The 140,291-nt window shown below is 46.9% G+C and overlaps 5 protein-coding genes and 1 long non-coding RNA gene across 15 annotated transcripts; 2 read left to right on the forward strand and 4 right to left on the reverse strand.

Moving 5' to 3' along the window:
• Positions 1-3,486: 3,486 nt before the first annotated feature.
• On the reverse strand, positions 3,487-9,337 carry TYW3 (tRNA-yW synthesizing protein 3 homolog). Of its 2 annotated transcripts, none has more exons than XM_053950860.1 (6): positions 9,188-9,337; positions 7,851-7,931; positions 7,025-7,123; positions 6,156-6,227; positions 5,762-5,895; positions 3,487-5,576 (listed from the first exon to the last, which is right to left on the reverse strand). In XM_053950860.1, the coding sequence occupies exons 1-6, from the start codon at positions 9,335-9,337 to the stop codon at positions 5,372-5,374; spliced, it is 741 nt and encodes a 246-aa protein (XP_053806835.1). In that variant the 3' UTR covers positions 3,487-5,371. The 2 variants fall into 2 exon arrangements, with proteins under 2 accessions (XP_053806835.1, XP_053806834.1); XM_053950859.1 differs by lacking the exon at positions 9,188-9,337 and adding an exon at positions 8,548-8,789.
• CRYZ (crystallin zeta) lies at positions 8,719-15,052 on the forward strand. Of its 8 annotated transcripts, none has more exons than XM_053950857.1 (9): positions 8,719-9,051; positions 9,469-9,596; positions 9,935-10,087; positions 11,313-11,476; positions 12,098-12,149; positions 13,293-13,442; positions 13,838-13,939; positions 14,084-14,179; positions 14,441-15,052. In XM_053950857.1, the coding sequence occupies exons 2-9, from the start codon at positions 9,486-9,488 to the stop codon at positions 14,600-14,602; spliced, it is 990 nt and encodes a 329-aa protein (XP_053806832.1). In that variant the 5' UTR covers positions 8,719-9,051; positions 9,469-9,485; the 3' UTR covers positions 14,603-15,052. The 8 variants fall into 8 exon arrangements, with proteins under 8 accessions (XP_053806832.1, XP_053806826.1, XP_053806828.1 ...); XM_053950851.1 differs by having other exon boundaries at positions 8,777-8,805; XM_053950853.1 differs by having other exon boundaries at positions 8,992-9,051; positions 9,472-9,596.
• A 1,567-nt stretch (positions 15,053-16,619) lies between these two features.
• On the reverse strand, positions 16,620-18,238 carry LOC128792104 (uncharacterized). The gene is made up of 3 exons (XR_008432308.1): positions 17,685-18,238; positions 16,937-17,314; positions 16,620-16,854 (listed from the first exon to the last, which is right to left on the reverse strand). It is a non-coding gene; the product is annotated as an uncharacterized LOC128792104 (long non-coding RNA).
• A 38-nt stretch (positions 18,239-18,276) lies between these two features.
• ERICH3 (glutamate rich 3) lies at positions 18,277-39,212 on the forward strand. Its single transcript, XM_053950239.1, has 15 exons — positions 18,277-18,354; positions 21,350-21,443; positions 22,053-22,178; positions 22,801-22,872; positions 24,646-24,765; positions 25,381-25,464; positions 25,931-26,080; positions 27,417-27,644; positions 28,252-28,426; positions 29,180-29,375; positions 31,347-31,645; positions 33,411-33,635; positions 35,339-35,806; positions 36,087-36,233; positions 36,973-39,212. The coding sequence occupies exons 1-15, from the start codon at positions 18,335-18,337 to the stop codon at positions 39,210-39,212; spliced, it is 4,644 nt and encodes a 1,547-aa protein (XP_053806214.1). The 5' UTR covers positions 18,277-18,334.
• Positions 39,213-43,356: 4,144 nt separating this feature from the next.
• On the reverse strand, positions 43,357-70,382 carry TNNI3K (TNNI3 interacting kinase). Its single transcript, XM_053950240.1, has 25 exons — positions 70,343-70,382; positions 69,641-69,749; positions 68,234-68,319; positions 66,609-66,706; positions 65,378-65,488; positions 61,766-61,864; positions 60,920-61,058; positions 58,412-58,556; positions 58,219-58,323; positions 57,497-57,591; positions 56,758-56,907; positions 56,164-56,250; positions 55,719-55,775; positions 54,633-54,725; positions 54,490-54,547; positions 54,181-54,375; positions 53,735-53,839; positions 49,805-49,857; positions 49,595-49,647; positions 48,310-48,442; positions 47,001-47,110; positions 45,446-45,505; positions 45,061-45,230; positions 44,080-44,159; positions 43,357-43,960 (listed from the first exon to the last, which is right to left on the reverse strand). Exons 1-25 carry the CDS (start codon positions 70,380-70,382, stop codon positions 43,890-43,892), a joined length of 2,502 nt encoding a protein of 833 aa, XP_053806215.1. The 3' UTR covers positions 43,357-43,889.
• A 4,218-nt stretch (positions 70,383-74,600) lies between these two features.
• FPGT (fucose-1-phosphate guanylyltransferase) lies at positions 74,601-80,177 on the reverse strand. Of its 2 annotated transcripts, XM_053950241.1 has the most exons (4): positions 78,832-80,177; positions 78,257-78,424; positions 77,286-77,378; positions 74,601-76,533 (listed from the first exon to the last, which is right to left on the reverse strand). In XM_053950241.1, exons 1-4 carry the CDS (start codon positions 78,899-78,901, stop codon positions 75,086-75,088), a joined length of 1,779 nt encoding a protein of 592 aa, XP_053806216.1. In that variant the 5' UTR covers positions 78,902-80,177; the 3' UTR covers positions 74,601-75,085. The 2 variants fall into 2 exon arrangements, with proteins under 2 accessions (XP_053806216.1, XP_053806217.1); XM_053950242.1 differs by lacking the exon at positions 78,257-78,424 and having other exon boundaries at positions 78,832-80,174.
• Between the last annotated feature and the right edge of the window lie 60,114 nt (positions 80,178-140,291).

Below are 140,291 nucleotides of genomic sequence, written 5' to 3' on the forward strand. Positions count from 1 at the left end.
GATAAAATGGGATGCTATTGTCTCCCTGGATGAATGTGAGATGTTTTATGAAAGGTATGATCGGTGTGTTCAGAGAATAACAAAATTTCCTTCCTATCTTGGGAGGTAACTGCAGCACCGGCTGTGCAGCACTGAGTCCCTTACTCCTGGTTTGTGCTGTGAAGGGATCTGTGTCACAGTTATTTATGTCTGTATTTTAAATATGATTTGAAAAGAGACTGATTCAAAAATTTTCAATGACCCAGTGAAATCTGAACTGCTTATAGCAAGACAAGAAGTATAATGCTTCAATCAAAATAGCAACTTGGAATGTGTTTTATTAAACAGAGTTCATTTAATACTACCCCAGAGTGCTGTGGATGTGAAAACACATTCTGGAATTGGAACTTTCATATCTAGGTAATAGGAATGAAGGGAAAGTGGTCATTTTTAATATTGTACATTTTGGGACAAATTCTGATCTCATATAGAATTACCCACAGCATTCCTGCATATTTTCCAAAACTGGTGTGTCCCTGGATCCTGTATGTCACTATGAGGTGAATATGTTACAGGACCAACAAGTAGACCCTACACGGAGCTCTAAGTAAAATCCTGGAAGATTTAGCTTTCACATCATTCTCTCAGCAGTATTTTCAAGGTGTTTCAAGTGAGAGAAAACAAAACAAGGCTCAGGCTAAGTGTGATTGAAGAAAACCCTGAAATAAGGCATCAAGGGATGCAAAATAACAGAAAAAAAGTGGATTATATGCATAAACTCTGGGTGCATTTCCCTTGGAAATATTCCTTGATTTTTGCTAGCAATGTTATGCAAAAATATTTAAATTAACAGATTATAAAAGAGCAGCGCTGCCCGCGTAACATGGGTGCCGAATCTATCGAGGACGAGCAGTTGGGAAGTGATGGAACCATTTATATCTCCATTAGTGGAGAATTGCTGATCATCCCAAGGAAAACAGGTTTTTTCTTGACAGCTGTTCGGTATTTCGGGAGTTTAAATGGCTTCTGCTATCAGCCGGAGCGTGCGCGGGGAGAGGCACAAGGGCTGATTTCTCCCGGATGCCGGGCGAGCTCCCCGGCCCCGAGCTCCCGGCGCGGGGAGCGGGACCGGCGGCGGCGGGGGCTCAGAGCTCGTTCGGTGCTCACGCCGGGCCTGGACCCCGCGCCAGGTCCCGGTTCCCCTCGGTCCCGCCGCCGCCAGGCACCCCCCGGGGCCAAGGAGGGACTGGCGGACCAGGGCAGGCGCGGAGAGCTACGCTCCCTGCGCCGTGTTAAAATACGATAAAACAGAACTGACTAGGTCCTTATTTAGAGAAACGAAAAATCCTGTTCTGTTCACACGGAGGAACTCCAGTGCCTGTATGAATGAATTCTCACCGCCGTTAGAGCTGGTCGTGCCGGCACCTTCCACCTCTGCCCGAATCCCCGAGACAGAGCAGAGCGCCGAGGGGACGTGCCGAGCATCGGGTTCTGCCCGCGCAGCAGCGCGCTCACCGCCCGGCCCGGGCTGGGACAGGGCCGGGCGGTACGCGACGGGACACGGCCGGGCGGTGCGGGCTGGGACAGAGCCGGGCGGTACGGGCTGGGGCAGAGCCGGGCGGTACGGGATGGGGCAGAGCCGGGCGGTACGGGCTGGGACAGGGCCGGGCGGTGCGGGCTGGGACAGGGCCGGGCGGTGCGGGCTGGGACAGAGCCGGGCGGTACGGGCTGGGACAGGGCCGGGCGGTACGGGATGGGGCAGAGCCGGGCGGTGCGGGCTGGGACAGAGCCGGGCGGTGCGGGCTGGGACAGAGCCGGGCGGTGCGGGATGGGACAGGGCCGGGCGGTGCGGGCTGGGACAGGGCCGGGCGGTGCGGGCTGGGACAGAGCCGGGCGGTGCGGGCTGGGGCAGAGCCGGGCGGTGCGGGATGGGGCAGAGCCGGGCGGTGCGGGATGGGGCAGAGCCGGGCGGTGCGGGATGGGACAGGGCCGGGCGGTGCGGGATGGGGCAGAGCCGGGCGGTGCGGGATGGGGCAGAGCCGGGCGGTGCGGGATGGGGCAGAGCCGGGCGGTACGGGCTGGGACAGAGCCGGGCGGTGCGGGCTGGGACAGGGCCGGGCGGTACGGGCTGGGACAGAGCCGGGCGGTGCGGGCTGGGACAGGGCCGGGCGGTGCGGGCTGGGACAGAGCCGGGCGGTGCGGGATGGGGCAGAGCCGGGCGGTGCGGGATGGGGCAGAGCCGGGCGGTACGGGCTGGGACAGGGCCGGGCGGTGCGGGCTGGGACAGAGCCGGGCGGTGCGGGATGGGGCAGAGCCGGGCGGTGCGGGATGGGGCAAAGCGACTGTCCTCCGCCAGCTGGGCTAAGCGCCCAACAACCAGGCTCTGAGCTGTCAGAACTACTCTGCAAAAATCACAATTACAACTATAAAACCGATTTTGAGAAAAACATTTCTCTTTTCTCGGGATCCTGCAGAAAATGAAAGCAAGCTTTTTCCCTCCAGTATAAAATTGACCAAAACAGCTCAGGTACCATCAATAAACTGCATTAAGAATGCAGAACAAGAGCTTTCATGTAATCTCTATATGGAATTTGGGTGTCATCCTCTGATTTAAGGAAAAAAAAGAAAAAAAAAAGCTGAGAATTTTCTCACCTTGATCCCAGGTAGCTGCCTGCTGTCACACCACTGCCAGCACAGCATGTTTGACAGCAATTCTTACCAGCTTTATTTTCTCCTGGTGTGAAGAAATGAAGTGAGCAGCTCAGGAAATTTTGGTATTTATATAATTTTTAAAGACACGAATTTTTTAAAGACACACCTTTTCAAAGGTTCTCTCACAAAACACCCAGCATGTTCTGCTGGGGTACTTTCAACTATGGGCAGATCAGAAGTGAAACATTTCCTACAATATCCCACTATGTAAAATCAAATTCACAAGATATTACAAAGTAATTGTGTATTTTCAGTAACCAAAAGTACTGAAGAGCCGCTAAGTCTCCAATGCATGATACATTTAATATGATAAATTCAAAAAACTTGAGACTGATTAAATTAAATTGAGACTTGGTTAAAGTCAAGTGAAGCCCTGGCAGGAGTGGAAGCTGAGAGGTGCAAAGCCACCCTGGTCTGGAGAGGTTTAACCCCATGTGCAAACATTGATTTCACTGCACTCTGCAGCTATTACTGCCACACTCCTGTGAACCATTTTAAGTATGTGAATTTCAGAGGATGCTGTTTCAAGTGAACACTTGCACTCCTGACATCTGGGATTTGCATGTACAGAATTATGCCAGCGAACAGGTCAAGTGACTTTGTGCCCAAGTGCATGGATGTGCTGGGGAGCACAACTGGCTCGGAACCTGTGGCACAGCCACAGGGAATGCTGCGGCACTGATTTGAGTAGTTTCCTGGTGTGGATGTGAAATGCTGTGGGGTGAAAAATGACAATCAGTTCCTGGAGTGAATGAACCCATCTGCCTCCCCTGAAAAAACTGAGTACACAAGGAGTGAAATTGTAATTTTAAAAAATTTAACACAGTGAGAGCAAGTATAAAAATACCTTTTAGATTAATTAAGTGGCTAAGCACACTTCGAAATGATAAAGATTTGACAGTTTTAGGAGTCTTGTTGCTTATTGGTGAATTTCCAGGCAGCCATAACCCCTAGAATCCCCTTTTCAGGGGTGCTGCCTCCAGCTGCTTCTGGATGCTCTTCCCAATTGCTGCCTGTGCTCTGCACACTGACAGCCCAAGAGAATCCCATACAGCAGCTGGAAATAAAACACAGCTTGACAAAATTAACCTCAAAATGAGCTGGTGGAACTTGGGTGAGTGTGGGGCAAGGTCTAAGGGCAGTGGTGCATGAAGGAAGGTGTTGCTGGTGCCAGAACACTGTCAGGGTGGTGAAACCTCCTCAGCATCACTGTCTGCAACCTTGGATGGGGTAAAAAAAAAAAAAAAAAACAAAACAAAACAAACCAGAAAAATGTTGCACAAACTCTTCTACATACCGAAGTAACGTTTCCCTGATTCTTCTCTGTTTGTCTTGTTGTAGTGTCAAGTTTTAGTACGAGATCCTCAACAGTCTTCAATCATTGGTGATGAAGGGAATAAAGTAACAAGATGCAAACAGGGTAACATTTTTGTGTTAAGATGCCAAAAAGTCTTCCTGAATTTTTAATCATTTTTCAGAGGAATGCGAGATGAGTTTCTGACAAACTGTATTTCTCAGAATGTAAATACTGTAGTGCTGTTACACAGGGTGAGGGTTTGGACTGTTACAGGGTCTGTGGGCACTGCTTGTGGTTGGTGCTGGGTGTCATCAGTCCCTTGAGCCATGTCCAACAGACCAGTGCCAGACATTCTAAGAAATGTCACATGCAGAGGAGGGTTCAGACTATTCTGAACAAACTCCCTGAAATCTATAAGCAACAATTCCCTCCTCTGTGTGCAAGACGTGCCCCCCAGGCGGTGAAGAGGGATCTGCAGGAACAGTGGGTCTCCCAGCAGTGGGGATGGCAACAGGGGTTCCCCAGGGCTTTGCTAAGGTAGCAGGCTGGGGAGGACCCTCTGCATAGAGGCAGATGTTGCTTTTGTTGATGGAAGCCCTGGGGTTTCAGTTCAGCCCAGACAGGCAGCTGACCTTCAGAGTGGAGAGGAAGGCCTGTGGAAAATGGAGACTGCAAAGGTCTGACACAAGCCCACATCCCGACAATGCTGCAGGTAGCACCTGTGGCAGAAGCCATGTCCCCACACCTGAGGAGCTGCAGTGCTTTGCCCTGCTGTGGGCTGCTCCCACCACCTGCCTGCTGCCCCATGGGCTGTGGGACTCCAGTTTTGCTCAGAGCTCCTGGCCAGCAGCTCTGCACTGTTAGAAATTATGCCCCTGGGTTGAGTCATACTTTAACCAGTCTGCCCAAACACACAGGAGGTCTAAGACCGGTGCACACAGGCTACTTTGTAAAGTTTCTGTGTTTCCACCACATGTATTGGCTGTCTCACAAGTGGATGGTCTTCAGTCTTCAATGCTTGTCTTCCCCTTCCTGAAGGAGAAACCTGCAGAGCCAGCTGGCTCCGCAAAACCCAGGAAGCTGGAAGTGAAATGCTACCACAGAGAACAGAGTGAAAAGCTGCAGCAAACCAGTTATTTCTGGGATAATTGATGGAGTACCACTTTGTTAATTCAACGGTACACTTTAAAAACTCCCAAAACATTCTACAGCTTTGTTCTCTGTGTCCTGTAGCTGCACCTGCTCACAATTCTGTTAATTACCTTTTTTTCTGGTCAATATCCATGAGAATATTACTAATAGGAGCACAGGAGTATATAAGTCTCTTAAAAAGAGCATTACAGTAACTTTTTCAGTTCACCATTTGCTTTCAAATGTCTTAGTCTATATCATGATTTCAGCAAACAGACCAAGACTGCTCTCAGTATCATCATGGGGTTCCAGCTCTCTGCTGGAATCAGCGTGTTCCTGAGCTGTCCGTCTCTTTCTTCTGCGCATGTACACAGAGTGGCTCTCCTCTGGCCCCTCGGGAAACAAAGTGTCTGCAGGGACAGCAGCTTCCAGAGCTAGCTCCAAGCCTTTGTGGAATCTAGACAGAAACAATTCTGTAGTTACTGTTTTTATAGATTTGCTCAGGATCTGCAAATTACTCGGAGAAACTAATGCTTTAGAATGTAATCAAAACATGCAAGGGAGAAAAGTGGTTACTAACATCTTACTTAATACTGAAGAAAAAGTAGATGTTATGAACAGAACTGGTGTATTCTTACACACCTGTCAATCCTCCGTATGTTTTCTTCCATTTTCTGATTGGCTACATGTACCAGAAATTCAATATATTCTTCGGAGACCATCAATCTCCCTTTGTGGCTCAGTGGAACTTCTAAGCAGTGAGTGCTCCGCACTGCCTGAAAACACACACATGATTTACCTGGAATAAAGTTTTTTAGTTTATGAAGGTTATTTAAATAATGTAGGGAGTTCATTACAGTAAGAAACCTGCTTATCCATATGATTATTTAGGTTGCTGTCATCTAAAGCAGCAAGCTATTTCTTTGCTATAGCATGCCCTGTGACAGCTCTTAAGCACCAATCAGGTCTTGGCTCGTACAAAAATTAACATAACAATATGACTTTATTACGTCCTTTACAGTAACAGAGTCCTTACCATTGTAATTTTTCCTCCTCTGCCAACTGTAATACCAGAGTTCCTGAACCCAGAGTCAATAGCCACTGAATGCTGCAGAAAAAATAAAAGCTTAAACAGGTCTTGTATACTTTCACAGCAAAAAAATATTTATGGATGTGTTGCAATGCAACATACAATCTCAATTTTGCAAAAAATGTATTCAAATCATCTACCCAAACTTATTCAAGAACAGTTACATTAAAATACTTTTAAAGATCAAACCCACAAATGGTGGGTGGTTTTCAGAGGTGGATCCTGATTGAATCCATCAGTGCAGAAGGGATGCAATGTCTCTCTAGGCACTGAACTACTTTATCCCAATGAGCTGGAAGTTCACAGACAGTCGTGCCACCCCTTGACAATGACGAGTGCAGCTGCACTCTACATGAGCCCCTCAGCTCTTTCTTCTGCGCTAACGCCAAAACAAGCCCAGCATGGCACACACTGCTCTCCGCAGTCATACTGGAAAAAGCAGAAAGCAAAGGCATCATTCAATGCACTGGAAATGGAGCCTAATGGCCTGGCCGGCAGTGAAGTACCATCTGAAATCCAGCCCTTGCAGCCAGTGAGAGCAGCCAAGGCTCCTCAGGCAGTGCTTCATGCAGCAGTCTGCTTCTGCTCAAAGCCTGAACTGCAGGTGAGTCTTTTTACTTTCTAAGTACAGTAAAACCCTCATCAAGTTTAAAGCTGTGTTCTTTCATCAGCTTACTTTACTACCCTAATTATTAAACACACAGCACACCTGGGACTGTTTCTAAGTGCAACTGCTTAGCCAGGAGCCAATACTTTTATTTTTGCAGGCAAGAATGTAACAGAACAATGTGACATGGTACTTGACGTGGCTTTACCAGCAGCTGTGCATCCTGCAGCTCCCGACACAGCACGTGAAGAACAAACGGTTCAAACTTGAACACAACATCACCTGTGGCTTTCTCGAGTGCTGTCATCTGGAAAATAAACCAAAATACATATATAAAAATCAGAGTACTTCCTCTCGTAATAGTTAACAACACCCTACAGCATCCTCCTTGGCCTGAAATTTTAACAAGCTTTGCTTTGCTGGAACAAATACTAATGAAAACAAATATTCTGGAGGACACTTCTTTGCCTGTGTGAGAATGTATATCTATGGTAAAGTGAACTACGACTTGAGTGAGAAAATGCTGATCTTGCAACTACCTCTTTTGTGGGACAAAGCAATATATGCAAAGAGTAGATTATTCTGAAAGCATACTAAAAATGAAAAACCCCACACTACAGATGTTTTGAACTTCAGAGTATTTAATGACACTAAATTAACAATGCAGTATAAGAGATTCCCTATTACACCACTTTCAGGTGTCTGTCTGCTAGCACAGCAAGCTGGGCTCAAGAGATTTTTTAATTCAAGAGTTTTAAATATGACTCCAGACAGGAAGAAATTATATAAGTTTCTGGAATATCAGCTGCCTTTATAACTATGCAGAGAATTTGATACTGAGCTTAAAAGCATTCTCTTAAAATGGGTCCGAAGAATTTATTAAGCAACACATCTAAGGAAAAGTCAATTTTGAGAGTAGAGTATCAATTCATCTCAGTAGCAGGTATAAAAGCCCTTTGACACAATGTGTTTTCCATGACACCAGGAGCATTTCTATGAATAAATATAAAGGCTGTATCTCACTGTGGCCTTACCACATCGCCTTTGACACACGGGTCATGTGTTACCAGCAGCCACGTGCAGTTCTTCTTCTGGATCCCCGTGCCGTCTGTGTCCTAGTGATGGGCAGAAACCATTAAAATGACTCGGCAGCTCGGTGGCTTTAACCGCGTGCTGCTACAAAAACGATCCTTGGAAATAAAGGAGCACCCCTTGAAGCAAGAGCCCATTCACACCGCGACCAGACCCCCGGTCACGATCACCCAACCCGCCGGTCCGGTCCCATCCCTCACCCACCGTCTCTCACGCCCGGCCCGGTCCCGCACCCCGGTCCCTCACGCACCCTCACGGTCACCCTGCCGCTCCCGTCCCTCACCCCGGGTCCGGTCCCTCACCCCCGGTGCCATCCCGCACCCCCGGTCCTTCACGCACCGTCACGGTCACCCTGCCGGCCCGGTCCCGCACCCCGGTCCCTCACGCACCGTCACGGTCACCCTGCAGGCCCGGTCCCGCACCCCGGTCCCTCACGCACCGTCACGGTCACCCTGCCGGCCCGGTCCCGCACCCCGGTCCCTCACGCACCGTCACGGTCACCCTGCCGGCCCGGTCCCGCACCCCGGTCCCTCACGCACCGTCACGGTCACCCTGCAGGCCCGGTCCCGCACCCCGGTCCCTCACGCACCGTCACGGTCACCCTGCAGGCCCGGTCCCGCACCCCGGTCCCTCACGCACCGTCACGGTCACCCTGCCGTCGCACGAGCTCGTGCTGCAGAAGCGCTCGCGCGCGTTCAGGAGCCGCACGAGCTCCGCGGCTCGCGCGTCCAGCGCGCGCTTCCGGCTGGGGTCGGACCGCGCGAGGCACTGCGCCTTGCGCCGCGCGAACGCCGCCATGGCGGGGGGACGGCGTCCCGCGACGGACAAACCTCGCCGCGCCCGCGCGGCGGGGCGGAGCCAGTAGTGGTACGGCCCGCCCTCCTCGGCGCTCCGCAGGTAGGCGGCGGGCGCGGGCTGCCCGGCGCTGCTCCAGGGGCAGCGGACGGGAGGGGGAGACCGCGGCTCGGCGCCGCCCGTGCCGGGCGCCGCAGCCCCTGGACGCGGCCAGGCTGCACGGGGCAGCTCGAACGGGCGGGACCTGGTCGCAAGGAGCGCTTCCGGGGCACGGCCTGATCGCGAGGCGGCTCAAGGGGCGGGGCCTGGCGGCAGAGGCGCGTTTGTGGGCGGGGCCTGGCGGTGCAGGTGTGTTTGTGGGCGGGGCCTGGCGGTGCAGGTGTGTTTGTGGGCGGGGCCTGGCGGTGGGAGCGTGTCGCGGGGCGCGCCCGATCGAGGCCCGTCGTATCGGGATCACATCGGGCACGGTCCTGAACGCTCTTACCCGGCGGTAGCCCCGCTGGCCAGCGGCCCCGGCTGTGCTTCCCGTCCTCCTCGTGCCCAGGATCCCGGAGGTGCTCCCAGCGGGGGCGGTCCAGAGCAGCTCGGAGCCTTCCCTTGCCCCGCTCCCTCCCCTCCCCCTGGTTCGGTTCATTACCGCGGGACCGATCCGCACTCCGACCCCGCGGTGTGTGCCGTGTTCCAGGCGGTGTCCCAGGCCATCTCCCGGTGGCTCAGGCTCCCCGTGACCTCAGCAGGTACCACGGCTCTCATTGTTTCTCTTAGCAGATCCTCTGGTCGCCATGGCAGCCACCAGGAGCGTGATGAGAGCTGTCCGAGTGTTTGAATTTGGTGGCCCTGAAGTGCTTAAACTCCAGTCAGATGTGTTAGTTCCTGTTCCAAAAGAAAACCAGGTATATGTGAGCTCTCTGAAGGAAAATAGTGATAATGAATCTTAACAAGTGCCTGCAGGACAGAATGAGAGATACAACCCAGAACCCTACACCTAGAGTACCTGAGTTTTGGTCAGTGTGTTCATACTGCTTGAGATACCATGCTTAATAAGTGTGGGCTCTTTACTCTGCGGCGGGCTATATATTCCACATCAAGATTTCCCTGAAATTAGCTTCGCTTTGACACTGGGTTGTCGCAGAGGCTGTTTGAGAAGTCAGTAAAAATGCTACAACGCCATGCTGTGAATTCAAGGGCTAAGTCTTTTTAGCTATTGCTTAAGAAGTGTATTTTCTTTTAGGTATTAATTAAAGTCCATGCCTGTGGGGTGAATCCTGTTGAGACATATATTCGTTCTGGGACTTATGCCAGGAAACCGGCTTTACCCTACACTCCTGGCTCGGATGTGGCTGGGGTGATTGAGAGTGTTGGGGAGCACGTGACTGCGTTCAAGGTATTTACACACTGGGTGGAATTCACTAGTGCTTAATGGGTCCTCTGTGGCTGGTTGCTGTGCTACTCTGCCTGGTTTTGTTGCTTATAATCACGGAATCCCTTCGAGGGGGGAAACCCCTTCACTGGTAAAAGCCCATAGTGGGATCCCACTGGCAAACCAGTCTGCTGATGGGACTGTGAGGAATGCTGTGCCCCCCTGAAGTTCAGAGGTCCCAGAAGAGGCACTGCAGTCTGTCTTTAAAGCAGTGATATCTGGTGTACAAAATCTGGGGTTTGGAGCTGTTTTTCTGGCATTGCAGAAAAAGTTGAGATTGGATGCTTCTTGCTGGGGGTAGTAATTTTAGGCAGAACTGAAAATTTTTCTGTAAAGTATTTGAGACGTGGAAATTGCTTACTTATAAAGCTCCATAAATTCTGTTATTTGTTGCTAAAATTGTTCAAATACTGTATTACTCCTGTCTAGTAACTTTACTTGGATTTCTCAGTGGGAAAGTCTCGGGACAGGAGAAGGCAAATATCAATTTGCTAAAAGATATCTATGACATCACATTAGTTTTTAAATTGGTTCTCCCATTTAAGTCATTAGACATTTGGTTCCAAACCAACATAAAAATTGTAGGTAAAATTGGGCTGGAATGTCCTGATTTGGAATTTATGTAACAATTTTGGGAGATCTGAGAGACAGGGTTATCAAGAGAGAAGAGTCATCTTTGTTCATATTTTCTTATCGACAGCTTGCTGTATCTGCTGTGTGTGACTTTTTGCTTCCTCTGACAATTGTGATGCTCTTGACTTGAATGAGAGAGAGATGTCTTAGGGTATATTAAGAGGACACATATTTTCACATTTAAATAATTTAGAAATGTTTCTTTTGTGTTTGTAAAAGGTTTTGAGGTTTTGCATTTAGAATCTGTGGATGGAATTCCTGATTTCGGTTAAAGTTCATTAAGGTTCATGTTAATGAGGCAGTAGGTTTGTGTGTTACACTGCAGGGTGGGGTTATGATTATGATACTTAGATTTAAATATAAGAAATTATACAGTTGGTGTTGCATTGATGCTATGTATCAGAATTCATAAAATTTTTTTGACAAATGTAACTGGTTATTTTGATAGGAGAGCTGTTAGCAATAGCCTAAACCTCTGTAAATTTCATCTTAATTTTTATTAAGGAAAAAGTAAGGGAAATTATTGATTTCTCTGTGTTCTTTCCCTCCATTCTAGAAAGGTGACAGAGTTTTCACCCTTGAAACACTTTCTGGAGGATATGCAGAGTATGCAGTTGCTGCAGCCAACAGAGTCTTTCCTTTGCCAGACAAACTGGACTTCAGGCAGGGAGCAGCGATCGGAGTGCCCTACTTCACTGCCTACCGGGCCCTTTTCCAGAAGTAAGGCACCAAATCCATGTTTGTGCACTTTAATCTTTGGTATTTACAATACCAAAGTTCATATTTTCAACGTCCTTTAAAAAGGGGGAGGTTGGTGAGTGGGAAACGTTTAAAAACGTTTTGTGGATGGAATTGTCAGATAATTGCAATCTAGAAGCTTGTGACTGTGTTTTCCTGTTAAGTCTTTTTTCTTGAGAGAACCTACCTGGAAAGGCTTCATGGATAAAATATGTGACTCCCTTTCAGTACTCACTGGTATTTTGGCTGGGGAAGAAAAAGAGCAATAGTTCTCATTTCCTCAGCAAGCAGACAGGCACTGTGGAGCAGAACCACTGCTTTCCTGTGACAGGCCAAAGTCCTCAACTGAGGCTCAGTACCAGGCTCTAACTGGCTGCTGGCTGCATGTTGCTTCAAGTCATCTGTCACAGGATTTATTTCGCCTCCTTGTTCTCCCAAAAAGGATTATGGTATCTCTTTAGCCATAAATTGGAATGTAATTGGAACATAAACTGGAAACAATGCTGTGTGAACAATGAGATTTGATGTCAGTATCTGCAACCCCATGCTCAGTCAGTGTGTGCTGCAGTCACAGTGCCAACATTTCTTGTGTTCTTCACTTAGAGGCTGTGCCAAAGCAGGGGAAAGCGTGCTGGTGCATGGTGCTAGTGGTGGGGTAAGTATTCCAACGAGGCAACTGCTCTCTGTCCTTGCATCTGCTTCCTGGGATATGAGTTATGGTCATATTTGTATCAATAGATTAGCAGATTAGGTTTTTATTTCAGATACTCTAGGATACACTTTCTTAGAAAAAAACCCTGTCATTCCCAATAACTGTGAGACTGCACGAGTGCTGGTGTGAGTTCCCCAGTCAGAGGGTCACACACTGAACAGGTGTTTGCTGCAGGTGGTAGTTGGTCTGGAAGTTTTATTGCTGATAGCAGAAAGCTTTAATTTTCCAGTATGTACAAATTGTTCTCAGTCCTCTGAGAAGAAGTGACTGGTGCAGGGTGACTGTGCATTTCTGTTTACATTCTAATGTTTTTACCCATGAGCCAACAGCTGACTGCACAGGGAAAGGTACTGGAATATATAAACCTGCAACTGATTACATGAAATTGCACTTCTAGTTTTCTTTGGGTTTTCATGACAAACTTATTTTAGATCTCTATGACTCAACATATTAGTTTATCTCCCACACTCTGCACTTGCTCACTTTCTGGTGATGCACCAAGCAGCTGCTGTGAACAGGCCAAGTTTCCTTAATTATTTGTTAAACACCAAAAAGATGAATTCATATCTTATTTTGAGATACTAGAATGCCATTTAGCATCATAAGTATTTTTTTAAATTTTCATAAACTAAATGTAGTGCTTCTATTCTTACTGGAGTGCAAAGCTGGTAGGAGACACTGAGAATTTACTTTCTAAAGAAGTAGTGTTAATAAAATTTGTGCCTGCAGATTTTCTTTGCAATGTATAATGCTGGTATTAATAGCAGGTGATTCTGTGAAGAGAAGAATTTCCTTGGATTTGTATCAAAAATATAGGGCCCAGATTTGACAGATACTCAGCATTCTACATTGATCTGTGTCAAATGCTGATGGCTATTGAAAAACCTCAAAAATTTACCACGCCTCGGTAAATGTCTTTTCTTTTTTAAAAAGTATTTGGCTGTCTTTAAGATCCAAATTATTGGCTAAAAACCACTTTACCAGGCTAGCTTTTTAAATGCAGACGTTCCAAGTCACGGGTAGAATATTTAAAATTCTAAGAAAGAGGTAAAATAATTTTCTCTTTTGTTTTTTTTCTCCCCTCAGGTGGGACTAGCAACATGTCAGATTGCCAGAGCTTGTGGTTTGAAGGTTTTGGGTACTGCAGGAACTGAGGAGGGCATGAATATGATTCTGAGAAATGGTGCTCACCAAGCCTTTAATCACAGAGACCCGAATTACACTGAGAGAATTAAGGTAGGCCTGTGTCTGGACTCAAGAATGCAGGTTGTGTTTTTCTTAACAAAATGTGAACAGTTGTTTGCGGAAGACTTTAAACTAGATTTATGTAGGATCAATAGTGTACTGCCTTTTTCATTTCTACACAAGGAAAAGCTTTCTCAGGCTGGAAGAGCTGAGCTTTCCTCACAGGCAGTGGCATTTAGAATTTCTTACATTCAGCAAATTCTAGTGTGGGATCACATCACAATTTAGCACAGCAAAATGTGCTACAATTCAGCTCACTAGCTGTCAGCTGCAGTACAAAGGCTCTATTGAAAATTTAAACAATGAGCTGTAGAGGGGATACTTTCTGTAGTTTAAAATCAATGGTGGTACCCAAGCACTAAAATAACATCCTGTGTCCTGTACAGGCATGCACAGGGCCGGGAGGAGTTGATATCATCATAGAAATGCTCTCTAATGTCAACCTGGATGCTGACTTGCAGCTCCTGTCCTGCGCAGGGAGGGTGATGGTGAGTGTTTGTGTCCTGGGCCAGCAGGGTGACAGTGAGTCCCTGAGCAGGGAGGTGATGATGGGTGCTTGTGTCACTGATTTTGTGCATTCAGCATCACACTGAACAGCTATGACTCCATGCTTTGGACACTTCTTTGGGCAGGTTGTGGGCTGCAGAGGACGCATTGAGATAAACCCAAGAGACACAATGAGCAAGGAGTCCAGCATAATTGGAGTGAGTCTGTTTCTTGCAACTGAGGTGAGAAGCATTTTTATTTTAAAGTATGCTTTATTGGCTTGTTCTAGCACCTCTCTGTTTACAGTTAAAATTATTTGTAGGAATGAAACAATAATTTCACTGTAACAAACTTGTTAGTTCATTCCTTTATGTTTTGATTCAATCTCAGAACATCATAAAATATTTTCAGGTTGTGGAATTTGCTTTAATTCTTGCATAAATTGCCAATACTATTCTAAAATGTAAAGACCTTGTCATAAAAACTGTGTTTGTTACATGTAGGAGGAAAGGCGTGAATGTGCCACAGCAGTCCTTGATGGCATAGAAGCTGGCTGGCTGAAACCTGTTGTGGGCTTGGAATATCCCCTGGAGAAAGCAGCCAAGGCTCATGAAGACATTATTTGTAGCAGTGGTGCCCAAGGGAAGATGGTGCTCCTTCTGTAAAGGAGCACCTTTTTCCATTTATTTTGCAGCTGTTCTAAGCTTACATGGTTCACTGAATGTATGTTACAAACATGCCTTTGATCATGTTTGACAGTAGCAGAAAATGCTCACTTAGATGAATTAGTTATAATTTTCTTTTTGCAATGAGCAGAGTTGCATTTACTGTAAAGTAATTTTGGTAGCCTTTTTGATTGATGTGGAAATAATAAATTTTCTCTGCTGGAACGGTTTGTGCTGCAGGGAGTGGTAGGGTTTGGTATAATGGTCCATGTGAAGGCAGAGTGAGGCCACTGTAGGTAACACAGAATGAAGATGCTTTTTACAGATACACGAAAATAAATAACTCACTATGTGTGTTAATTATAACTGTAAATTCTTTTAGCCACAAAATTTGTACTCAAATTTTGTACTCAAATTTTGTCACATAATTTACTTGAAATAAAAGCTTTTACTGACAAAATAGTTTACTTTCCAGCTCAAAAGATGGGCAAAATGCGTCAAACATGAACTGTTTGGAGCCAAGACAGTTTTACTTGTCTGTGCCTCTAAGGCTGAGGTGACAGTATCCTGGCTTATCCATAGGGACTGTCACTCTGGAGCTGCATGCTGGGATTTGCCTCTTAGGAACTGATGATCATGACCTAAGCAGCTGATTCCTGGATGGTAAACGGCTCATTGTGAAGATTTCAGTTCTTCCTATGTGCTTTATTAAAGTCTCCTGGATCCCTGGCTGCACGGAGAACGGAGGCTGCATGGCTTTGTGGCACGGAGAGTTCCTGTGAAACTCCTGAGCTCCATCTGCTGAAGTGGGCAGGGCACAGCCTCAGCACTAGGGCTTGTGTGCAGGTGTCTATGTGGGGTCACTTTGCCATGACACCGGGTTCGTTTCATTGTGTCTTCTCATAAACCTTACATCCACTGCACAACAGATGGTGTTGCCAGGAAAGATGGTGGAATGTTTCCAGAGTTAATGATTTCAATTTAGGGTTTCAGTGAGTGGTTTCAGAAAGCTGCTTGGGGAGAGAAGGATGAGGCCAGCTCAGCTGTGGGACTGTCTGCCAAGGTGCAGTGGGATCCTTCCTCCCTCCAGGCTGCCCCAGGGGAATGAAGCTGGTTTCTTTGTTTGTAGCGCTTTCCACAGGAGTAGGGAGCTGTGTTTTTTATGTGAAGTTTAAGTGATTCACCTGGTAAGTGATGTGTGTAGCTAGTGTCTCAGCTGATTATCCAGGTGACTGTTCCTGTTGTCTCAAGCAGGATGCAGCCTGAGCAGTGGTGTCATGCTGGGAACCTGCTATTCATCTTGACAATGCTTTTAGAGAAAGCAAAACATCTCTCAATATCAAAGTACTAAACAGTGGTTAAAAGTAATGGCTAATGACAGATATGATTGTGGACATGATGAAGTATATACCTTTCCTGTATATTCTGTGTTCAAATATGAAATTATTTTTAATTCAGTCTTAATTTAGTAGGGGTCTATGACATGAATGAGAGGCTGATGGTTTGCAGTGGCTCCTTTCTTGCTTAGTGCTGCCACTGCATCGTGGATGATGTTTAGGGGAGAAATTCAGAGGAAGTGTCTGGTCTGTCCTCATCGTTGTTGTCCCAAGGGCCGTGATTGTAGTGGAGTTTGTCGCCAGAAGGTGTCAGAGCAGTTCTGTGTTACCACATCATCGCTGCTCTCTGCCAGGTGACCTGGCAGAATGGCACAGCAGGACTGGGACTGACTTGTTGGGAATACCATATAACGTTTGTTCTTCTGTCAATTTCCAATGTATTGTATAAATTGAAAGACTATTTTATTTTAACTTTGGAAGAAGCAGTGTGAATAGAACTAATGAGGTAGGGCTCAGGTGTGTCTGATTTGTGCAAGCCACCAATCTAGGGAATGTCATCCTGGAGAGTCCTTGGTTTGGGACATGCTTTTTGGGACATGTCTTTTTGGGACATGCTGCCTCTTAGCAGTGCAGAAAAGGATGAGGAAAGGAGTGGGGGCCACAGACCACTGTATTTGGTGGAATAATTCTCTCAGTTTATTGAGAATCTTCTCCTGATTTGACTGGATGGGATTTTGAAAGCAGTGGTTCCCAGTCACAGCCTGCTTGGTGCTGCCATGGGTGTTTGGAAGGGTTAAACAGGCTTTTGTATTTGTGCCGACTTTGGCATCTGCAGGAGAGGTTTGGGGTTCAAAGTGAGGAGTTGTGTACAATGCAAGGCTCTGGAAACTGCTGTTTTCTGGAAACTATGTGTTTCTGAAACAGAAAAGAGAGGAATTTTTCTGAAAAGCAGCTGCTCTTGGTTAATTTCATTGTGCCCCAAATAAATGCTGCTTACCTCTTCTAGTCATTTAAAGTGTAGTTGCCTCTCTATTGTAATTGTTCTGTGTTTGTTCCTGACTTCTTCCTGTGCTGCAGGATGATAGAATAAGTTAGTTTAAGACTTTAATTACAGAGTTGGGAAGAGAAAATATCAAGAGAATATTTATGTCAAGAATTGCTCCCTTTACAGAAGGCAGGTCAATATTGAGTTTGGGTGAATCATGCCACAGAAAACTTGAGGATGGTGAAGTCTAAATTTTGGAACAGATGTATCAGGAGGGATGGTTGTCCTTGCTATTCCTCACTGCAGGGATCTCCGCTCACATCAGTCACTCTAGCCCCTGGAAGCATTACATTGTGAGTTTGTACTTCAACTGCGACACAACTGCAAGAACTGCAGGAAGAAGGGAAAAACGAGCATGGAAGGGTGTTTATTTCAGTAAATCGGGTGTCTGTTGCCAATGCACACTTCAGTACTTCCTGTCATCTGGACTGAGAGATGGAAATCAGGATTGATATTGGAAGTGCATCCTGTCACCTCATTATATATTTTAAAGTTCCTGGGTCTGTGTTGTATGAAAATGCCTTCTCCATACTTTTAAGTTTTTTCTTCTTATATCCTCCCTCCTTGTTTTTTTTTTTTCCCCTTTCCTTTATTCTTTTCCTTTTCCCATATTTCCTTTCTGTTTTTTCTTTTTCCTTCCCCTCCCCTCCCAGTCCAGTTGCTGCAGCACCAGTGTCCCGCAGCGCCACACCAGCCTCACCCAGCTGGAGTCCTGTGGCCAGGTCCAGGCCCCTCAGTACGAGAAAGACAAGAAGCTGCTGGAGAGGGTCCAGCAGAGGGTTGCAGAGATGATGAGGTGTACTGCATCTGAAGCATCTCTCGAACGCCGACAGACTGCCCAAGGTGGGCGTGCTTAGTGTGGAAAAGAGACAACTGAGAGGGGATCTCACTGATCCATACAAATATTTCCAAGGGATGTCACAGAATGGTGCCAGCCTCTGTTCAGTGGTGCCCAGTGACACAAGGAGGAGCAATGGCCATGAACTAAAGCGCAAGAAGTTCTACTGCAACGTCAGGAAGAACTTTCCATGGAGGGTGGCAGAGCTCTGAAAGAGCTGCCTGGGGCGGGTGTGGAGTTGCCCTCTCTGGACACATTCCAAACCAACTGTATGCGTTCCCGTGTCACCTGTTCCAGGTGACCGTGCCTCGGCAGGGGATTGAACTTGGACTCTCCAAAGGTCCCTTCCAACCCCAACAATTCCGGGGTTCTGTGATTCTGGGGCGGCAGGCGGAGCACCGGCCCCCTCCCGTCCCTCCGTCCCTCCCTCCCTCCGTCTCCTGGCGACGCCCGGGACGCGGCGGCAGCGCCGGTGCGGGGCAGCGCTGGGCGCCGCGGCCGCCGCCGCTGCCATGAGCGCCCCGCAGCCCCGGTGAGTGCGGCGGGGCCGGGGCCGGGGGCCGGGGCCGCTCCGTGCCGGCCTTTCAGCGCTGCGGGAGTGGTGGCAGGCGCGGGGCCACCAGCGGCGCCTCCCTGCAGCCCGCTGGGGGAGAGAGCGGGGCTGGGGGTGCCCCGAGCTGCCCGGAGAGGCCCCGGGGAGCCTGCCCGGTGCGGGCGAGCGCCCGGCACCCCCAGGGCTCCCGTTCGGTAGGGCCTGCCTCTGCGCAGGGGTGATGGAGCCGTGGGGAATGGGGCTGCCGGCTGCAGGTGAGTCCCTGGTTACCTGCCTTCAGACCTGCAGGCTTTGAGTTCAGAGAACCCGGACTTCCCCGAGCTGATGTCACAGACCAACAGTGAGGAGCAGAGAATCGCTGCAGGTCTCTGTGACAAATTTCGGCACATCCTGGTATAGCGGGCAATGATCTGAGTAAGCAAGCAGTGGTAGAACTTGCTCCTGGGGCAGACAAGAAATCAGTAGCAGAACAGTCCTTTGGCTTCCAGCTCCGTGTGTGGTTGTGAGGCTTAAGACTTCCTCTGGGGGGGATGGCAGGCGGGTGCCAGGTAGAGCACAGGCACCATGATCCCCTGTGACTCTGCCAATTAGTAATGGAAGCTTTGGTGCGCTTTCACATCGTTTATTTGGTGATCACTGACTTAATTGTGAAATATTAACTGTGAAGGTTTGCTTTACAAAATACATAGGATGCCTGCTATGGCTTTGTCTTGATATCCTTCCAAATGAGTGAGAGTGGTCTTAAAATTTACCGTGGTATGCAGCTCTGGCTCTGAGTGTAGGGCTTTGGGTAAGCTGCTAGCTGAGAACAAATATACTGTAAATAAAAGTGTCGATGATCATAGCATCACAGAATTCTAAATAACCTCAAATATAAAATTACTGACCTAAGAGTGACATGTTGTCACTGGCTGCTTTGCCAGAAACAAACATGACACTCATCTTGAGAAGAGCTTCAGACATACCCCAGGAATCTACAGATCAGTCAGTTTAGGTTCTGTGCCAGGAAAATTGTCTGCTATTCCAATAAAACCCCAGCATTTTTAGAGAGAAGAATGAACAGGATAAACGGGCAGAGAAAACAGGAGTCCCAGGAACACCCAGAAAAGGGATGTGATTACTGTGACACACAGGCTGTATAGAGCTGTCTGAGGCTACTGCTCTCCCTTTCCTGTGTTTTTTCCTAATGTGGATTTTGTCAGTTCTGCACTTCTGCCTGTTGCATGGGTCTTAAAGGTGACGTTTGTGTGTGGTTCTTTAATGCTGGAATCTTGAACAAGACAGTTCAGACAAGAACTTCTCTTATCCTTTTGTTGATACTGGGAACAGGCTAAACGGGACCAGTGGCTGCTTTGCTGGAGTGTTCCTGGCCATGCCCGAGGCACTGGCCCATGCCAGCATTTATGGCCGCAGGGGATTCCAGGGCTGGAACACGATTCCAGGGCTGCAGCACGGCGCAGCCTGACCCTGGGGGGGTCCGCTTGCATTCTTTCCAATGATTTAATGGGTGTGGGTTCAGGCCCAACACATTTCCTTATTTCCTCTAATACCCTTTTAAACTCTGAATTTAACTCATTAGTTTTGAGGGCCAGCCTGTTCATAATTTAAATGGGAAAATGCATGTTCTGAGACTTTGGTGAAATAGAAATTGCCACATCACTGTGTTCAGATGGGAGCTGCATTTTAAGTAGTTATGTGGTCCAGGATATCTTAGGTGGTAGGAAGTAAATTAAAAGAAGTTGGATTGAGTTTCTTCTCTGCCTCAACATGCAGTTGCCAGGTGATACCATAAATGAATACTTAGCAAAATTGGTAGAATCATGTGGTGGTTTCAAATGCAAACTCTGGATTAAAAAGGTAACATACAACAGTTGCTATCCTACCAGTGTTTAACCAACAGGCATAAAAAGGTAACCTACATTGTTTGTTTAAAGTTTAATTTGTTGTTGGCAGCTACCTTTGAGGTTATTGTGAAACCCCATGTAAAATTCCTGTAAATCCATGATCTCTTTACTTCAAAAAATTTCTCCTTTCTTTCCTTGAATATGCTTTTGTGTGTGGCAGATCAGCCTAGCAATAGACATATAACTGAGTTATCCAGCTGGAAGGGATGTAACAGAGGAACAGTGCATTTAAATCTACAGCCAAAGAAAACAGGAGTTCACTCTCTTGTGTAACGAGAGCCCAGAGAGCCCAGAGGTCAGGCTGAACATATTATGTGACATGTACCTGAGTGTGTAAACTATACAAATGTGAAAGGATTTAGAGTATTACAAACTGCATCCAAGTGTCTCTGGCTTCTCTATTTGTCCTGTTTTCTAGAGGGCGAAGTAAGATATGGTTGTGCTAAGAATAGTTGAAAAATATAACTGCTAATTATGAGTGCTTCAGTGTTTGTGTTCAGCTTTCACATCTGAGGTTCCGTTTTTTGAAACTTTGATCTTTGGCAACTGTGATGATTGTCGTGAGGCCCAGGTCCAGGTTGCCCAGAGAAGCTGTGGCTGCCCCATCCCTGGGAGTGCTCAGGTCAGATTGGATGGGGCTTGGAGCAACCTGGGCTAGTGGAAGGTGGCCCTGCCACCAGCAGGGCCCCTGGCAGAGTGGCTGGGGAGCTGTGTCTGTGCAGCTGGACTGCAGCTCCAGGCACACCATGGTCAGGAGCTGCTGGGAGCTGCTGGTGGAGGAGGCTGTCAGGGCTGGCCTGGTGGGGCCGTGCCGCGGTGGTGGCAGCGCTATTCCACACTCAGCTCTTGGCCTTAGGTACCAGTCACGTGTTTCTGATAGGAATTTCCAGGAGGCCACAAGATATTCCTTTTACATAATCTGATGGGCACTTACCTGACCAAATCTAGGATGATTTACTAAGGCAGCATTTTGTGTAGCAAAGTATTGGGTAGCTCTGTTTAACTTAGACTGTAATAATTTGTCAGTCAAGGGGATTATAAACATCTCCACTTTTTTTTTTTAATTGCAGACTTCTTGAAACCTATAACAGTCTTACAGACAAACACCTGGTTGGATATTTCAGCAATGCCAGGATAAGACGACATCTTCAGAAATCAGGACTGGTGAGACTGAAAAGTTTCCCTCAATTCTACATTCAATTCAAAATGTTTTTATGCTTTTTCCCCCCCCCATATTTCTTTTTGCTTATTCGAGTTTCCCTCTGTAAAGTGTTTCAGTTTGCAGATATACAGCATCATATTGATTCACTCATGGTTTTTACACTGTGAAATGTAAGCATCTTTGACTTGTTTAAATAGCTTTAGTATTATTTTTCAGAAGTGTTTAATGGAAAACTGAAGGATTTGGTAAAAGTGAATATGCTGAACATTTTGTTAAAAACACTGGTGCTCTCCTAGGTGTGACTCTTTTGCACAGGCAGGTGCAGTAGGGCAGCAAGTGTTTAATCCTTCCACCCCTTTGGGCAGTGGCCTATGAAGGGTAAGGCTGAGTCCTAGGCTATTAGAAATGTGACTGCTGCTCCTTCCATTTGGCTGGTGGAGTTCATGAGGTCAAAGATAATACAGTGCTGGAAGGTGAGTTCCAGCACCATGGCTGGGGCGGAGATGGAAACAAACCAGGAGGAGAAGTGGTCTTCTGGGAAATTGTACTGTTTGAAAACATCCTTTATTTCATCTTCTCCTTTTCAGTAACATTATATTTGTGTGTGGCAGATCTCAAGGAGCGGAAGAATAATACCTGAGAAGGAATACCGTCTCAATGCTATGAGAAGGGACCACCAGAGATACGTCCAGGAGTGCTTGGCCGATGCCATATTTCATAAGGTCCTTGACACGGAGGTGTGTCCTTACTGAAGATGTGTGAGCCTTCTCAGGTGTTTCCTCACTGACAGCCAGGGGCTGCTAATCATACTGGACTGCTTTCCGTGGGTGCCCTCATGCTCCCCTGGAAGGCTCTTTCCTGCTGGGAAAAAGGACAGACTTTGTGCATGAGGCTCCCCACATGAAACCTTCATGGGCCTCTCATTGTCAAACCATGCTATTGTGAGAGCAGGCGCTGTCCTGGCTTCCTTATTGCTTTTTTGACAGCTCTCAGAATATGCAATGATATTCACAGGGCTAGTTTGCTTAAAAGAATTCTGATAAAAACAAACCAGTTTGAACATATTTATATATATATTGTCTGAGTAAAAAATTTGGGCATGTTCCTGTGGGATATCAGGAATAGAGTTGGTTCTTACAACTTCACAAATTTTACCAGTGCTCAGTTGTTTCCTTGGCTGTGTGAATATATGCAGGGGAAATGCACATAGATTCAACCCACAGCAGTTTTATTACAGGGCTCAATGGGGGTAGTGGCCAGGGAGAAGGCATGGGACAGAAGAGAGAAGCAAGAGTTCTTGCACCCACTGACATCTCATAATGGCCAGTAATGGGATTTCTCTTCCTCTTATATTGATAGCATCATCATCAGCTGGGGATAAAAAGGAGACTTGGTTATTCTGCGAGGAAAGAGATGATGCAGCCAGTCAAGGTAAGGCTTCAGCCCTGCTGATGGGGCCTGGCAGTTTTGCCTGTGTTGAGTAATAACCATGAGCCTGACCAGTGATTCATTGAGACAAGTGCTCTGCCTCTGACATGGAAAAGAACAAGAAACAGGCAAGTAGAGGACGATCCTGCCCCAGTTACATGTCCTTCGTCCTTTGTCCAGAAGTTCAGGAGCTTCCATTTATGCATTTAATTCCTTCTGAATCTTGTTATTCTTCTACTTCTTGGTTGGCAGTGTTCTTGGTTGGGTGATTTAATAATGAATTGCATGAAATGGTACCTCCTTGTATTTCTGTGTAGGAATAAATATATCTGCTGTCTGATGTATCTGTTTGATGCTCCATTGTTCTCAGTATGACAAAAGTTATTAAATGTTCTCTTTTCCCAAGGCATCTGTGGTTTTACATATGTTCTTCACATTCCTTCTCAGTTTTCCAAGCTGAAGGTCCTCAGTCTGAATTTTTCTTACCTGAACCATTCCAGGCTTCTCATTACCGTTGCTATTTTTTTTACCTTTTCTTGTTCTACTCTTTCTGTTTTGAAATGGGGAACCATAACAGAATGAATAATTCAAGATACATTCTCCTCTCAGTAATTCTAGACCTCTCTGTTTTTGACTGCTGATGAGCACTGAGCTCATGTGTTTTGTTGTTTGCCTCTCCACAGGATTTGGGCAGAACTGGCACGTGAGAAATCAAAGAGGTTTTAGGAGTCTTCGTTTAGGTGTCATGTAGGTTGAACTTGATTATCTAGTTAGAGTCATGACAATCCCATAGAAGTCAATGGTTTTTCTCCCCATGCAATCACCTGAATTCATATGGGAAAAGTCATCCTCATTTTGGCAGAATCATGCTCAGAATTTTATTTCTGTATTAGTATTATTTCTGAATGCTTTGAGAAGAGTGCCTTGAGAAGGTGGCTGCTTCATTGAGCAGCTGGTAAACAATGCCAGGTCTGTTAAACTGTAAATAATACATCTGTAACCAAGTAATGAGGTAAAGAGAGGAGGAGATTTTCTTGAAAGACACTGCTCGCTATGGAAATCGCAAAGGCGTCGTTTGCTGATGGAACTCCTGTGGTAGGACATCACCCCATGGAAGCAGCAATTCTGGCACCCTGTTAGGGGATCCTGGGCTTGAATAATTTTGGAATGTAAACCAGAACTGCTTCCTTCAGAAAGACACCTGCAGACACCTGATCTGTGTTTGCTGTGCTGCCATGCTGGGATGCAGGAGCCTGGCTGGAGCCAGTGGTGTAATTTAATTCTCACCTCATCTGTTCAGTGAATTCATCTGAGTCGCTCGTCTGAAAGGAAAGGAGAAAGGCAGATGGCTGAGCAAGGGAGGCTGAGAGACAGAGCTGTCTGTTTCCAGTGGGGCAGCCATCCCAGCATTGGGTTGGTGAGAAGAGAAGGTGGGGAGAGGCTGCAGTCACAGCAGGGAAGTGGCAGGTACACTCAAATTTAAGAAAGAAAGAGACTTTTAAACCAAGAATTGTGAGATACACAGAAACAGACATTAATTGAATCTAGTGGGTCAGCAGCTGGAGAGAGCTGCAGGAAAATGAATCAGAGGTGGGAGCAGGTCTTTTGCTTGTCCCCCACATTTTCCCATGATTTCCTTTCTTTCCTTTACTAGCTGTTCCGTCGGGTCCAGGCCAGCTGATTGTCACAGCTGTCCAGTGAAAGACAGATGTAATGAGACAGACATCGCTGTTTTTTGATTCAGTGCCTCAGAGATGTAAATTCCTTTTCTTTCAGATGGAGCAATTGATGGGAGAAGTCACCCATATGTACTCCCCGCATCCCCCAGTCGCTCCGAGGAACCACCATGCGCTCTGTCCTTTGGTGTCTGGAGAACGCACTGGCCGCTCACAAAGGGTGGGTGTCATCAGCTTCTGCATGGGCTACCATGGGAGCACAGACAGCTGAGAGTGTGCCCATGCATTCACTGCCTGGATCATTCTGGGTTAGGGCCTCATCCTTGATCACTTGAGGCTGATTTCCTGCTTGTGTTAAAGAGGAATCTCCAGAAGATAGTGTTGCAGGAATGGCACATCAGAACCCAGAAAAAAACCCCAAAAACCTTTGCTGTCTGATAAATCTGCTTCAGTGTTTCCTTTTTAGCTGCCTCATGACTGCAGGCAGACCAGTATCAGTGTATTGAGCGTTGTCAGTGGACACAGGGGCTATAGACAAGGTTACACATGTTGTAAAGCCCTGAAAATGGTGGAGGTCTTTTAGAAAACAGAGTTGAAGGAATAAAATTAGACTGGAGCTCATTTCAGAAGGTTGTGGTCTAGGAGCTCTGACTTCTGCTCTTTGTTAACAGCAAAGAAGGAATGTTAATAAACTCTTGAAATATAATGGTACTAAAGCCTGAAGTCAAAGGTCAAATATCTAGGTCAGTTTCAGCTGGTTCTCTATATCAATAATGATAATTGATGCAGACTGAAGAGAAACTTTTGAATCCTGAACGTCCTTCTTTTCATATAGAGGGCAGCTAGACTTGGAGTTGATTGTGGTGGTGGACATTATTCTCATTATCACCGGACCAAGGATCCTGCCTGCTGTAAGGTGGTGAGTTAACCTCAGTTAAACAGTGGTGTTATGTGTTAGCATTTTGACTTGGTATTCTGAAGGGTATACAAGGAAAACATGAAATAAAACAGCCAGATAAAGCTGAATATTGAACAAAAATAGGTACATTTTTGTTGTGCATTCTCTCTGGGTGCATGTGCTGAAGTCCACAGCACACTGCTACAGTTTCTGTGAGTTCATAGCATTTGCTCCAAGGCTGTGTGGTGACAAGACAGTAGCAGACCTTGTATTTATGGCCAAGAGTTGTTTTGAATGGTCTGTTCGAGGTGCCTAAAGGGGTCTGGCTCTTTGGGGACAGACTAGAAAATGTCATGTCCTGTAGGTACCTGAAATAATTCACCACTTCCAGATACCTTCATCAGTGCTATTATTTTTCTTTGCGGCACTGCTCTGCACTGGAAGCTACTCACTGAGATTTTGTCATTGTTTCTTCCTCCTTTCGTAGAGTTCCTGTCGACCAAATACAGCTCCAGGAGATACACAGCAGCCCCCTCGCCTCCAGCCCCTTCTTGGCTGGGCTGCAGCAGGGTCTGTACCAAAGGTTTCCAAACAGAAATGCCATGCACTGGAACATTATCAGCAGTTTGCCTGTGGGGTGAGGCTGTACTGTACTTCATTCTGAAAATAATATCACTTTAGGGACAGTTTTACAATATTGTTTAAGTACTGTGGTTCCCAGAATGGTATATGACAGGGAACATCCCTTTCAAATGGCACCAACTTTTATTTAAACTGTCCTTTTTCACTTCCTCTCAATTTTCAAGACACTGCCTTTCTGGTGTAATGCCCAGTTCTTGATCACATTGAGGAAAAATGTGGTGACTTACCTTTTATAGTATAAAATCTTTCTGCATATAAAATTTTCTCTTATGTAGATTTTCTCTTATGTAGAGAGAGAGGCAGCACCTGGTTGACTCCAGGAACTTCAGAATATTTTCAGTTGCAAGTCCTACAAGTTGTCATCGTCACCTACAATGTAGCTGCAAAGTAGCAAAAAATTCCTTTTTTTTTGATCATTCCTTCTACTAAATCACACTAGTGGGATTAGAGAATGGGAGTCAAACATGGTCTTGATATGTTTGCAGTTACTTTCAAGTGATATTTGGACTTGTTATCTGTTCTAGGAAAGCATAATGTAATTGGTTTTGTGATAAACATTCCCTGGGGTGAGAGGGCTTTGGAGTGGGACTGTGATCTGCTACCACTGGCTGGCAGACTCTGTGTGAATAGCTCCCTTCTGTGTTTGCTATGTATCAGCATGGTCATGAGTCTTTCTCCAAGAATTTGCTGGTTGGTCCTCTTTATGTCTACTCAAATTATGGGTGATTTAAAAGTTTCTTTAGTGCTCATAACTGACAAAATAGCTAAATCAGATATAAGTTCTGAGAACATGATGCAGAACTCAGAGCCACAGCATGCAGCGTTTACAGAACTTGTTCTCTGGTAATGTCTTACTCCTAAGGGCTGTGGTCCATTTCATTCTGCAAGAGCACTAAATCTCTATTCAGATGAGGAAGAAGCATTTTGAAGCACATCTTGTATAACTGATGCCACGTGATGTTTCTGTTGGACAACTGTCTGCTCTGGGGATGTGCTTTCCAGCTGCAAGGGAGCAGCAGTGCTGCAGGGCTGTGCAGGGTTCTGTCTGAGATGAGATTTTGGTGGCGCTGGAGCCAGGGCTTGGTGTGTAGTGCTGTCTGTATCTCTGAGGGTGACATTTTCAAGCAATATGAATGTTGCCTTGCAAATTAAAAGAAAGGGTTTTAGCACAGAAATATTTTAATGAGCAAAATTTCAGCCCCCGAGTTAAGGAGCTGTTTCAGAAGGATGCATGTTGCTCAGTGTACCAAGAAGTCAGACCATGGCCAGCTCCATATGCTCGGGAGCTGGTTTTGCAAAGGCTGTGTCACTTCATTAAAATGTTTTTCCAGGGTGGGAGGAGTGAGTTACAGTTTAGGAATCCAATGGAGTACATGGCTGGTGTGTCACCCTATCAGCTCCCTGTCATCAAGCGTCGTCTTCGTGGTCGTTGTGTGGTGCCAGTGCCACCTCCCCGCCCGCACGTAGGGGACAGGTGTATCCCTGGAATCAGGCGTGGGCTGCCTGTGGAGAGATGGTTTCATCCCACCACTGGATTCAATGAACAGTTTTTGATCAATGTAAGTAGTCTCTGTCCATGTACAGGTGTATGACATTCCTCACTGGTGTGTTTGCTTAATGCTGAAAGATGTGCATACCTAGTTTGCATAAAGAAAATGTATAACTATTAAAATATATAATTGCTATGCATGTCTCTGTAAACGAAAACATTTGGTGTTTTTCATCAGCTGGGGAGAAAAAAGGTGCTGAACAACAGCCTAGATCAACAGTTACTCAAAGCCTTCCACTTCAGTCAATCTGATCCTGTCTCTGGCACTAGAATCTCAGGGATTTGTGAAATGCCTTGAGTGTATGAACACTGCATCAGTTACAGTCTCCAGCCAGTTTTAACTCCTGTAAATAAAGTTGTAGGAACCCAGGACTGGGAGGGATGATACGGGTCATTAAACTTGGTCCCTGCAATTTGGGGCTATTCAATACCTTGGGTTTTCAGTTAGAAATATATCCCAGACCCTCTGCATGTTACAAACACTTGCCAATTTAATCAGCTCAGCACTTGTTATCAAAGCCTGGAAGTCTCAAGTGCATGCTGCACAGATGTGAGCTTTGTTTCTGCCTTTGTGGGAGCTGGGAGCTGAAGGCATTTCTGTGCATTTTCTGCTGCAGAATACCAATGGGTTCCCCAAGTCCCCATTATGCAGCAACGCTCTCGTCACCATGATCTACCTAGGAAAGAGTAAGCATGTGTCTCTCCGTGACTGGAAGGATGAAATCAAAGTCTATCAGCAGTACTGTGGAACAGAGAACATTTGTGTCTATAAAGGCGACCTGTTGGAAGGAGGTAAGGATGGAGTCAGAGAGTTCTCATTGATTGTGGCAACATTGCTTTTTTGCTAAAACTTTGCCCTGACATCAGAATGATTACAGCTCAGTTTGGTCAAGATACATGCATCCAGGGATGTTTGTACCATCTGCCTCCACATTAGATCTGGATCTACTGTCCCATGATTGAAAGTGAGGTTACAATTACTTTTGCAATGATGGTAGAAGATTTTGGAGAATTGATTTAACAAAATACTTGTGGCTTATGGTAATTTTCTATAGAGGTATATGGTTAATAGAGCAGTTGTAGCAATAAACTGTCCTTAAAAAGGGGTTATCTGAGTTGCTAAAATACATCAGTGAATGTTGATTCTTATTCCAGAAGGAAAAGTACGTAGTGGGAGCATGGTTCCCATCTCTTTTTATGTGAGTGCAATTCCATCACAGCAGTAAAAGATGAATTGTGTTCTGGGAAACTGGACACAGGAAATGGCTGGGAGGCTCTGGCCTTTGTCCTGCTGTAGCAGTGAGTGGCCAGACTGACAGTGTGACACTTATCCTAGCTGTCCCTTAGGATTCTGGGGCTGGCAAGAATCAGGGCTGTGTGTGTGGAGGGGTAGAGTTTAACCAGCTGTTGAACACACCTGAGAACCCCAGTGCCTGTCCACAGAGGGCTGGGTACTGTGGTGATGCAGTTAAGACACAGCAGTTGCTACAGGCTGACAGTGAAGCATAATGTTTTTCTTTGAACCCTTTATTTCTGTGATTGCAGACACCTTCCAGTTCATCTCCAAGAGGTATCTCGGTTTCCCGTTCAGCCTCACCTTTTTCCTCAACGGGCTCCAAGTTGACAGGCTGAGCTGTTGCTGTGAGTACAAAGGCTTCCAGTGCAAGAGGCCTTCCCGGCTGCGACGCAAAAACACCTACTTCAGGGTGCTCCATGTGGCAGGAGCACCTCCCTGCTACAGGTATGGAGAAAGTGCTCTTTGCTCACAAGGACTTGGTTTTGAGAGTTTCTAACTCGTTTCTCTTCTGTCGTCTCTCTGGCTGCACACAGCTCTGTAGAGCCTGCTGTGTTTCTCCGTGCCCCATGGAAGGTGCAGGAGGGAGGTGCCCTGTCAGGGTCTCACAGCCAGGGGTGCCAGCACAGCTGGTTCCCGTGGCTCCTCAGCCTCCCGTGCTGTGTGCACAGAGTGGGAACAGTGCTCGTGCTGGAGCACGGGGCAGTGGCTCTGGGGTGGGGACCTGTGCCACCCATGGCTGTGGCCACAGTGGCAGTGGAATAAATACTGAGCATGCTGCTCAGTCAGCTGTGATTTCCAGAGGCTTTTTTTGTGATAATTGATTTTTAAACAGCTCTGCCTCTGAAGTGAGATTCTGCTGTAATAGCCCCAGCTTCAGAATAAGGCAGCACTGAATATTTGCCATGGTTCAGAAACCAAATCTCTGCAGAGAGGTCTTGGGTAAATGTCAGGCTGTGACCAACAGCTGTGATTCTGCCAAGAGGCTTTAATTTTCATAAAATCTCCCTTTTCTGTAATTCGCAATTCAGGCCATACAAGTAAACTTATGGACATGTGGATAATTTAAAATCTTTTATGTTAATTTAATAAATAATTTCTGAAAGAGAAGCAAGCAGTTGCGACAAGAGACTCTCCACAGAGGTGTACTCTGTTCCTTCAGATAAGGACTGAATTCTAAGAAAAAAAAATGCTAGTTTGTTGTACCATAGTTTTTGCTCCAGTCTAACAATGAACATGATTTATCTTCATATTATGTTCATTGCATGTTCAAAGGAGTGAACAGCATCTGAATTCAGAATGGCTATAGTGGCTATAGATTTTAGGAAATGCCCCAATCTTAGCTTTTTGAGGTTTCTATAAAGACTTGAAGTGAATTTTCAGAATTTAATATAGTGTCCAAAAATTAATTAAATTGGATTAATTAATTCCTAACTTTCTCCCCTTTTCTGTCCCCCTTTCCCTCTTACTCTTAGTGATAGCTCTCTTTTCCTGACCTTATCAATCCAGCTGACCTTATCTGATGACTAAAAATCATCTCCATTAACCTGATTTTCCCCATAAATTACAACTATTTTCACACCTCTTCAGGCCAAGTGCACTTGGTTTGTTTTCTGCTCTATGACATACATTGAATGCCCACTCTGGTTCCCAGTAAAAGTCCCAGTTGATTTTCCCTGGTGGGTCAAGGCTTTGGCTCACAATGAGGTGATGCTGCAGTGATTTCTGTACCATGCTGTAAGCCTTGGTCTGAGAGCTTTCTGCTGGCCAAGGTCCAGCATTTCTGTACAGCTCCTGACTGTAAGAGAGAGAGAGAGAGCATATCACTCCATTTTATACAAAAGGGGCAGTCTCAAGAACTCGTTCCAAATGCTTTGTTTTCCATCTGTTTGGGTTTCTTTTAAGTAGGTAAACAGGACAGAAACAGAAAATTACTAACTTTCAACCTTCTTCTTCCCCCACAGCTCTTAGACCCGTCAGATAACTTCAGAAACCCCCAGACCCAGCCACAAACCCTCAGTTATCACACTACTGGGAGTTACAGCAGGATCTGGATCCAGAACATGTCTGACTCAGAGCTTGTCTGCCTTTCTCAGTGGTTCTGTCTTCACAGCCAATGCTTGGTGCAGCTTCAAATTAATGGGCACTTGTAATAATTTTGGTTCTGTTTGTATGTCAGTTGTCGCCTGTAAGTGTAGGCAGCATTACTGTCCTTCAAGGAAGAACTGCATCTGTGTTAGGGGAGCTCTCAGGGATTTCAGGGTGCTTCTCCTTGTGAATCACTGTGGTGGTGCAGAGGCAGATGGGTGCTTGGTTTCCCTGCTAATAACAAGCTGAACTCACTGTCTGCTGCCCTCCATTGTTCAAAGGAAGAAAAATGTGATACTTCCCAATTATTATTACCCTGTTATTTTACAGGTGCTTTCTTGCGATGGGTCTGGACAAAAAGCTGTTCCCTCCCAAGAGGAAGAGTAGGTACGATAAGAGGCAGCAAATGTGTTCCTGTTCTCCTTACTGTGCGCACAGCCAGCCGTGTGACAGCAGCATGGTGCAGAAATCACTGACAGACTCAATGTCAGTCACCATACCGAGTCATGAAGTAAGTGTGGAAGCTACTGAGGAAACACTGGAGACTGAAGAGGAGTCCAGTGAAGAAGAAACGGAAGACCAGTCTAATCAGGAGACCGAAGACAGTCAGGAGGACACCAGTGAAAATGGTATAGTATTCCCAAACAGGAGCAGGGGATGAGAAATGGGAGGGGGTGGTTCTGGAGAAGGTATGGGATTGTGGACCTCCAGCTTTGACTTGGGCATGGAGAAATGTGGTGATGTCTGTATCTGGGTCACAGAATTAGAGGGGCTCCTCTCAGCCATGTAATAGGATGAGGTGGTTTGCAGGAGCCAAGAAAGTGAGTAAGGAAGGGTGGTGAGGCAATGACACAGGTTCCCCAGAGCAGCTGTGCCTGCCCCATCCATGGAAGCATTCGAATCCATGTTAGACGGGGCTTGGAGCAACCTGGGATAGTGGAAGGTGTACTCAGCTATGGGAGAGGTGTTGAGCACAGTCTCTGCCTTTACTTCCTCCTTATCATAATCTTCTTTGGAGGCAATCACATTCAGAGATATTTTAATTCCTATTCCTATTCCTATTTTTGCTTTCACAGTCCTGCAGTGTTGCTGGTCATCTGATACTCGTTAGTCCCTCCAGATGTGTGTTTGGGATTAATGAAGCCTTTTTCCTTCAGGAGGAACTGCCCTTCTGACAGAGACCTCACTGCCAACATTGCAATTGGAATCTCGATTTTTAATACAGAAAAATAAATCTCCTTATGCCCTTAGCTCTCATTGTCTTGGTAATTGTTTGTTTGCCTTAATGGTTCTGCATCAGGAACTCTTCATTTCTGCCCTTGGTGTTCTGTCACTTCAGCGTGCTAAAAGTCCTGATGGAAGGAAAGGAGGGCAGCAGTAAAGCCTGTGAAGTGAGGAATGATGGCCACAAGGGACAGCTGTTGTGGCAGCAGTGCCAGCTGGCCTGCACGGTGCAGGTGTGTTCCCCGCGTGCGCGGGGAGCCTACGGCAGCAGGGCACTGTCTGGATTCTAGGTGGGAATCATCGACATCCCTGTGCTGGTGCCTGGGACGTGCACAGCACAGCTTTGGGGGGAAGGGGAGTCTTCTCTAATGCATCTGCATGAAGAGGGTCTTCACCTCCAGAGCCAGCAAAGTGCTGTGAAGGGCCGAGACTCGAGGATCCATGTGGATCCTGTCCAGCTCAGTGTGCTCTGTGATCTATCAGATGTCACAGCTTGTCAGGCTGGTGCCTGGCTGAATTCCAGAATGTGGATATAAGAGTGGTAATTCTGTGCAGGCTTTGTTTGTACTGGGCTTTCCCCTGGGCCCTGGAGGAGCACGTTAGAGCAGTGTGATAACAGAGTGCCTCTGCAGTGCCCTTTGGCTGGAGTTCATTAAATTCATTGAGCTCATAAGACACTTCTTTGCTATTTAGCCATGTCAATATACATTTATTGTACTTTGTACTATAATATATTACCTTTCTCCAGCTTTCTCAATTGCTTGTAATTTTTTTCATCACAACCAGTTTTTCTCCTGTAATAAGAGACTCTTAAATTTAATTTCTGAGTTTTTGCAGCTCTAAATTTTTCTAGTACTTTCTGTGGCTGGTAATTTTGTTTATTTTTGTTTTAATGCATTAATCATACCTGTAGTTTTGCTGCATTTTTGCTAATCTATGAGGAACACAATGCTTTTTTATGATAATATGCTCTTACAATTCCTATCTGTGGTCTTAGATTCTCTCATGGCTTTAAAAAGGCAGCAAATTCAAGGGTAAAAGGAGATTAATGATGTTAATTAATATAAGCTCAGAACGTTAACACTGGCTCAGTGTTTCTATCTGCTTAAAAAGAACATTTTAAATTGTGAAATCTGTTTCCTGTCTCACAGTACAATTCTTCTATTTTAGAATATGATGAAGATTTTGAAGCGGATGAAGAAGTTAATGAAAAGGGACAGACTGGTGATCAAATGAATGGAATGTCAGAGTCATCCTCGGATGATAAAAACCATAATTTAGACTATGGAAAGGAGAGTGAAATCTCATCTCAGAAGGCACTGCAGTCCTCTGGCAATGAGAAAGATGAAAGTGACGGATATTCTGATGACAAGGACTCTGAAGATGATCTACAAGGTTAGTTTTGTTCATAACAAGGCTTGGAGGAGCTGACCTGATGCATGTTTTACAGTTTGCGTGTGTCCAGTGTGTATGTAGAGTCTGCATAGGAAAACCTATGCCCTTCCTACTGAAATGCTAAAAGACAGCTATTTTATCTGCTGTTAATTGTGCCATTGAAGTGCAGGCAGCCCCCTGGCAGTGAGAGATGGGCAGAGAGGTGCAGCCAGCTGGCTCTCAGACCCTGGCAGGACAGCCCTCTGTGTCAGCAGGCACTCGCGTGTGGGAATCTGGGACCCCTTACACCTTCTGAGGGGTCCCAGGAAACCTGACAGGCCTCCCTGGGTTTTAAAACTGCTGTCTTTAATGGCTCTGAATATGGCCTTAATTTATTTGGCTGTGCTAGAGATCTGGAAATAATTAGATGGTCTGAAAGGCGATGGTGCTGTGCAGGGCTGGGAGTTGGACTTGATGATCCTCGTGGGCCCCCTCCAGCTCAGCTGATTCTGTGATTCGGTGATTCTGTGGTTCTGCCTGTAGAGGAACCCACTTGGTTTTGCTGTGATGGAGCAGTAGTAGTCTGAGTGGGTATCACAGCAGGGTAATAATTAACATTGACCCCATGATTGCAGAAGGCTGATCAATAGCTTTATTGAACTATACTATATTATACTACTGTACTATATTAGTGTTCTATTAAGAAACACTCATGGCTCTCGCAGACAGTCCAATGCAGACTGACCAGATTCGTTAATTGAAATCTAAACACCACCACCATGGGCTAATTAGGAAATGACCTTTTGGTAAACAAATCTTTATAACACATTCCACACGTGTGCAGCAGGTGCAAAAAGTGAAGATAATAATTGTTTCTCATTCTCTTCTCTGAGCTTTCTCACAGCTTCCCAGGAAAATCCTGGGAAAGCTATCTCTCTCTCTCTCTCTCTCTCTCTGTTCAGAGGATATGTGCTTACTACAAGTGGGAATCTTTAAACTGGGGCTTTAAGGTTTCTTGTTACAACATGTTTTTCAGAACATGCACTTCTGCATGGATTATAGTTCTGACACTTTTATTTTCTCGGCCTGACTGGATTTTTTGGTCTTGAGTTAGACCAATCTCTTCTTGAACCCATGTAGGTTGTGGACAGCAGCAAGGCTGAGCAGCAGTCAGCTCTGCCATTCAGCTCACTGTTGCATGAAGGATTACAGCCTCTTTTCCCCTCAAATTTTCCATTTATGAATTTAATATGATGATATCTGTATATTTTTTTAGAGGAGACAGTGAACTTCATCTCCAGTTCAACCTGAAGGGTTTACACATGGTTTAGATATTTCTAATAGTCAATGAGTTAACAGAAGGGCACTGAGGGATTGTTGCCATGGTTGAAGTCTTTTATCAAATGAAGCTCAAGAGTCTGTGCTAAACCCTGTCTGAGCCATATTTAGAAATGCATTTGGAGGTGTATTTTTGTGTGATCGATAGAACTACACTGATTTATTTTCATTATCAGATAAAAAGCCTGCATGTTAAATGGCTTTAATTTTAATACTTCATACATCTGGGCAATGTTCTTCTATTTACACTTACTGAAATTTTGTCACAATATCCTCAGATGGTATAATTCAGAGAATGCTATTGGATAGGATTGTGTGCCTCTGTGAGTGCCCAGTGAATGCAGAGGTTTAGTGACAAACACTAAATTAAAGTTTGCTCTTTTCAGAGAGGAGGCCTGCAGACTCTCTCTCATCCATGAGAACTCAGTGCAGCACTGAGACTGACTCTCATGCTGAAATGATGGCAGACAATGTGAATGGCAAAGAGGACTGCAATATCAAAAGTACATCTGATAGTGCAGCACATGCACACTATGGAAATGAGAATGGGGAGAAGAAACTGCTCAGAGTGGAGGAAAATCAGGAGAATTCTGTGCTGGAAAAGAAAGGAATAGATGAAGCAGAAAAGACAAAACCAGAAGATCTAACAGCAAGGGAAGATACTAGAATTTTTCATGAAAACGTAATGGCAATGCAGCATCAAAATCCTGAGGTTAATGGGGAATTCAAACAGACTGGGTCAGGAGAAAGTAACATGAATGAGGAGGAGAAATGCCCTCCAGTGCCTTGGGAAAGCAGGGTATTGAACATGGAGGATGGCAGTGAAGAGGCTCCTTGGAGTGAGGAAGGAGTTGGTGAGTACAGTCCCCCTGCACAGCTCTGCAGCCTGTGCTGCTGCATTTGCCTTGTGCTCATTCGTGGTGCAGCATGGGGAGTTGCTGGAGCTGCTCTGAGCTCAGTATCCACTCAGAACATTAACACTGGTTCCGTGTTTCTCTGCTACTGTTTCAAGTGTAAGGATTTGTCCAAAAATTAATTTTAAACCATTTTAAAGCTGAGATGGCTGAATGGCTTCTAGTCCCCTTTTGCTCTTTGATGGTTTCTCTTTCTTGCTTCCTGTTTTCTTTGTGATAGTTTTTGACGATAGCAAACCAGTCCAGAAGGAAACAGCAAAAGCAACCGGAAATTATCATCCTGTGAATTCTGACCCTGAGCCTGGTGATTTGTGTGCCAATGAGGAAGAAAAGAACGCAGCAAATACAGAGCATGGTGCCAGTGGAGGTAAGATTGGTGGTCAGTCAGGGACCAGGATTAAATTACTCACCTGAAGTCTTTCAACAGAAGTGTTTGCCCTTTCCCTCTCCTTTGGCTATCAAAGTCCCCTTGTGCTTTTTTGCTTTCCTAACTTGTAAAAAATCAGGTGATGACTAGCTGGCATCTGTAGTCATGTATAATTAATGCTTTTTTGGCTGTTAAATGGTTCTAGAAGAATCCAGGACATGAAAAAACTGTGAGTCAGGAATTAGCTGTGGAAAGCAGGAATGCAGTGAGGTTCCATGTGCAGCCTCCTTGGGAAATGCCTTGGTTCCCAGGGGCAAGAATTAACCCCGTATTATTCCCTGGTGTAATTACAGAATCCACAGGAAGCTGAATGCTCTTTGTCCTTTCTGTGCATATTTTACATGAGCCATTTGTCAGCTATTTCTGACTGAGTGTCACTGTCAAGCTTATAGGTGTTGCATACACACACGAGCTCCCTGCAGGTAGGGAGGGAGGCAGAGCAGGCAGGACAAGCATGATTGGCCTTGCATCAACAGTTTTAGTTAAATTCTTTATGCTAGATGCCAGAACAGCAGTACTAAAGACACTGTTAGAGCACAGGGATGTGATGAGAAGCATCACAGCAAGTTCTCTTCGGGTGCTCAGGTTGATGTCCCTCATTGGCACCTTTAGCACTAACCCTGTGAAGCATGTAACACTGACGTGGTGCTGATTATAATGTTTGATTATTTCCCGATAGCACCAGATGGAGGTTTCCTGGCAGAAGGGAGGAGAAGCCCTGATGTGCAGGAGGCAGCAGGACAGGCGGCACGAGAAGGGGCGGTGACAGGGCCGGGACAAGCCCTGGAGCAGGACGGTGCTGCCGAGGGAGATGCTGGTGGCGGAGAGGCCGCGGGAGAAGCTGCACGGGCGGGGGATTCGCTGCCCCAGGCAGGCGCGGGGGCTGCGCTGCAGGAATCCGCACCTGGGGAAGGCGCCGTGGCAGAGGAGCATCCCAAAGGAAAGGGAACAGGGGAGGCAGTACAGCTGGGCACAGAGGTGTCACCTGGGGAGCAGGAGGTGCTGGTGGAGGGGACGGAGAGAGAGGTGGCACTGGGAAAGCTGGCAGCTGGGGGACAGGGGCCAGCTGGGGCACTGCCAGGATGGCAGGCAGACAGAGCCGTGCCCCAGGGGCAGGAGGGGGCTGGGGGCACCTCTGAGGAGGAGGCTGCAGAGGAAGGCTTCAAAGCAGCAGGGCCGCCAGCAGAGGAGGGGGGTGAACCAGAGTCCGAGGCAGGGGAGTCCCTGGGGCAGGGAGGGTCTGCAGGGAAGGACACGATGGTGGGTGCTGTGTCAGAGGGAGAGGAGGCTGTGGAGGATGCTGATGTGGCAGCAGATGGGAATGCCGGAGCTGTCGGCCCTGAAGGAGAAAAGGCTGTTGAAGAAGATATTTCTGAAGGGGAGGAGGCTATGGGGAAGCCTGTGGCTCTCTGGGAAGCACCAGGGGATATGGAAACAGGAGCAGCAATGTCTGGAGGGGAAGGGTTTGTAAAGCCAAATGAGTTTTCCCAGCTGAAAGTGTCAGGGGAAGAGTGGATGGAGATGGGGAAAGCTGTCGCAGGAGCAGCAGTAGCACTTGAGCATGCTCAGGCTCTCCAGAGAGTGGAGCACACGATGGAAGAGTTTGTGGAGCCTGACAAGGGTCCTGTAGTGGAAGTGGCACCGGGGTTAGGGGCACAGCGGGGTGCTCGGGCGGATCCTGTCACTGAAGGGTCATCACAGGTGGAGGAGACGCCAGCAGCGCAGGAGCAGGAGGGTGCAGCAGAAGCACTTTGGAGTAGAAACCCGTCTGAGGGCAGCAAAGCAGAGACAGAGAGAGCAGTGGAAGGAAACCCCGAAGGACAGGCGGTGGGAGGGTCTGCAAGGGAGGCCGGAGCGGGCTCGGGGGATGAAGAGGAAGCCACAGATGGAGCAGGTTCAAAGGAGCCGGCAGCTGGGACAGAGAGGTGGCTGAGGTGTGGACAAGCGAGAGGGAAGGAGAGGTCTCCCGGGGAGGGGGTGGTGGGCGAGGCGGCGCTGCCGCCCCCGGGGCGATGCGGGACCCGGGCGGGCGAGCCCGGGCTGGTGGCCATCGCTGTGCTGGGCGGCCAGACCGGGCGAGGAGCCCTGCCCGGGGGGCCGGCAGGGGCCGGGGCCGGCGGGGTGGGCACAGGAGCGATGGCACAGGAGGGGGTGACAGGAGCAGTGCTGGGAGCACAAAGCAGGACAGGGGCGGCAGTGGCAGAGGAGGTGTCAGCCACGGGGAGGGCGGCGATCGGGGAGGCCGGGAGGGCCGGGGAAGGTCTGGCCGATGCACCTGTGGCTGCTGGGCGAGCGGTGAAGCAGGAGGCAGCAGGAGGGTGCGAGGGGCGGGGGGCGATGCCGGCGGGAGCCCAGGGCCGGCAGGAGGCGGAGCGGGAGCCGGGCGCGGTGCGGATCGGGTCCCCAGGGCACCGAGCAATGCCGGGGGCACAGCCGGGGGCACAGCCGGCTGCAGAGACCGCCCCGGGCACCCCTGCCCGTGGGGACGGGGGAGCGGCACCGAGGGGGAGAGGAGGGTCCGCAGGAGGCGAGGGGCTGTGCCTGGGCACCCAGCCACAGCTGGCAGCTCCCGAGACAGGGACAGCGCGGGGCAAGGGCGGGCGGCAGGAGGAGGGGATGGAGCAGGCAGCGGTGAAAGCCGAGGGGGAACAGCCGAGTCCCTGTGAAAACACGAGCGAGGGCGAGGTGTCGGGTGCCTCGGCGAGTGCAGGGGCCGCTGCGGGAGCCGGGGAGCCGAGGAAGGACAGTCCCGTCGGAGAGAGCCCAGGTGTCCTGGCAGCCGCTGCCGTGGGCGAGAGTTCCCGTCAGGTGAGTCCTGCGTGGGTCACTGCCCCCAGCAGCCCCCAGGCTGATTCCTATCGGAGACAGGGAATGCACCACCTCGTCCCATTCCTTATCCATTCCTTAAATGTCTGCTGATGGTAGCTGGGTCAGGGGATGATAAATCCTTTTGGGTGGCGGCTTCTGCATTGTTTCCTATTCCCAAAATCCCGTGCAAATAAATCGCTTTGCTGTGGTACTAATTCTCACAGCCCCTCCACCCTCCCTCCCCTCGGGCCGTGCAGAGCAGCTCCCCGTACCCAGCGTGTCGCAGTTCTGGTGGCATCGGGTGAGCCCTGGGAGCAGGGCCCCTGTACTCTCTACTCTGGCCTCTCCTTGTAGGAGATGTCTCAGTAGCTCCGAGTTCAACACGTTTTCTGTGATGTTTGGTCATTGTTTTGTAGGATAGTGCAAACCCAGACCCACTCATCGTGTCCTCAGAACAGCCTCAGGATGCGGAAGAAACTCTGCTCTGAGCTTTTTCTGCAGCTCCTCAGTGTTGTGCCCTGCACTCAGCTGGCCGTGGGTTTGTGCCGGTTGGGATGTCACTCCTCTCTTCACCCTGTGAGTACCACAGCCACCTGTCACGTTTCACTGGAGCAGCTCCTCAGCGTGCAGCGTACAGCTGAAACAAGCCTGTTGTTTGCCGGCCCAGGAAACAGCAGTCCTTTGGAAGGATGAAGACAGTAATCACAAGGATTGTTCCACAGCTGTCTGGCTTGTTTTTCTTGAAAACCAGAGAGATAGTGGACTGACTGAACTTCCCCTCCTCCCCTAGGCACCACTTGCTCCTACAGGCAGGCAGGGCTTTTATCCTGGGAACTTCCCAGCCCCATGCTAAGGGAGGGGAGCTCTCCTGCATGTGCAGTGCCCCCTGTGCCAGGAGGTGTGGGGGGGGCTTCCCTCCCCTTGGGCATCCAGGCTTGGTGCTGGCCACACTTCAGGGCATTCTCAGCATGCAGAAATTTTGTTGAAAGTTGTTAAATCAGAACAATTCTAGCAAGTATTTGTAAATGCATAAAGCCTGGCCTTCTGCTTTTGCTGGAGTCACTCAGGAGTGGTGCATGGAACCTCAGCTGAGGCTGCCAGGAGGGTGGTCAGTTTAGAGTTGTCTCAGCCTGGTGCTGGCTGCCCATCTCTGCTGCCCAAGGCTCTTCTCAGCTCTGCTGCACCTCTGGCAACACTGGGGCCCCCAGGACCCTTTAGGGCCGGGCACTGGGGCTGGGTGTGCAGCAGCCTCTAGGCACTCTAAGCTTGGTGAGTGCAGCAGATTCAGCCTCACACAGTAGGGGACTGTAACTGGAAAAGACACTGAAATGATCAGGATTTTGAGTGGATTGGTGCTGTGAGTCACTTCAGATCAATATACATGGAACTGGAAACTCAAATGTGATCAAGTGGTTGCTGTGTGTTTGCTCCTGTGCTGGAGATGGCTGCATTTGTGTGTTCAGTCTGCACATGTGTCAGAGGGTTGTGTTTTCTGTGTCCATACCCATACCTGCTTGTTCACTCAGGCCTATTAAATACCTGTACCAGTCTGTGCAGCTCCTTCAGTTTGTGCCAGGGGTTTAACTGTAGGAATAACCCCTGCCAATGCAACAGGGCCTGAGCTTCGGTGTCTGTCTCTGCTTGCCAGTGGGCTGACTGATGTTGGGCTGTTTGTGCCACTCTCGTGCAGGTGCCCCTCTAAAGCTCATGCCCAGGGCTGTGGGCGTGGCCACACCTGGGTGTTTGGACACCTGGGCGGCAATTCCAGGGTTTTGCTGCAGAGAGGGATGCAGGGATTTGCCTCTGCAGAGATTCCCTGGGAGGCCCTCTGGGGCTGCAGGAGACCCAGGGCATCAGAGAAGGCCTTGATGAACAGAGCAGTGACTGTAAGGAACTGGAATGCTGACAGAGCATTATTTAACATTCTTGAAATATTTATCAGTGACACTTATGTGTATGGTTGCAACAGTTGGGGGAAAGAATCCTGTGGTTAGGAATACCTATGTGGACTTCCAAAACATTAGTGTCCCTGTCATTTGAGCTGGCAAAAGTTTGGTAATAAGCAAAACCATGGAAATGGATAGTTGTATAGGTTTGGAAAAGCTTCTCATGGTCCTTTCTGCTCTCCTATATGGTGCTAATTAGTAATTAACTTCAAAGTGAAAAGTAGGTTGCACTTAGGGAAAAACAAGATGTGCAGCAAAAAGAAAAAAAAGACTAATTATTAAAGTGAGCATATGTGAGCAAAGCAAACTATCCAACAGTGTTGCCGCTGGCAAAACTCATTCTTGGCTCATCAGGAAGGCTTTTTTAACTCCCTGAAGTGTCAGGTATTTTCAGTTGCCTGTCATTGGCTTCTGATGATTGTGCCTCAGATGTGCCTCAAACAGCTGGAACCTGGTGACATTCCACAGCTGAAGAGATGCATTTCATCAGTTCAAAACCATGCCAGCTGTGCACCATGGACACAGGATGGGAAAAATTTAAAGTCTAGCTCCTGGAACTGGGCACCAAGCCCTGGCATTGCTGGCAGATACATGGAATAATGACTCACAGACACCACCAAGGATGCTGGGTGTGGACAGCATGGGCAGCTCATCCATCTGTCTGAAAAAAGGGCTGCAAGGTGGGTTTCCTGGCTGGGAATTCCCTGAGTGGTTTTGGGGCTCAGCTGTACAAAGCAGACAGGACCAACCCCTGTGCCTGCCCATTGGGGCTGAGCCTCTGAGGCAGTCCTGGCTGTGCTGTGTCAGTTGTGCAGTCCTGTGCAGTCCTGTGCTGTCCTGTGCCATGCTGGGGAATGCTGGGACCTGCTGCAGGAATGCTGGGCTCACTTCTGGCTGCTGTCCAAACCCTTGTCTGGTTGGACGCCAGATTGTTTTAATCTAGATCACCTATTGCTGATATGTTAAACAATTTAAAATATCACTACAGCTGCCAGGCACTGGCGGGTCTCCAAAGCAGGGTAAGAATCCTCTTAGCATCTCATTCTTGGTAAATAGTTTGGTGTGCTGGGGCTTCTCTGGGAACAGCACAGGCTACTTGCACTCTCACAAACTGCTTTGGAACATGTTCTACTAATTTACATTTTTCAGAGTTTTTGTTTGTTTTACTAAGTGATCACTCCTATGAAACACATTTTCCCCCTGAGCCTGACTTTCTTCTATACAGAGCAATTAACTAAGACATTGTATCCTTCAAGGAACCGGTAATTTTAATTAGTATTAAAATTAGTTGCCAGCACTTGTCTTTGTAAAGAGCTTTTAAACTAAAAAAGTTTTGCATTCTGATATTTTTTTGTTGTTGTTTCCATGTGTTCCTCTCTGACACGTTCTGAGAAAGTGCTCAGGGATGACAGCAGCAGCTCAGGCATTAGTGAGTACACAGAGGTATTAATGCACATGAAGTCTGCTTCCTTGCTTCACTTTTGTTCCTCTAATCCAGTTTAGTTTCTGGTTTTCAGGCCCAGTCACTGAATGCAGAGTCACTGCATGGTTACTTTAAGCAAGGGAAAAAGAATGTAGAGATATTTGTAAGAAAAAAAATCCTGTTGAAAAAGAATCAGTGCTGGAACTGATTTTTCAGATATGACAGTGGATCCTTTCTGCACCAGTGGTGTTTCTGGCCAATGCAAAGACCAAGGAATGAGACCTAATCTCTATCCACCCTCTTTCATCAGCTTATTCCCTGCCTGTGCTTCTGTAGCTCAGCCATGTGGAGATCATCATCTGGCCAATTAGAGTCAGGTAGGCAATTTTCATCAGCATCCCAGGTGCAGCTTCTCCCTTCTGCTCTGCCCCTCTTTCCTCACAGCACGCAAACTGCCAACCTTGCTTGTACTCCTAGAAAAAATAAAACAGATTTCCTCCAGTTGTAGACAAATTGGATGTTTTTTTTGTTGTGGTTTGCTGGAGCTTTATAGTTCCTCTTGTTCAGTCCCTTCCATGAAAATCTTGTGACTTCTTGGGCCAGGAGATTGCAGACAGGGTCCAGCAGGGTCCTTGTGAGCCCCATCCCAGACTTTCCTGTGTGTTTATTCTGAGATTTCTATTGTCCCAGCAGCTGCTGTTGTAAATGAAACAGCACCTGAGACATGAGCCCAGTGGAGCAGTGGTAACCACTGACTGGTACCAGGGCCAGTGCTGGGAGAGCTGTGACAGAGCTGCAACAGCTTCTCCCCATTTAACTTTTCAGCAAGTGAAACAGAACAAAAGGAAAACGACCTCTAAGCTTTGCTTAGTGAAATCTTCCTGATTTTTATTGCTTCAGCACTGTTGAAGTAATGCTAGGTGTGCCAGAAGTATTGTCAGAGCCCACCATGCAGTCATAGCTCATGTCTGTCACACTGCTAGAGGCCTCTTTGCAGACCTGCTTCAGGGATCATGGCTGTAGAACAACATCCTCAATCACATCACAGAACCCTGCCATCCATGGGAAATACTGATTCCTGCTCAGCCAGGAAGGCAGCTCTGCCTTGGCCACACAGACAGTATTACAGATACATTTTGTTAATTTGAAAAAAGCCCCCAGAAAATAACAGCACGATTAACTCTGTAATTGCTTCTAGAGGAAGAGTTCAACTGCCCTGCCTCTGTTCTCTTTTTTAATGCTCCACGGTCAGAGCTGCTGCTGCAGGGCACGGGGTGGTCAGCTGAGGGAGATGCAGAAGCAGAATGCAGGACAGGGACATTTGTCATCAACACTAAAGCTGTTCAGTGCACGGATGTCCGTGTGATGCTCAGGGGGCCGTGGTGACAGCCAGGCTGGGGCAGGTGGGCGCTCCCTCCCTCAGCTGCTGTCCTCCAAGCTGCCGCTGCAGGAGTGGAACCTCATGGTGCTCAAGGGGTCTGACACGTACCCTGAGGAGCAGAGAGGGTCCCTGCAGCTGGCACAGAGTGGTCCCCAGCCCTGCCCCCAGTGCCAGCACAGCAGCCTGTCCCATGCTCCGGGGGCTTGGGGAGCACTCTGCATAGCTCACCGTTTTGGTCCACGGGTGGGTAGTGGAAGTTCCTTCTCATGTCATCCAGAGACAGGCCCTGAGAAGGGGGTTGCCCAGTGCTGCAATTTAAACAGGAGGTGTCAGTTTGTAAGGCTGATGATGGCACATCTCCAGACCATGAGAACTTTTTTCCCCCGAGTGGAAGGAAAGAACGGTACCATGAGACATCAGCCTGAGGCCCAGCCACAGCAGTGCAGTAAACAAAAAGCAAGAATAAGTCATGAAGTGAGACCATGACCCCCAGGCCTGCTGGCATTCAGTTACCCTTCCCAGAGTAACTGCCCTCAAATACCCCATTTGGGGCTTCACAGCTGTCTCTGGATTGCCATCTTGGACACAATTCCAGGCATCAATCCAGGGTCATTGACATGTTTTTTGTGTGTCACTGCTAAAAGGTCCTTGCAAATACATTTCTCAGGCAAGGAACATGGGGGAATTACCCTCTAGGCATGGACCAAATCCACTGTCCTGCCAACATGTGGTTCATCCCTGATCCTAGGGATGGGAGTTGCTGTTTGCCCTTGAAACCAGTTCTCCAAGTGGTAGGGTATAACACCTCAGGTATTTACTTAATGGTACAATAATACAGAACCCATGTGTTCTATATTGTGCCTTAAAAAACATCAGGAGCTCTTACTGTTCTGTTGTCATGAAATGAGTGATACCCAGCTTTTAGGATGTACCCTTGTAGGACCAGTACCAGCAATGCTGACACCCACAAACCTCTGCAAAGCTCTTCCTTACATAGCTGTCTCCTGCCTCTGTACCTGCTGGATGGCTCTGGATTCTGTCTTTCTGTCTGTCCCTCTGTCCCTTCCCTTCTCAGCAAGGCCACTTTCTTTGATGGCACAGGTCCAGGGCCCTCTCCTGGTCCTGCCACGCCACCTCCCAGCAGCACAGCCTATTTCTGTCCTCCAGCCACGCCAGGGGAGCCCCCAGGCCCCGGGGGCTTGTACGCACCCCTGGGAGCAGGCAGCGTGGGCTCGCGCGTTGACCGCGTACTCCAGCTCGAAGCGGGTGCGCAGGGCGGCCACGTGGCTGCGCCCGGGGCCACCCCGGGCCACCAGGCAGTCCGAGGATGAGGAGGGAGACAGGGACCCACTGCTGTTGCTGGAGGCTGGAGACATTAACTGGATTAAAAAAAAAAAATAAAGGTACCATTATGGCATATTTACAAGTCCTTTCTCATCTCCCTCGTGTAAGTCGTATCCCACTTTTCCTTGGACTTTTCCAGCAGCTCCAAAGCCACCGCTGTCCTCAGCTGCTGCCACTGTCCCTGTCCCCATCTGCACTCTCATCTGCTTGCATACACACAGACCTCCCCTGCTGGTAGCCTGGTCCTTACCTCAATATTGCACAGACACTCCTCTAACTTTGTGACAACTTCTGAAAACTCTGGTCTCCCCTGGGAACACAACAGGAAAACCAGAGCTGGGTTAAAAACGGGAGGAGGCAGATCTGATGTGATTATATTGACACACAGGGAAGGGATGAGTCACAGTCCCCATCATTTCCCTCGCTGAATTTCATGGCATAGCTGTCAGTGTGTTTGGGAATCTGATGAAATCTGCAAGTTCAGTGCTGAGCTACAACATGAAGACATGTGAACTTTATGAACTTTAACTGCAATTCATCTCTTTTTCTGTAACAATTAGATTTGAGCTAATGATGACTAGATCAAGAAGTTATTTGCTCTGCTCTTTGCCCATGAACAGGACTTCAGACACAGCAAAGCAGAGAGGAGCAGTGGACAAGTTCCTGGCCAGGCTGCCTGTACGGCCATCCTCCTCCCTCCCTTGTCCATGAGAGTTGCACTTAATAAAACTAAATGTTAACTTCTTTACAGAGCTCAGCCCTAGGCCTTATGGCAAATTCTCTGGCTCTAATTAAAGCTCACAAATCCAATTAGCCAATGAAAAAGGCATCTCAGGAGATGCTGCTAATCTTCTAATCACCAGTTTGCCTTTGGAAAAAGCTGCTGTCAAAAGTTTCTGGGAAACAGATGTTCAAGTACCTGATAAATAGAAACAGGGACACGTCACATGGGAACTAGTTTTCAGCTGGGATGAGCCTTGAATGAAATTAAAGACAAATAAAAGGATACATTTTCTAACTTGGAGGCATTTTATGGCCATCCAGCAAAACCCCTACAGGTATACTCCATTTTCTGCTTTTTTTTTTCCTTTAAACTGAGCAGACCTTGTGGAGAATTTTGACCTGTAAACACTTGTTGAGCCCCAAAACTCACCATTTTTCCATAACAAATGGTAGCAAAGCACTTTTAGTAAAGCAAAATAGAGCCTAATGGAGAAAAGTAGCAAAAAACCCTTAATAAAGATAACTTTGACAGGCTTTTGCTCACATCTTGTGCAAAGTTCTGGCCTTCAGTGGCCTGATTAAGCCATGAATTGTTTTATAGTTCTGTCTTGAAGCTCTAAAACACTAGCAAGATGAAGTGACACTGGAGTCACAGATGGGTAACAAACTTTACTGGGACTCTGAAAAGATTGTTTCTCCTTATAGGGGCTGACTGGCTGTGGGAATGCTGACAAGACACAGGGACTGCACCAATCTCAATTAAAGTCAGCACTTAAATATGACACATTATTAATGATTTTTTAAATGAATGTGTGTTCTTACAAAAATCTGAGAGCAGCAAGGAATTTTCTACTCATTCTGTAACAGCTCAAGTCATAATCAGTATTACATGATTAATTAAATTTTGTTGAAAGGCTAAATGTTAATTTACTTTCCTCCTCAATTCACCAACTCTCCTGTCTTTCCAGACACACCCCATTGCCTGCCTGGGGGCTTTCTGCAGTGACCCTTCCCACAGAAACTGTGTTTTTGGGGCATCAGACAGAGCAAAGTGCCCATTTTCTCTCTGCTGGGGCACTCACCTCAGGACAGGCATTCCAGCCCCTCATCAGCAAGGCAGAGATGGGCTTGGGGATGGAGTAGCCGATGGGGGGGCGGATGTGGTGGTAAGCCATGTCTGCTGCTGCTGCCGCTGCACGGGACAGCCAGAGACCCCCGTCAGCCCCAGAGTCACCCCGGAACAGCCCTGCCCACCTCTGAGACCCCCATCAGCCCCAGAGTCACCCCGGAACAGCCCTGCCCACCTCTGAGACACCCACCAGCCCCAGAGTCACCCCGGAACAGCCCTGCCCACCTCTGAGACACCCGCCAGCCCCAGAGTCACCCCAGAACAGCCCTGCCCACCTCTGAGACACCCGCCAGCCCCAGAGTCACCCCAGAACAGCCCTGCCCACCTCTGAGACACCCGCCAGCCCCAGAGTCACCCCAGAACAGCCCTGCCCACCTCTGAGACACCCGCCAGCCCCAGAGTCACCCCAGAACAGCCCTGCTCACCTCTGAGACACCCGCCAGCCCCAGAGTCACCCCTGTCCCAGGAACACCCTGCTCACCACTGAGACACCCGCCAGCCCCAGAGTCACCCCAGAACAGCCCTGCCCACCTCTGAGACACCCACCAGCCCCAGAGTCACCCCTGTCCCAGGAACACCCTGCCCACCTCTGAGACACCCGCCAGCCCCAGAGTCACCCCTGTCCCAGGAACATCCTGCCCACCTCTGAGACACTCAGCAGTATGGAAACCTACTGCTGAGCCATCCAGCCAAGGAATAAAGGCTGGATGGAGGCTGGAGGTTAAAGGAGGCTTTTGCCATCAGACCAAGAGCAGACTGAGATGCCCATCACCATGGCCACAGCCCGCCTCTGGTCACAGGTCAGACAGCAGTGAGGGTCTCATTGGCAAAGGGGCTGAACCCTCCCTTCTTACCCATGCTGGCCCTGACCACGTCCTGCAGCACTCATGACCTCTAACAGCTCTTTTTCAGACATCCAGGGGTCAGAATCTCAGGAGTGCAAAGTTCAGCCCTGGAAATGTTGCTCTGCTGTTGTACACCCCCCTTCCCCCCGGTTTGTGGATGCTGTCCTGAGGCACACCAAGGAGATGTACCAAGGAATGGCTTTGCAATCCCAACAGTCATGTGAGAGACAGACACCCAGTAGTCAGAGTGTCTTGTTCCTAGTCCTAGACCTAGATAGGATAGTTCTGTGCTCTTCACCAAATGCAATATCTCAGCACTTAAGAACACACACCAGTATGATATGGGTTAAAATCACACAGTGTAGCTACTTCTCGACTTCAGAGAAATTTAAAATATTAATTCATTGAGCATGTTACCTGGTTTGAGGTGAGCAAAGGGAATTTCCCCTGTTAACAGCTCCCAGAGGCACAGGGCGTAGCTGAAGACATCAGCTTTGATGGTGTACCTTGTGCACTGGGTGAACACCTCAGGGGCCATCCAGCGCAGGTTCTGCACACCAGGAAACAGCAATTGCACGTTAGCAGTGTTTGCTTCCTCACACAAGCACCTGTTCCTGTATTTGTACGTGTGTTTTCCTTTGTTTCTTTGTCTCCTACCTCCATCACTCAATAAAATAATTGGTAATCTGCCAGGAAAAGCTCTCACCTGCCTTGCAAGATTGAGTCAGTGTGTTACAGTGCATGATATGGAACTGCATTAGTGCTGTCTCAGGTCTAGAGAGCCAGGCTGAGCTGGCTTAAAACATCACAGTAGGATGAGAATAAAAACCCCAGGCTCAAGGATGGGAAACCACATCATACGGCCTGAGAGATATATGCATATATGGCATATAATAGGAATTAACTACTGCTGCAGCTGGCAGAAGTAAAAGCTGGCAATAGCTGCATTGCACTGGGGCCTGCTCTCTTGGGGTCTTGCTGCTCTCTGCAGGCCCCAGTTGTGAGGCTGCTTCACAAGCAACTTGTCTGTTCCTGGGGTATTGGGTTCAGGGTGGATTTTTAGAGTCCTTGTGTTCCCTACTCTCCACCCACACAGTGAGAGCCACTACTGAGGGTTAAAGAGCTGCTTGCCAAGGCCTGGGCTAGCACCACCATCCTCTGGCACTGCCACTCCGTTCCATCCCACCACCCATCCCAGCCCACATTAACAGCTGGGATGATGTGAACGTTCCTGGCCGTGGAGTGACACACAGGCCACATCTGGACTCAAACCAATGAAGACAACAACTGTCTTGTAAATCTGACTGTGAGCAATGGGCTACTGTGAAGAAAAGAGCTGTGAAATAAGGGAACCAGTGCTGAGTAGCTGTTAGAAAAAGGAACCACCTGCCAACAGCATGTGCATAGGGAAGAGTGGATTAAAAATAACTCTTTAGTGAGGAATTGGAGCAATAGAGTTCCAAAGACAGCCTCATAAAGCATTTTTTTTTCTGCTGCAGATGTCATCTATTTCCTCAACTCTGTTCTTGAAGACAGAGGAAAAAAATAAAACCAAGACAGAAAAACTCTGAGAGAGATTTAATACTATACCTGTCCGTCTATTCCAACAATCATATTTCCAATGTCTTTTCTCCTAAACTGTGTTTGCCTGTATGTTTGATATTAATTATGTGGAACAAAACAAGAAACAAAATAAACAAACCCCAGGTTGTTTTGTCATGTTGTCTTCATCCAGGGATTGCAGAAATCGAGATTCTGAAACAGAGCAAGAAAAAGAATTACTCTCTGGCCAATACACTTATTATACAGAAGTCCTACCTTAAGTGCAATTCCACAGGACCTCTCAGTAAGCACATGTTTAGTTTTAGAGAATTTGGGGTTAATTTATAAGTGTTTAATAAAAACTCCTTACCTCCAAAATCAGCAACTACTGCATGACCATCCTCATATAGGAGAATATTGTGACTGGGAAAAAAAAAACACTATGGGTAGTTGATAGTGTCTTAAAGATGGTGAAAATGCTATAGTTTTTGGGTCATAGCTAAACATTTGAGTTCAATTCACCTCCTTGGATAGCTATATGTCTACAGGTATGCCTCGTATTTACTGTTAGAAAGTACACATTCCCCCTGAGAGGGCAAGCCAACCTTTGACTCATCTGCATGCAACAAAGCCAGAGAGACTTTTAGAAATCGGCAAAAAAACCACAGCGTTCAAACAAAATGGGAACTTGGGGAAAGACCCACAAGCTGCTTTAGCTAGGTCACAAGTTTCCAGTACCTCTGGAGAAGAAGATTTCCCTGCCCCAGTCACTACACCTTCACAGCACAGGTCTGTGTAAGGGTTGAGCAAATCACAGCATAAGGAATGTTGACACAACAATGCTCTCAGGATATTTATCAAATGCTGACTGAGCCAAGAAAATTCAGAAGAGTGAAAAGTGTATGAAAAACAACAATGAAAAAGTTGGCAAGAGTTTATATGAGGAGGGAAAATGGAAGTAATATTGATGGTCTCAACAAAAAGCACAACTTGCTCATATTAGAGCTGTGGACACAAACAAGAACAGTCAAGTGAGGAACATAAATTTTATCAGAAAGCAGTGTTAGGACAGAAAAAAAAATTAAGCTCTCCCAAGCAGGACTCCCACAAATCACTGTCTTCAAGATTTCCACCTTCACTTAAACCCAACCCTTGGGATGATAAATTTAATCATAAAATTGTAACCATGACTCTCTTGATTTGTATTTGATATGATTTTAGCTCTCATATGTACTTTCCATCAAAACATTGATGTGATTTTAGTATGACATGTGGAATTGTTTTGAGACCCACACCATATGCCAAATGAAAATATGAATCAAACACAAGGCTGAACTAGAGAGACTCTTGAAGGCTGTGCCCCAGGGTGGGTGTAGGTACACAAGCCATACAAAGCTACAGACTTTGCTGTGCTCTTTGCTCAAATTTGGCCTCTGTCAGTAGGGACAAAAATTATCACCATGTCTCAATGTCAATAAACTACACTGAGCCCTAGCTTCAATTTCAATCTATTCCAGGATTGTGTAGACATGAATAAATCCAACTTGACAAGTCAAGACATAATGAAGACCTAGGCTGACAGTTTTTGTGGAGAAGCAGAGAAATCAAATGAAATTCTCTTTCTTCTCATGGCATGCATCAGCCTTTCATAGAATCACAGAATCTTTGAGACTGGAAAAGAAGTCTCCAAGACCTCCAAGATCACAGAGTCCAACCTGTGACCAATCCCCACCTTGTCCCCAGCCCAGAGCACTGAGTGCAATGTTCAGTTTTCCTTGGACACCACCAGGGATGGGAAATCTGCCACTGCCCTGGGCAGCCTCTTCCAGTGCCTGACCACCATTTCAGTGAAGAAATCCTCCCTGATGCCCAACTTGAACCTCCCCTGGCCCAGGATCTGACCAACAGTGCTGAAATGCTCATCATGGTGCTGAGTGCATTGATGGGTATGACTGAGAGCAGGAAGCAGGCTCTGACAGGGTTTTGTCAGTCTCTTACCTCCAGGGAGCACTACAGTCACTGATTTTTCTTTTTTAAAGTAAAAAATACACCCCACAGAAATAAGGCTTGGAAGGTACATCTTAAAAATGCTGTTATTGCCTCAGTGACACTGGAAAATTTGAAAACCTCAGATGAAACAGGTACTTTTAAGCTTGGGTTTTGAGAAATACAGCAAGAAAAATCCAAGCTGAACTGAGCTGGCAGAAGACTAATACTGAGTTCAGCAGAATCAGAAATTAATTGTCTTCTCTTAAGGTCACACAGGGATTGCAGTGGTGAGAGCAGGCATTGTTCTCTTCATGAAACCATGGAAGGAAGAAAACGAGGTAAGAATGAGGAGTGTGCAATCATCTTGGCTTTGGGAGAGGACATGGTGCTGGGGTCTGCCAGGCACAGAGGCTTCTCTCTCCCATGGCAAGTGACAGGCTCAGCATGTCCCATTCACAGGGATTCGGGCCATTAAAAGATCCTTCTGCTTTTCACACGCTGTGGGTGTAATGAAAAGCAATGGATATTTTAGGATTTCACAAGGGATATTTCAACAAAGAGGAGTCATGGACTCCGTCCTCATTACCACCAGGCTGCCATCCTCTCTCTCATCTTCCTCACCAAGCAGCTCTCAGAAGTATTCACAGATAGTTAGAGTCATCAAAAACAGGTCAGTCACTCAAAGGCTTCCTCCAGCCATGTTCAGCTGTTATGGCTTAAATTAAATGGATAATAAAATGGTCTCTCTTTTATTAAAGTGCTATAATCATCGTGGCTGCCATCCCTGACCGTGGTGTAAGTGGTAATAAGTTGATGCATGTCACAATTTCTGATGGCTGTCAGAACTGAAAAGCAAAATAAAGCTCCCAATTATTCTTCAAATGGAAGGATAACCCCTTTTCCAGGGTAGAGACACGAAAGATTAATTTTCTTCTCTTTTCTGTCAAGCCATATTGCAGGTTTATTTAATGCATTATATGCAGTGCATTAGATTTCAGAATTCACAAAGGTGGTTATGAGTTTTGTGAAAATTTAAGGTAAAAATATGAGGCTCCTGTGAAGCCACTGGCAAAACTTAACATAGATTTTCACTCTTAGTCTTTCTCTTAAGCTGTTGCAAAGATTTTCATCTGGTAATTGTGCCTGTGGGTTGGCTGGGAGTCATGCTGCAAACATGACTCCTGCTCTTGCACTCAGCTTTCAGAAGTTGAGCTCTCTCAGCAGCACACATCAATGGCACCAACAACCCTAGAGCACATTATCTTCTGACCCTTACAAATATGACCTATATGACTTCTGTGGGGCTTTCTGGCTCTCTAGGAAGATACCGGTTTGGGTTTTCTTTTGAGGAAATCATTATTTAAAATCCTTCACTGCAGAACTGTTTTCCTAAGAGCCACCAAGGCATGAAGCTGCCCTGTGAGGTCTTAGCCCTGGCTGCCCTGGTCTGAGCCCTGACTCCCCTAGAGCAGTTCCACAGGCTGCAGTCAGGCATGGGGTTCTTGGTTCGTGCCACTGCCTCAGCAGCAAGGCTTTCCCTTGGAACAACACAATTTGTGGCCTGGAAGGACTGGGCAGGGATGCAGGGACGTGAAAGAGGCTCCAAGGATAGTGGAGGATGCCATGCCAGTGTGCCTGCTGCTCTTGAGGGCTGACAGAGCTAAGGACCATGTTTTGGCTTTAGCAAAAGGATGGTTTTCATCTCCAATCTTGCAATCAGAGCAGCTCAGGTGTTTCATCCCTGTTGCTGAAACATGCACAAGACGGTATCCACAGCTAGAACAGAAAGAACAGGCTTTTCCCTGCAGATACGAGGCCCCAGTGCTCCCACTGGGACACCACCAAAGAGATGGATGAGTGCCCAGTCCCATGCAAGAATCCCAGCTCCCAGAGGGGAGCAGCCAGAGCTGCTGTTAGCTGCAACAAATGAGCCAAGCAAACCGAGAAACACACCAGCTCAGTGATTGTGGGGAGATATTTACAGTGAAAGAGACAAAGCAAAGGGACAGGGATGAAGTGATGAGGGAATGTGACCAAGTGCCCTTTGACAGACGGTGTTAGGCTGAAACTCAGCACTGCAAAACAGAGATTCAGGCAAACAAACAGATGCAGGAAAACACTGTCAGTGACTGCAGCCTTCCAGGACAACCACAGTTAAACTGTTGTGATTTGTACAGGTTTGTATAAAACCCCTGAGATTATTTTCAACTGAGTGCTAATGAGACACTGGGGTTGCAGGAGACTGCACGGTGTCCCTGTGGCTTTGAGCTTTCATGTTGTCTAAATTTTTAGGTTAAAGACAGAAACTGACCTGTTCAGATCCCGATGTATGATGGGCTGTGTGAGATTGTGTAGGTACTCCATGCCTCTGGCCACATCTACAGCAATGATTAATTTAGACTGCAGATCAAGAATTCTGTATTTTGTAAAAAAAAAAAAAAATACTACTTGAAGTTAATAGACAGTTGAAAATTATTCTGATCTGTAAATCATGCAACATTTAAAATTGTTTTACATACAAAATAATGTTACATAATCTATGTAAAGTAAATCTATATACTGTAAAATAATGACATTAAGAAGTTTGTGAAGACTTATCAGTTTACCTTGTACACCCAATAAACTGAACCAAAGCTTAACATTTTCTAGAGTGCTCCTTTCTCTATTGTCCTATGCTGAAATGAATATTTACATCAGCTTCGATTTCCTGCTCTTCTAAATTCTGTAAGCAGGCCCACAGGCGCATGAGGGCAATACCTCTTCTGCTCATGGAGCAGGGAGAAGAGTGATCCCCCAGAGATGTACTGGGTGACAATGGCAAACTGGCTGGGGTCATCCAGGCAGGCTCCCACGAACTGGATGACACAGGGATGGTTCAGTCGGCAGAGGATGGAAACCTCACGGCAGAACATTTCCACATCAGACTTGGAGCAGTACGTGTTGGCTCGGTAACTTAGGATTGACAGGAGACGAAGCAGAAGGCAAAGGTATCATAAAATATGGGCTTTTGAAACACTTCAAGCTAGGTGATTGACCAAGCAGGATGGAAAAACCTGACAAACTTACCGTTTGATTGCAACAATTTTATTTCTACATCGTCCCTTATAGACTTTTCCAAAAGACCCTAAAATAGTTTAAAATAAATAAGCTCAAATATGTTTGTTATGAACATCAAACATTTAAAGTGAATGCACTTTCACTTCTAGTACCTGAGCCGATAATCTCGTGGAACTCTATCTCAGAGAGCTGCAGGTGGAAGTGTGATGGCAAACCAGCACGGAGGAGGAGGACATCGGCCTTTTCTGCAAGAGAAACACCCAACCTTTTTGTAAAACACAGCCAGGGGAGGATCAGGCACAAAAGCACTGGACTCCAGAACTCTTGCACTGGGAAAGCTGATTTTTCCCTGTAAACTGACTGCTAATCCTGCTCCCTGTTACAGCAGAGCCCAGTGACAGACACATCCTTGTGCAGGCTGCCCTGGGCACTCCTGGCTTTAGCACCTGGCAGCCACGAGCACTGTCCCAGACTCTGCCTGCACCATGGGATGGTAGCGCAGAATCCCTTACATGGAGAACTCATTCCTTCTTTTTGTGCAGCCAGTGCTCGTTGCTGCTGCTGGGGATGCTATTCCAGAGCCAACTGGCCCTTGGTGACACGTGGAATCTAAACTCTGCAACTGAATTTAGTTGTCAAATGTCTCTATCTCATTGATCTTTTTAGTTTATTATTATAAAGTTTATCAGAATATTTCTAAACAGAGCATTTTGATACTGCTATGTAAAGGATGTAAGGATTTTATTATATTCAGAGTGAACATTTAAAGTGGAAAATTGAAAGTACTACAAAAAAAAAAAAGAGAAAAATATCTTAAAATACCTTAAAATATTTATCTGAATGTTTCAGCTGTATTTGTTTCACAAATTATTTTTGGACAGAATTTTTCTTATAAGGATAATTCGGGTGTTCTATGGTGTGATTTAAATGATACTTATTTGCATTCATGGAGAAACGGGTATTTCATTAGTGCTATTTCACATAACAGACTTTCCTCAAAGAAATAAAAAGAAATATATATAATTTTAAAGTGAATGAAAACAAGGCAAATACAGAAATTGTCATTATACTGAGTAACAAAGCTAAGTATATTGTTTCCTAAAAATATCCCAGGGAAATGGAACAATGTACCATAAAAAGTCCAGGAATCATGAATCCCGTGTAGGATGTTCAGGCTGACAAATACATTGGATCAAAGGACTACAAAAGTTCACGTTTTCCCTTGCCATTGCAAATACCTTTTGTCATGCTTTTAATCTTCCCTAGGGGGGATGGCACTGACACGTAGGAACCGTCTGAAATAAAGAACAGAGTGAAATTAGGGAGTTCAACGACAACATAAGTGATGGTGCTGATAAATTAATGAGTCAATGATGCCAGAAAGAATTAATAATAAAGGGTGAGAATTCAGATAAACACACCAACACGTCTGATGGGAGATGGTTTGGGCTGGGATAGAGTTCATTTTCCTCACTGTACCAGGCCCAGCAGACTGGGGTGTTGTATGGCTGCAACCTTGAATGGAATCTGTGTATGGCCAGAAAATGGTGAGTCCCATGGCAAAGATTTTATTTGTGCTGGACAGGACTGACCCAAAGCTCTCTGACATGGGTGGAGCACTTCCAGAGATTTCAGCAGTCTTTGGATCAGGCCCTTTGAGTAAAATGATTGCTCGGCCCATACCTCCTCCAGGCTGGGAGTATTCATTGCAGGGGGATTCATCCTGAGGTCTCTTGTAATGCTTCAGGAGGGTCACAATTGCATCATGACCTAGGGAAGAAAGAGAAATACAAGGATTTGCAGGTAACTCAAAAGACTTAAAAAAAAATAGTTTATACAAAATCTGGGGATTTAAAAAAAATGTTAAACATGCCTATAAAATATGCAAAGACATGGTGATGCTAATCTAAACCTACTGCGATTCTTAATTGTAGAAATATGGGAAATTTCTGCCAGTAAAAACATGCATGTTATTTTCTCAAGTCCACCTACTCCTAAAATGCAAGATATGGCAAAGGAAAACTCTGCTGCAGAAATCCTGCAATGGAAGCTGGCAATAGTCTTCAGTGAACTCTTCTTGAGTTTGTGCTGGATTAAACTAATGTTTAACAGGGATTTGAGATGACAAATGGAAGGGCTGGTGGTGGGAGCAGTGGTGGGAGCTCGGTCTGCAGGCATTGGCAGGTTATTTTGCAGCATTATCTCCTTCCCAAGCTGCCCTCTCCTTCCTGCACAGATTCTGTGGGTTTTGTAGCAGAAACTGGAAAATTAAAATACCTTTCTCATAAGCCCACATCAAACAGGTCTGCTCATCCTTTTCTCCACTGGACCTGCTGGGATCACAAGCTACAAGATTCATGTCAGCTCCGTTATCCAGCAAGAACTGCACAAGGCGAATGTGGCCATGGTAGCAAGCACAGTGCAACCCTGGAACATCAGAGAAGTGCAGGGAGCACAGCTGTCAGAACATGCAATGGGACTGCAGCAACAACTGTAAAGTGCAAATTGAGCTCCTCAATAAATAAATATGTCGTCAAAAAATACCTGAGGCAAGAGGAGAAAATTAAACATTAAGGCTGCAAGAACCAATCTATTGCCTCTGCACAATGTGCCACCACTTCCTCTGCCAGCTGCAAACCACATTTAATGACTCTGTATGTGAGAAAAAGCAAGTGGAAACAAAGGCAGCTCTGTGTAATGGGGATAGGAAGGTGCGGAGCCCTTCAGACACTACATTCCAGAAACCCATCTCTTTGCAGAATAACTTCTAACACTACTTAGAAGCCTTAATATGGGAGGAACAGTTTACAGCAGGTTTTGTTACTCATATACATCCTAATGAGCCTGATACATCCTCACTGAAGCCTTATCACTTCTATGTCTCCAGTAGAAATACTTCAAGAAAGCTGTGCTCTGTCTGAAAGGCACTGGGGTGCTGGAAATCCTGATGGTGTATGGCTTCCCAATATTTTGGTGCTGGTATATACCCTCATACCAGTAAGCATGGTGATGTTACCTGTGTGCCCATCTCTCCCCTGATGATTGATGCTTACAACATTCTGGTCAAGAAGAAACTTGACAAGTTCTATGTTCTTTCCATAGGTGCAAGCGCTGCAGAAGTAAAAAGGGAGTGGTGAGTGCTATAGTCCATAAAAGAAGTACTTTGGGTAGCCAAAAAGGAATTACAAAGAGATAAAAATGCAGTAATAAAGGATCATTAGAAATGTGCAAATGCATGATTATTCCACCAGAGCATATTCATTTTTATCGTTTCAGAAACATTCTAATTATTGCTGAATCACCTAATCTTGCACAGTTGTGCCAACAGTCTGTGTTGCAAAGTGCCTCTTAAATAGCCTTTACAAAATTCCAGCATGCCCACCGAACTGTTTTACCACCTGGTTTCTCGTTCAGAGTAACTGGCTCCAGCAGACATCCAGGTGGAACAAGCTCTGATCCCAGCTCCCAAACTGGACAAGGAGAGGAACCATTGTCCAACCAGGTGTTGGTGAACCTGATTTTCACTGCCTGGTTCTGCCTCTTGCTTCATGCCCTGTCATGTATCTCACGACACAAACTCACCCTCCCTGTGTAGCTCTCTGCTCACTCTGTTCCTCACCTGGCTGCTGGGGAGACATTTGTAATTTTGGGTGCTGTGAGACATTTGTAATTTTGGGTGTTGTGCTGCACACGTGTGTAAAGTGGAGCTCTACTGACAATGGCATTTGAACACCTCACCTGTGGAAAGCTGTTTCACTGAATATATTTTCTTTAGTGAGACTTTCTGTTCCTGAGAGCTGAATTATTTCCTTGACAACTTCAAACTTCCCATTGTAACAGGCACTGAAGAGGAAGCCAGTACAGAGGTGTTAGCAAAACCAGCTTTCCCAAGAGCCCCAAACCTGTCCAGCAGCTGCTCCAGGGCACTCACAGGTGTAGAGGTGTGTCTCCATAGATATTCACCACGTGGGGCTGCACTTCAAAGCTGCTCTGCAGTAAGAACTTCACAATGTCATGGTGTCCAAATCGAGAGCAGAAGTGCAGAGGCACATGATCTTCGTTGTCCTGAGCATTCACTGCCGGTCGACCCAGAAAAAGACCACAGAAAGGATTTTATCCTTAACACAGCGTGTCTGGGATAGTTTTAGATATTTAGTAGAATTTAATGTGTTGTGTTTATGCATTTGGAAACCTCCTGGAAAAATATTTGCGGACGTATTTGTTGAAAATTGAAATTTCTGTGATCTTTTGGATATCAAACCCACATTGTTCCGTGCCACCTGCAGTGCACCACTGTCAAGGTGATTTTCTGAACTTGGGGCATGACTGCTTTCTTCCAGCTGCAAACTTATTGAGTCCTTTGGCAAAGCTTTCCATGAAAGAATCATGACTTATAAATGACCCTTAGAAAGAGCAATTTTGAAACAAAAGTAAGATAATAACAACATCAACAGAATTGGGAACGTCCAGGCATGACAGAACTGCTGGCATCTACCAGTAGTAGCAAAATATTCAAAGGGCAGTTCCACAGAGTACCCCTGGGGGATCCTTGCTCTGCAGATGGGAATGTTGGAGACTGCCAGCTGTCATGGAGCACATCCCTGCCAGGGATCCTTCTGCCTGCTTACGGGATGGGCAATCGCTGTGGGTTTGGGCTGACTAGCAAGTCACATTGTGTTAAAAGAAATAGCTCAAGTTTGCGACCCCAATTACTGGTCTGCACTGAACAGTGCCAAATTTATTCAGGTTCTTTCCCCAGTTCCTTTCATTCCTGGGCACTAAAGACTTTTCCTCTGCTGCTGCATTTACAGCAAGTTTCAAAGTGTGCTACTTTAAGAGCAAAAGGCTTCCCGCTTCCAGTCTCTCTTTTCTTTTTTTCTGTGCTGAAGATTTTGAGTTTAAAGAGAAGAACCTGAAATGGTGCCCCAGATTCTTTCCTTTTGGAATAAACTCTCTAACAGAGGGTAAACCTCCCACTGCATTGTCATGATGAGAGAACGTCTCTTTCCCCCCCCCTTTATTATAATTATATCAGCCCAGTGCACACACACCAAGGCTGAAACACCCTGAGCTCACTACTGAAAACAGTATGCACAGACCTGACTCTGTGCTTCCCTCCACACTTTTTTGTCACAGGAGGAGAATGTGTGATTGCAGGCAGGACTCACACAGAACATGGTAAATTGATGTATTAACCAGCAGTACATTTCCAAGCAATATACTGTTACTTCCCAAAAAACATTTCTGTCTCTTACTCTGAGGGTAAGAAATTAATTTTTAAATAATTTGGAGTTTGCTCAGTATTTCACAGAATCGTAGAATGGCCTGGGTTAGATGGGACCCTGATCTTTAAGGTCCCTCCCCGTGGGCAGGGACACCTCCCACTGTCCCAGGCTGCTCCAAGCTCCAATGTCCAGCCTGGCCTTGGGCACTGCCAGGGATCCAGGGGCAGCCACAGCTGCTCTGGGCACCTGTGCCAGGGCCTGCCCACCCTGCCAGGGAAGGATTTTTCCCTGGTGTTTAATCTAACCCTGCCCTCTGTCAGTTTGAAGCCATTTCCCTCGTCCTGGCACTCCAGGCCCTTGTAAAAAGTCTCTCTCCATCTTTCTTTAAGGCTCCCTTCAGGTGCAGGTAAGAATCTCTGCACTGATAATCACAACATGCCTAAAATGTGACCTGTAAGTTACAGCATTTGTGTGCCTTTGTGGGCTGTGTCACTGGTGTGCACATGAAAAGAACCCACAGAACCACCAGCTGCACACTGACATTAGCCACAGGAGAAAATATTTTAAATATTATATTAATGCAGAATATAAGCAATGAATTGCTATGTCCCAGCCAGAGTCACATCACTGTGAGGCCACCTGGATGAAGAACTCACCCAATGCCCAAAGTGTGCTGAGAGACTTTTGTCCAGCCCGTCAAGTCTTCACACAGGCACTTTCTCAGACAGAAAATGGCCCACAGTGAAGAGTGGGAAGCTTGTGGAGCATAATAAATCATGTGCTAAAAAATCCCCTTTTCTGTGGAATTTTGATTTCCATATTGATTATTTTAAATTACTTGCTGCATAATTTTGACTTAAAATCCTTCTCCTGTACCTCATTCACTAGTTCTCTGTGCATTTGAGTCACTTTGACCACAGACCCCCACCACATGGCCACATGTTCCCTGCCTGGATCAATGTCTAAATAATGAGCCGCCTGTATATTAATCTTGTTTTCTGCCCCTGTTTTTCACCTCTAACTTATTACTGAAAATATAGTAAACGTGAGATGACAAACCAGCATACTTAACCAAGGAAAGCTTTCCAACTGCTGTTTTTTTGTTTTGGCTGTCCAAAGATGATACACAGACACACAGTACAAAGAGTGTGTGTTAGGAAGCTAAGACTCTGTTTAGAAAACAAAGTGTTAAAGATGATTTTTAAATATCTTACCATCAGCTTTGCTTCCCTCTTCCATCAAAAGCTTTGTGATGTTGAGAAAGCCTTTGGCAGCAGCCAGGTGGAGAGGTCTGTCCCCAACTTCACCACTTGCATTCACATCGGCTCCAAACTTCAGTAACAGGTGCGTTACCTAAATATTTAATTAAGGTTAATTAAAATATCACATGAAAATAAAACTCTGAGAAAACCAGATGCAATAGTGCATTGGGTAATACTGTATGTGAGCATCTCCGTAAAGCTAAAACAGGGAAACGAGATTCAATAGAAAACTCTTTTTTAAGTTACATGTCTATAAAAATATTAAAATTCTCAAAAGCAAGCAGACATTCTATTCTGAAAAACATCCTCTATGGTGAATGGATGTAGAGGAATTTCTCATGGAACAAGGACATGCTATCCTTGATGCTATTCCTTTGCAGGAACTGGACAACCCTGGCTTGCAGATTACAGAGTTACTTTAAAGTATTTAGGACATCCTTGAAAAGGCAATAAGCTTTGTACAAACACAATGGTCAATGCTGGACGCTGAAAACTGTCACGTCCTATAACCTGATCAGACGCTTGTAGTATAACAGCCAATCAACAAGTGACTTGTAGATGTAATCATATTAGGTTAGCCAATGAATGTTAATTAGCTGTTGTATTATGTAAGGCAATAAGGTATAAAATATGGATAAATTAGACAATAAAGAAGGACGACATCTAGCCATATTGGTTTGAGTGTCATTACTCCGGCCGGCTCTCCGTGGGACCCTCTTCAAATGGACACCAGAGCCATCAGTGTAACAAAGGAGCAGCCCCAGAGCCCCCCAGGCAGAGCTGTGAGTGCCCAGGTACCTGCTGGTGGCCGCAGTAGGCAGCGATGTGCAGCGGGGTGAAGAACACGGCGTCCTGCACGTTCACGTAGGCGCCGTGCTGCAGCAGAACGTCCACAGCCTGCAAGGAAACCAGCAGGAATGCCCATCAGAAGCACTGTGCATGTATTGCATGTGCTCAGCTGGTAAAACAGGACTTGGAAACCTCATGCCTCCAGTTTAAAAAATGCCAAACAGCCCCAAACAAACGAGTTATAAAGGTGCAGAGCATGTAAAAGTGATTAACTTACAGTACTTGAACTGAACACTGAATGTCACTGATGCTTTATAAATGAGCCTGAAAATCCATGTGCCACTAGAAAAACTGATTCATGAAGTAAGAGGCACAGAAATGGCTGTCTGGATATTCTCAGAACAACCTTTAATTTCTTCTAGACATTATGAACAAAGAGCTGTAAACATATCAGAGTTTTTAGAAGTGAAAAAGTCACACAAAATGAAAGATCCTTTTAAATTTGTGAAGGTAAATCCTCAAACATGGAAAGATTTCTTTGTATTTTAGAACATAAGAGCTCTTTGGTTTCAATAAATAACCCTAAGTGCTTTCTTTCAAATTTCTACTTTTTTTGGTCCTTCAGGAGGCCCATGTTTTTTTGAAAGCTGTGAACTCTCAAGAAATGCCTTGCTGCATAGCTGCCAAAATAGAAGCCCGAGGGAAACCACTTTGGGTTCTACACTGAAGCCGGAGGGGGGTTTTCTGAAGCATGAGGGAGTCTTTGGGCACATGAAGGGCTTGGGCTGGGATTACCTCAGAAGTTCTGCATATCAGCTTGATGCATGCAAAGTTTTGAATGTCACGGTGGTGAAAGACGCTGGACCACGAGTCACGACAGAGGGAAGAACTGGGATTGAAGGGCTACCAAGGACTGGACAGTGGCCAGCTCCTGCACTGTGCTGCTCACACTGGTGCCTGCCCATGGAGAGTCCCTGGAGGGTGGCAGCAGTGCCAGCTGTCATGATGCACGTCTGTCACCTGCTCTTTCAGCTGAGACCCCCAAATCATGGCAAACGTGCAACAACAAGGACAGTCAGTTCAATCCATGCAACTCCTGAGTGCTCAGAGAACACACACTCTTCCCAAGCAACATCAGTGTACAGGGATTGTTTCTTTACACAATTTCAATTATTCTTTTTTCATATGATGGCCTGAAGGTATTTTCTGCATGAAGTCTGTGCCCTGACATATGCAAATGTATCCATTTCCCATTAGTTTTAACCATTTTTCTGTGGCATCAGCTATGATTTCCCCTGGAGGCAGCACTGCGGGGCCAGGTCTGATTATTGCCATGTGTGGGGGTTCTGCATCCTCCCTGGAACGCCCTCAGTGCTGCTTCACTCTCGTTGTGATCCCCTCACCCCGTCCACATACAGTCAGAATTTCCCTTGCTAAATGTCACATGTGTTGACATCCTTTTGCTGTGGATCCTTCTGCTGCCAATCTCAAAAAAGCATTTGACTACATAACAAAAACCTGAAGAAAGATCCCCTGAGATCTTTCTGCTGGCTGTTCTGTCAGCTCTATCAGGCACTCAGGGGATGGGTGGGAATATGCTCAGGTGCTAAATAAAGAACACACTCCATTATTTAGTTAACACAGCTGATTCCCTCCACTGTGTTTCCCATGTCTGGCCGATTTTCAATATCTTGGTGGGCCAGAGGTGGGAACATAGAGCCAGCCAGCCAGGGATTTAATGGTTTGGTGGCTTTCAAATGATTCGTCTAAGACATTTTCCAGCAAACTAGCATGATAAAACTGAAGTTGCAGCTGCTGTCTCTGAAAAGAGATGTTTGGGCCTGTAGCTTTTACACTAATATGACTGAAATGTCTTTGGATCAGCCTGATTTTAATTTAGCCATGAACTGTGAGGCTGTAACACATTCAGGGATGTGACCATAACTCCAATTCTCCTCAAACTCTTTGGGAACTGGAATTCAAAATTTAGATTAATCTAGAAGCTTTCAAGGTGGATCTTCAAGGTGAAAAAAACTGTGTTGAGTGATGTGGATTCATTCCTGATGATGAACATAAAACTAGATGGGTTTTGACACATTTTCCAGGCTGTAGCAATGGCAGCAGTGCTTTGTGATCCCCTGATAAATAGAATGTTGTGTGCTTTACTAAGCAAACTCCACTCAAGTGTAAATGATGAGAGGGGTATAGAGACAGGTTTGATAGTTTGTCAGACAAGATATCTTTCCAGGAAAGAAAAAAGAAGTCTTAGAAAGCACTGAAAGCTGTCATATAGGCATCACAAGTAGGAGGCTGTGCTGGAGGGATGTGCAAGGATAGAAATACTTCAGAAACTAAGGATAAAAAAAAATATTTTTATCCTCAGGAGACAGATGGTGAGTGAAGGTGAAGCTTGCAACCCAGGGAATGTTCCCAAGCTGCAGAGAAGGCAGCTGGGTGGGCTGGTCCAAGGCAGCCAGCAGCATCCCAGTGGGGCTCACACCAGCACAGCCTGGAGAACAAGGGGAGCTAATGCTCCCCTTCTCCTTGTACAGCCAAATGTTATTTCAAAACAGTACTTGAAGCAACATGCACAATATTCTTACTTTGCAATTTTTCTTAAAATTCTCTTACAAAAGGTTTATTCAGAAGTTTTTTGAACACTCAAGTCAATGATCTTCACTTCAAAGACAATTAATTAAGCCACTCTGAAGGCCAGAAGGAGCCAACAAAAACCCCATGAGACAGACATAAGGACTTTGTCTTTTGGAAAAGGGCAAGGGATAAAAACTCATCCTTATAAGGGGGTTTGAAAAATATATTCCATGTTTCCATAAATATTAATGAAATTGTGGACAAAACAAGGTACTTTACCTGGAAGAGGAACTTCTAAGCTGACTCAAAATTTCACAGCAATGTAAAGAAGGAAAGCAAGAACTTGGACTATAAATCATTGGTTCCTAGAGCAGCAGATGGACCAAATGAATTATAGAGCCCCACCCCATTTATGGAGATGCTTCTGATACAGAGCTGATCATTCCCAAGGAAGAAATAAGAAACTTTTCAATACTACTAACAGTTTATTTCTTATTGAGTTAATATTGTTGGGTTGTGAGCACCCTAAACTTGCCCATAACCTCAGCAGGAGCTCAGGATGTGGGAGCAACAGCAGGTCTGCCTTTGGCATTTACAGCAAAAGGCCCAGATGTTTTAGAAATTACTTGAAACCACAGAATGCTCAGAGAAGACTTTGTATTGTCATTAAATACCTGTGGAGAGGAGACATTAAATACCTGTGAATGAGACCATCCCAGAGTCACGGCTCAGGTTAACAGCTCCACCATCATTCTGCACAGAACTATTAGAATCAAAGAATCATCAAGGTTGGAAAAGACCTCCAAGACCTATCAAGTCCAGCCTTTGACCTGTTTCCTTTTGTGCATGTTTGCTCAGTGTAAAAATATATGCACAGATATGATTTTCCCAAAATGCAGAAAAAATTAAAATCCAGCTGTACTTAAGCAGCTCTGAATTTTGTTCTGAAAGACAACAATGTAAACCAGAATGAGCTGCCCGTATCAGCAGCCAGCTGATTCAGTCCTGCACAGCCTCAGGGTGGCATACCTGGTGGTGGCCAGCCATGGTGGCGACGTGCAGGGCCGTCAGCGCCCCGTAGCCAACCTGCTGGATGTCAGCCCCGCCGTGCAGCAGCGCCGTCAGCAGCTCCACGTCGTCCTGGGGAAAGAGAGACCTTTGGAGTTCACTTGAGTCAACAGAATGAATTAAGCATTTAAATTTTAGCTTGTAGAGTTACGTGTTGAATTTTAACCTTTTACTTAAAGAAACCTCTGCCTAGTACACAGGGCATAGGAAAATGCAAATTTCTGAAGCTTCTTGCATAAAGAACAATACCAGAAGAGGCAAAGAACCCAGATAAAGAAGCTCCTCTGTCTCCAAGCCTATCAAGACTGACAGACGTACTCAGATAAGCACCAAAGGACCAAAAGCGCACGCGCAGAGAGGAAAAGTTCAGAAGTTCAGCCATGAGGAAGACCAAAATCTTCAGCCTCAGGACCACCAAGAGACCCCCGTGCGACCACCACAGCAAACCAGGCGTGCCCAGAAGGGCGTGGACTCATTTAGCATGAGAGGCGAGGACAGGCGGGGCCAGGGGTTGAATGTGCATGAAAAAGTTGTGCAATGTGTTCCATATGGAACAGCTTTGGGAATAAAGGTGTGGGTCAGACCGAGGCTCGGGGCACAAGTTTTGGAGAGATATCTCACCTGTGCCGGGTGCTGACATACAGACCCACTTCATAACTACCCCAGGGTGTGGAGTCTGTTTGTTTATTCCTCATATCGCTTCACTGGAAGCCAGGGATTGGAGCCACGTCATTCCTGGGACAGGCCCTCACGGCTGAAGGGAGCAGCACCCGCCCTGGGCTCCCTGGCTGGCCGTGATGGAGAGGGACCAGCACGGCCCAGGGGCTCAGAGTGCCTCGAGAGGCTGGGGGAGCTCTGCCCCAAGCACCAGCCCTCTCTCTTTTGCTATACTGAAGCCTTAAAATGTCTCTATCCTGATTTTATGGTGGCACTGGACAACTCCTCTGTCTTCAGTTGCACTGGATGTCTCCACCAGCAATTCCAAAGCAATATCCCAGCCCATGGATGACACTGCAAAAGCACATGCTGATTCCTGTGCATGGGCTCTTTATGGGGCATTTTCCTGTGCACCACAGATGTGAAACTTATATTTTCACCAGAAATAATGACTAGAGAGCTAATCTAGACAGTACAGACAAATCAGTTGCTCAGCTTTGATTTCCTGCCATCAATTTTATTTAAAATAATTTACCTTATAAGCTGCCAAGTGCAGAGCTGTGAATCCATTTCTGGTTAGTCTGGATGGGCGCAGCCCTTTCAGCATGAGAGTTCTGATGTGGGATTTGTTCCCTTTAGAGAGAAAAGCAGAAAAAAAGACAGTTACAGGAAAGAACATGCAGATGAGGTAAGAAGCTTCTGCGTGAGTTTAAAAGCAGAGAAATAGATATCTTGACTGCTGACCTGAGGCAAGTAATAAAATATATCTTTTGATACTTCAGAATGATGAGGTTGATGGAAATATCTCATTGGCCGGGACAATTGCAGGTCTGGACACATACCAGCTCACTGTTTGTTCACGCTTCAATGAGGATTTGGTAAGGGTAACTGAACTTCTAGAGAAGCAAACCCCTCCTTTAGCATCCAGAGCATGCTGCAGAGAGCTCCATGAACCAGAAGGTGCTTCTGGAACCTCTGGTTCCTCAGTCACTGAGCTCCTTTGCCATCTCAGCACTGGAGCACTGCTCTTCCTACACAGGACATCCTTACAAGGACGGTCGTTTTGGGGAGTGCTAATGTGGGTCCAATAATGTGGTCTAGGCCAGTAGCTTTGCTCTGACCTTTTTTGATGCACAGTGAATAAATACATAAATTTAATAAATTCATCTGCCTTCTGAATACTTGTGACAGTAACCAAGGACAATGTCAGCTCTAGTAGCTCTTTGCCCTTCTCCGAGTATTCACAGAATTAATGATTAGTGTGCATTTTCCTAAACTTCCTCTCAGCTACCCCAACTGCTCTGATGTTCCCATGTATTGATGCCATCTTTGGATAGGATCTTGCACTCAAAAATGACAAGTAAAGATCCACTCATTTTTCAGTAGTGCAGGATCAAGTTGTTCCTCATGGTGAACATCTAACTAAGATTGATAAAATCATTTATGCATGTTATTAGTCAGTACTTTGCAGAGCTGAAACCTCAGGGTAAAAGTCTCTGCCTCTCTCAGCCAATTTCTGCTGAAAATTGTATAACAAGAGCAAACCAAGTGCATGAACTAATGACTTTTTTGTGGATAACAGAGCAGCTGTGTGGATCCAAGTGGAAAATCCCACCATCAGTATGTTTGTATGAGCATCCCAGAACACATCTTGCCCTCTTCCCTTGTGTATTCTGATGTGCTATCTGGAAAAGCCCTATCAGCTGATGTTTGTCATTAGAGCATTTCAGTTATTCTTCTTTTAATCAATGGGAAATAAAATACAGGTATTTTCATTACGGTAGAAAAGTTGGGGGTGTAAATATGGCAAAGTACTGCTACAACAAGGTCCCTGTCCTGGAGCCTGAGCCACGGACAGAATCCAGAAGTGTGGAGCCAGAAATGTTCTGTGATGGGTTTGGATTAACAAATGCACATAGAAGCACTTTTGGACGAGCTGAACACCTGCAGTAAATCATGCTGCATCACCAGCCAGGACTTGGGCAGGCTGAGGAATCAGCGCTTGTGGGGCTCTTTGTAACTCCACTCAAGCCCCTGGTGGGCGGCTCAGAGCGATGCTGAGAGCTGCTCCTCCAGCTGAGAAGGTCCCTGAGAGCTCAGTCCTGCTGCCAGGCAAAGCAGATCCGTGCTGGTGCCGGGGAGCCCCGCTGCAGCACCTACCCCCACACACGCAGCACAGGTGCAGCAGCGAGAGCCCGTTCTCCGTGCGGTAGTTCAGGTTGACTTTGCAGAAGGCTTCATCGGAGCTGAAAAAGGGATTTTACAGATGATTACTCCTTTCATCTTTCAGCACAGCTTCTTGCATGTGGGGAACATTTAAAAGAGAAATCTCAATGTAATTTTTTTGAGACACAAGGCTGAATTTATGCCCAGTTTACAGTCTGTAAATCTAGAAATACTTTAATACTATCAGGTTGAGTGGTCCAGATTTATTGTTTTCTGAGAAATCTGGCTATGCAATCACAATATATACATTGTAAATTTATCTAAATTAGGCAAAATAAGAGGAAAGCCTCTTTAAATATAGAAACAATCCATATAAACTCAGCGTCTGTATTAATGCAATAATAAATACGATGTATTTTTAAAATATGTGTATTGATTTTAAAATGGTGGGTAGGACATGCATAGGGCAGGGGCCATCTTGCTAAATGAAAACAATAACCAGGAAAAGCCTATTAAAAAGTGAGTTTATACCCCCCAGATGAAATCACCGGGACAGTGATCACTGTGCTTGCTTACAGGTTGTTAAATGAGACAGTACTTGGACATTTTAGCTTTTGTCATTGAGCCTTGTGGGCTTCCTTCAGCACAGACTGATTTGTTAGTGATCCATCAAACACTATAAGTAATTACATTTGTTAAAAACTAAATACACCTACAGTTAATATTGCTTTGCAGAATCTCAATTTCGGCCTGCCTATAGAAGCTTCCACTCAGTATCAGCACACCCATGACCCTGAGTTTGCAGAACACTTGGATTTGTGTAACTATAAACCCACCCGGAGGGAGGAGCAACCATTACACATATTTAACAAGGTTACAATACAAAAATAATGTTTCAATGCTTTTCTCAACTCATTTCCAGTCTGTGAGCTGGGAGTTTGCTGCACTGGAGCTTTGCAGGTAATGAACATGTCTGCTGGGTGAGCCTGTGTGTGAGCGTGTGGTCTCCTGAGAAAACCAATTCCTAACTTTGAATCCACTGCTTTTGTGTTTGTTTACAGTAGTACACTTCAGCAATATTCCTGGCTGCAGAAACACATCAGCAAATCTGAAAAGCACACAGCAAAATCAGACATTGTACTAGAGCTAATTATTTTACAAAAGTATAGAGGTGTTTGTTGTAAAATATTGGCATTAATAATCAGCAGCCACTAATTCTGGTACTCTGCTGTGGGGCTCTGCCCAGCACTGTGATCACATATTCCCAAAAATAGACATAAGGAGCATGCATTCCACACAGGAGAAACTCTGTCCATACAAAACACCTGAAACTGAAAATATGGTTTGATAGCAAATAGTAATTTGAAAGAAATCAATAAAGAGATTCACAGAATATTTTACCTGAAAACATGCTTTAACTCTGCCAGCTCCTTTTCCTTGATTTGCAGGTCATCCTCCAACCGCTCCGTGACTGTGGCATAGGATTCACTGACTTTCTTCTTCCATTCATCTACAACAAAAACTCCAAACTGATAAAACACTTCAAAGCACAAGAAGAATAATGTCGCAGTAACCAAAACACTTGATTTTTAAACATCCAATTGTACAATTTCATATATATTTCTATTAAAGTTTAAAATATTGCAGCTATTAAACTGTTCCTGCTGCAGCCAATACAGAAACATATACAAGGATTTCAGAGACAGTGCACATGTATGAACCCTTATCAGAAATATTTTAATATTAAATAATATTCAAGAGAAAACTTAAAGTTCAGGTTACATTTGTTAGCTCTTTTTTCCTCAACAGACACACAGCAGAAACAAGTTAGAGATTTAAAGGTTTTTCTCATGAAGTATGAGTTAAATCAACATAGTATACAAGTTATTATGATTTTATATAATTGCCCAAATAAATTTAGTTTAGTAGCTCTTTTGGCTTTTTTGTCTTCTTTCACAGCCTGTATCTGGGTTAAGTCAAGAACAATACCTGAGCCTTGAACTCAAGAGTAAACCAGGAGAATGAGTTATCTCCTGAAATACCATTTGCTCCTTGCTGATGGATGGATGGCACATTGCCTGTAAAAAAAGTGACATTAGTTACCCGTGCAAGTCTGGGTTGGTCTAGATTTATAATTTCCCATTTGTCCAATTTATCTTCTTTGTTTCAGCAAAGTTCTTGCAGTAATATGATTCCCTGTTCAGGGGCAGTGACAGTCCTGCTGAAAAATACTTGCGATAGTCTCTGGCTAAAAATAAACATTGTGCCAAGAGGAATGTCATGCAACAATAGCATGGATTGAAACAGCCTCTGCTGTCCACTGGGCTAAAGTCATAGAAACACCCACTCAGCTTGCTTAAAAATCTCCAGTTCATTCCCACACAAACACTTGCCTTCATCTGTTGGACACCTACAACTAGTGGGAAGTGGCAATTTGGCAGCTTGCTAGTGATTTTGTAGAGAAAAGGGAACTTAAGCACCCTGGGAATTGAATCCCAGGTGCTCTGTGAGGATCCCCAGGGAGTGCAGGGGGTCTCCAGCTCAGAGAGGCCAGGGATGATTGCAACTCACAACCCCCTGGCACAAGGGGGTGGCACTGGGAGCATTTGGGTACAGCACTTAGGAAGGGCAATATATAATTCAAAATGAAATGCAAATATACACACATAAATATTTATGTTTATGTATTTATATATTTATGCATTTAAAGTGTGGTGATTGACCTTGGCAGCTGTTCTGCGTGCGAGTTCTCATCTCAGTGAAGGATTTCAGGCAAGCAGACGTTAATAGAAAACACATCTCCAAAACCTCCCACACGCTGCAGCCCACTGTAACAACCTTGCTGCCTCAACAGCTCCTGGCACTACCAGCCTGTCCCTTTACTTGCACAAACTTATATATGGATCAAAGGATCTATTTCAGAAGAGTTTGAACTGCTGTCTCAATGTATCCTGTGATATTTGACCAATGATCTGCAGAAAGGCACCAGCCTGGCAGCTGATTCCCACATCCAGTCACCAAATGACTGGGAGAGCTGAGGTTTTAAATGTCCTTCGCAGGGAGGGTTTAAAGGAGTAAGTATTTTGAAATTATCTTTATTTCAAATTAACCAGAACATAGCCACAATTAACATATATCTATATCTATAATTTACTTAAAGAAGCTGTAAATTGCTCCCATAAACTTCATTGCCATTCTGGTGGCATTCAGATATGTCCCAGGAAATGAAAAGGGCACTGAAAGAAAATACGTGTTTTCAAGAAGAAAGTAGAGGAACTCTGGCCCTTGTAAGGGAGAAGGTGTTTGCAGTGGCTCCCCCAGGGCAGCAGATGAACAGAATACAGCAGCACTGCACTGTTATTTTTGCTCTCACAACAGAGAGGGACATGGGGGCTCAAGGGCAGAGAGCAAAAAAGAAAGCTCTTACATCAGAGGTTTGGGAGCGAGAAGAGGCTGGAACTTCAGAGCTCGAGCAAAAACACCCTGACAAAGCATGAACATTGCTCTGCAGATCCATCTGATCCTTGGAGCTTACTTCTCTCATCAGTTCCCCAAATCCTCCTGGTACAGATTCCTCTCAGCTGCTCATTTTTATTTCAGCTGCCTTCCCTTGTGCTCTTTGTTAAGTGCCCAGTTTCTCAGATTTCAGTTTCCTGCACCAAAGGTCACTGAAATAACTCCTCTCAGGTTTCAGTATAACACAGACAGCAGGGCTGAACCTCTGCTGATCATGGCGCGTGCTCAAGGCATTCAGGGAAATCACTGCAATCATGTTCATTATGAGCCCTATTATTGCACTACACAGCAAAACTAATTCAATAAAGAAAGCTGACATGAAAAAAATCATTAAAAGCTCATCTCGAGTTTGTTTGAGATTGTACCAGCCCAAATTGCATTTCAGGATAGATGGAGCAGGCAATGATCCAGAGGATATATGAACATTGCACCCATCTAGGAAACTCTGTGAGGATCAACCAAAATCAAACTCTAGGTTTCAGTAGATGACTCCCACCCACAGAGGTCCTGTGTGCCTGGCACTCTCATGACTGCATCCTTCATCACTCATACTGCAGGAAAATCATGGGCCAGGATGCTGTGATGGTCTTGTTTTAAGAGCCTGGTACTGTAAACCAGAAACCCCCAAATTACTGACCTTGCAGTGAAGTTTTACTGAGTGGCCTTGCCAAGTTTCTCAGTTTCCTTGGGACACGCTTATCCCAGCTGGCTGCCTGAGAAAATTGTTGTCATCTACATTAACAGCAGACTGTGGAATACAAAGATTACCTGGAGCTGTAAATGCAATACAGATAAAATACATACAGGGATTGAATACCTCAGCCTTGGATTATTATTGTCAGGAAGGGTCTGGCCTGCAGGCTTTTTGATTTTAATAAGATGTACTCACATTGTAGCATGACCCTTGCTGTAAGGACTGCAATTTCTCATAGCTAAAAATGTACACACTTCATAAATAGCTGCAATACAGAGACTTGTAGGATCAAAGAAGCATTTGGAATCAAAAAGCCCAAAGCTCTCCCAGACCATCAAGTCCAACCACTGCCCTGGCACTGCCAAGGCCACCACTAACCTCTGCCTCCAAGTGTCACATCCATGTGGCTTTTAAATACCTCCATATGGGAAAATAATTAATATAACTCTCTATAAATAAAATATGTATTGTAATGTTCTTCATAACATTGTACATTAAACTTGATTGCAGTGTAAAAATGAAGAATGGTACACCACCAGATATTCCCATACCTGTAGAGTAAATCCATTAAACCTGCTGATGTTATCCAGGGCTAATACTGACCGAAATCTGCCTTCCCAGTTTGAAACAAAAATGTTCACAGTAAGAGGAAAGCAGTGTGTGACACATAGAATTAAAGCAGTGCAATGTTTCTTACCTGGTAAATCTGTGTTTATTCCATTACAACAGATTTTTTTTTTTTTTTCATTAAAACCTTTGCCTCAAGATCCAATCTGGGGGCTAGCTGTGCTAGTCCCTGGCTACCACCAGGATGATACTCCTTTTTTTTTGTCTTGGAATTCATACTGCTCCCTAAACCACAGCAGCTGCTGCTGGCCCCACCTACCCCAACCTTTTCCACAAGTTGTTCCCTCATTGTTTTTCCTCACTCTCCCAATACTTATGTGCCAGAAACAAATCCACTTCCTATTTTTATCCAGTTTACTTTCAGTAATGAAATCAATACCTGGTACTCAGGGAATTCAGAACAAATGCAATTGTAACAGTTAAAGTGGATAACCATGTTAAAAGGATGCATTTCACTGTTACCAAACACTCAAGAGAACTCACCTGGCAGTGTAGCAACCCTCAGGGAAGTCTGTACCAAACAAAGTTTGGTCTCCAACTCAAGATGCAAAGTCTGTGTCAAACATGTTTCTCCTAAAATCTTTTGTGTAACAATAGATGAATAAATCATGCAAACAGGATGATATACAAATGACAACTCCATGGTCTATGACTACTTTCACTTTGTGACTTAAAGCGTTTATCTTGGACTTGAGTGTTCCCAAACCCACTGCTTCCATTGTTTAACTAATACTTCAATCTGACTTTCAGACCCTCTATTTGCTCAGAAATTCTTATTCCTTTGAAGTCAACTCCAGCAATTCCCACCCTCCATGTTTAACTTCTTTGTATTTCTTCTTGGAAGGTTTATTAACGAAGAAGAAATCTAGTGCAGGTTAAGGAAGGGTGGTAATGCTCAGGGGATGCTACTCTGCTGCCTCGTAGGTGGCATAAGAAAGGTGCCATTTGGGATTTCAGTCAGCAGGGAGATAAACACTATCATCATGAGACATTAAATAAAACATGAAAACCCACAGAGACATTCAAGAGAAGAAGATGCATCACATTTACAGCCAAATCACGCTGATACGCTGCACAGCATACTCCTAAAAATAGCAGATTTATCTGCTTGGAGCTGGATCTTGGGCATCTAAACTATAAAGAGGAGGATTTTAATGTTAATTTTATTTGCAGAAGGGGGAGAAGGGGAAGAGAGTTTCTCTGAAGATATGCACTGTGGTGCCACTCACAACAAACCTCTCTGGCTTTTGCTCTGCCCCACTGAGGACAGCAAGGACTGCAACAGTTCAGTCCAGAGAAATACAAGGTGCTGCTTTTTGCACGGCACACATCAGTCAATCCCTGGGTAACAAAGAGCTGGCAGCTTCTCCATCACACCGCCAGCTTCCAGCAACTACTAGCAAAAAAAGTAAATAATGATGTCTTGATGACTGTGTTGACCCCAGTACTACCAGTCACAAGGGGAAGAATAATCACTCCTGCCAATGTTTCTTCTTCTGAGAAAAAACAGGAAAGAATAAAAAGTTACAAAACAAAAGAGAAAAATTTATTAATGCCCAAGATAAGATGTCTTGAATTAAAAGCACTTTTAATCATTTTACCTCTACCTAACTACTGTTTGAAACTGTACTGCAAAATGGCAGCATAAAAAGAGAGAAACATAAGTTGTTATATTATTCCACATTAATAGAGTTAATATTCTACCCTTTAAAAGCTTTTAAAGCCATTTTCAGCCAAACAGAAATTTTTTTCTGTATCATAATATGACAAAAACTACCAGACATAACATGCAACCCACAAAAAGTCACCAAATAGTGTTTTTAGATCTGAAATATTTCCCTACTTTAATCAAAAAACCACTTTATCTGCATTTGCTGCTTTATTAATGTTATGCAATTTCTTCATTTCTATTTCAGTGAGATCAGAGAAAAGATCTGTGTACTTTTCCCTTAGGATTCTTACAAGCTGGGAAGTAATCAATCGTCCACAAATGAAAACAGGAGGTTTGTTCAAGTACTGTTCATTCTATTTTGTTGTTGTAGGCAGATTTCGTCATAAATTTGCTTCCTAAACTTCAGCATGTCTTCCACATCTTTGTAGGTGAGCATTTCTTCAACAGACAAAAGCTGAAAGCCACTCAGTTTGAAAGCTGACTTGTGCTGCACAGAATTCAGCATGTTCAGTGACATCCTAACTGATTCACTCAGAGCAGAACAAACAGGGAAAATCCTTGCAGTCCACAGCCCCAAACGTGTGTCCTCACTGGAGAACAGCTGGTCCGAAGCCTCTAAGCTCCAGAGGTCAAGGCATTCTGGTAAGCTGGCTCCAAAAAACTGGAGGCAGTGTATATCCGACAGCAATTTCACGCTCTTTTTCAAGTCGTCGCCGACACCGAACACCATGGTGACATACTCCACTCGATCAGTAATTTTCACACTTACTGAACTCAGGAAGCAGTCTGAGGGTATGTCTACACTGAAATTTATGTAGGACCCACTGACAATGCTGCCTTTCCCCACTGAGACTTCAGGCCCGATTCTGGAGTACTCAATGACAGAGCCAGGCCCTATCATACACCCGGGCTCAAGGACGCTCTGGATGACGCTCGACTGATCCAAGGTCTTGGCTGTGTCAGGGAAGATGCTAAAAGCCACAGGCTGCAAGTCAAGCTCAAATCTCAGTTTGCTCTCAGCAGTAAAATGAAACAAATACTCCTGAGTAGTCCCGATGTGGTAGAACTGGGAGTTGTTGAGGACTATGACATTCAGGGCGGTGCCCTGCAGGAGGGAGTACAGTTGCTGCCGCACTGCCACCAACCCCGAGTCCTCCTTGGAGACATTACTTGTGTTTTTGGTGTAATCTGGAGTGGCTCCAGGCCCCAGGGCCTGCAGAAAGTCACCGTATGCATCTATTTCACAGCAAAGAGTGCCCACCTGCTTGTAGAACTGCAGTAGCTGCTGGGCAGTGCTGTGGTCAATGTAGAATACGCTGTCTGTGTACACACACTCTGAGGCCACTGCCGGGTCCCCACAGCTCCCAGGGGAGCTGAGGTGAGGGTGATCCCCCCTCACACACACTGCACCACTCTGCTGCATGGTCTCCACGTCAGGCTTGTGCAGGAAACGATAGCATGATCCATATTCCAGTCCTCCCTTTCCCAAAAAACTGGACGGATCTAGCACAAACACCCCGTGCGTGGCCCCAACTGCTAAATCTGAGGGGTGAGCCAAGGCAGTAAAGCCAGGTTTATCAAAAGTGATGGTTTCTGTGACCCCAGTGCTGTACAGCTCTATGTCATCCGAACACGTGATGAGGATTCCTGGTTTCATGTGACGGGGGAAGTCGATGTACATGGCCAGCTTCAGCTCCAGCATCTGGTACACGGGATCACCCAACGGCAGGGCTGTGAAGATCTTGCCCAGGGCACTTGCATTTGGCAAACGCTGGCTGTAACCACCTGGAAAAAGACTCTTAGTTACACAGAGACACTGTACGTAAGTGAGCAAAAAACTAAACCTAGGCAGCTATTACACAAAAGCATTAAAAACCCCTCAGCTTGGTCATACACCAAGTCTCAAAGCACATCTGACCTTATGTCCAAAACTCAGCCTGCCTTATATAGCCCATATTAAAACTGTGATTGATTTTGTCACCTTTTTGTTTCAGAGCTATCTGTCGCTGGAGAGACAAAAGCAAACGTTACCCGCTTTTTGCTTGGAGGAGAACCACCATATTCCTGATGGGAATTTTAAGCCAGTGATGAGCCAAAAAGGCACAGGTTTGGTCACAACACTTGCTATCACTTGGTTTCTTTCTCCTCTGCAGAACTGACGTTCTTCAACCTCTGGAAGTGGCCTGACTCAGTGGATAAGAAGGCAAATATTCAGCCTGCCCAGAGGCATGAGGAGCCCAAGGTCCTCCAAGAGAGGGTTGTGTTCCTTAAATGGATGTTTCAAGGCAGAAATTTAAATCACACCTGTGAATCACATCTTTTGCACTGACTGAGCAACATTAGTGCTGAGAAGAGATGTTGATGTGACAGTAACATCTTGCAAGCACCAACCTAATTTCAAATGATCAAACAAACACATGGGTTACTTTTCTCAGGGAACTGTATTTTGGAACTCCAGCTCCTCTGCCATTTTATTATTTTAAGGAAGAAAAAAAAAAGGTATCATTTTCGAGAAAAATATATAAAACTGAATTTACCAGAATGGATTAGCAGCACAGTGAAGGAAGTCCACTGATCACCATACTGCTCTTCCAAGCACCGAAGAGCATGAAGAGTTGATCCACCATTTCCTAAAGAAGAAGCATTTTAGTATCTGTGAGAGGAGCTCCAGTAGCACCTGTTCTGACAGGTGAGGCGTGCTGGTACCCAGAGAGATGGGATAGTCTGTCTACCGTATCATGGTTGATAAGGTCACGCACAGAAGCTGGTGGACAGTCCCTCTGGAAGTCTGCGCTCTCTGAGGAGATGGCATCCTCAGCAGACAGCTCCAGGGAAACTCTGTGATTTCCCCTCCCAGTCACCTCCGCACAGCCCCACCATTTGAAGCATTTAATCAATTAAATAGGCCATAACTCAGCCACAAAAACCAGCTCCTGTAAGAAACAAGTCACATAAAAGCCTACTAATGGATTCAAGGCAGTGTTCAGAAGTACTTCTGACATTTACAGTATGGAAATGAGGAAGATTTGGGATCTGACGAAATAGTTTGGGATATTTTATGTGCTCCTACAACTTAAAACTGCAAGATTCCTGAGAATTACCCTCTGCATATTACTCTACACTGCAGATAATACTTTGATTACTTAATCTGTACATCAAAGTGAACAGGAAATAAGAATTACAGGACGGTATTATGAGCAGTTTTACATCACCACCGGGCAGTGTACTAAAACATAACCAGACTGTTTAACTAACCAGGTCAAGGTAAGTATGAATGTGTGACACACGAGTCAGCGCTATCCCACAGCCACAGGACACGCTCTGAGGAGCGGCACAGCTCGCTCACCAGCACCACCGCGGCCGCACGTGGGCTCCCGCCGCCCCCAGTGCCCGCCGTCCCCGCACCGAGCCCCGAGCGCCGTGCGGAGCCCCGGCCCCAGCCGCACCGGGCCGATGCGGAGCGGCCCGGCCGGCGCAGGAGCCCCCCGCGGCCCGCAGCTCCACGCACCGATCCTGGGCCCCGGCGGGTCGGCGCACACGAGGTACCGGACGGCCCTGGGCAGCTGCTCCCGCCGCAGCTTCTCCGCCAGCTGCTCCCGGAACGCGCCCGCCTGCGCCGCGTCCGCCGCCGTCAGCACCACCACGTCCCACAGCTCGCCGGGCCGGGCGGCCGCGCCTGCGGGGAGCGGCCCGGCTCAGCCTCAGCCCGCACGGCCCGGCCCGGCCCGGCCCGGCGGGACACGGCCCGGCCCCGCTCAGCCCAGCCCGGCCCCGTTCAGCCCAGCCCAGCCCAGCCCGGCCCGGCCCGGCCCGACCCCGCGGGACACGGCCCGGCCCGGCTCAGCCTCCGCCCACACGGCCCGGCCCGGCCCGGCCCGGCCCCGCTCGGCCCGGCCCGGCCCCGCCGCACCTCGCAGCGCCGCGAAGCGCGCCAGCCGCCGGGCCGTGTCCTCCCGCCGCGCCGCGCTGCGCTCCCCCATGCCCGGCCGAGCGCCGGCGCCGGAGCGCCGCCCGGAAGCGCCGCGGGGCGGGCGGAGCGCCTGGGAGCGCCCGGGCGGGGCCGGGGCGGCTCCGTGCACCCACCGGGGGTGGAGGCGGGTGCGCGGTTGGGAAATCCGGTGAGGAGCAGAGTCCGAGTGGCACCTGAGCTCATCCGTTCTCTTCGCCCGTTCCGCCCTGCTGGCGCTTCTCCCGGCCGCGCCTGCGGCTCTCGGGGCGCGCCGGGCGGCGGAGCGGCGCTGGGAGCGGGGGAACGGCACCTAGCAGGCCGCTTTCTCTGAGAGCGACTGGCAGGAGGCACACAGCTGAACGTTTTTCGCTCTGCGGTTCCTTGCCTCGGATATTGTGGGTTTTGATCTGCGAGTTCCGTTTGTACTCAGAGTCTGTTGAGATTACAGATACCAAATGCAGTCAGACGGGAATGAAAGAAGGCTTTGCTGTGATAAGATCTCATTATACACAAATCTTACAATAAAAAGTAGCTGTAAAACCACAATAGGAGCTACTGAGAAAAAAAAAAAAAGAATTTACGAAGTGAAAAAAAAAGTATAATCCATAGTTTTTTGTGACTGTAAACCGCTGACAGAGAAGTTTAAAGAAAAAAGATAAATGCTGCACTGTGCTTCGTCTGTGTGAGGCTGTGATGCGGGTGATAACAGTCTAATCAGAGCAATGCACACCACACAGATCCATTTAATCCTTCCTTGTGCTCTCGATTTGCTCTGGTAAGGACGATGGTCTCTTCTGTTGGAAGCGCACCTCTGCTCTTTGGCACTGGGTTTTCACTGCTGACAGCAACGCTGCCCAGCAGTCCCGGCTGTCCCGGGAGTCCTTTTTCTGCTCAGAGCTCAGGTTCTCCCGGCCCCGCATATTTGTGGCCCCTTGCCGGGCTGTGCGGTGTCTCTGTTCTCGTACTGGGGACTGGAGCCAGCAGCCCCAGGACTCTCCCACTCCACGTGCTGGCAGTGCACCTCCCAACGCAGCCCCCACAGCGCTGGCACCTCGCTTGGGTTGTGATTACAGGACACCATCCAAGCTAAATTCAGCACTGAGCAGGTATCCCTTCACTCGCTGCTGCACTGGAGTAATGCAGTAATAAAACAAGCACAGGCATTTGTTTCTGAGCACACTTACTCCACCAAATTCCATCAAACTCTGTGAGGAAGAGGTTTCCCACACCTGTGGTGTGAGCTATGCTGCCAGTGGAAGAGCCTCCAGTGGAAGAGTCCCTCCAACACCTCAGATGGAAAATGCTCAAGCCCTGAATATTTATAGAAGTGCTGAGATTTGATGTCATTTTTGTAATCCAAGCTCTTGCAGAGGCACAGTAAGAAATTACTTGTTCTCATCAGTGATGGACCTGTAACACCCAGACCCTGCTCAACTTTGCCTGGCTTAAATACCAACAAAAAATAACTACTAAAATCAAGTCTCTGATTTAGCTCAGATTTCCTATAATCCCACCCGGAACAGTAAATATCTGGTATTTCAAGATGAATTAAATGTTGATAAGAGAATCTGTGCTCTTACTGGTCCTTTTTCTTAGAACTAGATTTTAAATGCTGCATAAAAATGGGAGGAAATGCCTACATGGTTCAGGTGGCAGAAACAAACAGGTGTGGTGCTGGGTTGTGCCATGCAGGAAGAATTTCTTCACTGAAAGGCTGCTCAGGCCTTGGAACTGCCCTGGGGGGTTTGGAGTGCCCATCCCTGGAGGTGGCACTCAGGGCTCTGGGGACAGGGTGGGCATTGGGCACAGCTGGGACTCGGTGGTCCCGGAGGTGTTTTCCAGCCTCACTGATGCAGTGATTCCGTGCCCAGGACCTGCAGAGTGTGGCCCTGCTCTGTTCCCACGCATGAGTTCTCCCTTCTATCCCCACGCCTGGCACAGCCGTTGTTCCTGGCTGCCAGTGCTCATTAGTGCTGTCTCTACTTGATTAGTTTCCCAGTTCTCATACATGCAGTTACTTATGGTTTGGGTTTATTTTGCATAAATTATCTGTGTATCTGTGACACAGTGGAAATGTCCCCATTGCATGCTGGTGGCCAGGTCAGCTCTTGGAAAAATAAATTACATGTGTTGTTATTTGTATACTACTGTATATTAGTATAAATATTGTTACACTGGTGGTATTATAACAAAAGGGGATACAATTCTCTAAATAACTTTTCCCTCCCTAAATTAGTCTTTCTGGGTAGAAGAAATTATTTTTTTAGCAATACATAATTTGATAAAAAAACTTCCACAAAAATAGAGGTGAAACATTTTACAAACATTTTATGAAAGTCATATGTAAGAAAAATGTTAAATATTTTCTAGGCACATCAGCTGTGTCTGTGCTGGGCTTAGATACCTGTCAAAGGCAATATCTGCAATTTATTGGAGACAAAGCAATTGAAATGCTTAGCAGAAGATAAATGATCTTTTTAGCTGGAGTATAGAGTCCATAATTACAGTGGGAAACAGATTAGGAAAAATAGCATTCCATCATTTCTCCTATTTGACATTTGCAGAAGTTCAGGGTATTTTTTTTAATATTTAAACAGCCCATCTCAGGAATGTTTTCAATGTTTGATTTGGTTGAGCACTTCCCTGACACCCTTCATCATTCACCCAGATTATTTTTGTAGGCATACATACAGTACTTTAAGATTCTGTCTTTTTATCTGCTGTGTGTTTGTACCCGGACAGTTTGTTAAACTGCTAATGAGTCCCACGGGGCACTATGTTAGAATTAAACAGACAGTGATACCTGCTGGAAATAAATTTTAAAAGCCCAGAAAAAACAGTCTCTCTCTCCCTATATACAAGCAGTCTGAAGCTCAGCTGTGCTGTCACTTCATGGGTTGGGTGTTGGGCTGCCTTCCCCCTTTTTTGGGGTGGACAAGCTGGCACCTTTCAGGCACTGCAGGGCTGCTGGAGCTCTGTGCCCAGCTTTGGGATCCCCAGCACAGGAAGGACCTGGAGCTGCTGGAGAGCCCAGAGGAACCCACGGAGCTGCTGCAGGGCTGGAGCCCCTCTGGAGCCAGGCTGGGAGAGCTGGGGGTGCTCCCCTGGAGAGGAGAAGGATCCAGGGAGAGCTGGGGGTGCTCCCCTGGAGAGGAGAAGGATCCAGGGAGAGCTGGGGGTGCTCCCCTGGAGAGGAGAAGGATCCAGGGAGAGCTGGGGGTGCTCACCTGGAGAGGAGAAGGATCCAGGGAGAGCTGGGGGTGCTCCCCTGGAGAGGAGAAGGATCCAGGGAGAGCTGGGGGTGCTCCCCTGGAGAGGAGAAGGATCCAGGGAGAGCTGGGGGTGCTCACCTGGAGAGGAGAAGGATCCAGGGAGAGCTCAGAGCCCCTGGCAATCTCTAAAGGAACTGAGAAAAAGGGGGAGAGTGACTTTTTACATTGGCAGATAGTGATAGGAGAAGGGGGAATGGTTTTAAACTGAAGAGGAGAGATTTAGATTGGAGATTAGGGACAAATTGTTCCCTGGCAGGGTGGGCAGGCCCTGGCACAGGTGCCCAGAGCAGCTGTGGCTGCCCCTGGATCCCTGGCAGTGCCCAAGGCCAGGCTGGACACTGGGGCTGGAGCAGCCCGGGACAGTGGCAGGTGTCCCTGTCAGGGCAGCAGAGGGGAGTGGATGAACTTAAAGGTCCTTCCCAACCCAAACCTGTCTGTGATTCTGTGAACTGTAGGAAAGTAAAATCAATTGCCTCTCAAGGTTTTTTGAGAAAAACACTTAACTGTTGGTAGATTAGGTTATACTGTCCAGGAGATGGCACCATACATTCAGTCTTTTTTTAAAAAACCAACCCAACCCCAACCACAGTAAAATCTTCAGAAAGTATGGAGGAAACGCTTGCAGAAGTCCAATGTATTATCCTTACAATGTTGTGTACAAGTTTCTATTTTTGATATAATCACCAAATATTTGATAACTATTGCTCCTAGTGTAAATCAGTCTTTGAGAAATGTCTGGTGAGAAGCAGAGTGGAGGAGTTCAGTAGAAAGACTCCAGTGGAGTGTTCAGTGAGTGGGAGAAAGTGTCTGTTTCTGACTGTAGTGTGTTTTTTGGGCCTGAGACACGACAGAGCATGACGGGGGTGGGGCTGGTTTGTTCTGACGGGAACATGAGGTCCTGTAATCCAGTCTTTACACTAAAAGTGATGATACTTTTAGTAGGATTGATGGGATTGGATCCAAGTTCCCCGATAGCAAATCTACCTGAGAAATGTTTAGGTTTTTGGTTTTGGTGGTGTTTTTTTCCTTGTTTGTTTGTTTTTAAATGTTTGGGATTTTTGCTATTTAAGCCACCTGAGGCTCTCCCCTCGGGTTGCCATGGCAAGGGTGGTGGCCTCATGCTGCAGTTCAGCTGGGCACTGGCTCGGCCCCAGGACCCACCTTGGCCCCACTGAGCAGGGCTGACTCCTGGCACCCACTGAGGCCTGACCTTGTTGCTTTCTACTTGTATGGAAATGAGGGGTTCCTAGCAAAAACTGGCTTTGCATTCTCCAGGTGCTCCCTGAACAGTGATGCTGATGCAGGAAGACAGGAATGATTATTTTGTACTGCTTCTGGCAGCAGTATCAATATTCTTATTTTCTGTTCATTCCCAGCACTTTCCCTTTTCAATACTGCACTTTTTTCCTTTAATACATCGCTTTTGTTTCTGTTGCACTTATTTGTTATAAATACATTATTGTCTATTGGTTGCACAAATGCCTTTTGGGAACATTTTCTTCAAAGGAAGAGAAGGAAACAAGAAAGAAGAGAGGTTTTCTTCTGCTTTTGGGACTGGCCAGTGCTCCTGGTCAGCCAGGGAGGGAACTCCACTGAGCCTGTGTGCCGTGTCCTGTGTGGGACCGATAAGCCCAGGGCTTGCTGAGCTCTTCTGGAGCAATTTCTCTAATGCAATAGGCACAAACTGTCTTTCTTTCTTTCAAAGTCAGGCATGTGTGTCTCATCCTAATTATGTTTTTTCCCCCTCTAACCCATTTTTGTTCAAGTTGTTGCCATGGGCAATTGTCACAATGTTCTCCTTCCATTGCTACTATATAGAGGGGATCTGCTGTAATTATTGCTTTAACTGAGTTTTTCATAATTGAAAATGTTAGAACATATATTGACCAAATGTGTTGGCTTTGGACCAGGCCGAAATGTGCCTTCTGTCTCCTGGTCATCCTGCTGTCAGGAGTGTGCAGGGCAGGCTCCAGGGGTGCAGGCAGGAGGGCAAGCACAAGGTGAAGTGCTGTTCATTTCAAACTTTTTGCTGTATTTCCTATTTATTTGAAAAACAATTAATCTTCACTCTTGCGTGACCAACAGAGGAGACCAGGTCTGTGTCAGTGGGCAGACATGTGGGAACACTTCCACAGCATCTAGCTTTCCCTTTAAAGGTAGAAAAAAAGTAGAGAGACTTACAAATAATTCTCTCTTTTTCCATCCCTGTCTTTAATAAAAGTATAACAAAGCTGTGTCGAAATGAGTAAGTAACTGTTAGATGAATAATTAACCCTCCCTGTGTAATCTGGGGTGCTGCAAGATCGAATGAACCATGAGTTTCCCTTCTGGATACATGACCTTACTGAAAGCTCTCAATATTTTTCACCAAGAAAGACAGAAAGATGTAGGTTTTTGAAGAATGGGGAAGTTATAGACTACAAAGCTGCCTAATATCGTCTCTGAAAGGAAAAAAGCAAAGTCTACAAAGAGCTATTGTTGGTTGTATGGACATCCAGGAGCCAGTGGTGCTGGGAACTGATCAGTATGGAACAGCTTCAGTGTTGTGCTGCTGTTCTGAGACCCTTGTTTACGAGTTCATCACCAAGATTTAGTCCTGTAATGGTTTCTGTTTAGTAAAAAGATGAAGAATGTTACCAATTACATTTTAGATGCAAAAAATGGGTGCTTGATTTTTTTTGTCTTTATCACATCCTTAAAGGAAGAAGAAAAAGACATGAGGAGGCTTTGGCAGCCAGGGAAGGAAGTAAGGTTCCTGGAAGACTTTTTAATGTGGCTCTAAAGAGATTCCAGACACTGCAAAAGAGCAAAGCACTTTCTAAAGTGCAGAGAAAAATAAATATTTTTAAAGAATTTCAGCATATTTAACATAAAACTTGTTGATGTATAAAAGTCTAATTATTACATTCATTAAAAGACCATGATTATCATGAAAAGGCTATTATCAGAAATGAAATGCTAAAACCAAATGATATGTATTGAATAGGATCATACATATTTCATAGAACATATTATACTGCAAAATAAGTTGTCATGTAGCCATGGCAATGACTTTTGAGTTACCCTTTTTGGTGCCTTAATGCACTGCTCTGCATGTTTTAGTGTCAAGCCTCTGAACATGCCCAGCACTCAAAAGCTCCAGCTGAGAGGGAATATAAAGTGGTAATTATGTACCTAACTGGTCACATGCATGGATAAATGGTGTTTGAGGGCACAGGCCAGGTCCCTGGGAGCCTGAGCTGTTGAAGGGGAGCTGGAGGTGCTGGACAGGAGCTGGAGGTGTTGGAGGGGAGCTGGAGGTGCTGGACAGGAGCTGGAGGTGTTGGAGGGGAGCTGGAGGTGCTGGACAGGAGCTGGAGGTGTTGGAGGGGAGCTGGAGGTGCTGGACAGGAGCTGGAGGTGTTGGAGGGGAGCTGGAGGTGTTGGAGGGGAGCTGGAGGTGTTGGACAGGAGCTGGAGGTGTTGGAGGGGAGCTGGAGGTGTTGGACAGGAGCTGGAGGAGCTGGACAGGAGCTGGAGGTGTTGGACAGGAGCTGGAGGTGTTGGAGGGGAGCTGGAGGTGTTGGACAGGAGCTGGAGGTGTTGGAGGGGAGCTGGAGGTGTTGGACAGGAGCTGGAGGTGTTGGAGGGGAGCTGGAGGTGTTGGACAGGAGCTGGAGGTGTTGGACAGGAGCTGGAGGTGTTGGAGGGGAGCTGGAGGTGTTGGAGGGGAGCTGGAGGTGTTGGACAGGAGCTGGAGGTGTTGGACAGGAGCTGGAGGTGTTGGACAGGAGCTGGAGGTGTTGGACAGGAGCTGGAGGTGTTGGAGGGGAGCTGGAGGTGTTGGAGGGGAGCTGGAGGTGTTGGACAGGAGCTGGAGGTGTTGGAGGGGAGCTGGAGGTGTTGGACAGGAGCTGGAGGTGTTGGACAGGAGCTGGAGGTGTTGGAGGGGAGCTGGAGGTGTTGGAGGGGAGCTGGAGGTGTTGGACAGGAGCTGGAGGTGTTGGACAGGAGCTGGAGGTGTTGGAGGGGAGCTGGAGGTGTTGGACAGGAGCTGGAGGTGCTGGACAGGAGCTGGAGGTGTTGGAGGGGAGCTGGAGGTGTTGGAGGGGAGCTGGAGGTGTTGGACAGGAGCTGGAGGTGTTGGAGGGGAGCTGGAGGTGTTGGAGGGGAGCTGGAGGTGTTGGACAGGAGCTGGAGGTGCTGGACAGGAGCTGGAGGTGTTGGAGGGGAGCTGGAGGTGTTGGACAGGAGCTGGAGGTGTTGGACAGGAGCTGGAGGTGTTGGAGGGGAGCTGGAGGTGTTGGACAGGAGCTGGAGGTGCTGGACAGGAGCTGCAGGTGTTGGAGGGGAGCTGGAGGTGTTGCATGTGCCCAGATCTCACAAACCACAGGAAAATGGATTTGTTAGACAGAGATTGTCTCCACTTCTAAGTGCCCATATCCATTCTAACATGTCCTTAATTAAGAAACTTTTCAGAGTATAATTAAAAGACCAAGGCCAGTATTGACTCCTCAATTAAATTCAAGGTCAGGGGAAGTATGAATGGGTTTGTTGTAGGCCATGGGGCTCCTGATGATCTTTGTACTTTTTATTAAAAAAAAAAAAAAAAAGAAAGAAAAAGAAAAATAAAAGGGAATTCTGGAATATATTTGTGCATTTAAAGTTCATAATATTTTATTGCTAACCCCTTCCTCTGTCATATCATGTCTGTCTACTTTTATTTTGAGTAATTTCTTTGATTTCTCTGTCAAACAGCTGATGGGTACATCACAGCAGATAAGATCCAGTTGAGATTAAAATGACTTCAGGTTTGTGGTAGAGAAGAGAACAGTTTCTACATATCAGACCCCATAAAAGCAGAAGGTATGGATGCTTGGTGGCTGAACTCTCATTTACCCTCTCATTAGATCACATGGACAGGAGCTGGCCTTGGTCCAGATGCTGCAAAGGCCATTGAAATCTTTTATTGCAGCTGCTTCACTGAGGAGTCAGAGATGGAATCATCCATGTGAAGTCCTTGCTGACAGCATGCAGTTCCTTGGGAACAGCCTCTCCTTGTCACACCAGGTGTTTGTTGCTGTCTGGGCTTTGCCCATTTGCACTGGCAGGGGCTGGTGTTGGGGTCCTGTGGTTGCAGCTGGTGGGGAGACCTGCAGGTGTGAGGAGATGGGGCTCCCAGAGGCAGCTGTCACCTGAATCCACCTTGGAAAAAATCCAGGTGTCTGGTCTGGGAGAGAGCTCAGAATGCACAAGCTGCCAAGAAAAGCCGTGGCTGCCCCTGAATCCCTGGAATGTCCAAGGCCAGGCTAGATGGGGCTTGGAGCAGCCTGGGACAGTGGAAGGTGTCCCTGCCATGGCAGGACATGAAACTGGATGAACTTTAAGGCACTTTTCAAGCCAAAACACTGATTCTATAATTCTATGTGTCTTTGGTGTTTAAATAGGGAGTGTAGAAGAATCTCTCATGTTTTGTCCTCATTCTTCAGGGGGACATTAATTAACATGTTTCAGGCCAGAATTTATATCCTCACCCTTGGCTGCAGGCTTTGTGCTGTGGAAGGTGAGACAGTTTTCCACCCCTGCAGTGCTCATGGTGCCTGCTCACACCTGAGCAGCCCACCCTGCATGGGGCAACCCTGCAGTCATGTCATCAGGGTGCCTTACACAACCCCCAAGGTGACATTGCAGTCACTCAGAAATTACATAGATGTGGTAGAGGGTGACATTCTTGTCGTCTTGACACAGTGGTGACATTAGCATCTAATTACCTTGTAGTCAATTTAACAGCACCAGTCACATCGTGTAGATCACATATTGTACCACCTTGATGAACTGAATCTCCCGGGGACATTAAATGAGTTTGGATCACCAACAATTCAGGTGGTCAAGGAAGCATTTGATGGATTCAATAAGCGTGGCAGTGCTGAGCTGTCTCTGCAGTGGTGGTTTGCTGCTGTGAGGCCTGGGTATACAGGGATGCAGAGGTGAAAATGAATGGAAAGGGAGAGCTTAGGCTGGAAAACCAGACAGGAATAGTGTTACACCAGGACCTGGTGCCTGCGGGATGTGGCAGCAGCCCTGAGAACCAGGCACAAGGGGCAGCATGACAGAACCCAACTTTGCTGGGAGGACAAGCCTGGTCATTCACAGAGCACAGTTACAGCTGAGCTGACTTGAACTGGATCAGCTCCTTCCTACTCTTAGGGCCTCCCTAATTTCTCATTAGCCCCAGCTGCAGTCAGGGCTATCACAGAGTTCTTGTGTGAGTTGGTGGAACACAGGCTGGCGAGGCAGGGGACAGGGTGATCATTGCTGTCGTTGCTGGAGCCTGATGCTTTCATCCAGACACCTGGGACAGCACTAAGGCTGGCCACGGAACCAGAGACAGCAGCCAGTGATGAATTCCACAGACACTCCAACGTGAGCGAGGGAAACCACCTGTGTTTGATGCTCTGGTTGGTGCCCTGAGGTCTCCAAATTCTGCTCCTCTGAGAGGCGCTCATTGTCTCCCAAGGGTGAATGTTCCTGAGTCACTGAGCTCCTCTGCAACGCTTGCACGCTGCTCCAGCCCACCACGCTCCTCTGGCTAATGAGCACTTCTGAACAACAACTGCGAGCTGGGTGCTGGGAGTCCAGCCACCAGGATGTTTTCCTCTATTTAATTAGATAACAGTCAACATATTTCAGAAATAATGTCTCTCTCTCAAGAACCATTTGTTGTAGGTGTCTAGCTTTCTGTTTCTCAATTACCCCTTTTTCAGAAAGCATTTCTGGTTTTGATTGATCCTCAGTTGTTATTAATGTGTTCCTTGCTGTATTATCCAGAAATGAGAACTATAAATTCATATCTCTGGATGTAATCACACCTCCATTACCGTCCATCACAGAACACACAACAAAAAATTAATACAGCTTTACAGCTTTACAGTATTATTCAAATCAGTTCTGATTTTTCTTTTTTATTTTAATGTGTGACCTGGTTTGGGGATAGTTTTATGCATGTTTATTGTAATCACACCTAAATAGTACCTTCTTCCTTAGCATTTGAGGTCACTTAAGGTAATTGCAAAATTTAGTTTTAATGACATGCATGTTTAGTAATGAATTACATTGGCCACCCAGAGCAGTTGTCCCCATGTTATCAGACTCTGCTTAGATATTCACAAGGGAAATCTTATCATCTTGCACAGAGACAGAGAAACAAACATTAAATTTAATTGTATGACCGAGCACCAGAGTAGTAATCTTTATATGACAGTTAATGCTTTCACTACTTATCAATTCACTTATTATGTTACTGTTTGAAAAGTGAAGTGTTGAACAAGTAAGTAGATCTTTCTCTTCTACATATGTGAAGATAGAGTGTGATTGAGTAAGCTACTGAAAATATTGATTTTATATGAATTGTTCTACTAAATCATGATCGCATCTCTGTGTCTCATTAAATGGACATCCCTTTCAAATTTAGGAAAAAGTTTTAATGTATTTTGTGAGGGCTGTGTTTCAGCTGAGCCCGTGGTACCTTGTTAGGCTGAGGCAGCTCCTGGAGCGCATTCTTGCTCAGAGCATCCCTAGGAGCGGGCCTGATCCACCCAGCTGGGACTCGATGTGCTGCTCCGATCTGGCAGGACTGACATGACACACCTGAGCAATCCTGTGTGCCAGCTGTGTTTCACATGTCCAAAGTGAGTTGTGTCTCTCAGCTCCCTCCTGACTGCTTCCCTGACTCCTTCCCACTTTATTAAACACCTGTTTGAATCTTTGGAAGAATGAAGCCTAAACGAGACTCAAGGAACAGCATGAAAGCCACAGAGTCAGACTGAAATTTTGGTGCTACTTTGATGAGCTTCCTAAAATTTTCACATCCATTTGTTTTATGACCAAGCTGTAGTGGCCATTCCAAAACAGTGTGGTCAAAGAGCTGCTGAAGCCTGATGTGTTTAATTTCCACACCTGCTAAGGAAGCCAGCCCGAGGCTGACCTGCCCGTGCGGAGCCCCAGCAGTGGCGGGCGGGGGTGCCCGGTGAGCCTGGTAGCCAGAGGTGTTGGTCAGCTGTGCTGGGGCTGCAGGGCTGGGGCACCAGGTGCCTTCAATGCAGCCTTGCTTCATGCTGAGGAATCAGCACAGTGCCTGAATGAAAGCATCTGTTTGATTCCTGGAAAGAAATTAGATGCGGCTGTATTTTCTACCAGCCGTTTGGGTATGTGTGACTGATAGAGGCAAATACAAAGATAGGCTCTCTTACCAAGCTGTCTGTGCATGCAGGGGGACAGGGGCCTCACTAAACCTCACTAAGCCTCACTGTGTCATGCTGGCATCAGGAGAACTGAACCAAAGTTTTCAACTTTAATTAAACCCAGGAGTTGATTTGTCCCTGCAATGGCAACAGAGATGGATCCACCCACAGCTCGGTGCACACCGGCTTCCTTCCCATTCAGAAACTCTTGCTGTGCTCCTCTACTTCAGCTCTGAAACCAAAACTCTTCAGCAGGCTCAGGCTTTAGCTTATATTTATATGATTGTAGTGCTGGCAATAAAGCTTTCATGTGGAGCAAGAAGAAGATGAACATTAAAACAGGTTAAGTGGCCCTGTAATTGAATCTGCTAACAAATGGGGGGAAGCCCTCTTTGTAGTAATTTCTTTTCTTTGCATAATGTGTGAGTCTAAAGCAAACAGGGTTTTCCGTGGGCTGTTGATGTGTGTGTGTGTACTCGATGTGCCACGTTAATGATGCACATGGAAGTTGAGTAATCGGCAGGTTGTCCTCTCAGCACACAGATTGCCATCGCCCAGAGTGCGTGGCAAATGAGGAGTTCAGTAATCCATACAGGGCTGTGTGCTCGGCAGAACAGAGGGAGGGTAATCCTGCCTCAGAGTGTGGGATCACCCCACTCTGCACTTTGGGAAGTGCAAAGGGTCATAAACAAGCAGTGTCTGAGCTTGTTTCAGACAGACAGCACTTCAGTTATTGCTTCCAGACTCATTGGATTGTTCTGGCTGCATTGCTCTGCAGTCCCAGCATCATCCTGACCTGCCAGGATTTTGTCCTTGTTCCCTTTTGCTGTGCTTCTGCTGCCCTTGGCGTGCTCTGCTCCCCAGGGTGCTGCACAGGTGATGGCTCTGACTACCTCCGTCTGTTCATGGGCTCCTTGTGCCCCTTGGGCCAGGGTGACAGGAGGCATTCAGAGAGGTGAGGTGCAAAACAGGTGCACCTGTTTGAGGATGGCTCCAAATTGCTCCTGCAGGAGCAGCAGTGCAGCTCAGGAGGGATCCCTGTGGGGATGTGGCTTTCTCAGGATGCCCACTGCCTGGGGACCTGGTGCCACCTCCCCTCATCTTCCTGCCTTGCTGCCACTGTCAGGACCCTGCTCCAACATACGCTGCACCCACATAATAATTCCCCCTCTGATTTCTGTTCTTGTGCATTATTAGGTAGCATTGTGGCCTCTCAGTGTTTCTGTGTTGCTGTTTCTCTCTGTGCTGTTGCTGTGTGCAAATGCTGAGATGCACAAACACCTCGGTGAAATCCCCCTCTCTGTGCAGAACTCACAGTGATTTTGTCATTTTTAATACAGCACCTAATTTACAACCCTCAGCATGCTGCTGGAGCAGCAGAACGATAACAAATTACCAGCCTCATTTATTTTGTTGCACAGTTTGTTTTGTAATTACAGGAGGAGGGTGGTGGTGGTTGGTGGGGCTGCTCTCGGGCTCTGGTGGGTGTGTGTCTGTCTCAGGCGTGGTGAATGCTTCTGAAATGGCACGGAGTGCTTGGTCACCCTTGGAGGACTGTTGGCACAGCTGCTTGGATGTCTCTCATCCATGGAATGATAGAATCACAGGCTGGTTTGGATTGGAAGGGACATTAAATCTCACCTCATTCCACCCCCCTGGCATGGGCAGGACACCTTCCATTAGACTGAGTTGCTTTTAGCCCTGCCAGCCTGGCCTTGGACACTGGTTGGAAGGAGGACTGGTCATTCTGCTTCCTTTTGTGCTGCTCCATCTGGAACCCCTGCACCCCAAATGCACAACCCATTTAGCCTCAAGGATTTAAACCTGTTTTGAAGTTGTCAGTGCAGCTGGGACCATTCCAGCAGTGTGGATGGGGCAGGATTTCCCTCCCAACACGGCACCCAGTGCTGCCACGGCAGAGTGATGTGACACGCTGGCACTGACATTGTGTATCTGTGGATATTCTCAGTTCAGTCAGAGAGAACAAGAGAAAGATTTCTGCCGGGCTAAGCCTGGGAAAAAAGTCTGAGTGTAATGTAAACAATCTGTGATCTTGCTTTCCATTCACATTGTTTATAGATGTGTTCTACCACACTGACCTGAGTCCAGTGTACCAATCAGGTGAAATGTTTTTACTGTAAGAGCAATGGAATTAATGCTCACGATGCTCTCTATAAAAGAGAGAAGTGCTTTTGAATAAACTCTCATTTGCCTTCTGAAATCGTGCGAGTCGTTTCGCCCGTCCCTGGCTCAGCAGTGTCATGTATCCCCTTCTCATCTGCAGGAATTCAATCTGCCTCTCCATCATGCCTGAGTTCTATGAATATAGCACACGGCCATGGTGCTAGAGCTCCCCTCCCCTGCTGGCATCACTCTTTCAAACCGGGTGGGTGGTGGAGAAGAGGCTCCCATGGCGTTGCCAACCTCGCCAGCAGGTGCCTGTGAAACAAACACCTGCAAGGGAAGCCCCCCAACACCCTGGTCTGCTCCCCGACCTGCTGGGATCATAACGCCACGCGGGCAGGCTGGGAGGGGTCCCCACTGCCCCAGGACACAGTGCCACCCCAGGCTCTGTGCCAGGGGGCACGGGTGACTGAACAGGTGAAACAAGAGCTCAGGGCCGAGCTGGGCTGCCAGGGAGTCCCACCTCTCCAGCCAAGGTGGACCATGAAGGTGCTGGAGGGAGCCTGCGCCGCTGCCGGAGGGAGCAGCAGGAGCTGGGAAGAAGGGGCCCAGGATGCCAGAAATGAAAACTGAAAACACATGTCTTATTTTTAACTGTTACTTTCTTAAAAATGAGGGTTAATATTGGATTTTTCAGCAAAACACCTCCCTGTGCTTAATGGAATTCCAGCCTGGCCATGGTTTCAGCCTGATTCGTGAGTGACACTAAAGGCTTTGAGATTCAACAGTTGCCACATCCTGTGTATTGCTAGTGACAATTGGGACTAAAGAAAATACCAGCAATCCCTGAATTAATCAGCAAATGAATTTGCTCTGCCTGTGCTAACATTGATTTTTTTCCTCCAGTTTTGCAAATCTTGGCTAATGAACTTCCTGGCAAGAGTGCTTGCCAAAAAAGAAAAATTTGGTCAAATATTGTAGAATTTTGATGGCATATGAAATGAGGGTATAAATCCCAGAGTATATTTGCTAGAACCCAGTTATAAAGTTCATCTTGCCAAGAAAAATATGAACTATTATCTGACTTGCTTGCAAGTAGTCAGCAGAGAATTTTTTTCCAGGATGTATTCAGGGATTGGTTTAGAGCTCCACAAAAGAGAGCGGTGGTCTCCGAGGCAAAGGCTGTTGAGGAGCTAGAACAGCTACTTGCTGGAGTTTATTTACCCAGCTCCCAGTGCATGTTGTGATTGCTGAAATCTCCCTTTGAACACAGCTCAGGACCTCCAGCTGCAGTACTCAGTGCTGGAAGGCAAGCTAAAGAAAATGGAGTTTAATTCAGCAGCATTAAGATGTGTCTCCTCCATGGCTGAGCGGTGGGAAGGCAGGGCCACTGTGTGGCCACTGCTGTGTCCAGTGTTGGCTGGCCGGGTACCCCCTCATCCCCTCTGCCCCTGGAAGGTTCTAGGAACAGTCATTGCAGCTCCTGTCCCCACAGCTGGGAGCAGCAGGAATTGGGAGTTTCGTCCCTGTGTCCAGCACTTTCCAGCAGCACCTCTGGAGTGCTGCAGGACAGCCCAGTGCTGTTATCCCCATCCCAGATGGAAGGATGAAGGAACAGAGCTTGTGTCCAGACAGGGCCAGGGGCTGAAAAAGCCTCTGTTGCACTTGGTGCCATTTGAGCTATTTTAATTTTAAGCTAATTTTTTGTGTTGTCAGACTCAATATCATCAGCGTCACCCCCACGCCGCTGCAGCATGGCCACTGCTGCTGCCACCACTGTGGCCATGGTGTCACTGCTGATAACTTCAGTCTGATATTAGAGAGATTAATTTACTATGAAAATGACCCTCAGGAGACTTGTGCAGACACAGGGTGAATCATATTTGAAAAATCGGATGTCTCATTGTTTCAGAAGTTCTAATTAACTTTTTTTAGCCATCAAAAGTGGTGGTTATAGGAAGATCATGTCTGCCCCATCCTTCCGATAGGATGGCTCAAGGAGCAAAAGCCCTCTTCCCATTCTGTGGGAGGCAGGATGATTGCTGTGTTGTGCTGGGACCTGCTCAGCCAGGCTGTTTCCATCTTGGGCACTTTCATTGTGAAGGTAAAAGAATATGTCTTGGATAAACTTGGAGCTAAGACTTCTCATATTTTCCTGGAAAACCTAACAATCAAATATTTCAAATACTCAAACAGAGACTCTGTTTGGGACCTGTGAGACTGGAGAACATGAGAAATGAAACCAAACTTTCATTTTAAATCTGTAACTGTCTCTGTTTTATGATCAATAATCTGTTTTTTTTTTTTCCTGAGGTTATTATCATTTTCCTCACTGTTTCTCCTGCTGTCACCTTTATCCAATATTCTATGAAATATGATAATACAAAGCTCTCCAGACATGGAGGCTGTAATAAGACCCAGCACAGAGTCCAGCTGGGGAATTTCTACTATCTAAGTGGTTTTGTCTTCTTATTTAGGCCCATTTAATATGCCCAAGCAGGTTCCTGCTGTAGGAAATGGTGTGTCTCAGCTGTGCAGGACGTGGCTGAGATGTGTTTGAGGGCAGCGAATCACCTGCTCGCACCTGGGAGGAGGAAGAGGAGGAGGAGGAGGAGGAGATGACACAACCGCAGCATGAATTCAGCCTGGCACTCTGCTGGTGGTAGAACAAAAGAAAAGGAAAAGGTGTTTCCCTCTTTCTTGCCTGGACTCCTGTCTGTGAGTGGTGCCTCCAGAACACCTTTCCTGGCCTATTTTCAGCCTGAGGTTTGGGTGCTCAGAGCACTTTGCAGCAGAACCCCAGGGTTTGCTCTGCCTGTCTCTGCAGGAAGCCACACCTTAATCACCTGTGCCCTTGGTCACTGCCACCCCCACCATGACCCAGATATCAGTGACAGACTCTGAGCCAACCCCCAGAGCAGTGACAGAACTGGGATAAACCCCTATTTCCCAGGAGTTACCCTCTCTTCTCCCAGGAGAAGGCAGGGTGAGCTCAGCTCACAGTTTGAGCTCCAGGGCATGCTTGTAGGAGGCTGCTGGGACTTTCCTGGTGTGGTTGGTAAGAGCTGAGGCAGGTTTGGGGAACCCTGCTCCTGTGAGTTGCTGTGTTTGTTGAGGTAGGACAATAACTGAAGGCAGTACTTCCTGGTGAGAAGGTGCTAGCAGCAGTTCCTTCCGTTGGGAGGTCTCTGATGAGAAATCCCCGGTGTGAGCAGCAGCCCTGGGATGGGGCTGTGCCAGCTGGTGTGCCCAGTGTCTCTGCTGCTGGTTCACTCAAGGATGTGCAGTTAAAGGGAGCTCTGAGTGTGCTCCCCCAGGACAGCTCTCCTCACCTTGCTGCCATCCTGCTGCACAGCTGCAGCTCAGGCTTCCAACTCCTCCTGCTCTTGCCCACAGCCCTGCCAAGCAGTGAGGTGGTGCTGAGCCACTGCTGCCAGCTGTGCCACAGCCTTCCCTTCCCTGCTGGGCTAGGACAGCACTGAGATTTCTGTTCCACTTCATATGTAAAAGCTCTGTCTTGGACATTATGGTTGAAAGCTTCCTGATGGCTCTTGCTTGGAAACTTGGCACCAGCTCCATTAAGTTGGAGAACAGACAATTCATCCATTAGGTTTCCTAGAGCAGCTTTCTGGTTTGCAAAGGGAAAAAAAAACAACTCAAAAACCTACATCCACAAAAAAGCATTGGGTAGCATGTGTCAGAACCATCTGCACATGTAAAACAAGGAAGGGAGGGGAAAACTGTTAAAATGTAAATGCCAGAATTCCATAATTTGAATTCAGGACATTTGAATGACCTCGTTTTGGCAATAACCAAGCATAAGATTCCCAATTTACCAGCCTGTGTATGGTATGGACACCTCATCTGGCAGAGGGGAGCTCTGGCTGCACCTGGGGTGGCCCCATGCTCAGTGCCTGGGCTGCTCCAGACTCCAGACGGGACTGTGGGCTGGCAGCCAGGTGCTCCATGGGCTGGGGTTCACTAAAGCCAGGCAGCTTGCAATGCATCTTCTCCCTCACCCTCTTCTGTGGACTTTGATCTGGGCTTTTGTACCAGTGTGATAAGGAAAGGCAGACAGTTTTTGTCACTGACAGACATGATGTAAAAGGTGATGGGCTCCTAGAGGTGTGGCCAGGTGCTCACTGGGATTTTCCCAAGCCTTACTTTTTCTGGAAATATATTTGACTCTTTCTAATAGAAATGTTTTCATCAACCTCTGTTTACGCTGGGCATCTGTCTAGTTTGAAAATCCATCTGAGGAGTTACGGGCAAGGTTTTACTCAAACACCCTCAAAGGCCAGGCTTTTCAATGCAGCCATGACAGACACCAGGAGTGAGTTCCCAGGTGAGTCGTCCATCCCTGGTTGCAGGCTCAGCCGTGACCCCCAGCCCGAGCTGTGCATGCTGTGTTTGGAGCTGGGGGAAAGGCAGTGCTGCCAGGTGGGGAAGGAGAGCTGCCACGAGTCCAGGGCTAGGGGGGCTGGGGGAGATTTCCCTCCTGGGCCGGGAAACATTGTCCGTGCTGCTGTCTGCTGGACAGAGAGGCTGCTGCAGAAGGTCTCTGATCTTGGTGCCCTTGGTTTGAATTCCTTACTGTCAGAAGAGCTGTTGCCCTGGGGCGTGTGGGACTCGGTGCTGTGCTGCCATGGCAGTGCAGGTATGGGGAGCAAAGGTATTAATGAGCAAAGCAATCAGCAAGCAAGCAAATGAACACCCCGGGCCATTTGTCACGAGCCAGCTCCATGGACAGAGCTCTCTGCAGATCCCTCAGAGAGAAAAACAGCTCTGTGCCAGCCTGTCTGTCAGTGTCAAGGAGCTTCTCTCACGCACTGAAGTCTGGAGACAGCTGTCTCCGGGGGCAGGAGGGCTGTGGTGGGAGCAGCCAGCACACGCTGGGCTGTGGGGGCACGGGGCCAGCCTTGGCTGAACACACCTTGCTCCTAAAGGCCTCTCAGGCCTGCTCAGATGGCATGCTGCAGCCAGCTCTCCAAGGTCCCAATTAGTGTTTGAGCAGTGCCCGTGGCTCCTTGTGCTTTCTTACTGGACCTAGTACTGGAATTTTACTGCTTTTCCTTCAAAAAACTCTTTGGCTACTGCTCTCCAGCTGGCAAGTGCCAGCTGCAGCACCTGCCTGGCTGCTGCTGCCTGTGCAGGGAGCAGCCTGGGGCTGCCCAGCCATCTGCAGCTCGTGGCACAGGTGTGCAGCACTGGGCTGCAGAGGGAAGGATCCCCCGGCACTGGTGGCACTGGGACACGGCTCCCAAAGCTGCAGGTTAAGGCTCCACACCCTGATGGCTCTCTCCAGCCCTGACCCATGGAGGGGGGAACCTTCTCTCTCTGCACAGCTCCTGACAGGAGGGGACAGCCAGGGGGGTTGGGCTCTGCTCCAGGGAACAGGAACAGGAGGAGAGGGAACGGCCCCAGGCTGGGCCAGGAGAGGCTCAGGGTGGATATTGGGAATATTCCTCCTGGAGAGGGCTGCCCTGCCCTGGCACAGCTGCCCGGGGCAGGGGTGGAGTCCCCATCCCTGGGGGGATTCAAAAGCCCTGTGGATGGCTCTTGGGCATGTGGGTTAGAGCTGACCTTGGCAGTGCTGGGGGATGCTTGGGCTTGGTGGTCTGGTAGGGCTTTTCCAGCCTAAACGATTTTGAGATTCCCAGGTGTTGTGAGGGAATGGGAACGTGCTGCAAAGTTGTTTTGAATTGACAAGTCATGACAGCATGTTTATAGGTACAGTTGGGAGAAAAATCAACCACAAAGGGAACTCAGTTTTATTTGTCATTAATTTTGAATTGCTTCAACAGATGTTTGCTGGGAGCTGCTTTAACATGCTTAATTTGTCTCTGTGTAAAGCAAAACAGATAGCCTCAATTAAGAGACTGATTAGCAAGTTCTTTAATGACTTTCAATAGTTTTAATCATTATTGCTGATACAGAATACTGAATCCTGAATCCTGGGAGCTGGGATTTAGTTACTGTGTAAAAGCTAAAACACAGTGCAGTTGTGTGTGTATAAGGCTTTTTCTTGGTTGTTTGTTTTGTTTTGTTTGGTTGTTTTTTTTTGTTTTGTTTTGTTTTGTTTTGTTTTGTTTTGTTTTGTTTTTAGTAGGGAATGGTGCCTTGGGGTGTCCCCCATTAACAGGTTTAACTCTACTGAATGGCATCTCTGGCTGCATTGCCAACAGACACATCTCCAAGGCTGGAAGGGGTGACAGGTTGTCATCTCAGAGGTGCATACTCCAGCCCCAGAGGCATTCCCCACTCTCCTGCATGCACAGGTGCCAGGATCAGCTCCTCTCCTGGCAGCTTGTCTTGCACAGCTGCTGAGTTTTCCCCTGGTGCCATCCCATCTCGCTGCCCCACACCACACACCAGCTGAAGGCTGTTCTCTGCTGCTGTCCCTGACACCAGGCTGAAGGGACTGTTTTACCTGCATGTTACCTGGAGAGGTTTTCCTGGGAAAGGCTGGTCCAGCCAGACACATGGTGCAGACTTCCTCTAAGTGCTGTGGTGCCTAAAAAGCAGTGAGGTGAAATGCTGGGTTGGTGCTGCATTTCACCCGGCACCAGCTGCTGAGGAGCAAGATGGATTTAATCGGATGTAGAGCTCACACTGTCCTGGCTCCTGCCTGCACTCCCTGGGCAGAGTTCTCCCTGCAGCTCCAGAGCGGGCTTTGGAACCCCCTGAGGACACGAGCTGGGACATGAGCGCTGGGAGCAGGGCAGCTGCAGACTCACAGGGATCCACTCCATCTCCTCTGGAAGGCCAGGCTGGGGGACTCTTCCCTAAGTGGTGACAACACAGAACATTCACAGCTCCCTCCTTGGTCCCAGGTAGGAGCTGCGTATATTTTGCAGAGATATCAGAAGTTAAGTGTTCCTTGACTTACTGAAATCCATTACTTCTCCCTGCATATCTGGCCTCTCAAGCATCCTCTTGCCATTGGGACTGCCACACCAGCACTGGTGGCAGTGACTGGGCACATCCACGGGGCTCTTTCATTGAGGCCTGGATGCTGAAGGACCTGTTGTGTCTCACAGCTCTGCGATGTCTGGGACTGTCCTTTGGTTTATGTTAAACATTAACACTCCATGTTTGCTATTTAGTGGAATGCTGCTTGCACTGAGAGGGCAGCCAAATTTTTTAAAAAATAAATAATTGTTTTGAGGGCCACCATTTAAAAACAAACAAACATACTGAGAAATTACATACTAAAAAAGTTTCAAGCTGGCTACACAAAACAGCCAATCATTTCTGGAAATCTTGACCAGCAATATTTTGTCCCTGTTTGGCACTGCTCAGCTTACACATCTTAATGCCATATCCTGGAGCCAATGTGTGCTTTGATCACTGAGAATTAAGTCAATAAATGAATGTAGAGAACTCAGCCAAGGGCAAAAATCAGTCTTTACAGCACTGTGAAAAGGTGTTATTTATTTATTTCTATTGTCACTCAGGGAATGCTGCCACAGTCACACTGAAAGTAATAATTTATGTCTGAAAATTGCATTTTAGGCAGATGAGGCCAGTTTTTCTGCTAAAATGAGAAAAATAAAGCAAACAGAGGAAAGAAGGTCTGGGAGAAGGAGCCACAGGAAAGCAGTAAATTCCAAACCAGAAGGGCAAAGTGTGCTGTCCAAATCATCTCACTGAGGGTTGATGGTGAGCAGCAATTTGCCCTAGTGAGAGGGGGTGTGCGGTCTGCAGATGGGGCTGTGATCTTAGTGTGCAGTTAAAATTCGTTTTGGCGATCTGTTCTCAAGCTTCTTTCTGCCTGGGAAGCTCGGGAGGAAGGTTGTGCTGTGGTGAGGGGAGGGTCTTTGGCAGAGCCCTGTGGTGGCACTAACATGCCACCAAGAGGCCCTTTGGCAGAGCTCTGCGTGGTCCAAGCTGCAGCGTCCAGCACCAAGAGCAGCCTCTGCAGTGGCAACGCAAACAGGGAATGACAGTGATCCTTCCCGGGTGCTATTAAACTGTGCCACCGCCTTCAGAACAACATTTAGGCAATATTTAATCCAGGAAATGTTTATAGCCAAACCTTATTTCAGTTGCATTTCAATATGTGAAGCTCTTACCTCTCTGTTGGTGAGCAAAACTCCTTGAGTTTTTGCAGATGTGCGATGTGGATATAATAATCTCTGGAAATGTGTTTTGTGTAAGTGATTATTTTCAAGGATCAAAGAAGAAAACAAACCTTCAGTTCTGGTTGGGATTTTGGTTTCACCAGTCAAAGCTCTTTTTCTTCTAGGACATCACAAACAATCTGTTCAGCTGTGGAAGGACCTGTCAAGAGACATCTGTGGAGACGTGAGGTAACGAGTGGAAGAGCACACAGGGGCTGTCCCTTAGGCTGAGCTCGTTAAAAGGCACTGCTGACACACATGCTACAGGTTTTTAATGGAGTTTTATTTGTAATTGTTACATCAACACCTACCGTGGTCACAGCGGACGAGACCCAGAAGGATTGATTTCTTCTGCAGGTGGTTTTGAGTCTCTTTATTTTGAGCAGCTAACACTGCAAGGTTTTTTTCTCTCTGTCTCTCAGTCAGGCCACTGCTCTGCCTTCTGCATGTTGAGTCCCTCCCTAAGTCCAGCACTCATGACAAGGCCTGTGCATCAAGAGTGTGGGCAAGGGCTCTGCTTGTCTGGAGCCACAGGTTCCCTCAGTTTTTAAAGACAGTGTTACAGGGAAGCTGAGAGTTATTTTTGTCAGTAGGGCAATGGGATGATAAGGCAGTAAAAGTGGTGACCGAGACCTGACAGTAATCACGGCGTACTGTGTACTTGGAATAGCCTGATCCAAACATTCCCCAGCTGGTGGTTCTAAGGGAAGGCTGGAGGTCAGAAACACACTCCAAACCCTTCAGCTCTGCAGGGGCACAGACCTGAGTCCTGGCCAGCTCTTCACACCAGAGGGAGGGCACGGTCACCTGATGATGCTGGTATGGACTGACATGAAGCCCCATGTCTGAGTGGCATCTGGACCCTTTGGTTGGGGAGTCAGCACAAGGCTGAACGGGACATGTAATGTCAGAAAGCAGGAAGAGACACAGGCATATCTGGTCATTAGCTTTTAAATTGTTCCAAAAAAGCCTCCATTTTTTCATTCAAGCGAAATTGCAAGGATTATTTGTAACAACGGAATGGCAGCTGATGATTTTGTTTGGATTTGCTCTGGCAGGGGCCTTCGTGAGGACACGCTAGCGATGGGGAGCCCTCCCACCAGGCGTGTGTGAGCACAGGCTGGTGCCAGAGAGCAGGGGCAGGGGCTGTGCCCCCTGGCAGGGCAGGGCAAGGGCCCCACACAGCCCTCGTGTGCCACCGTGCAGCCCGAGGGCTGGGCACCTGGGAATGGCTGCCACGGGTCCCTGTGCAGCCCCAGCCACGTCTGGAACGGGGAGCAGCTGGGGAGGGCTGCAACCCCACACTATTTTTGCTGTTTATCTGGTCAGCACCAGTCTGTTGTGTGGGCAGATTGTGCTTGTCTCAAGGTATTTGGAGTGGATAATCTGATCAGTGCCAGTCCGTTCTTGGCTTCTCTGTCCACCTGCTGACTCCCTTGTGTCACCCTTCTGGTGCTTCATCCATCTGTTAAGAATTTACTTACAAAATGCATTAAAATAAATCACTGGGATTTTATGTGCACAGGGATCCTGTTTCCAGCATCTCAAACCCCAGTAAATACCTGTATCTGTAGTAACAGTGCTGTAAAGTCCTGCACCAGTGATTTACAGGAACGCCATGATGCCGGGGGAGCAGCCTTTTGACATTCAGATTTGGTGGTTTTCAGGGTTCATTTTATACCTTGCTGTTGAGTAATACAGATTTTCAGTGCTGGTGCATGTCCTGAGCACTGTTATCAAATAAATATATTCAGGTGCAGAGCACAGCAACAGCTTCCATGGAATTATTGCCTGACTGAAGAAGTTCATAGCTGAAACCTGGGGCTACAGAAATCCTACAGATTCAGGCGTTTGTTATTTTCTGGGCTATTGATTTTTCATGGGGAAGAACAGGGTGACCCTTCGAGGAGTGGGTTGACTGACCCAGGGATTAGGATCTTTGAATGTTATGTCCAGGTAGTGAGCAATGTGATACAAAAATATTCTAATGCATTCAGCACAGTCAAACACAGCAAGACCTGGACAAACCCCGGGGACACCAGGACAGCCAACCTGAAATATAGGTCAATGGTTTCAAATTTGGTGTAAGTTCTTTTTGCCTAATTAATCTATATCTGTCTATATGTAAATGAGAGGGAGAGGCAGAAAGCTGATTGCTGCTGAAAGGTCCCTGAGGCTGAAAGAAAACACCTCCAGCTTGTGGCTAATTATTTTTTCCCTCTGGAAGATAAGCAAACATGGGGTTTATTTGACCTGTGCACCTTGTACCAGATTCTCTTTCCAAATGCTGTTCTTTAAAACAGCAATTAAAATATTAGGGACAGGGAAGAAAATGCTGCTGGAAGCACAGCAGCACAGCAAGGCAGGACAGAGATGAGCGTGGCCTGAAATCACAGCTGCTGCATCGAGGTGTTCATGGCCTCGTGTTCGTGGCTGTGCCTGTGCAAGACGTGGGCTGAGTTTCCAGCCTTGCTGATCCTCCTCAGGTCTCATGACATCTGCTGTCTCCTCCCTGAGAGACCAAGCCTGCAAGTGTGGAGCTGAAGGAGACTCATCACCCCAGCACGAGGTTCCCGAGGTTCCCGTGTCCCGTTCTCCAGGGCAGCCAGGCACAGGCACGGGCACGGGCTGGTGCCAAGGGCTCTGACTGCCTCTGTCTCACTCACTGCTCTCCATCCCTCCCCAAGGTGAGCTCTAATCCTCAGGGAGCTATCAGGATATCTGATTTATGCAAGAATCTGTAATAAACTGGCAACAGTTATTTCTGTAGCTAATGGGAATGTAAATTTTCAGATAACATATGTTAGTAATGATAAGCAAAACCTCTGATAAGAACACCCCCCCACCAGAGAAGAAAACTCTGCTCTGCCTGCTGCAGTGCTGCTGCCCCTTGCTGTCAGGAGCTTCCCTGAAGGATGAATTTGTGGTGTAGAAGTGGCTACTGAGACTGAAAGTGTCTGTCTTGACAGAGACCTTGTTCTTCCCAAGCAGGTGAGTTGGTTGTGCCTGTGTGTCGTGTCTCCATTTAGCCTGGAATGAGGCAGAGAAGGGGCCTTTCTGATTTACATTCTGATTTACCTTTCTGATTTACATTCTGATTTACTTTTCCGATATACGTTCTGCTGCATCTTTGGGAAATAAATCTGAAAATGCAACGCCCAGGCAGTGCTCACGGCGACGACGGTGAGAGCTGTGGCACACAGCTGCTCCCACCAGTGACTGACTGGGGCCCAGGGGCTCCAGATGGGGCTTTGATCATTTTTGGATGGTTCTGAAATGCACAGATTTGCTCCCTCCGTCCTAAAGGCTTCATGACAAATTCATGGTCTCGCTCTTCAGAGTGAGGGTAAGATGTGACTGACTGTGCTGCTGAGCAAATGGCTTTGCTTTCTGGTGTTTCTATTAGGCCTGAAAGCAAGTATCACTGCCTGGCCTAAGAGGAGGTTTATATTTCATGTAATGGAGGCTATACATCCCGACGTGCATTTGTAATGCACTGGTGGAATTTGTCATAGGAGCATCCAGACCTCTTAAACACGCACTAAATTTAACTTTAAAGCAATGCTAATTCAGGGGGAAAACCGGTATGCATCATCTGTCGTCAATCTGATAGTCTGTGATATGTGTAACCAATTGTTCTTATTTACATTAATTTGCATTGTGAAAAGCAATTTTACAGTTTCAGTCAGACTTAATAGGCAATTTGCAGCTCCCTGCCTAATGGCGCAGTTACTTAAGCCTGCCCCGGGGTGCTTTCGAGACCTGAGAGGAGACTAAACCTTTTAAATGTTCAATTGAACAGCTTAAAAAGTCAGGAAGTCCTCAGCTGTTAGCTCAGGCTCCTGCCTGCCTTGTCATATTTGGCGTTGTTGCTTCAGATGCCCTCTGATTCGGATATACTTTGCCCTAGACAGTCGAAATGCTGATCTGATCCTGCAGAACATCGTGGCACCAGTGGCTCCCAGCCTGCAGAGACACTGTGCTCGAGGAAGGGCAAGGTAAGAGTGTCCCCCAAACCTCTTGCTGTGGCATTTGTGGGTCACTGCATCTGCTACCTGTGTTTAATGACTGAATTTGCACCGAGGCGTCTCACCTCAATGACCCATTTCTGCATTTATGGACACATAAACTGCCCTGGGTAGGTGTGATAAAAACAAATTCTACAATGTGATTGAATGAAAGCCCTTAATTTGCAGCAATTTTTCTTCAGGTTGGATGTTTATGGGCAAATTGTAAAGTAACCTACAATTGAGTGAGCAGCAGAGGCTGTTGTGATTTCAGCACTCTCGAGCACTGCCTAAGAAAGGTCTCTGCCCCATCCAGGAGATTCTCGTTGTTCTAAGAGTTGGTTTGCTTGCTGCAGAGGTGCTTTGGGAAGGCTGTAAGCAGGTCCTGTGGGGAAGAGCTCTGGCTCTGTGCAGTACAGATGAGGGGGGAAGTAACAAATATCTTCTCAAAAGTTGGAGCACCACTTAAATCCTTACTCTGGTAACGAGTGAAGGTCACAGGATGTCTGAAGTTGTGCATTGTATGAACACGAACTTTGTATGTGGTGGGTCATGTGAAAGCACAGAATCCTCAGTGTTGGAAAAGACCTTCGAGGTCATCCAATCCAACTGCAACCCACCACCACCATAATCACCCCTAAACCATTCCCCCAAGTGCCACTTGGCAGTTCAAACAAGCAAGTTTTGTAAGAATTGCACAAGAGACAGTGGAGAGCTGGGATTGATGTGTTTGAGGTCACTGTGACTCAATGCTTGTGGTGGGACAGTGATCCTCTGCCACACCCAGCAGTGTTTGTTCCCAGCATGCTTCCAGATGTTGAGGTATTGATTTTGTACCCATGCTGATGTCACATAAAGATGTGCCCCAGTGAACTCATTCAGTAGCCCCATCCTGCTTCTTTAGGAGCTTGCTTTATTCCTGCAAGAGGGTTTTACTTCAAAAGCTGTTGCAATTCACTTCACAGCAGAGTACTAGAGAGATTCCAGAGCAGTGCTACAGCTCCTGGGCATATCTGGTGTTTGCAGCATTGTGTGGAGGAGCATGGAGAGATAGCCAGGGGAAGTTCCTGATCAAATCATTCCATGTCCTCACTCACAGAGTCCCTTATCTGCAATTAGCTCAAAGAGTTTGAGGCTGTGAATATCCCTGCCACTTTTGTGAAAAAATAGCTAAAGTAGAATTATGCTTTTATAACGTTTTTCAACTAGATCTGGCTAGTTTGAGGCCATCTGAGCTTTGTGATGCATGGAGGTGGTGTAGGTAGCCGAGGCAATCTGGCACTGTCTATATTTGTACTTCAGAATAGCAGAGATCCAACCAATTTTCAGTTTTAAACTTTTTTTTTTTTTAGGATGGCCTTGCTGTTTTCTCATGGATACATAATTAAAAAGCATGAAAGTTCAGAAGCCAAAGTGTGAGAGGTTGAAACTAGCTCATTTAAATGAGAGGTCTGGGACATATTCACAGCACTGGCATGAATCTTTACTGCCTTTTGGAGGTTCACTTGTAACACAGCTGATATTTTTAGCTTTTTGTGGGAAATAGTGACAATTGCAGCTGCACACAGTGTGACCTGTGTTCCATGGCTGAAAGCAGTGCTAGACCTGGGGCAGGGAGATGGCTGGAGCTCCTCTTCCAGCCAGGCACAGACAGCGTTGGCCAAGGTCTGCCATGCCCCAGTGAGGATTCACTGCAGCCCACGGCTCTCACAGGTGACTTTGCTGTTGTCCTTTGACACCACCTCCTCTGGCAATCCTGCTGCAGTGTTTGCCACAAAACCCTACCAGGAGTAATATTTTTTTCAACCTGCTCTGGATTGTTCCTCTGCACTGACCAGGAAGTCCCTGCCTAGAGAACAAGGCTGTCACCTGAGATAGCCATGCACTGCTGAGGTTTGGATTGCTGCTCGCCACTCTGGGGTGTTCACTCACCATCCCAATGGTGCTGGAAGCAGTTGCTGCTGTCGGCCACATGTTTTAGAAGCAAGGTATGGTGAAGTTGCCACCCAGTCTGTGTTCTGCTGCTTGGACACCTGGCCCTCTGCACGGCTCTGTAAGGCAGGCGGGTTTTATGTTTTGGAGTCTGTAGTCTTTAAAATGCAGAGGCAGCATTTAAGAAAAAAATAAAAATAATGCAGGGTTTAGATACAGTTGTACTCTTTTACCTTTAAATCAAGGACTGACAGGGACAATTTTGAGTTTGCAGCACAGTGCAGACACAAAGCTGCTGGCTAACACTTCATGCACAGCAGCCTGCAGATACAGGATGGCACGTTATGGGCTCATGCTCCTGTTTCTGTGAAGATGACTTGCTGCAGCTCAGCCTTCTGGTAAAGGACACTGGGCTTTTCATCTTTGATTTTTGAAGATGAGTTTCATCAGCTGAGCTGCAAACCCTCTGGTTCAAGCTGAACACGGAGTACGTTCCTTAAAGCGTAGAGGAATGCTCAGAGAAGACATTAGCCTATTAATCACTTGGATGTATAACGACCTTCATGCCTGTCTCTTGCCGGGGCTGGCCATGGCTGCCTGCACGGTGACACCACAGTGTTTGTCCCCAGCCTGGGTGAGAAGCAGACACGTGCTCTCCGGAGGTGGGCACAGAGGAACAGCACCCACGGAGGATGGGATTGGTGAGCAGAAAAAACCCAAACCGTAGAAGTGGATCAGCAGTGGATTGCTGCGGAAGTGGGGCTGGTGCCAGCAGTGCCCAGCAGGTTGGTGCTGGCAGAGCGAGCCCTAGTGCCATGTCTGTCCCTCTGTGCCCGGTCTGGCCCTGCCCTCCCTGCAGGGGCCAGGGGGCTGTGGGATGAACCAGCACTGAGAGCTCTGCACCAGGCAGAGGAGGTGACATTCTTCTTGAAGGCACTGACACACACAGAGAAGGGTCGGGCACTTGGATTTACTGAAATTAATCTTGTGCAGATTGCACAGCTGTACCCTGGGCACACACAGGGTAGGAGCACTGGGGGGCAGGAGGGGACAGGCAATACCTGTGTACTAAAATGAGCATGGCCTCGAGCACAGGGTCAATCAGACAAGGCTGGCTGTGGCTGGATCACTTGTTTCTGTCTTGAGGAGGAATGCATAGAGGTGCACAGCCTGTGAGCTGTGCAATGATAGAAAAACACTGGTGAATTTATCCTGAATAGCTCTGAGAATCCTGGTCTCACTGTGATTTACTTTTCTTTCCCATCCATGGAGCTGCATCCTTCCCAGATAACTCCAGTGTCTACTCTGAAGGTTCTGTGTTTTCCTCTTTGTTTCCCTCTTTGTTTCCTCCCTGCTAGACACTGAAACAGAGAGATGCCTCCATCAGCTCTCTTGGCAAGGCTCCTTGCCTGTTCTCGGAACACCCACACCCGAGCAGCTTGTCTGTGGGTTTTCAGTGAACTGCTGGGGAAGCTGCTTTGTGACAAAAGTATGATTAATGATTGCTTTTGCATGTTTCTTATAAATGAGATGCTCTGTCACCAAATAAATACACAAATAAATGGGCTGGGTGTAAAAGAACATGTTTTTCACCAAAAATGACATCCTCAGTTGTAAATTTTAACAGATGTCATGAAACCAAAAATATTATAATCTATTACAAAAACCCTTTGAAATTCTATTTTAATTAACTGGCAAAGCTATCAGAACTCTTGGAGATAAAATGATATGTGCATGTATCTCAGGAATCTCTTGAATGTGATCAGGAGGACGTGATTGCCATGGTTGGAAGATGAAGTGCTGGGGAATAGAAGTCAAGAGCAGGTGCTGCTGTCACAAAGCATAGCTGATACTTAGCAAAGGAACTCTGGCATGGAAAGCAACTGAGAAAAAAATTGGTGCCTTAAAACCCCTTCGTTCTCCAGCAGCAAGAGGGGAAGGTGCTCTGGCTGAGCCAGCTCTTAGAGCCCCTCTGCAGCCAGGCTGGGTTAACCGGCTCAGTTAACCTGCAGTTTAGGTCAAAAGGAACACAAAGAAAATTTAGAGTTTGACCAGAGTTATGAACAGGGTGTAAGGGTTGGCTCATGCAAATGAGGAGGAGTTATTAAGTATGGTGGGAAGAAGTTCTGTTAGAGTTTATAGTTCTTTTGACATGTGCTTTTGCTGTCCCAGTTTGGTTTTGAGCCCTCTTCTGAGCGGGGACACCTGCTGCTGGGAGGCCTGGCAGGGTGACACCCCAGCAGCAATCAGGCTGTGAGGTGAACGAGAGGCACGGAGGGACTGAGGGACAGGCCTTGGGAACAGCCAGATCTACCGATATATCTGGACATTCTGAATATCCAGAGGTGGATATACAGGTGAGGCCACGCCCATAGGCGGAGCCAGTGCACATATATGGGCAAAGCCACGGGCTGTGGGTGCTGCCAGAGGCCATATAAGGACTGCTCATGAATATTAATGCCGCTGTTGCAACCTTGGGTGTATGAAAGGCTGAGACGCCATTTTGTGAGCTGAGCCTCGGGTGGGCAGAAGGAGCCTCACCCAGCTCCCAGCGCTGTCTCCCTTTTGCTTTGTGCTTCTAATTGGTTCTTAATAAAATTTTTATTACTCATTCCTGCCCGGCGTCTGAGTTGTTCCTAAAATCAGTGAGAAATACTTGTGAGTTTGTTTCAACACAGGTGAGAGGAAGCAAGCGCCACAGCTGTGGCACCAGCCAGGAGGCTCCACAGTACTCTGGAAACTCATCCTCACACGTTCAGACCTGGGGCATGCGGGAAGCCCAGTGTTGCTCTAATTTTTAAGTGTTAAGTTTTCTTTTATAGTTCTTTTAAAACTTTTGAAGTTCTCATGAAACTTCTTCAGCCTTCTGATAATGTTTACATATTTCTACTGGAGTTCTCACGCACTGTTCATGTAAATAATGATTGTTTTGCATTCTTCTTTGTGGGAAAATAGAATTGATAGACTGTTAGTTTGACCAGTGTAATTAAAGAGGTAGCAATTTCATCCTCCAATCCACTGTCACTTCTAGAATTCTATATATTGTAAGGTCAGAAATAAAATTGGCTCTTTTTTCTCTTTTAAACTTACCAAGCTTCTGTGTACTCATTTTGTGTCCAGTAACAACACCCCAGACCGTTCCTGCTGCTGGGAAGTGCCAGGAGTGTCCTGTCCCTGCTGCCAGGCAGTGCTGCCAGCCCCTGCTGTGCCGTGGGACGGGAGCTGACGGGCAGGGCTTTTTTACAAAAAGCACCGAGCGCCGAGCGCCGAGCGCAGGCCGGGCTTGGCCAGCCTCCGTTTCCAAGTGCATATTCCACTTGCTGTCCCCGTCTAAATCTGAATGATGTCTTCAGTATATTCTGGATATTCTGAATGATGTCTTCAGCACATTTGACTTCTAATGTGTCCCCCTCATGTTAGAAAATATGCTTTTTAGAGATGATCACATCTTCTGAATGACTGTGTCAGCCGCTTAGCCGGGGAGTGAAGTGCCTAGAAAAATCTGATCCTGCAGCCTTCCAGGGAAATGGTGGGAAGTCCCTTCCTCCTGGATTGAGGCCACTCTGAAAAAGATGCCAGGATTTAGCCCTGGATTTATCTCAACAACAGTCATTCCGGAGCTTCCCAAGCTTTTGGTACTTACAATAAATATTTCTAATGCAACGTCAGAGCACCCAAAGTAAACACGTCAAGCTTGGCAGACAGATTGAATAAACCTGCTCTGTTCATTCACAAGGTCAAACTGAATAAATTTCCACCTTCTTCAAAGAAAATTGTGAGTGAATGTTGAGGCTGAAGGGATTTTAACTTCCTTGACAGGGAAGCTTTAGTTACATCAAGGAACAATGAGCAGTTGAAAGATGCAATTTTGGTTATAAAAGGACTACAGCAAAAACATATTGAAAGACAAAATAATTCTTGCTATCCACCACACCATAATATTTAAATACATACAGCATTTATATAGTAAAACTTATCCTCACACAGCCTGTCACATCCTTGAGTTTCCCAGGAAGAACTGTGCAGGAAACTGTGTTCTCTGGCAGAACTGTCACCCTGTTCTGGAGCCATAAGTGGCTGTAAATGGAGCTCCGGTGATGGGGAGGTCGCTGCAGGGTGTTTGGAAAGGAAAGGACTATTTTGTGTCTGTTTAGAGACTTTTCTCTATTTATTGGCATGTGTTTTTCAGCAGCCGGGTAATGGGCCTCAGAAAAAAAAGTGTTGCGTAAGGAAAATAGCAGTGGTTTACGGGGGGGAAATAACTGAATCAAAAGTTCTGGAAAACCATGGCTGTTCCTTAGGCATTGAAATGTATCTGCTGCTAAGAGCAAAGCAATTTTTTTCTGATTCCAAAATCCCAGTTCGGGAGATGCTAAATCATCCTCCGGCTTAACACAACAGTCTCTTGGCAACTGCAGATGCTTATCTTGAAAGATTCACTTTAACAACAGATTGAATTCTCAGAAAAGAGGCCAAACATAAAGATGTTAGAAATCAAAGCGAAAATCCAAAAGGATTTTGAGGCTTGATTTGGTTAGGCATCAAAATGTTTGGATATTTATTTGAAACTTATTCAAGCTGCTTAAATCTAAAACGGGGTAATAGGCTCTATGCCCGCTCGGTGCTGGGAGTCTTGGCACATGCAGTTCCAAATTACATTGACCTTTTGGGCTGCCAAATTCTATTGCATTTTCATGTCTAATTTACTGCCCAACCCAGCCCCAAGGTCTCCAGCTTTACTGCTTTTCTAGGTTTCCATTTCCTCTCCAATATGTACTTTTCCCCCTTGCTTCATAGGTTTCATTTTCCCCCCATTAAGTCCCATATTACTACTCAGAAGTTTAGAGAGTGATACAGGAGATCAGACTGACAATCCATCCCTTTTGTTATTCTTTCTTCTATAATTTGCCAGGCTCAGATGCTTCAGAAGACACAGGAATACACAGAAATTGAGATTTCTGTGGAGAAATGGATATGGAGTTTATGGTCTCCATAATCATGGAGACCTTTATCCACAGGAAAAACTCTTAGTGTGTTTCTGTGCAATATATTGCAGAGGGGTTTGTATCCTCTTCCATAAAACCCAGCTGAAATAAGTGTTTCAATTTGGCACCGATCTACATATTCATGTTTTTCTGAATACTGTTAAATATTTGCTCTCAGCAATATCCACTGGCAATGAGTTCTACAGGTTTATTCTGGAGGTTTTTTGGGGTGTCTTTCTCCACAGAGTATTTCCTCCGATGGTACTGGAATGATCTATCTTCTTTGCTGGCTTGCTAATTTCCCAGAGAGGTGTCACTTGTGATTGTCATTAACGTGGTGTCAGGTCCTTTTGGGTGCCAGGAGGCGACCGTGCAACGTGAGCTCCAGTGCACGTCCTCCCTTGAGCTGTAAAGTGCATTTGTACAAAGGAGGTTTTTAAACACCTTTTAAAGTGAATTGTAAAGGACGGGGAGCTCAGGGACTGCTTACGGGGGAGGAAGCTGTGGGATGGGGGTGCCCTGTGCCGCTGACCCCTTGCCCCCAGCACGGGTGCCTGTGGGTGCTGTGGGTTCCTGTGGGTGCCGTGGGTTCCTGTGGGTGCTGTAGGTTTATGTGGGTGCTGTGGGTGCCGTGGGTTCCTGTGGGTGCTGTGTTTTGTGGGTGCTGTGGGTGCCGTGGGTTCCTGTGGGTGCTGTGGGTTCCTGTGGGTGCCGTGGGTTCCTGTGGGTTCTGTGTATTCCTGTGGGTGCTGTGGTGCCGTGGGTTCCTGTGGGTGCTGTGTATTCCTGTGGGTGCTGTGTGTTCCTGTGGGTGCTGTGGTGCCGTGGGTGCCGTGGGTTCCTGTGGGTGCTGTGTATTCCTGTGGGTGCTGTGGGTGCTGTGGGTGCTGTGGGTTCCTGTGGGTGCCGTGGGTTCCTGTGGGTGCTGTGTATTCCTGTGGGTGCTGTGGGTGCTGTGGGTGCTGTGGGTTCCTGTGGGTGCCGTGGGTTCCTGTGGGTGCTGTGTATTCCTGTGGGTGCTGTGGTGCCGTGGGTGCCGTGGGTTCCTGTGGGTTCTGTGTATTCCTGTGGGTGCCGTGGGTTCCTGTGGGTGCTGTGTATTCCTGTGGGTGCCGTGGGTTCCTGTGGGTGCTGTGTATTCCTGTGGGTGCTGTGGTGCCGTGGGTGCCGTGGGTTCCTGTGGGTGCTGTGTATTCCTGTGGGTGCTGTGGGTGCTGTGTTTTGTGGGTGCTGTGTTTTGTGGGTGCTGTGGGTTCCTGTGGGTGCCGTGGGTTCCATTGGGTGCTGTGTTTTGTGGGTGCTGTGGTGCTGTAGGTGCCGTGGGTTCCTGTGGGTGCTGTGGATGCTGTGGGTGCTGTGGATGCTGTGGGTGCTGTGTTTTGTGGGTGCCGTGGGTTCCTGTGGGTGCTGTGGATGCTGTGGGTGCTGTGTTTTGTGGGTGCCGTGGGTTCCTGTGGGTGCTGTGGATGCTGTGGGTGCTGTGTTTTGTGGGTGCCGTGGGTTCCTGTGGGTGCTGTGTTTTGTGGGTGCCGTGGGTTCCTGTGGGTTCCTGTGGGTGCGGTGTTTTGTGGGTGCTGTGATGCCGTGGGTGCCGTGGGTTCCTGTGGGTGCTGTGTATTCCTATGGGTGCTGTGGTACCGTTGGTGCTGTGGATTCCTGTGGGTGCTGTGTTTTGAGGGTGCTGTGGTACCATGGGTTCCTGGGGGTTCCTGGGGTTCCTGGGTCGGCTCTGCTGGCTCAGCAGTGGGCTGGACTGGGCCCAGGTGAGCGGTGGGAGCCCTGCTCCAGGCTGGGCCTTTGGTGCCTGGGTCAGACCCGAGGCTGGAGTTACCTGGGACTTTGCCTCTTCTCTTTTTTATTTCCTTGTTTCAGCCCCTGAGTCTTCTGGACTGTTGGGACCTTTGCAGATGTTCCTGGCAGCCCTTCCTGGCTTGCACTCACTTTCCTTCTCTGTCTTGGGTGCTTTTGATCCGTGCACGGGATTTACAGGTTTAATTAATCTAATCTCTGCAGTATCATCCTGCTAACTGAAATAATTCCTGACAATGTTTTGTTGATCCCTGTGACTGGCGAATGCCAGCAAAGTGATGTGACAGCATATGGCAGAATTTCTTATCTGTGATGGCTCAGTTTAGCATTTTAGAGGTTTTTTTCAAGTCCTTTTCCTTTTAATCAGAGTTGTCTACTTGCTAAGAGATTAGGCTGGTTTCCTGTGTTTCCTCTTTGATAAACCTATAGGATTTAATGTTCTGTGAAATCCTGTTGTGTTCCCACAGACTTCTGGAGGAGCAAACTTCGCACACAAATCACTGGGTGTTGCTGCAGTGAAAGGCGGTGGTGGGGCACACAGGCATGAAGTATTTAGAGTTGTTTATTTTTAAATGCTTTCAGAAAGGATAATGCTCTTTAATTCAGTACCTGTCTGGATCAATCCAGGACTGCTGCCAGCAATGGCAATGCCATGATTTCAGCTGTGAAATCCCCCTGTGACATTCCCTCAGTGGTGTCCCACTGCCAGTCAGGTGAGAGCTGTGGGGAGGATCCATGGATGTGCTGGAGCATTTTGATCTCAGTGGCTGCTATTACAGGCATTTACTGGCAGGATCCATGGATGTGCTGGAGCGTTTCCATCCCAGTGACTGGTATTTACAGGCTGCTCTACTTGGACAGGAATAATCCTGAAAAGTTTGATGTCCAAGCCACAAAGGATGCTCACAGCAGCCACCCTGGCTATGAACCACTTGCTCCAGTCAGTTTTGCTGGAAGCAGGGTCAGGCCTGGAGCCCACAGAGGACGACAGCCATCGGTGCAGCCCAGCACTGCAGCACACGACAGCACCAGTGTCTGCAGCTCTGCACCTAATCCACACATCAGCTAAAGTGGATTTGATTCTCAGAAGTCTTATGGACCGCAATAAGGATCAGTAATCATTAAAATTAGCCACATGCTGATTTAATCAACATATAGCTTTGTTAATTACCAGCTCTTTCTTTATGTCCATCTGTTTTAAAGATTTTAGTGAACCTGCAGCAGATGTTCATGTAAATATAAAAAGCTGGTTGCCATGTAAATATAAAATTTTCAAGAGTATTTGTGTATCAGGCACCCAATTTATTTGTGCTGTTGTCAGGATCACATCTTCAGGGGCTTAAACACACAACTGATGACTTTGTTATAATCCACGCTGGAGGCAGTGTCTGCTGCTGGGCCATCCCCCTGTCTGGCCTTGCTCCACACCCCACTCCTGGCATTCCCATGGCTGGGCCCTGCATTCCAGCATTCCAGCACTCCCTGGGAACTGCCACCCAAGAATGAAATCGGACCTGTCTATTCATGCTCCCTTCCCGAGTATGAACAGTTATTTCTGCTCTCAAGGCAAACATGCTCCATGGGGTTGCAGGGAGAGGGTCCTGCCTCTGAGAGTGGTGGGTGCAGCCAGCATTCAGGAGTGGATCTCCATTCCATCCCTTCCCATCCCATCCCATCCCATCCCATCCCATCCCATCCCATCCCATCCCATCCCATCCCTGCACTTGAAAACAGCTCTGCTCTCTGACTTTTGTTCTCATTCTTTAGCTTCTAAGGGAAGGGAGCACAAAATCCAGGCTCCTGTGAGTGACTGGGATGTCCCCAGAGCTGAGGCTGTAGCTACGATTCACGCATGAGGGAGGAGAGAAGAGCAGCAAGGTGGGCACCAACCTGACACTTCAGCGGGGGTAAATCCATTTCAGCAACAAAAAAAGGATTTGAAGATGAGAGAAAATAGTCAGCAATGCAAGTGGGAGTTAATCTAAACCAAGATCATTAGTTTTTTTATACAAAGCTACATTTCTACATCTTTGTATAATATTTGCTAATATTTCCACTGTTTAATTCTAAAAACATGCCCTTTACTCAACACAAAAATCCTGGAGAAGCTTTTAGTTCCCACCATAATTGTATCTTACTACGTCAAATCTTTAAATTTCAGATGACAGTGTAAATTAATAGCAAGAAAAAAATCTTATAATTGAAACTGAAATGAAACTAAATCTTACAGCTGGGATAGTGGCTCGGACTTCAGCCTGAGCGCCCAAGGAATCACTGTGTGCTTTTTAATTCTTCAATTCTTTTCCATAAATGTTTTGACATGCTCAGAAATTTATCTTCATGATTAAGGCTGCTGATCATCACAGACTGATGAGTCCGAAGTCAAAATCTTTACTTACCACTTACTCAGGAATAAATTTCCAGATGAAACTCTACAGTAAGGACTTACTGCTCCTATTAGTCAGTCACACAAGGCAGTGCTTTGCTTCTCACCATGGTGCAGCCCACGCCTGGCCTGGGATGTTTAGGCTGGAAGCCTTTAATTTTTATTATCAAGCAAGGTACCTGATTCGTCTTACATTCCTATAACATATATTCACTCCTCTGCACACATTCTCCTGCCTAGAAGCCCTGGTATCTGTTCATTTCTAAAGGGAATATTTGTATTTTAGACCATATTGATATTTAATTAATAGATTCGGGACCTTCCCTTCTGCATCTGTTTCTCTTCAACCCTGTCCTTTCAGATCTTGCATTTCCCTTGTGTGCATAATTAGAAGATGGCCTTAAACACATTTAGGAAATAGAGGGCATGGGATGGAATGGAGGAGGAGGGGCACCTTGGATTTTGGGCCTTTCCCCACCGGAGTTCTGTGGATTGAGAGGAGAGGCTGTCCCAGAGGGTGGGAGGATGAGTTTGTGGTGCTGGGGCTGCCCCCGGGCAGAGGAGCCAGCGCCGGGCTGGGCTTTGGGCTCGGCCCTGGCCCCACTTCGCTGCTCCTCGCGAGCACTCCGTTGTGATGTACGGGGACCACGCTACGCCTCTTGCCTTTGGAGAGGAATTAAAGTCACTGCGGAACGTAACAGAGGAAAGATCCGTTAGCATTTCCTCCTTTATAATTCATATATCTATAACACACTTTAATTTCCTGTAAGCTCCTTAGGTGCCTGCAGAACGAAGGAGTTGCGATCCTTGCCGCGCTGGTCGTTGCTGAGGTGGGAATCATTGCCACGAAAGGTCCGGGTGAGCCCTGGGGTCCCTCCCGGGGCAGCCGTGCCCCGCTGGGGCAGGATTGTTCCTGTGCTGCTGCTGGGCGTAGGACAAGACAAGGTATTTGTGTTTATTCATGCTGCAAATCAGCACTAATTTCCTGAAGAACCGAATTTATTGGCTTTATTCCTTCATTTGAATAATTACTGCCAATGAATATCTCAATAAGCTGCCACTTACAAAGTCATTTTCATAAAAATTAACGTCCAGCTACTCTGCGGCGATAAACCTCCACGCACAGTGTGCGAAGAGCTGCCAGACCTCCCTCTCCCTGGAAATGTTTCGCTATTTTTCCTGATCGAAGTGTTTGTTATTTTTGCTCTTGGTTGTTTTTGCATTTTACAATGTTTAGTTATTTTCCGTTTTTAAATGTTTGGTTATTTTTCGGCTGTTTCACTTTTGGAAGTGTTTGTTCTACAGAAAACAGCACCGGACTCTTGTGTTAGTTTAACAAACATATCAGATTTTGCCTAATCGCCACCAAATCGCTTTTCAATTGCCCCAGGAAAAGCCCATTCCTTAGTTTTGTCTGAAGAAACATCTCTATCTCTCAGTGCTCCCAGGAACTAATTTCCATATCAAGGGGCTGTTAGAGGTGCTCCTAGACTTCCAGACCATCCCAGAGGTCCCAGAAAAAAAAATAAAAGAAAAAAGTAAAGGTATTAGGTGGTGTGGCACCATCACAACCCAAATCTATTATATTTTATCGTGTTAACTTATTTTATTTTTCAGAAAAAGATGGCTGCGAACTGGAGGAGAGGAGCATGGGTTTAGTGTAACATCTCTCCAGGTTTCTGCTTTCTCCAAGTTTCTTTTGGTTTGAACTCTGTCTCTTCCTCTCTGCTCATCACCACTTTCCTAACCGCGAGCCTTGCCAGCTTTCCCTGTCCATCTGTCCGTCTGTGGTGCAGATGTGCATCCCCCCCTGTCCGAGCCCCCACAGCTGCGCTGCCCTGTGGCTGGGACAAAGAAACAGCCCTGAGTTTCAAATGCAAACACAAATGTGGTTTTCAAAGGAAATTGCTATTTCCATCAGCTGGCACAAGAGATAAATCTGGTCAGGACAGTGAGGAACACATTCCAGTATTTGCTCTGGGAAGCAGCAGCTTGCCAGGCGCAGGGATGAGCCAGGGCAGTGGTCACCGTTTGGATTAAAATAACCGGCGGGCACAGCCAGACCCAGCATTTGGAGCTTGGAATATGCAGAGAATTCCCAATGTGAAACACAGGGAATTACTGTAACCCAGACTGCAGTAACTGTGTTAGAAGAAGCTGGTGAATGTACACAGAAATATCTTATCTCAGATGCAACTGAGATAAGAAACTATAAACCTGATGTAAAATTAAAATGAAGGGTCTTCCAGTCATACACATTATGAACTGGTCCAGTGTCAACTCCATCCTACCATCCTTGGGAAAATGCTGATTTCAGCTCTGGAAGAAGCTTGTTTGGACCCTAAGGAGTCACCAGCACCCCTGAGAAGCCACACTGCTGCTGGAAAATTTCCTCTGGCTGGGGAAAGACCTCGTCTCCCTGTGTATGGATTTAGGCCAGGGCTGTAGAACGTCCAGCTTTGGCAAAACAGTGCAGGAACTCTTGCACTGCGGCAGCTGAGCTAAGGTTGAAGCTGTATTAAATCTTGACATTTTAAGGGAGTAAAATAAATAAAAACTTGCTCACTGTTTCAGCACAGGCTGAGCAGAGCCGGCCCTGCTCCTGAAGCCCAGGAACCTGACAGCAAGAGAAGCTGTTACGAGCAAGTCAACTGGGAAATAAGCCTAAAAGTCAAGCTAAGCAGCAAAATATTGGATCTGTTTGAAAACGAGCCCACTGTGGCAGTCTGTTTCTGCAAGAGGAGGTTGATTATAACTGACATCACGGGACCTCACAGCCACAAAAGCTCCAGCTTCCAGGGAGTTTCCATCCTCGTGGCACTGAACAGTGTCAGAACCGATGTCCCCCGGTCAGCAAGCACCAGGTGAGCACCAGGTGAGAGCTCTCCTCATCCCCCTGCAGCTGGACCTGGGCAGTGAGATGTGTTGTCGTGGTCTCCTCTCCTCTCCTCTCCTCTCCTCTCCTCTCCTCTCCTCTCCTCTCCTCTCCTCTCCTCTCCTCTCCTCTCCTCTCCTCTCCTCTCCTCTCCTCTCCTCTCCTCTCCTCTCCTCTCCTCTCCTCTCCTCTCCTCTCCTCTCCTCTCCTCTCCTCTCCTCTCCTCTCCTCTCCTCTCCTCTCCTCTCCTCTCCTCTCCTCTCCTCTCCTCTCCTCTCCTCTCCTCTCCTCTCCTCTCCTCTCCTCTCCTCTCCTCTCCTCTCCTCTCCTCTCTTTTCAGCAGTGATGAAAGAGGAACTTGCTTCCTTGAGTGTGTTTTAGTTCATGACAGAAATAAAGGACTGCATGAAAAAAAGATTACATGCTATGGAATCCCAGTAGAATTCCTGATAAAGTCTGTTTGTATTAGATTTTTCTTTTTTTCTCACATCTTTAGATTGTGACAGATGCACATAACAAAGAAAATGGAGGATCATGTACTGCGTCTCTCTCTGCTTATATTTTAATAAGGTTTTGAATGTCATTAAGCCCAAACCTCTCAATTCTTGAGCTGCAGTAGAGGCTGCGATCAGCTGCTTTTGAAATCATAAATCTGCAAAGTACAGCTGGGGAAGCAGCATTTGAAATGGGAAAATCCTGTGCCTGTAGGACTAATTGCGCTTTTACAAACTTTATCAAAGTGTTGCTGCTTATTCACAGTTAGCAGCACGAGGAGGGGGTAATGAATGGCAGCGCTCTGAGCTCTGACTCGTGCACACAAACACCCATTATTGTAAAATGCAGGCAAACCCAGTGGGAAGAAATGCTGATGTCCAACTCCAGAAGGCTGAATGATTTCTTTATTATAACTGTGCTATAATACATTAATTTACTATTTAAAGGAGATACTAAAACTACAAACCTACTTGTTCTAACTACCATATCTAACTAACTAACAACTCACCCATTTTCCAGGGAAAGGGACAATTAAGGGCTTGTCATGGATTTTGGCTGTTCAGTCTCTCTGCCAGGACAATGGAGAATTGGAGACACCAAGAGCATGAAGGATGCTGGAATCCTGCTCCCCAAACTCACCTCTCTGGTTCCCATGGGGTGGGCTGAGGCTTGGCTCCTCACACAGAGTTTACTGATGCTGCTGCCACAGGGCTAAGGAATGAGAATCCAAAACGCACATTTCCTAAGTTCCCTCTTCTTCAGATTTTGTAGGGAAAACCCCTTCAAACATATTCCTTTGACACGTGTAAGGCTTTCCTCAGGTGTGAGAAGAAGCGTGGTGCTTCTCTCAGCAGGTTCCTGCAGGAAGGTAAAATACTGGAATTATTCAAACTGCTGAGTCAAGGCAGAACAGCACGAGGATAATGTCACAGATCAGCACAGCAGTCCCATGGAAGAACACCTACATTTGGAGCTATTTTTCTTGCCTAATAAATGTGAAGATGTAAAAAAACCCTTTTCTGTTTCCTTGTCTGTGTCTGATCTCAGTCAGTGCAATCAGCCAGCAGTGGGGGTCCAGGTCGTATTTGAATAGGAATAATCTGGGATTTATTGATGCTCTTGGAATTTACTTAGGTTTTTTTTGGGTGAGATTTTTCTTCTCACCTTCTTGATGCCACCTTTTCCTTTTTACATTGAGGCAGATTTTCCGTGTCCAAAGATGAACCACCCTGGGGTGTATCCTGCCTAGGTGGTTCCTAGACACCAGGATTATTGCCAAGTCCTGTGTGAACCTGCCCCAGCCCAAAGTGTGGTGCAGCCATGGGGAGCCCTTGGGGGGCCTGGCACGGGTCCGTGGGTGCTTGGTGACCCCGGGGTGTGGGGTCACCCCTGGGCCAAGACACTCCTCCTCTTGGCCGGGCAGGAATCACCATTCCACCCCAGGTGGGGCTTGAAATGCCAGGTCAGTGGCAGCTGCAGGGTCCCTCCCTGCCCTGCCCCTCCCCAGCTGGCCCCTGTGCCAAGGCTGCTTCAACAAACGCTGTCCAGAGCACTGAGACAAAGAAAACAGGATTTTATTCCTGCACTCCATGAGTGTTGGGATTTGACATGACTCAGATGGAGGTCACAAGCTGTGCCCAGCTAAAGTGAGAAAACTGTGCTGGCAAATGCTTTAAAAAGCTTAAAACTATTAAATTAGAGATGCAAGATCCTCGAGAGAAGATGGTAATATCTTTATTATTTCCTCACTTAACTGTTTTGTCACCTCTTGCACAGACATAGTTGCAAATTAACTCTCACACTTTTCAAGGCTATGAAAGCTTCTTGAATTAGAAACATCTTTCATCATGAACAGTTTTCATACCAGGTTACTTCAGCTGGTGTTATGTGTCAGTCTGAAAAGGAACCCCTCACTAAGAGGGAGGCAGGGATGCCTGGGGAGCAGGCTTGGGCTCTGTGCTGCCTGCTCGTGCCTGTGCCCAGCCCAGAGCACGGGCTGCTCCTGCAGGAGAGCCGGGAGGGGTTTCAGGAGGCTGAACGACAGAGCTGAGGTATTCCAATTAATTTACTCCATGGCACTGCTCTGTCCCCAGCACTGCCTTGTCTTGTGCCGTGCCAGAGGAGGCGAGGCAGCTGCCATTTACCATTTACCCCTGAGCTGCAGTTTTAGGGGAGAGACAAAGGAATGTACTTTTCTGGGAGCTTTCAAAGCACTGTAACACTGGTAAGGGCCCTGGAGCAGGGCTTTGGTGAAGGCTCTGGGTGCTGGGTGGTCCTCACCTGCCGTCCTGTGGGGCAGGGCATTGGCAGCACCAGTGACTCTCACCTGTGACTCCAGTGCCTGGAGCTGCCATCCGAGGAGATGGCAGGCAACAAGAAGATTCATGAGGAATAAAATGGAGCAGTTATGACCAGAATAAACACAGCAGAACTACCCACTGTGGGTGGTGTGTTTGCCTCCTCCCTGCTCTCTCTGGCAGGGGAGCAGAAATGAGCTCGGGTTGACGCAGTGACAACATGAGCCAAAGGCAGTCACAGCCACTCTCCCACCAGGAAATGTTTTGGCTGCACCTGATGGTCTTGGAGGTCATTTCCAGCCTTAAGGATTGTATGCTTCAAGGACTCTGTTGCAAGTGTAATTGAGATGTAAAAGGTGAGAGAGCACGTGGGGTGTTCTGCAGGAGGATGGCACAGAAGGGAAGAGCTGTTTGCTGTGCACTGACAGTGCCCAGGGATGCTGAGTAAGTGCCATGTTTTTCTGGAAGTCACACTGTGTGAAAAAGCCCCTGCTCTGAGCCCCAGAGCTAGGAAAGGATGTGCAATGCAACCTCTCTGCCATGTGGAGGGGAATAGTTACAGGAATGGAGAAGGCAGCAAACAAACACCCATGAATGGTCTCTGGGGGAAGAAGAGGGGAGAAATAAGAGAATGAAAGAGTTTGAAAAAGGGAGGAATGGACCACAGCAATGTTCCTTGTGCTCCTTCCCCTGTCCCTGGTAAGAGCACATCCCTGGCTGCAGCGTTAGTTCTTCCTCTTTTGGAAGCAGCTGCAGTATTGCTCAGGCAGGTGCAGTCTTATTCTTAGTGATGCCAACAAAGAGCATCATAGAAGCCAATTCACCTGGGAGCAGTGGCTTTGATTTCATGCGTGCCTAACTTTGGGATTCAAACAGATTCTTGTTACTGCCAGCAAGCGCTGTGTGAGCTTGGTTTATTAGGAAAGCAGGGAGAGAAGGGAGAGGACCTCAGATTGCAGTCTGTAAAGCTGATTACATGATAGAACTCTGCCAATCCATCCCAGGGACAGAGTCCTGGTAGCTTTTTATCTGCACAACTAATTTTGACTGCCAGCTGCATGTGACTCCCTCAGGGAGCAGAGGAGCTGTTAGTGAGCATTGATGCAGCTCCTTCAGGCTGCCCCAGCCTGGCACTGCCACTGCTGCTCATACCCGGGCAGCTGCAGCGAGCGACAGCCGCAGACACGGCCGGGTTCAGAGCAGGGCTCCTAAGAGGAGGATGTGACAAAGTTTAGGTAGAAAACTGATCGCCTTGGCAGGAGCTCAGAGATATAGCTCAATAGCTTCAAGGCCAAGTAGGACACAGGATTTGGTCTTGTGCTTTAAATCCATATCCTGATGCTGAATCTGGGCCAGCTTCTCTTAAAGTCTTTCTTTTTAATGCCATCTCATGTTTAATTGCTGAGCTCAACTCACAGTGGTTTGACTATTTCTGAAGTGCAGCAGCTGGCCATAGGCTCTGCAAGCTTGGCTGTGTAAGAGACTGAGGCTAAGGAAAATGCTGGTGGAAAATGGATGAATCACCTGTCATTGCCACAGTCAGTCAGAGCTGCTGCAGGCAGTGTGGGTTGTGTCACCCGTGACCCGTGCCCTGCAGGGGCGGCTGCAGCAGCTCTCAGGGGTGGAAACGTCCCTCACCTCTGCAGAAGGGCTGGACGTGGAGCAGGCATATGGGACCCTCAGCATTGATCCTCCCAGACCTCTGTCCCAGCCTGTGGACAGCCCACTGAGAATGTAGCCTGGGCAGCGGAGGAGCAATAAATCAGGAATGAGTTTGGGAAGCAGAGGCTGGAATGAGCTGGTGCTGCAGCCAGGGGATGTGCTGGATGCCTGACCTTCCCCATGGGGGGGAAGGAGAATGCATTTCTCTGATTATAGACACTGGGCTTTATGATTAAAACTGCATAAAACCAATCTCTTCTGTGCTTTAGGGGCTCAGCCTGAGAACATTATTCATAAAATATCCAGTTTATAAAATCATGACTCAATTCCTATGTACTGATGTCTTTCAGCGACTGGCCCTGTAAAAGACCAGGCTCCATCCAAAGTCCACTGCACATAATAGAAAATCTCCTGTTTATTTCCACAGGCTTTGGATTGGGTCCTTAGAAAGCAATTTGGGCACTGAGGTGAGAAGTTTGGGATGACCAGCAGATAACTTACATGAGCATCGAGGTCCACTCTTTTCACCTCAGTTCACAGACAGAATTCCAGTCCCAGTGAGAGCAGACGACCTCCTGTGCATGGCTGAGGTGGACGCAGGTACCAAAAGGTGCATTTGAAAATGGATCTTTTCAATGCATTTCTCTAGTGTGTTATTTTTGTGTATTGATTCTTAATTGTGTTGCGGATTCTGATTTTAGTTGCTGCTCTGAGATGATGCTCTGGCTGTACCAACACCCGTTAGACCCAAATTTTAATGTGATTGAGACAGGGGGGGCACTTTCTACTCTACTTACCCAGCCTTGTGTTTGCTGGGAGAAGCCAGTGGAGCGAAGGGGATTTGTCCCAGCAACTTTTCTTTCAATATTCCCTTTTTTCTTTCAATATTTATTTCTCCAACTCAGCATTCATGGAAAACCCCTGGCCACTGGGGACTCCGTAGAGCAGCTGTGACCCTCCTGATGGACACGGGGGATGAGCCTCATGTTCTTGGCACAGCAGACCCGTGCAAAGGATCATTGAATCATAGAATCCTAGAATGGTTTCTAGGGTTGGAAGGGACCTCAAAGGTTTTTTCTAATACTTTTTGCTGTTGGTCAGAAATTTTGTCCTACAGGAAAGTCTTGCTCTTGTCATTGCCTTGGAGCTCAGTAAAACAGGATAGGATGATTTCCCTTAGGTTAGGTGTGATTGCTGCTCTGGGGGTGCTGGGTGAGGCCAGGGGAGAAATGAGAAGAATACAAATATCAGTAACAGAAAGGATGATACTGGACTCCTGTGACAATTTCCTGTGGCAATAAGCATCAGGAGGATATTAAAAATGTCATTTCTACTCCAAAAGTAATAATAATTGAAATAGATTCTGGCATCTTTTATAACAAGACAGCCAACAATTATTACTGGGGATATTTTAAATGAAAACAAACACGTTCAATAATTAGTTAAGTGAATTGCCAATATGCTGATGCTGCTGAAATTAATCTGAAAAATATGAGGTTAGCAACGTGGTTTTGCACAATTATATTGGAGATAACATGAAGAGGAGGACTGGGGTGTGCTTTGCTGGAAAGCAGACTCACCCACGAGCCTGGTCTGTGGCACTGGCTCCTGCAGGACCCGGGTGCCTGGGGACCTGGCTGGGACAAGGGACAAGGCCCTCTTCTCCAAAGGGAGCTTGGGAAAGGGGCCAGGGTGGTCTCCCCGCTGCTGGGGGCTGTGGAGCTCCTGCCACACGTGCACTGAGCCGGGCTGGGGATGCCAGCATGGTCAGAGAGCTGAGCTCCCCCTCTGCCCGAGCTCACCTGGCAGCGGGCTCTGTGAGCAATGCCCTTCCTGCTCACACCTGTGAAGTCTGTCCTGCAGAAGCAGGCTGAGCTATGGATTTATTATAACTGCTGGTTTTACAGCTACAAAGGGACAAATTTCATGTATAATTTAAAAAACTTTCTCCTTGTATGGGAACAGGACAAATGTCAGTCAGGAGGCCACATTTCGCCAGGATCCTCTGCTCTGTGCCTGCAGAGACCTGTTATGGGGCAGGCTTTTACTGGGATTGGTAACTCAGAGATTAATCCTTTCTTTTCCCCCAAACAGGAGGAAAGCCTGTGACACAAGCCCAGCATTGACCAAGCTTCACACAAAGGAAGATGTCTGATGAAAATATATTCTGCCCCACTTGCCTGGCTCTGAACTTGTCCCCAGGAGCACCAAAACCTGAGATCATGTCCATCATAAAGCACCAGCTGTGTGTGGTCCTCGTGTGAAAAGAAATCCAGACATTTTGAAATGGATGTTTCTTGCCACAGCCTCAATGACTGCTGCATCAGCATTGCTTCTTCACCCCTTGCTTCCACAAAACAACAATTTCCTGAGCGTTAGCAGTGAATCTGAACCTTTAGATGTTTGAAATCCTGCCCACAATCCTGATGGTGTTGAATTGGAGGCACTGGGACATCCCTGGGGGAGCACAAGGACCCGGGCAGCAGCAGTGTCTGTATGAGCAGCATCTCCGTGAGGAGCCTGCGGGAGGAAGGTGCCCAAACTCTGCACAGAGCAGTCCTGGACTGACTGGGAACCTGGGACCACAGGGCTCTGGCAGATGAAGCTCTTGGAAGGGCAGCAAGTCAGAGAGTGCTGGTGGTCTGGCCTCGAGGGCTCTTCTCTCCCTGTGGTTCACAAACGGCCATAAGGCAAATGCCCTGGTCTTGAGATGCAGCTGGAAAAAAAAGACAGTTTCTGAAAATTATGACATTTCACCTGGATAGCCCAGGTGAATGCAGCCACAGGCAACATGACTTTTTAACGGTGCCACTGCTTGCTGGTTTTGGGTTAAATAAAGCACTGACACTCTTGGAGCCTGGCAGCAGTGAGCTTTCCCAGGTACCTTTTTGCTCTAGTTGTATTTTTTGTTTTTATTCACCATCAGCAAGTTGTCTCAGGAGAGTTTTATATTTTGCTATTTTTCCCTCACGCCCATTCCCGAGGATCACTGGCTGACACCCCCAGAGCTGAGCTGAGGCTCGTTCCCTCTGCCATCTCTTGGCCTCAGCACAAGCTGCTGCTCCCTGTCTTTTTACACAAATGATGAGACATATGAGCCCATTTGCTGTTGTAAGGCTGAAAACATAGCCATCAGTTCTGCCTGGCAGTCAGAGCAAACACAATGTCTTTATTGCGACTTATCCAGCCACACCACTTGTCAATTTTACGAGTTTTTAAAATAACATCTAATGTTAACTTGGCAATGAATCCATCTTAAGACACACAACCCACTCACATTTTAGTTCCTTTATTAAAGAAAAATATGTATGAACACTATAGGAAAGCATGGATCAAAGCTTTTAGTATCCCATAGAGAACAAAGAAGTAAAGGGTGCTGGGATGATGGGCAGGTGTTCCTCTGGGCTACAGCATCCAACAAGCATTTTATCTTGATCCAGCTGCACAGGAAATGGGAACAAACACCCCATCGTGGAGAGCCTTTCTATTTATTTTCACCATGTTTATTATAGAGAATGGGGATTGTTTTGTTTCAGAACAGGTTTAGGTCAGTTGGTTATGGTTTAACATTTATGCGAGTTTTGGACCTTTATTGCTCTGTTAGAACCTGATTCATGGGTGACCTTCATGCATGAACCCATCTTAAGGCACATAAATAGTGCTATTGATCTGAATTTTAACACTGATTACAGTGGGGTGAGGTGCTACTCAGTGTGACTAGCAGGAACGTGCAGTGTGCCCCCATTGCTCTCGAACCCAAGAGCAGGAGTCCAATTGCCTCTTGCTGGAGAAATTGTGATGTGATACAGGTTTTAACCACTTGTGAATAAACTGGACTTCAATGGATTTATTTTTTTCTTACTTCAAATACACAAAAAAATACATGTATTTTTGTGTTTCTGCAGTTGAGAATGTCACTGGTTCAGCTTAATTCTGTCCTTGAAAACCAGATTTCTGGAGTGGGTCCAACACCCACTCCTGATGATTTTTCTCTCCATGGCTGCACACATTGTCATTCACACCAACAACGCGTTAACCTCTCACTTCAGAAGAGATTCTTCTGTAGCACCAACTCTGATTAGTTGTGACACAAACTATGTTATCAATATAATTAAGTGCCCTTGTGTGCTAGGCCGTGTTGGGAAGATGCTGTGACCCCTAATGAGGGGAACAGACAAGCAGAGGAGCCAGGCCTGGGGGGGAGATGACGTTTCATCCAGAAGAAGATGCCAACAGTGCAAAGAATTTACCTTTTCCAAAGTGCTCTGCAAGCATAAATTATTCCTGCAGCCCCATATCAACTGGGAGGTGTCATGGTGCTCCTGCCCAAACTCACTGTGGTGTGCTGGACTAATCCTAAACCTAAACCCTAAAGCATTCCTCCCCTTGCCATGGGCAGGGACACCTTTTAACAGACAGGTTGCTCCAAGTCCCATCCAGCCTGGCCTTGACCTTGGCCACTCCTCTGAAGTCTGAACTGTGAATCTTTTCTTTGACTGGGGGGGGTCAGCAGTGCTGGGACCGTGCTGGGACACTGCTGTGCATGAAACTGGGCAGGAAATCCTTGTTTTGAACACTGCTTTAGCCTCGAGTCGTATTTGTGAGGCTTTCATGCCTGAGTGTTAGGGGGATTGGAACACAAAGCAGGGTAAACACAGCTGAAGCACATTCATTAAACATTAACGCAAATATTTGCAGAGATTTTGGTTCACAGCCTTTACAGATTTCCAGATTTACAGTAGTGGCACATGGGCACGTGCTCAGCCAGCAATGGTGAGACAAAGGAAATCAGCATGAGCACTGAAGGGACAGACGAGGGTGGCAGGAGGTGACTTCTGAAGCCTCTGTGGACAGGTGGTCCTGCTCCTCCCTGGGGAACAGCCCCCCAGGAACGTGCCACCCCTCCTCAGCTTGCTGTTCCCTGCAAACTGGAGACCATCCCTTGGAGCAGCCCAGGTCTTGGGCGAGGGCCTGGAGTGACAGGACAAAGGGCAATGGCTTCCACAGCCAGAGGGCAGGGTTAGATTGAATATTGGGAAAAGATTGCTCCCTATGAGGGCGGGCAGGCCCTGGCACAGGTGCCCAGAGCAGCTGTGGCTGCCCCTGGATCCCTGGAATGCCCAAGGCCAGGCTGGACACTGGGGCTGGAGCAGCCTGGGACAGTGGGAGGTGTCCCTGCCAGGGCAGGGGTGGCCCTGGGTGGGCTGGAGATTTTGGTTCCTTCAGCTGCAGCCTGGATCTGTCACTGTTTGTTCAGTTTGTGGCTTTTGCCAGAGGCTGGAGCTCTGCTGGGCTGCACAGCCAGCAGTGGGACAGGAACTAACAGAAGTCACCTGGGTGTATTAGGGAGGGATGTTCTCAGAGCTGTGATCCAGTAGTTCCCAAGTAAATCACACAAGAACAGAATTATGTATTCTGTGGTTCAGTGTTTCTAAGAGAGATACAAATTGAGACATAAGACTCCTCTCTGTAATATACAATAAAAATTCAATGGCTGGCAGTTGACATAAAGCTTATAAATATGTTTTCAAATAAGTATAACAGCCATGAGATCAAGAATCAGTAAGTCATAATGCATTTCAGCACAATACTGATGAACCCATTTTTCTGGCACATACGAAATAACGAGCTCATTTTAATTCTTTATAGATAGCAGATAACAGCTTGAGAGGCATGTGCCATGCCATTCACTTTTATGGCTCCATCTCCTCCACCCTTGTCACTCCCATGACATTGGGGTCGGGAGGAGAGGATGGGCTATGCATCCTTGCTTTCCTCCTCCTTGCTGCTAAATAATGTAGTTATCATTAAAAACACAACAAAATGAAGCAGCCATTTAGTGCATCAGAGCAGCAGCTGACTGATGTGGTCACAGATTATGTAGTTAGTAACTTTTCTGGAATTTATTTCATTTATCTCTGCTTTATATCTCTGCTGTTGCTCTCTAATCATCACTCCCACAAGGCATTGTGTTCCTATTGAGGCAGCAGCTAAATGAGCTGAGAATTAGATCTATATTACATCAGCAGTGGGCATTGCAGATATTACCAACACATTAAAAGAGAAATTCAAATGAAACAAACAGGAACATGTTCTTTCCTATTCCTGAAATTGATCCTGATTCTACAGCTGAGCAGTGTTCAGGAGGAAGAGATGAGCTTTGTCACAAACAAGCCGTTAGATGAGATCATTAACTGAAGTAGCATTACTGTAATTTCATTTTTCTTTGTCCTTAGAAGTTTGACTAGGCTGGGAAAGGATGGATGCTTTGTTGTGGCAGCACTTTAAGGCTCTAAACTGTGGAGGTCTTGGCTGTCCAGGGGTTATAGCTGGGCAGGCCAGCAGAGCCAGAGCTGGTGGGGAGCCCCTGCTCCTGGCACACGGACACTGGCTCTGTGCCCTTCCCTCGGGAGGTGACGTGGGAGCAGGGCACGGGCTGCCCCCTCCCAAAGGCACCTGCCAGGGCAGTGGCCAGAGCAGCCACAGCCCTGGCTGAGCCCTGCTGCTCCTTGGCAGTTCTGCAAGGCAAGTCTGGGTTTTCAGAAATTGCATTTATTCTGATGGGTGACATTAAAACTACCCTGTGTTAAATGTCCTACAGTTTGATTCAGTGGTTAATTCTGCTCATGGCTTGAGATTCAAATAAACCCTGGAGGTGACATCAATTGGAGAACCAGTCAAAATGTGTGTTATTTTAGCTGTGAGGTAAGCAAGGGTTTGGACAGCCTTCTGCAGCTCTGATGGTGACACTCGTGCTCCTGAGGTCTGGGGTCTCACATTCAGAAGGACCTGGTGATCCATTGGGCTCAGCTGGGAATGACCAAACTGGAATTAATGTGAAGGGCCAAATTCTCCCCACAGGATGTTGAGGGAACCCAGTTTCAGTGGGAACAGCTGAATGTGCAAGACTTGAGACCTCGTACACTCCAAAGTACAGCTGGCTGTACTGGCTGCAGTCAGTAAAAGTCACTCAAACCAGCCCACTTCCAGCTAGGAATCTGGGAGCTAATGTTAGCTCGGGATGTCTCTCGGGGTCTGGGTGTCAGGATGACCCCAAAAGTGTAAAAGTCCTCGTTTCCCAGCCCGCACAGCCAAGGAAGGAGTCTGAATGTGCAGGGTCGGCTTCTCAAGGTTGTTTATTTTCCCTTCTCTAGAACATTCTCTCTCTGCCCTGCTGAGCTCTGTCCAGCAGCTCGGCCATGGCATTCTGTCTGCCCTCAGGGCAGTGTTCACATTTTATACCAAAAACTCCGTGTGCCGTGGTTACAATAACGTGCCAATGTCTGTCATTGATGTTGGACAGTGTGTCTGTGCCTTAAACCAACAGAAAAGTGTCACCAGCACAGCAAGACATGGAGGGCAAGGAGAAGAAGGTCAGGACATGCCCAGATCTCTCCATCTTGTTCCCTTGAACCCCTTCTTTTAAAACCCTAAAATTCTACTTTTTCACCCTGTGTTAATTCAACTGCCACACTACTCAAACCCTTTTGGCTTGTAATTCCTCATAAAAAGTTGGCAGCTTTTCCCATGGGCTAAAATGGAAGCCACAGGTGGTTTTTGACTTTGTGCCAAGGTCTCCAAGCCCCCTGCCAGGGTCTGGAGCCAGCCAGGGCAGCCAGAGGGGTGTCGTGGGTTCCCACAGATGTCCCCTTGCACAGGCTCTTGGAACCTGAAAATGCTGCAGACCTGGGGCTCTGTGCAGTGCTCTCACCGGCTGCAGGGTATCGCTGCTCCCTTGGGAATGTGCAACACACCTGAGCAAAAACACCTGGAGAAACAAACCTCTGATGCTTTTATCTAAATCATTCTCATATTCTAAGAAAAATTACACTTAAAGGAAAGTTAACATTTAAAGCCTTCTGTTATGCTTGCTTTTCATTTGTGCCGGTGTTCACCTCACTTGCCTCAGCATCTGTAACCTTTTCCTCTCTGCTGGAATAGCCATTACCTGTGTGGGGAAAGGGGTGGAGTATCCAGGTGGGCTAAGTCTCTCATCTGTTACTTTGGTTTTATACCTGAAAAATGCCTTTTTTTTTTTTTTTTTAAATCAGCACGAGGTGACAGTGTGGGAATGCCCTGGGCCTTTTTCCATGTCTGACAGCTGTGAGAGGCGGCTGTGGCCTTTGCAATCCCTGAGCTCTCCAAGGTACTGGGAATGTTTCAGGCTTTACTGGCTGTCTTTCAGCTTTGGACAACCATTATTTCTAGTAGGACAAAAACATGATGTTCTATCTCATCCCTGAATCTCCACTTCTGAACCACAACAAAACTGTAATTTTGTTTATATTTACTGACTTTGTTGGTCAGGAAATCCTGAGAGCAGGAGCATATCTTGATAAACTTAAATAGGAACCTCTGAGACTGCACGATTAATTCAGTTTTGGTGTGAATTCAGTAATGGTGTACAATAAATCTGACCTGAATGTAGCAGAAAGTAAGAGAATTCTAAATTAATGCTTTATAATAGGTTTATAGTTAAATAAATTTTGTGAAAGCATAGGGGTCTCATTGTTACTCAGTCAGCTTTCCCCATAGCAATATTTTCCCATGATTAAGTTGGAGATCAGATAACCACCTTATGCAGTATATACCCAATAGCAATTTAAAAAATTCAATATCAGCTGTATTATTCTAAAGACTCATTCCATTTTCAATGCAATATAAGTACAAAATAAAGAGATAAACTACATATAAAATGTAAAACATGGGAAAATTTATCACTTGCAAACATAAAAGCCAAAAGGATAAAAAAGGAGAACAAAAGCAAATGGAAGCCATAAAAGAATACAGAAAAAAAAAAAAGATAAATCCGCAGCGTTACCTTTTCTATATGCATTTGGCTGGGGTTTATTAAGGTGCATTCACTCTAGTACAGAATATAATCACCTCTGTAATGCACTTTACTGTTGCGGGCTAAATTAATTTGTGCCGTGCTGGAAGTGTCGGCCCCTCTGGGTCCGGGGGGACGGGAGTGCCCGGGAGAGGCAGAGGGCCGGTCCCTGCGAGGGAGCGGGGCAGGGCTGCGGCCGTGGGCCAGCACAGGCCAGGGCGGCCAGGGCTGGGGCACCCGTGGCACCGGGAGGGACCTGGAGCATCCATCCATCCCACCCCATGCCACCCCATGCCATGCCATGCCATGCCATCCCATCCCTGCCCTGTCCCTGCCATGTCCGTGTCCCCCCCTGTCCCAGCCCTGTCCCAGCCCTGTCCCCCCCTGTCCCTGCCCTGTCCCCCCTGTCCCAGCCCTGTCCCCCCCTGTCCCTGCCTCCCCTCTGCCCCACGGGATCTCCCCGCTATGGGGCCGCGCTGTGGGGCCGCTCCCCCGCCGGGGTGGGGCTCTGGGGGTGCCAGCCCAGCCTGCCCACCCGGAATGCTGCCCACGCTCCGAGTGCTCCCTCTGCCACCCCTCTGGACGCTGGTGGGCAGTGGGCAGGAGTGTCCCTGTCTGCGACTCTGGAGAGCCAGCACTGCGACTTCTGCTCCTTAAACCCATCTAGGGAACAACTAATGGCTCCTTCCTATCACTGCAGTTAAGGTCGAGCTAACGACTCCGTTATGAATGTGTTCTCTGTTATAATTACTGTATTTTCTGTGTAAAAAGTTGCCCTGAGCTGACATTGTGCAGACGTGGTTCCACCCAGGCACAGATGGTTTGTTTCTGTCCTTTTGCTAAATTGCTATTCATGTCACGATCTCCAGCCGATCCAATAGTTCATAAACACAACAACAGATTTTCCAACGGGCACTCTGGGTTCACACAGCCTTTTTCTCAGGAAATAAAAAAGCTATTAGTGGGAAAATAACCCCACCAAAACCCAGAAAACATTTGAGAGAGAAACTGGACTCCTGCATTATACAGTGACCCTTGTTCCAAAGAGCATCATAATTTCTGTTCCAAAGTCACAAAGTTACTCACTTTTGCTCTTCAGAATCTCCTATGTCAGAAATAAAGAGTCATGAAACAGAGGCAGTAGAATGAAATATTTACTCTGAAAATAAATGACAGGATGTAAATTTCTCGTGTGAATAGCAGTCTGAAAGGGGAGACTTTCCTGAGGAATGATAACTTCCAGTGTCATGCAAAGGTTTGTATCATGGTTACTGCTGAGGAGGTCCTTCAGCTCTTGTGAGTACAAACACATTGGAAGTGGGAAAGGTCAGTGGAGCCACAGTGCAGACCCCAGGAAGCAGCATGGGGCCACGTTTCAGAGGTCTTTGCTGGTTCCTGCAGTACAGCTCCAGGTGAGATTTTGGACTTCCAGGATCTAAAGGTGAAGGTTTGCTGAGGGGCTGCCCTGGCTGCATTCATCCTGAGGTGACTAACTCATTTTGGTTTTGGCAAGCGCTGATGGGGTGGGGAGAGCTGAGTTTGGAGAGAACCACTGAGGGGGAGCCGGCTCTCTCTCCCAGGACCAGCCTACAACTGCACAGGAACCTCCCTCCTTTCTGTGCTGGCTGTAGAACAGTGGGTCTTGTGGGGCACTCCCCTGAATTTTCCAGTTTATTTTTCCTTTGGCATCAATTTATGGCAGTTCTGAACTGGGGCTCATTGTTGTGGCAGATTTCCATAGATCAGAAAGATGACACTGGAAGCAAGATAGGAGAACAGGACCTAGAGGAGTTTGGTTTTTCCCTGACACCATTCCCCTTGTAGCACATCTCAGGGTTTATTTCCCTCCAGGAACATCACCTTGCCAGCCTAGCTGTGCACAGAGAAGCCCCTGTGCCCTGCTCTCCTGGATCTGCCTCTGACACTGAACTGTGCTTGAGGCAGTGCTGCCTAACCCCTAACCTGCTCTGCCTGTGCCCTGCTCTCCTGGATCTGCCTCTGACACTGAACTGTGCTTGTTCCAGCGCTGCCTAAAACCTAACCTGCTCTGCCTGTGCCCTGCTCTCCTGGATCTGCCTCTGACACTGAACTGTGCTTGTTCCAGTGCTGCCTAAAACCTAACCTGCTCTCCCTGTGCCCTGCACTCCTGGATCTGCCTCTGACACTGAACTGTGCTTGAGGCAGTGCTGCCTAACCCCTAACCTGCTCTCCCTGTGCTCTGCACTCCTGGATCTGCCTCTGACACTGAACTGTGCTTGAGGCAGTGCTGCCTAACCCCTAACCTGCTCTCCCTGTGCCCTGCTCTCCTGGATCTGCCTCTGACACTGAACTGTGCTTGTTCCAGTGCTGCCCCTGCACGGAGCTGGGTCAGGGAGAGGGACAGACACCCACGGCATCTGTGGTGGACCCAAGGGCAGGACACAGCCGGGACACGGGCAGGACAGGCAGCTCATTTGGGACCAGACCCGACTTCAGGCACTGGTCAGCCCCGTGTGTTTCTTCCCACGGCCCTGGCTCACTGGCCAGCCCGATGCCAGCCCTGCACCCACCACCTCTGCTCCTCCCTGCCCCTGCTGCGGGGTGCCAGGGCTGTGCAGAGTCAGGGGTGCCCTCAGTGGGTGCTGGCTGCCCCCCACGCTCCTGGGCTGCTCCTCTGCAGTGACCTGTGGGGCTCCTTCCTCTCAGCAAATTCCAAACCTCACCAAACATCAAGACACCTAATTGGGAATAGGCAATAAACTTAATATGCATGAAAATGTGCATGAAAAGCTCTGCCCTCAACAGCAGCAGGCTTTTTAAAATCTCCATAATGCTAAGCAGTGTCTTGCTCACATACCCATGGATCGTGGTGGCTTTGTTGTCATGGATACTGGTACATACCTTGTTTTCTTTCAGAGATCTATCAAGTATGTGCATTTGGATGTTCTCTGGATTTGCCTGAATGTTCTAAGCACATTTTTACACTAGTAAATAATATTAAACAGCTGTGTAATTTATGCTGGAAGACTGAACACACTCCAGCTCAGTATTTAAACACCCTTTCTTCACCCTTGAGATTTCCAATCCAAACACTCTGCCCGATGATATTCTCATTGAGATGGAGCATGACTTGCAAGAAACTGTGTTCTTTCTGTAGGGTTTTCCTCTGAAGAACCTCTCTGTGTACTAACCACTCCCCAGCCACCCACAGGCAGGGGCAGGAGTCACCAGTCTGGTTTTCAAGCATGAGCTGATTCCTTTCAAGATAATTTGAAAGATAATCCCAGCCTATAAAGAAAATCTATCAGATTTCTGCATTGCATCTGCTTCATCCTTTTAGTGAAGACAAGAAGAATATTGCAGGCTGCAGGCACTGTGGGGAAGTCTTGGAAGCAGATTCCCCATCTCTCCTCTCTGGAAAGGCTGGTACTCCACCTGAAGGTTCTGTGCACCTGAAATGGAAGTTTTAAGTCCCAGCAATGGAAGAAAATCCAAACTCCTGCCTTTTGCTTCCTTACCTATTCCTTAGTCCAGGAACTTTGTGCTGCCTTTGGGCTTGACAGCATGAAGCAGAAGATCTCTTGAGAACCAGGAGTGTCCATCTTCTATGGCAGTGACAGCTTCATTAATGCCACGTGCCAGAGCTGAAGCTTTCACGTTCTGGGTCTGGAGCTGGTAAAAAACCCAGGAGATCTCAGTCTCTGTCTGCTGAGTCAGCAGCTCAGTGTAAACTCTGTTGTCTGCTTAGTGACTACACTGAGGAGTACAGCTCAAATAGCTCAGGCTGGGTAATGGGCTTGTGCCTATGGCTTTCAGTATTAAATTCAATTAAGTTTCATTTATCAGCAGCAGAGAAAGAAGATGTTGAAATAATAAGACAAGGGAATGACAATATTCTTAGAAAAGAAAGTAACATTTGTCATGATTATAGAACAAAACTGCAGTAGAGTCAAGTCCCTTATCTGTAGTTTGTGAAGCTGAGAGTACATCAAATAAACATGGGATAAATATTTGAGATATACACACACAAACCCCTGCTTCTGAGAGAAAACAACATTTACTTCCGTACAGTGACTCATTACATGCTTCAGATTTGCTTTTGAATTGCACTGAGGCTGAGACACTGAGTGTGCTGCTTGTCCTGTGGCAAAAGCTGGAGAAAAGCCATGGCCTAAAACGTGAAACCAGGGAGTCTTGAACAACCTGGGATGGACAGAGAGACTTGGTAAGCAGGGGCTGGCTCCTGAGGAGGACCAGGGGAAGGGAGTGGCAGAGCACAAATCTCTCTGGACAGTGAGATCTTGTGGTTTTATTTTCTCTTCCAAGGTGGCAGAAATACCAGACTTGCACATTAGCAGGTGACTGGGAATGAGGATGTTTCCAAAAGCAAGAAATCGAGCCCAGGGCAGGTGTGAGCCCAGGGCACATCTGCAGGTGGTTCTGGACCTGCAGCTGAATCCAGGGTCTGGGTTGCAGCTCTGTAAGGTGCCAGGCTTGGACTCTGCTGCCTTAACAAGGCCCTTGATGAGAAAATTTCAAAGAAGATCAAAACCTAAGAAAGATCCTGATATTCAAAGGAGGCCGGTGTCTTGTCTTTCCTTTGTACCAAAAAAAAAAAAAAAAAAAAAAAAAAAAAAAAAAAAAAAAAAAAAAGGAAAAAAGAAAAAAAGGAAAAAGAGAAAAGGGAAATGTAATTCTGTTTCATTTGTGTGTGCATGAACAAATTAGTTTCAGAAGCAATTTTACAGTAATTATGACCATCTCCAATGGATTAGATTTTCAGAAATAGTCACTCTAATGTCAAGATGAGAACTTTCACGTTCTGATTTTTTTATTTGATGTTCTAACAATTTAAGGGTTCCAATAATTTGCGTGCATGACTAGACTAGAACAAAAACACATTTACTACTTCTGACTTTTGTGACACTGAAAATTTTATGGTGAAGTGATTTTGACCTTTGGAGGAGATAAAAAATTCAAAGGTAACATGATTTTTATCCCTTGGCACAGCATGTTATGGTCTGTAGTTTCAGCTCCTATTCCCTGATAAAGAGGTGTGTTTGATCTTTTACTCCTCCTAATACTTCAAGTGTATCATAATTATAAATTTATTTGGTAATCACTGTGATGGTGCTGATACAAGAATCCATTTAGCATTTCTGTGTCTGTGGTACTTCCTTCCACTGGGGATACACTGTGAATCTATTAAGGTAAAGTACAAAGCTTTCTAAATTTCTTTTAAGTGGAATTTAATTCAAATAAACTTCTGGGAAGTTTGGTGGTTTCTGGGGACATCTGCATGGAAAAGATGTGGTGCCCTTTTCAATGATGTCTTTGTCCATTTTGGTGGGCTTTTGTGGCCAGTTTTCAGCGCCAGCCCGTCGGAATCGCTGCTGCTTGGAACGAGGCTTCACGCCATTTGTGTGGAGTCAACAATTACAAATTATCCATTTCGTGTTCTGTGTGAAATAATCCATCACTGGACACTGCTAAGTGGGTCTGGTAACGTTAAAACTATGTTTAATAGAGCCCACGCCTCAGTGCCACTTGAGATAGGGTCAGCAGTTGCCAAACACAATTAATCACTTGTTTACTGAGGAAGCGAAGAGATTTGAGAGCAAGAGGAAACAACAGGAGTAAGAAGAGGAACAAGCACACAAAATGAAACATAATCATTATACAAAGACCATTTAACTCTAGTTTTTCCTCCTCAAATATCTCCTGAAGATTTTCAGTACTGTCTTGCAGGATGAAGCACATAGATTGCAAGGATGAACCCCGGGGGTGTGAGGAGGATATTTTCCCAAGAGAAAGAAGTGCTGTAACTTCCCATCATCAAAAGCAGGAATGCAGCTCTGGGGTCTCCTTCCCAAAATGCTCAGGAAGGAGGAGCCAGATGGGTGGGGTGCTCTGCTGGAGACTTTGCTAAAGCCTGTCTGAATCTAAGGATGAGAGTGTGCAGGTGCAGCTGTGTACAGGTGTGTGCAGGTGTGTGCTGGGGGAATTCAGTGGCTGCTGTAGGATTTCCCTCAGCCCTGCAGATTCCTGTGCCACGAACACATCTGCTGCCTGTTCTGAGCTGAATAGCCAATGATTAAAAACCCAGCTTCTGGCTCTTTGGGGTGTGACAGGAAGCACAAGGCTTTTCTGCAAATTCTCCAGTGACAGTCTGGGTGGGAGGCTGCCCCTCTCCCTTTCCCCTGCCTGGCATGGGTGGGGAGCCCAAAGCTGCAGCCCCTGTTGTGCTGCACTGAGCAGGGCAAAGCCTTCTCCTCCCTGTGCCCCACTCCACACCCGGCAGAGGGATGGGAGCTGTGCTGGCTGCTGGAGGTGGCTCAGGAGTCAGGCTCAAGACCGTAGGAAAGGCTGCTGAGGCATCTGGGCTGGCCTGAGTCAGAGCACAGAGAGATTTTTAATTCATGGGCTGTTGAATCTGGAGGTCACAGCCAGGCTGGGAGAGCAGTCCTGCCTGGCAGGGCTGTGCTGGGCAGGTCTCAGAGCAGCCCCCACAGCCAGGCCCATCCACCAGCAGGCCCCTGCTCTCACCAGGGATGAGCATTCTGACACATCCCAGGAATGCTTTCATTTAAATGCATCTGATAACCCAGCAAAGGGAAAATGGGAACGGGTTGGCAGGTGGCCTTTCAAATGAAAGGGCGCATGGTAAACTCTCTGCTTGCTGCTGTTGCACCCTGGAATACTAAAGGCATCACACTGTATGCATATTCCCTTCCATTTCCCCATTGTTCTGGCCTTTTTATTGTTCGTATTTCAAAAACTGAATATTATTTCAAAAGGCATAGAACAGTAAGATGTTTTTGGGCTGGTTCATTGCAATTGCAGATGTATGTTCTACTTTTATCCTAACGATCCATAGCAAAACACAGCAAGGATTGCAGCCTTAGACTTCATGCTTTTGTGGAACATACAAATGAGAGTCAGTCTTTATTCTCTAAGCAGGATGGGAAAACAAAATTAATACTAACTCTCGAAGCAATTACCCCCAGGTATCATCTCCTCCAAACCACAGCAAGCTGATGCCGAATGGTGCTTCCTTTAAATCTAAACATACCCTCTGTTCTTACGAGCAGCCGTGCCTGGACATGAAAAAGCATCAGACATCATCATTCATGTATTAACAATTAATTATTTAGTTATTGGCTCAGAGCAAAGACAGCACACCAGGACTTCAGTTGTTTGCATTCCTCAGGCTTGCAGCCATGTGTGCAGGTTGTGTCTTCTGGGAGAAAAAGCCACCTAAAACCACCCCAAGTACTCACAAGTTTGTCCTGCACTGGCTCCCAGCAGGTTAGTCCGCATGGGGAAATCAGTCCTCATGGGGAAATTAGGCACTGATCCTTATTAATAGCCTCGAGCCAGATCTTTTCCCAGACTAAGGCCAAAACACAGCAAAATCTTTTCTTTGAAATCCAATTCTCCTGTACGTGCAAGCAGTACTTCCCACTGCTGAACTCAGCAAATCACTGTAACTCCTCTCTTTGAATTTGTTATATTTATGACACATTTTAACTGTTCTGTTTCAAATGTTGTCAGTGTCTACCTTGTGCTAAACGTTTTCTGTGTTTGGGCAGACACAGATAAATCTCCATAAGGAAGAGCACATACACATACTCAACATGCAATTAGGCTAAATTAATGACCAGCTGCCTGCGGTTCACCACCGTGCTGGAAGTGAGCTGGGGCAGCTCCTGACATTGGTGGAATTGCTTGGCATTTGAGTAGCAGAGAAGAGATGCAAATTGAACTATTTTTTTTTTTTTTACTGTCTGGAATATTTGTGAACTTTGATTACTGGCTGTGACACCACGGTCAGAGGGTGGCTGCTCAGAGCTGGGAATGCAGAGCTGAGCTGTGGCAAGGAGCCACAAATGGTGGTCAGGTCTCCTCTGGCACCAACAGTTGATATTCTTTTGTTAACCAGGTCCCTGTAGTCAGTGAAAGAAGATGATGAGCTCAGTGTGTGCTCATGCTGAGAGGGATGGGCTTGGTACAAGCACAGGTCACTGGGAACTTGGGAAAATAGAAAGTTTAGTCTGAGCAGGCACCCTGGGGAATCATTGATTCTTGTTTAGTTGTCTGGGTTCACAGTGATCACAGAATTATGGAATGGTTTGTGTTGGAAGGGACTTTTAAGGGTCATCTGCTCCAGGCCCTCTGCAATGAGCAGGACCTGTCCTGCTGGACCAGGTAGCTCAGGCCAACACCTTCTGCAGAGCCAGTCTGTGCTCTGGTTTGCAGGAGGGGCACTGCTCCAATCTGAGATGCTGGCATTTGAGATGCATCTTTGTTTTCCTTTTGGCAAGAGTGGGATATATTTCCAGTTCTTGGAAGCTTTTGCTTATTAAATAACAGAAATTAGTTTCTAGAAGAATCTGGAAACAAAATCTATTGCTTTTCTCCTTGTTCTTGAGCCAGTCCCAGCACAGTGCACCCATCTGGGGTTTGACAGGCAGGTGCTGGCCAAGGTGACCTGTCTGGGAGGACGTGCACCAGGCTGTGCTGCTCGTGGGGAGAAGTAATGGCACACGTGTTGTCTGCTATGTAAACACATTTCAAGGGGTAGCACTGTTGTAGTTAG

Source organism: Vidua chalybeata, chromosome 9, assembly GCF_026979565.1.
Source record: "Vidua chalybeata isolate OUT-0048 chromosome 9, bVidCha1 merged haplotype, whole genome shotgun sequence".
NCBI classification, from domain to species: domain Eukaryota; kingdom Metazoa; phylum Chordata; class Aves; order Passeriformes; family Viduidae; genus Vidua; species Vidua chalybeata.

What these genes read in the sequence shown, in the direction of transcription:
- TYW3 (XM_053950859.1), bottom strand. Translation starts at nt 8,706, where the DNA reads ATGGCGGCGTTCGCGCGGCGCAAGGCGCAGTGCCTCGCGCGGTCCGAC. An exon ending in ACGGCAGGGTGACCGTGACG is followed by an intron (nt 7,932 to 8,547) that starts GTGCGTGAGGGA and finishes GCCCATCACTAG; the next exon opens with GACACAGACGGCACGGGGAT. An exon ending in GAGGAGGAAAAATTACAATG is followed by an intron (nt 5,896 to 6,155) that starts GTAAGGACTCTG and finishes GTGTGTTTTCAG; the next exon opens with GCAGTGCGGAGCACTCACTG.
- CRYZ (XM_053950857.1), top strand. Translation starts at nt 9,486, where the DNA reads ATGGCAGCCACCAGGAGCGTGATGAGAGCTGTCCGAGTGTTTGAATTT. An exon ending in TGCATGGTGCTAGTGGTGGG is followed by an intron (nt 12,150 to 13,292) that starts GTAAGTATTCCA and finishes TTCTCCCCTCAG; the next exon opens with GTGGGACTAGCAACATGTCA. An exon ending in GTCTGTTTCTTGCAACTGAG is followed by an intron (nt 14,180 to 14,440) that starts GTGAGAAGCATT and finishes TGTTACATGTAG; the next exon opens with GAGGAAAGGCGTGAATGTGC.
- ERICH3 (XM_053950239.1), top strand. Translation starts at nt 18,335, where the DNA reads ATGAGCGCCCCGCAGCCCCG. An exon ending in GGAGCACCTCCCTGCTACAG is followed by an intron (nt 29,376 to 31,346) that starts GTATGGAGAAAG and finishes GTTATTTTACAG; the next exon opens with GTGCTTTCTTGCGATGGGTC. An exon ending in CTCTGAAGATGATCTACAAG is followed by an intron (nt 33,636 to 35,338) that starts GTTAGTTTTGTT and finishes TGCTCTTTTCAG; the next exon opens with AGAGGAGGCCTGCAGACTCT.
- TNNI3K (XM_053950240.1), bottom strand. Translation starts at nt 70,382, where the DNA reads ATGGGAAATTATAAATCTAGACCAACCCAGACTTGCACGG. An exon ending in TGCACTTGGCAGCTTATAAG is followed by an intron (nt 65,489 to 66,608) that starts GTAAATTATTTT and finishes CTCTTTCCCCAG; the next exon opens with GACGACGTGGAGCTGCTGAC. An exon ending in CCCACCCGTGGACCAAAACG is followed by an intron (nt 43,961 to 44,079) that starts GTGAGCTATGCA and finishes TCTGCTCCTCAG; the next exon opens with GGTACGTGTCAGACCCCTTG.
- FPGT (XM_053950241.1), bottom strand. Translation starts at nt 78,901, where the DNA reads ATGAGCTCAGGTGCCACTCGGACTCTGCTCCTCACCGGATTTCCCAAC. An exon ending in CGCACCCGCCTCCACCCCCG is followed by an intron (nt 78,425 to 78,831) that starts GTGGGTGCACGG and finishes CGCTCCCCGCAG; the next exon opens with GCGCGGCCGCCCGGCCCGGC. An exon ending in TGTGCTGCTAATCCATTCTG is followed by an intron (nt 76,534 to 77,285) that starts GTAAATTCAGTT and finishes GTCTTTTTCCAG; the next exon opens with GTGGTTACAGCCAGCGTTTG.